This window comes from Myotis yumanensis, unplaced genomic scaffold (genome assembly GCF_028538775.1).
Source record: "Myotis yumanensis isolate MYYU_CA2020_CCGP unplaced genomic scaffold, mMyoYum1.0.hap1 SCAF_1, whole genome shotgun sequence".
Lineage (NCBI taxonomy): Eukaryota > Metazoa > Chordata > Mammalia > Chiroptera > Vespertilionidae > Myotis > Myotis yumanensis.
The window spans coordinates 62,381,571-62,496,067 of NW_027223752.1; the positions used below are offsets into that span (position 1 = coordinate 62,381,571).

At 42.3% G+C, this 114,497-nt stretch overlaps 1 protein-coding gene, 2 non-coding genes and 1 pseudogene across 6 annotated transcripts; 1 reads left to right on the forward strand and 3 right to left on the reverse strand.

Annotated features, from left to right (window-relative positions):
* The first annotated feature begins 3,797 nt into the window (after positions 1 to 3,797).
* Positions 3,798 to 6,137, forward strand: LOC139002897 (nuclear pore complex protein Nup54 pseudogene; annotated as a pseudogene).
* A 40,171-nt stretch (positions 6,138 to 46,308) lies between these two features.
* MAPK6 (mitogen-activated protein kinase 6) lies at positions 46,309 to 93,713 on the reverse strand. Of its 4 annotated transcripts, none has more exons than XM_070422731.1 (6): positions 93,613 to 93,713; positions 62,110 to 63,290; positions 61,680 to 61,824; positions 55,919 to 56,083; positions 50,157 to 50,358; positions 46,309 to 48,687 (listed from the first exon to the last, which is right to left on the reverse strand). In XM_070422731.1, the coding sequence occupies exons 2-6, from the start codon at positions 62,662 to 62,664 to the stop codon at positions 47,586 to 47,588; spliced, it is 2,169 nt and encodes a 722-aa protein (XP_070278832.1). In that variant the 5' UTR covers positions 62,665 to 63,290; positions 93,613 to 93,713; the 3' UTR covers positions 46,309 to 47,585. The 4 variants fall into 4 exon arrangements, with proteins under 4 accessions (XP_070278832.1, XP_070278813.1, XP_070278823.1 ...); XM_070422712.1 differs by lacking the exon at positions 93,613 to 93,713 and adding an exon at positions 84,771 to 84,912; XM_070422722.1 differs by lacking the exon at positions 93,613 to 93,713 and adding an exon at positions 84,113 to 84,210.
* Positions 93,714 to 110,189: 16,476 nt separating this feature from the next.
* On the reverse strand, positions 110,190 to 110,315 carry LOC139001477 (U6atac minor spliceosomal RNA). Its single transcript, XR_011470044.1, has one exon. It is a non-coding gene; the product is annotated as a U6atac minor spliceosomal RNA (small nuclear RNA).
* A 127-nt stretch (positions 110,316 to 110,442) lies between these two features.
* LOC139001470 (small nucleolar RNA SNORA11) lies at positions 110,443 to 110,571 on the reverse strand. Its single transcript, XR_011470037.1, has one exon. It is a non-coding gene; the product is annotated as a small nucleolar RNA SNORA11 (small nucleolar RNA).
* Between the last annotated feature and the right edge of the window lie 3,926 nt (positions 110,572 to 114,497).

Sequence of the window (114,497 nt, forward strand, 5' to 3'; positions counted from 1 at the left end):
TTTTAATTCAATAACATTGGACAAATTATTTCACCTCTTGTAATATGTTACCTCATCAGGGGGAAAACCTATTAATAATAGTATTTACAAATAAGGATGTGCTAAAGATTGAATTTTATAATACATATAATGTACACAGTCCAGAACCTGACACATAGCAAGTACTAAATAAATGTTACCTAAATTTATACCCATGTTTTATCACTAAAACATGCTGCTAATCAGCTTACCCCTAATCAGCTTTGGGCAAGTGACTTCACATCTCTGTATATCATGTTCCCCACCTGTAAAATGAGGCTCTACTCTTTCCCTGATTGCTTTGTAGAGCTTTGAGAATCACCGTACAATGTAAGGTATACCTCAGGTGACCACATATCCTACTTTTGCCCTGTCAGAATAATAAATTATAAGAAACCCCAAAATTTCCTTTCTCTGACCATCTTACAAAACTCATTATTTCTCCTTTTCTTGCAGTGACTGTATTTAATCTGGTGAGTTATTACATCCTCTCTGCTTATTACTTATTTTTGGAATTACAAAGACCTTTTTTAAAACTGCTCATTTCCCCAAAAATAAAAAGAGTAATTATAAAAATAAATCACATAAATCATATAAAAACCAAAAAAATATTAAGAATAATTTTAGGATGAGGTATATAACCAGTTCACCAGAGATTAAAAAGATTAAAAACAAACAGACAAGATCATTAGGGTTCATTTTTATCCAGCAGTCAGATAGGCAGGGAGTTGGGAGATGGGAATAGCTTTGGATTCTGAGGTGAGAAGGTTGGTCTAAAGTCAGCTGCTCTTATTTCACAAAGTTTCCTGGGCGGGGGCATCAGAGAAAATTGTTACTTGGCTTTGAAATGTCTGCCTAACAACAAATGACTTTTACAGGATGGGGAGACCACTTCTTGCTTTTATCTTCAAAATTTATTTTGGAATTAACTGTTACCCCAGTGAAAGAATGACTTGAGAGCTTCGATCGCTTATTTTGGAAGGGAAGTGGTATCATTCTTTATTCACCTTGACAACAAGCCACTTTGACATTTAGAAGTGCTCAGATTTTTAGTCCTAGCCAGTGTGGCTCAGTTGGTTGGAGCATCCGTCATCTTGTACACCAAGCATGTCAAACTCAAAGGCTAACACGGGTCAAATTAAATGAGGTATGTGGCCCGCAGGCTGGGAGTTTGAAATGCTTATTGTACACCGAAAGGTTGTGGGAGTTCGATTCCTGGACATGATGAGAGGCAACTGATCAATGTTTCTCTCTCTAAAAATAAATTTTAAAAACACACACACACATATCCTCAGGTGAGGATTTAAAATTTTTTAAATAAAAGTGCTCAGATTTTTGGAGGCAGGTCCAAGATGGCTAGCATATAAGGACACTAAACTCACTCCCTCCCACAAACACACTGTTATTCAATTTAGTAAAATAACCATGTTGCCCTAGCCATAGCAATCAGACAAAAAATAAAAGGTATCCAAGTTGGAAAGGACACTAAAGACAGCACCAAAAAACTATTAGAACTAATAAATGAATCCAGTGAAGTTTCAGGATATAAAATTAATATACAGAAATTCATTGTATTTTATTGTTTCTATGCACTAATAATGATCAAAAGGAGAAATTAAGAAATTAAGAAAATCCCATTTACAATTGCATCAAAAATAATAACCAAAGAGGTAAAAGACCTGTACTCTGAAAATTATTAAGACATTGAATAAAAATTGAAGAACATACAAATAAATGAAAAAATATATTGTGCTCATGGATTGGAAGAATATAATTAAAATGTCCATACTACCCAATGCATGCTACAGTTTCAGGGCAGTTCCTATCAAAACACCAATAGCATTCTTCTCAGAACCTGAATGATCCTAAAATTTATATGGAACCACAAAAGATTCCAAATAGACAAAGCAATCTTGATGAAGAACAACAAAATTGGTGGTATCATACTCCCTAATTTCAAACTATATACTACAAAGCTATAAAAATCAAAATAGTGCCCTAACCAGTTTGGCTCAGTAGATAGAGCGTCAGCCTGCGGACTCAAGGGTCCCAGTTCGATTCCGGTCAAGGGCATATACCTTGGTTGCGGGCACATCCCCAGTAGGGAGTGTGCAGGAGGCAGCTGATCAATGTTCCTCTCTCATCGATGTTTCTAACTCTATACCTTCCCCTTCCTCTCTGTAAAAAATCAATAAAATAAAATAAAGAAAAAGAAAAAGAAAAATAGTATGGTACTGGCACAACAACATACACATAGATCAATGGAATAGAATAGAGAGTCCAGAAATAAACTCTTGCTTATATGGCCAATTAAGCTATGACAAAGGAAGCGAGAATATATACAACTAGAGGCCCGGTGCACAAAATTTGTGCACTGGTGGGGGGTGTCCCTCAGCCCAGCCTGCACCCTCTCCAATCTGGGATCCCTCTCACAACCCAGGACTGCTGGCTCCCAACCGCTCACCTGCCTGCCTACCTATCTGATTGCCCCTAACCACTTCTGCCTGCCAGCCTGATCACCCCCTAACCACTCCCCTGCCAGCCTGATCGATGCCTGTTCTCCTGCCGGCCTGGTTGCCCCCAACTTCCCTCCCCTGCAGGCCTGGTTCCCCCCCCCCCGACAATGGTCCTCTCCTGCCAGCCCAGTTGCCCCCAACTTCCCTCCCCTGCAGTCCTGGTCCCCCACACGGCCCTCTCCTGCAGGCCTGGTTGCCCCCAACTGCCCTCCCCTGCCAGCCATCTTGTGGCCACATGGAGGTGGCCAACTTGTGTGTTGGAGTGATGGTCAATTTGCATACTGGTTGTGACTAATTAGCATATCCTGGCTAATTAGCATATCCCTCTCTTATTGTATAGGATGAGGTAAAGACAGTGCCTTTAATAACTAGTGTTAGGAAAATTGGACAGTTACGGGTAAAAGAATGAAACTGAACACTTATACCATACACAAAAATTAACTCAAGCCCTAGCCAGTTTGGCTCACTGAATAGAGAGTCATCTTGGGGACTGAAGGGTCCCAGGTTGGATTCCGGTCAAGGTCATGTACCTTGGTTGCAGGCACATCCCTAGTAGGGGGTGTGCAGGAGGCAGCTGATCGATGTTTCTCTCTCATCGATGTTTCTAACTCTCTATCCCTCTCCTTTCCTCTCTGTAAAAAATCAATAAATTATATTTTAAAAAATTAACTCAAAATGGATTGAAGACTCAAATGTAAGGCCTGAAATCATAAAACTTCTAAAAGAAAACAGGCAGTAAACTCTTTGACACAGCTCTTAGCAATATCTTTTTGCATATGTCTCCTTGGGGAAGGCAACAATAAAAGTAAACAAATGGGACTACATCAAACTAAAAAGCTTCAGCACAATGAAAGAAATCACCAAAATGAAAAGACAACATACTGAGTGGGAGAAGATATTTGCAAATGATATATCCAATAAAGGGTTAATACCCAAAATATATAAAGAACTCATACAACTCAACATCAAGGAAACAATCATTTAAAATTGGCAGAAGCAATGAATAAACACTTCTCTAAAGGCATAGAGATGCGGGAGTGCACCGAGTATGCGGGAGCAGCTTTTTGGTTCCTTGCTCCTCGACATGGCTTTCAACTTTGGGGCTCCCTCAGGCACCTCGGGCACTGCTGCAGCCACCACAGCTCCCATGGGTGGGTTTGGATGATTTCTGCGCATGGGCCACAAAGTTTCAATCGCACTGTACGTGCATGCCCGCATGTGGTATTTTGTGGAAGAGCCACACTCAAGGGGCCAGAGAGCCACATGTGGCTCGCAAGCCTCAGTTTGCCGACCACTGGGCTAGAGGTTTTAGTTTTCAAAAAAAAAAAATAAACGAATATTTGAAGCCAACAACAGCAATTGGTGGAATCATTGCATAAAGTTCTGGGAGGAAACCAGACCCTTACAGTAAATGTAGGGAGTATTAAACATTGCCAGATGATCAGACAGAAGTTGTCATTTATGGTATTGAGCATTCTCCAAATGGTACTTCAAGAAGAGTTCCACCCGGTGAGGTTGAGACGGCCCCCGGGAGGTTGAGACGGCTCCCGTGAGGCTGGGACGGCCCCTGTGAGGCTGCGACGACCCCGGTGAGGTTGAAACGGCCCCGGTGAGGCTGAAACGGCCCTGGTGAGGTTGGGACAGCCCCGGTGATGTTGGGACGGCCCCAGTGAGGTTGAAACGGCCCCGGTGAGGCTGAAACGGCCCCGGTGAGTTTGAGAAGGCCCTGGTGAGGTTTAAACGGCCCCGGCGAGGTTGAGAAGGCCCTGGTGAGGTTGAGACGGCCCCTGTGAGGCTGGGATGGCCCCTGTGAGGTTGAAATGGCCCCGGTGAGGTTGGGACGGCCCCGGTGAGGTTGAAACGGCCCCAGTGAGGTTGAGAAGGCCCCAGTGAGGTTGAAACGGCCCCGGTGAGGTTGAGAAGGCCCTGGTGAGGTTGAAACGGCCCCAGTGAGGTTGAAACGGCCCCGATGAGGCTGAGACGGCCCCGGTGAGGTTGAGACGGCCCCTTTGAGGCTGAAACGGCCCCTGTGAGGCTGGGACAGCCCCTATGAGGTTGAAACGGCCCCTTTGAGGTTGAAACGGCCCCGGTGAGATTGGGACGGCCCCGGTGAGGCTGAAACAGCCCTGGTGAGGTTGAGAAGGCCCTGGTGAGGTTGAAACGGCCCCGGTGAGGTTGAGAAGGCCCTGGTGAGGTTGAAACGGCCCCGGTGAGGTTGAAACGGCCCCAATGAGGCTGAGACGGCCCCGGTGAGGTTGAGACGGCCCCTTTGAGGCTGCGATGGCCCCTGTGAGGTTGAAACGGCCCCGGTGAGGTTGAAACGGCCCCTGTGAGGCTGAGACGGCCCCGGTGGGGTTGAAACGGCCCCGGTGAGGTTGAGAAGGCCCCAGTGAGGTTGAAACGGCCCCGGTGAGGTTGAAACGGCCCCGGTGAGGTTCAGACGGCCCGGTGAGGCTAAAACGGCCCCTGTGAGGTTGAGACGGCCCCTGTGAGGTTGAGACGGCCCCTGTGAGGCTGCGACGGCCCCTGGGAAGCCGAGAAAAATACCACATGATCTCACTCATTTATGGATAATAAAGACCAATATAAACTGATGAACAAAAATAGATACCGAGGCAGAGCAGCATTGAACAGACTGTCAAACTACAGTGGGAAGCCTGGGGAGGGTTGGGGTGGGGGTAAGAGATCAACCGAAGGACTTGTATGCATGCATATAAGAATAACCAATGGACACAAGACACTGGGGGGTAGGGGAGGCTGGGGGAATGTCAAGGGGCGGGGGGGAGGAGACATGTGTAATACTCTTTGTAATACTTTAAGAAATAAAACAAAATTTTTAAAAAAAAGAAGAGTTCCAGCTACAACACTATATGCCCATTTTGAACAAAGCGACATAAAAACACAGCTGCAGCAACTTGGTGTAACCCTCTCTCTGACTAGAACAGAACTTTCCCCTGCACAGTTCAAACAGCTTTTACAGAACCCCCCTGCTGGTGTTGATCCTATCATCTGGGAACAAGCCAAGGTGGATAACCCTGAATCTGAAAAGTTAATTCCTGTACCAATGGTGGGTTTCAAAGAACTTCTTTGAAGACTGAAGGTTCAAGATCAGATGACTAAGCAGCATCAGACCAGATTAGATATTATATTTGAAGATATTGGTGAATAACAGAAGAATCAAACTACAACTATGGCCAAAAAAGCACGATACAAGAGGAAACTCCTGGACCTTTCCCATAGGACCTTACAGGTCCTGATCAAACAGGAAACTCAGAGGAAGAGTGGGTACGCCATCCAAGCTGATGAAGAGTAGTTGCGAGTTCAGCTACATACAATTCAGTGTGAACTAAATGCACCTACTCAGTTTAAGGGCCGACTAACTGAACTGATGTCCCAAATCGGATGCAGAATCATTTTGGAGCAGTCAAATCTGAGGAAAGATATTACATAGATGCAGATCTGTTACGAGAAATCAAGCAGCATTTGAAACAAGAAGGCCTTAGCCACTTGATTAGCATCATAAAAGATGATCTAGAAGATATAAAGTTAGTAGAACATGGATTGAATGAAACCATCTGCATCAGAGGTGGTGTATTTAGTTGACAGATCACAAACTTGCGTTAAAGGTCGTGAACTATATCTTTTTGCTACATCAGGCCTTCCCTAAGGATGAAACTGACCACATGGAGGACAGTGAAAGAAAATCCTCTGCTGGCTTGGTTTTTGAGAAGGTTACTGACAAATTATTGTTCTTCAGATTTGAAATAAGTCACTTCACAGCTCTTCAAAGACAGCCTTTGGAAGATTTACTTAAAGCTGTTACTTTGAGAAGTACAGTACATAATTACCAAAAATGTACTATTGTACATTTTTACAACAGCATTTTTCTTTAAAATAATCAGTGTTTAATGATTGTTCTCCATTGAGCCAGTACTCTGCTTTCCATAGCAAGTAAATATGCAATATCTACTTTGCACATAAAATGTATGACTACTTGACTGTTGGAGATTTGTACTTCAGAATATAAATGTACATCAGTTTTTATATTTGTGAATTCATCTATGGGAGGAGTAAAGAAAATCCGAGAGTATTTAATGATTAATGTGATTTTCCTTTTATATTATTTTGCTTAATTGAAATTTACAGAACACCTATGCAATTAGGATATAACAAAATTACATTTTATCATTTTTGCAACTTTTTGTTTTTTTAAACACTTTTATTTCTAAAAAAGATGAAAACAAATTCTTGATTGTAAAAAAAAAAATAAAACATAGAGATGCTCAACAACGCTAATCATCAGAGAAATGCAAATCAAAACCACAATGAGATATCACCATACCTGTCAGAATGGCTAGTATCAAAAAGTCAACAAGTAAGTGGTGGCAAGGGTGTTGAGAAAAGGGATTGTATATTAGTGCAGCCTCTATGGAAAACAGTATGGAGTTTCCTCAAAAAATTAAAAATAGAACTGCCATATGACACAGCAATTCCACTTCAGGGTAGTTATTTGAAGAAATCCAAACACTAATATGAAAAGATCCATGCACCCCTGTGTTCATTGCAGCATTACTTATAATATTCAAGATATGAAAGCAACTTAGTTGTCCATCAGTAGATAAATAGATAAAGATGTGATTGGTTATACATATACAATAGAATATTACTCAGCAATAAAAAAGAATGAAATCTTGCCATTTGCAACAACGTGGATAGACCTACAGGATATTATGCTAAGTGAATAAGTCAGAGAAAGACAAATAACTTATGATGTCACTTATATGTGGAATCTAAAAAAAAAGACTCAGAAACAAAGAACAAATTGATGATTGTGGGGGTGGGAGGGCAGGGAGGATAAGCAGAAAAGGTGAAGAGGAATAAGAGGTACAAACTTCGTTATAAAATAATAAGCCATGGAGATGTAGTGAACACCACAGGAAATACAGTCAATAATATTTAATAACTTTGTATGGTGACAGATGGTAACTAGTTTAGTGTGGTGATCACATCATAAAGTATATAAATGTTGAATTACCATGTTGTGCACCTGAAATATTGTATGCCAGCCACATATTTTTTTTTACTAAAGTGCTCAGATTTTTTGTACTTTGAGAGGCAATCTACTTCATTTCAACATGTCTGAAAGTTACATTTTTCTTTAAGTCAAAAGCATAAACTTATTTTTCCTTTCGGGAAAATGTACAGAGAGAACTAACGGCGTTCACCCAGTCCCTGACCACTTCCCCAAGTCTTTTTGGCCTTTAATGCCCAAGTTCTCTGTACCTCAGTTTCCTCACGGGAGGTTGTGATGTTAACATGAGCGAATCAGAAAGTTACCAGCTGTTCTCAGAATTTCAAAATGGGAAGAAATTGGAATTTATTTTAAGACATTTGGGAAAGCAGTTGTTGACTGTTTCTACATTTGTGCTGCAACAAACGCAGCCAAACCCCCTCAGAAAAAGGTTCTTCTTCACTCAGATGACTGAGCAACACGGCCAGTAGCAGTTTTTTTAAAAACCCAACTGTCTTTTCTTAATGTATTTATTTATTTATTGGATAGTTCCATTAGAATTCTAAATATTGAGGGCAAAATGCTAAAAGGCATTGTTCTAATCAGGACAGTTGTAAAGCTACTTAGTTGAAATTCCAATTTCATGGTTCTGTCATCTGCATCTTTATTTGCACACTTTTCTGTATGAGAACCCCACTGGCAATGTTTGTGACAATTTGAGCATCAAATAAATCATGATATTAAAGGATAGAACCTGTTGAATAAAGTAAAAACAAAAACAAAAAACAAAAAACGACTTCATGCTGAACAACCAAGTGAAGAAGAAAAAGCCATTTCTCCAAGGAGACCTGGTGCCTTTGAGCAGCAGATGGTACTAACATGCTGAATTGCATTTTAAGTTTTTACATCTGTATTCATCAGACTTTAAAATTTATTTTGTTAGCAAGACTAGGCTTAATGGAATGAATGGAACAGCTTTTTGTCCTTTGGTGTTCTATCATTTTTATTACTTGAAATGTTGATAATAGGAAATCAACTATTTTCAAGGTTTTCAAAATATATTAGCATGTAATTTAATATGTATTTTGAAGCTTTCATTTAAAGCATAAATAGTGTTTTCTTCCTTCTCACACTCTATTGAAGACATTACAATTCAATAATCAACAGTAACATTAGAAAACTGAGCGGTGTCAGTGTGGAATTTCCAGATTTTTTAAAAAATATATTTGTATTGATTTCTTACAGAGAGGAAGAGAGAGGGATAAAGAGCCAGAAACATCGATGAGAGAGGAACATCAATCAACTGCCTCCTGCACACCCCCGCACTGGGGACGTGCCCGCAACCAAGGTACATGCCCCTGACCGCATTCGAACCTGGGACCCTTGAGTTCGCAGGCCGATGCTCTATCCACTGAGCCAAACCAGTCAGGGCATGGAATTTCCAGATTTAATGGCAATGGGAACAAACTGAAAGTAGGACCCAGCAGAGCTGAGGGAACTTCAGCCCACTTCAGGCAATAAAGAGACTCTTTAAAAAAAAAAAAGGAAGTAAAGCTTTTATCTTACAAAACTATGGCGTAATAACAAGATCAGAAGCAGTAAAGGCGCAAAGGAGAGAGCAGTCCCTGGAAACTGGCTGGGGATTAGAGTGAAGCACTGCTGGGGGCTGTTTATAAGCACTGGGGCCAGTTTCCCACCCCCAAATGCTTAACTCTCACTTGTTTCCCAGTGGAATGAGGCACAATGACAGCTTCCTGAAGAGAGAGTCTGGCAAGAGAGCCTCCCAGAGTGAGACCTGAAACCTCAGAAGCATCAGGGCTGGAGATCACGATACCATAGAAATGCCCATGCAGAGACAGGCTAGCCGAACCCCTCACCTCGGGGCTCTTCTGCATCCTGCTCCCTATACTCACCAAAGGTAGAGGTTCCTGGGCCCCCCACAAACATAAGGTCGAATTTCCTTAGTCCCAACAATTACCTCAGGTAGATTTTCCCTGAAACCACAATCATCTAAGACAGCCGTGGGCAAACTACGGCCCTCGGGCCGGATCTGGCCCACTTGAAATGAATAAAATTAAAAAAAAAAAAAAAAAAGACCGTACCCTTTTATGTAATGATGTTTACTTTGAATTTATATTAGTTCACACAAACACTCCATCCATGCTTTTGTTCCGGCCCTCCGGTCCAGTTTAAGAACCCATTGTGGCCCTCGAGTCAAAAAGTTTGCCCACCCCTGCTCTAAGAGTTTCCCAGGCCCCCAAAATCGTCTAACATAGAGTTTCCTGGGCCAACAATATCACTGAAGGTAGAATTTTCCAGCTCCCCACAATTGCCTAAAGTCAAGTTTCCTGACCTAAACAATCACCTAAAGCAGACTATCCTGTCCCACAAAATAAACTGAGGTAGAATATTCCGGCTTCCACAATCAACTAAGAGACTATTCTGACCCACACCATCACCTATAGTCAAGTTTCCTGAACCCTGATAATCACCTAAGGTAGAGTTTCCAGGACCCCCACAATCATGCAGTGGTTCTCAACCTTCCTAATGCTGCAACCCTTTAATACAGTTCCTCATGTTGTGGTGACCCCCAACCATAAAATTATTTTCGTTGCTACTTCATAACTGTAATGTAAATATCTGATATGCAGGATGTATTTTCAGGGGTCGCGACCCACAGGTTGAGAACCGCTGAATTAAGGTAAAGATAGCAGATGCCCACAAACACCAGAGACAGAGTTTCCTAATCCACTACAATCACCTAAGGTGGTTTCCTTCCACCGCCCCCCCTAACCTCCAATTAATCAAAAAGGAAGACTATCCTGGCCCACTATAATCACCTAGGTAGACTATCCTGGCCCCCACATTCACCTAAGATCAAGTTTGCCTGGCACACAATCACCTAAGGTGTTTCCTGGGCCCACGGTCACCTGAGGTTGAGGATCCTGGGCTACCTAAATAAACTATGGTTGAGTTTACTGTCCCTCCACAATCATCAAGCTAGGAATTCTGGACCCCCCGCCCCCATTATCACCTAAATTCGAGTTTCCAGGACCCCACAATCACCTGAATTCATGTTCCTAGGCTCCCATCATCACCTAAGGTTGAGTTTATTGGGCCCACAATCACCTGAGGTAGAGTTTGCTGGGCCTCCCTAAATCACCAGAGCTTCCCCAGCCCACAATTATCTAAAGTTGACTTTCCTTGGCCCCCACAATCACCTAAGGGCAAATACCCTGGCCCTCAGCAATCACGTAAGGTAGATGTTTCTGGCCCCTCATAATCACCTAAGGTAATCATTCCCAAGCCCCCAGATCAGCTAACGTGGACTTGTCTGGGCTCAAAATCACCTAACATAGACTTGCACAGGCCCACAATCATTTTAGGTAGACTTTCTTGGGCCCATAATCATCTAAGAGTTTCCTAAGACCCCAGTCACCAAGGGTCAAGTTTCCTGGGCCCCCAATCACCTAATGAAGAGTTTCCTGGGCCCAAAATCATCTATAGTAGTGCCTTCTGCCCCCACAATCAGCTATGATAGTTTCCTCAGTGCTCTCAATTACCTAAGGTATTATTTCTGGAGACTCCACATTCATCTATGGTCAAGTTTCCTGGGCCCACTAACACCTAAGGTCAAGTCTTCTGGGCCCAAAACCACCTGAAGTCAAGTGTTCTGAGCCCACAATAACCTTAGGTATTGTTTCCTGGGCCCCCACAGTCACCTAAGCTAAAGTCTCTGCCTCCCCTCTCCCCCAGACACATAAGGAAGACTTACCTAGCCCCCACATTCAGCTAAGCTCGAGTTTCCAGAGTCCCCATAATCACCCAAAGCCCAGCTTCTCGATCTCCACAGGTTGAGATTCCTGACCCACCTAACTAAGGAAAACAATCCTGACCTCCACATCACCTCAGGTCAGGATTCCCACCTACCCCCCATGATGTACTGTCAAGATTCATGTGTCTGCACAGTTCCCTGAGCTACAGTTTCCTGGGCCCCCGCAGGCACATGAGTAATAAATCCCTAAGCACCCCCCAATCGCCAAATTAGACTATCTTTGAACCCCACAATAACCCAAGATAGAATTCCTGGGCCCATAATCACCTAAAGTCAAGTTCCCTGGGTTCCCTTAATTACCTAATGTAGGGATTCCTGGACCCTCACATTCATCTAAGGTAGATTTTTCAGATCCCCTACAATCATCTATGGTAGGGTATTTTGGCCCCACAATCACCTAAGTCAAGTTTCCTGGACAACCAAAATTACTTAATGGTAGTTTCCTGGCTTCCCACAATTAGGTAAGAGAGAAATTCTTCACACCCCAAATCACCTAATAGTTCCCTGGGCTCCCACAGTCACATAATGTCAAGATTCATAAGACCCCAGTTACCTAAGATAGAGCTTCCTGTGCCCACAATCACCTTTGGTAGAATTACATACTCCTCCCCACCCCTCCTAATCACCTAAGGTAGACTTTCCCAGGTACACAATCACCTAAAGTGAAGTTTCCTGGGCACAAATCATCTAAGGTTGGGTTTCTGGGGTCACAATAACCTTAGATAGAGTGTCCTGGTGCTCCCCCTCCCAACACATACACTCTACAATCATCTAAGCTAGAGTCCCTCAAACCCAAACAAGCACACAAGGTAGACTTTCATGGGTCTCCAAATTAGCTAAGCTAGAGTTTCCTGGTCCCCAAACTCACATCAAGTTGATTCCTGAACCCATAATCACTTAAGTTGAGATTCATGGCCCTCACAGTCTCCTAAGGTTGAGTTCTGGGTCCCCAATCTCCTAAGGTAGAGTGTCTTGGACCCCAACAGTCACCTAAGGTGTAGTTTTCTGGGCCCACAATTATCTAAAACTAGAGTCCTGGTGCACAAAATTCGTGCACTGGGGGAGGAGGGTGTCCCTCAGCCCAGCCTGCACCCTCTCCAATCTGGGATCCCTCGGGGGATGTCGGACATCCCTCTCACAATCCAGGACTGCTGGCTCCCAAGCATTCACCTGCCTGCCTGCCTGATTGCCCCTAACCACTTCTGCCTGCCAGCTGATCACCCCCTAACCACTCCCCTGCCAGCCTGATCAATGCCTAACTGCCCCGCTGCTGGCCCAATCACCCCCAACTGCCCTCCCCTGTCAGCCCGGTCACCCCCAACTGCCCTCCCCTGCTGACCCAGTCGCCCCCAACTACCCTCCCCTGCCGGCCTGCTCGCCCCCAACTGCCCTCCCCTGCTGGCCTGGTCCCCCCCAAATGACCTCCCCTGCCAGCCTGGTTGCCCTTAACTGCCCTCCCCTGCTGACCTGGTCACCCCTAACTGCCCTCCCTGCTGATCATCTTGTGGTCACATGGAGGTGCAGCCTGTAAGTCATAAGCACGCCCTCAAGAGCGTGCCTACCCAAATAGGGATCGGAGTTTCTTGGGTCAGGGTTTTCTATCAACTGCGGTCACCCACATGGCCAATTCCTGTGAATTTCAAGTGATATTAGAAGAGGTAGGGCTGAGAACTGTAAACTGACTCATTTAACTCGCCCTGGTCCAGTCCCACTTCTGTGATGGGTCTGCATGTCAGCCTCCGCTTACATCTTCCACATCCCCTCCTTCTTCTGGAGGTGGGGCCAAACTCTTCATTAGTTTAGCTTACAAGCCAGTTTCCATCCTGTACTTCAGAGAGGGGCACCCCGTAACTGTTCCCTCCAAGAGTTGGGGCCCACTGAGGCCACTGTTCTTGACTTGGGCTGTAATCACAGTGACTTCGATTTCCTGATATGGCCCTGGATATCCTGGCTGGGTCTTGCCTCCAACTGTTTTCTGCATTCGATTTAAGAGGAATGTCAAATGGGGAGGTGTGTCTGCTGACCTTATGCTTATCCATAAAATGTCTGTAAACACAGGATGCAGACCTGATGAAGCATGAAGTCACCCTGCTGCGAGGCTAGGAGAGAGGCTGCCACCCAAGGAGAGGTGCGGACTTGTAAAGCCGTCACCAGCGTGCACTCAGCCTCTGCCAAAAACAATCGTTTTGAAGACTTGATTGTAAGTGTTTTTGTTTTTAAGGGTCACTGGCAAACTTGTACTCTGACCACCTGATAAAAAGGAAATCTCCCAGCATTTGGCTTTCAGGAGTAGTTAAACATGCAAAAAGAAAGGCCAAAGTAAGTAAATCTGCAATCTGCACCCTGCAACCCTTCTGCTGTGAGAGACCCTGGAGGCCACTGCTCTCCTGACCATAGGATCAGAGTGACACTGACCTTGACATCTCCATACGGTGTGGACGCCCTGGTCCAGTCCCACTTCTGTGATGGGTCTGCATGTCAGCCTCCGCTTACATCTTCCACATCCCCTCCTTCTTCTGGAGGTGGGGCCAAACTCTTCATTAGATTCTGTGCCACTGATTAAGTATCCTGTAAGCGGCATTTAAAGAAAACAGGGTAATTTGACTTTGGGTGGTGGGCACATGTTCCTATATAGAGATTTTGTAAATTAGTAATCCACACATGTAATCTATATGTTCATGTAGACTAATGTCACCCCAATAAAACTCTATATAATTAAGAAAAAGAAAATAGGGTAGCCTGGCTCAGTGGTTGAGCGTCAACCTATGAACCAGGAGGTCACAGTTCGATTCCCGGTCAGGGTACATGCCCAGGTTTTAGGCTAGATCCCCAGTCAGGGCCGTGCAGGAGGCAGCCGATCAATGATTCTCATCATTGATGTTTCTTTCTCTCGCTCTCTCTCTCTCTCTCTCTGAAATAAATTTTAAAACATATTTAAAGAAAATAGAGTACATTTTAAATTATGTTCTTCAGGTTACCATGAGTGTCATTCTCCATCTTGATACACATAACAATCACCTGAAGTACTTTTAGAAGTACTCTGAGGCTCTGGAGATTCGATCACATTGGTCCAAGTGGGACATGGCTTGAGCAGGTTCTAGAAGTTCCTCAGGTGATTCTAAGGTGCAACCAGAGATGTGCAGCCAGGGTGGGAACCATTGTATTCAATGAGTACCTGATAGGTAGCCTTTCAGGATAATCCAATTCCATTTGAGCTCAATCAAGTTAATTGACCTGGTCAAGATTTCAATTAAATCTTAAGATACCTAAAATCAGACGTCCACTTGAATTAGATAAATGTCAACTTTCTTTTTTTGAACTTCTACATAGTTGAAATTTATAGAGTCCAATAGTTTAATAAGATCTGGTGGGAAAAACAATAGTTTCTAGTCTCTTCCATTTCCCAATTCCAGAGACAACTTCTTTTAGCTCTTTTAACCAATTCTTTGGCTATTTGCCTCTATATCTTTAAGTAAAACGGTTGGATTACTATTTATTGATTTTCAGTTTGAGAAATTATCTATTGTCTTCGCATGGGACAAGTGAAGATTTCTTTCACACACACACACACACACACACACACACACACACGTCTCTTGCCACACTCAAATTTGTCCTCCTACCCCATCCAATATAGTTATATCATAATTCTGCTTAAACCAACAATAGTTTCTACATTACTAGGATTCTGGTTACCATCCAGAGCTTTGCCATGTAACAAACCATGATTACTTCTCCTTTCTTGAACTATGATTACTTCTCATTTGTTTCCTTGAATTAATAACTATCTTAATTGTTCACCTGATTAGTTTTTTATTAGTTTTCTATTTACTTTTCAGTAATCCATCCTTGAATTCTCTACCCATTGTTTAAATATCTCCTCAAGACCTTTATTCACATCTGGTATTTTATACATTTCCTCTTCCTGAAGAACTGTCTCCCAAAGTCCCTGACCTGCTCACACCTGGGCTTGTCCTCTGCACCTGGTACGCAGGTCGTCCTGCAATATCCCTGCGGTGTCATCCTTACGGGATTCCCTCACTTTTCTCCCCTATTGGGTCTCCTGTTCTTACATTCCTGTCTTCTTCTTTCCTGGTTTACTCCCTCATTTTGCTGAAATGAAAGAGCATATAAAACCCCACCACACACACAACTATTTTCTCTTGACAAGTGTGGAGAATTATAGTATTTGACAGTAAGGGGGTGGCACTTCTTAGAGCAGCAAGCCAGGGAAAAGACCTAAAAGGTCTGGTAGGAAAACACTGGGTTTATCCAAAATACAGGCAAATTCATTTGTGCTTTTTTTTTTTTTTTTTTTTGCCTGTTTTATATTTGGAACCAAAATAATAATTACTCTGTAATCTGTGCTCCCAAGGTAGGTCATCCTGGAATCGGTGTTTTAACAGGGAGCAAGAAAATAGCATAAAAAATAAAGCTCATTTCATCGAAGCTTTATAGAAACAAAAGGATTTCAGCATGATTGCAATCATGTTTTTCCATCACCCAAAAAATCAAGCAGCTAAAGCAAGAGTAAATTTGTTTTAAAAGAAATATATTAAGGATCAATTGCACATCCAGAAAAGGCCCAATTTGGCTATGGAATTGGTTTCCTGCTGGGAAGTCAGGCAAAGTCAGATTAAGGGAGGCCATCACCCCCACAGGTGGCCTGTACCCTTAAGGAACTGGAGTTTCCCCGCTGGAGACAGACCAGCTCTTCAGGGGGTGAAGGCCATTTCTCAGAAGTCAGTTTTCGGAAGAAAAAAGTTGGGTTGACTGTGGTTTGACAGCTCTGACCACAGTCTTTACTGCTGCTATTTATATCTTTAAAGCTGGTTTCCAGTAACTGTGAGCAGCCCTGAGGACTGGCAATTGTCCTAGGAGGCCTGAGACCCAGGGTCTGCCCCCCACGGAGATGGAAGGTGGGGGTGGACTGGGTCAAAGAGGGGGGCGAAAGAGAGCCAGTGGCATTGTAGTGAGGGAAGGAGAGGGTACCTGATGGGCTAAGAACAGCCGGTGACCTGATGCAGATTCAGCCACAGGGTGGGGCATGCCTGGCATCTACGCTGTCCTGAGGGAGGCATTCAGAGACAGCCCTGCTCGCCACCAGTGTCCCAACGTGACCTGCTCGTGGGCACTGAAAAGAAGAAAAGAAATTCTTACAAAAAGCAATTCTTGGTAATCCTGGCTCCTCTCTTCATGAAGTGTCAGTAAATGCAGCCTAGGCTCTTGCTTCAGGGTGCCCCCTTGAGGTGAGGTGTAGACATGACACCCTCTTTGCCTCTAGGCCAGTGGTTCTCAACCTTCCTAATGCCGAGACCCTTTAACACAGTTCCTCATGTTGTGGTGACCCCCAACCATAAAATTATTTTCGTTGCTACTTCATAACTGTAATTTTGTAAATATCTGATATGCAGGATGTATTTTCATTGTTACAAATGGAACATAATTAAAGCATAGTGATAAATCACAAAAACAATATGTAATTATATATGTGTTTTCCGATGGTCTTAGGCGACCCCTGTGAAAGGGTCGTTTGACCCCCAAAGGGGTCGTGACCCACAGGTTGAGAACCGCTGCTCTAGACTCACAGAATTGGCCTTCTGGGGACCCTTGCCTCCTCTCTGTTCCAAGAGGAGAAAAGAGAGCACAGAGGCATAGGTGACCCGTGATTGCAGTGCAGTTCCCTGTCTTACCTTCTTTTCAATAGAATTGATTTTCACTCTTTTTTTAAAAAATATATTTTATTGATTTTTTTTTTCAGAGAGGAAGGGAGAGAGATAGAGAGTTAGAAACATCGATGAGAGAGAAACACCGATCAGCTGCCTCTTGCACATCTCCCACTGGGGATGTGCCCGCAACCCAGGTACATGGATTCCTTGGCCAGAACCGAACCTGGGACCCTTCAGTCCGCAGGCCGACACTCTATCCACTGAGCCAAACCGGTTTTGGCTGATTTTCACTCTTATCCTTAGCTCTTTACCTGTTGAAGCTAGATTTTCAATTACTTATTCTTTTAACACTACATACAATTAGGTCCCTGCAATTCTTTACAACTTGGTCCTTTTTATACTTAAAGTTTTCAACCTGTCTTTTATTTATTTTTTTTTATTTTTTTTTTATTTTTATTTATTTTTTTATTTTTTTATTAAATTTTTATTGTTCAAATTACATTTGTTCCTCTTCCCCCCCCCCCCCCATAACTCCCCTCCTTCCAGTTCCCGCCCCACCCTCCGCCCTCACTCCCCACCCACTGTCCTCATCCATAGGTGCACGATTTTTGTCCAGTCTCTTCCCGAATCTCCCATTCCCCTTTCCCCCCCAAGAATAGTCAGTCCATTCCCTTTCTATGTCCCTGATTCATTATAATCACCAGTTCATTCTGTACATCAGATTATTTATTCACTTGATTCTTAGATTCACTTGTTGATAGATGCATGTTTGTTGTTCACAATTTGTATCTTTACCTTTTTCTTCTTCCTCTTCTTAAAGGATACCTTTCAGTACTTTGTATAATACTGGTTTAGTGGTGATGAACTCCTTTAGCTTTTCCTTGTCTGTGAAGCTCTTTATCTGACCTTCAATTCTGAATGATAGCTTTGCTGGATAAAGTAATCTTGGTTGTAGGTTCTTGGTATTCAGCACTTTGAATATTTCTTGCCATTCCCTTCTGGCCTGCAAAGTTTCTGTTGAGAAATCAGCTGACAGTCGTATGGGTATTCCCTTGTAGGTAATTGAGTCTCTTTCTCTTGCTGCTTTTAAGATTCTCTCTTTGTCTTTTGCTCTTGGCATTTTAATGATGATGTGTCTTGGTGTGGTCCTCTTTGGATTCCTTTTGTTTGGGGTTCTCTGCGCTTCTTGGACCTGTAAGTCCATTTCTTTCACCAGGTGGGGGAAGTTTTCTGCCATTATTTCTTGAAATAGGTTTTCAATATCTTGCTGTCTTTCATCTTCTGGCACCCCTATTATTCTGATGTTGGTACGCTTGAAACTGTCCCAGAGGCTCCTTACACTATCTTCACACTTTCGGATTCTTTTTACATTTTGCTTTTCCAGTTGGGTGTTTTTTGTCAAATCTTTGGTTTGATTCTTGTGCTCCTCTGGTCTGCTATTGGGTATAATATTCTTTATTTCAGTCCGTGTATGCTTACTTTCTAATTTCTTTATCGTAGCATCGAGGGTCTCATTAGTTTTCGTGAGGCTCTGCTCAAGTTTATAGCAAGCCCTCAAAATTGCGATTCTTAGCTCCATATCCTCCATTTCTGTCATGTTTTTTTGTCTCCGCATCTTTTATGCTTTCTTGGTGCACCCCCTTGTGGTCTTTGTGCGCAGTCTTGTTCTAGCCAAGCCTTAATTGTTGTAGTTAACACTAGAGGGATTTGACCACCAGGCTGACTGGCTGTTGGAATCAGCTGTGTGGAAAACTTCAGTCCTCTGGGGAGGCACTAGTCCAGCCTTTGCCTGAGGCGATCGGCAAATGGCTCTGCGCAGGGCCTGGGCGGGGCGGGCTCAACAGGACGGGCGGAGGGAGCAGCTATGGCTGCTCTCAGTCCGTCTCCAGGGGCTCTGCCTCTCTGTCCCCACAACCGCTGCAAACCTCGGAGGGACCGTAGCCAGACAGTCCCGCTTCTCCCGTTTGAGTCTGGGTCCCTAGAGACTCACCCAGATCTGTAGCCCAGAGTCTGAGACTCACTCCTGATTGAAAACGACAACCGCGCCCTCAGCCACCAGCCCGCTTTGCGCGCGCACCGCCGCACCACCGTACCTTTAAATTTACCACACTGCGCCTCCTCTAAGCCTCGTAATGCTGTTGTTTTTCCTTCTAGTTGAAGAGTCTCTCCTCAGCCAGCCTTCCTGTGGTTCTGGGTGATGTCCGTTCCGTCTTTTAGTTGTATTTTTGAAGTGGTTGTTCGAGGCAGCAAACTCTGGTGTTTACCTATGCTGCCATCTTGGTTTCTACTTCAACCTGTCTTTTAAAGTGTGTTGTAAATAATAGAAGCCTGTATAAATAATGTATAATGCTTCAAATCTATGGAGCCATTTTAACTTATAATAATGACTTTACAACTCCTACTGGAAGGAGTAGAAATCGGCACTCCTTATCTTCCTCCTTATCTTTCAAATATTTTTTAGCTACCCTCCATTTCCCAAAATTTTAGTGAGAGTCCAAGAAGGTGATTCGATTCAATGAATTTAACACATACTTTTGTGCATGTTCATGCTTAATGACTCTCCCCACTTTTTATTTTATTATTTTTAGGTTTTTATTATGGACGATTTCAAAAATACAAATTTAAAGGAGATGATGTAATGAATCCCCACACACTCAATACCCAGCTTAAACAATCTTGTTTCATACGTACCTCCCCACACCCCAACTCTTCTTATAAGCAAATCGCAGCCTCTCCATGACAGCTCCCAAGTTCTTTGGCATGAACATGTAGTCCGGCTAACTGGAGTGACAAGATGTTATAGTTCATCCTGTACCTTCGCTGTCCCCATGGAATCTGCCCTCTCTCTTCAATAAGAAATCATATTTAGAAACCACAGTCTGGGTTCTTGGGGCATTTTGTTGTTAATCCTCACTGGAGGATATTTTTTCCATTGATTTTTAGAGAGTGGAAGGGAGGGAGGGAGGAAGGGAGGGAAAGAATGAGAGAGAGAGGGAAGGGAGGAAGGAGAGAGAAAAAGAGAAACATCAAGGTGAAAAAGACATATGGATTGGTTGCCTCTTGCACATGTCCCAAGTAAGGCGGGGAAAGAACCTGCAACCCTGCAACCCAGGTATGTGCCCTTGACCAGGAATTGAACCCTTGACCCTTGGGTGCACAGGCCAACAATCTAACCACTGAGCAACATTGGCCAGGGCTTGTAGTTCCTTTGTCCTTAGGGATGTAAAATAAAATAACTCTGTTATAAAGTCACTAGCAAAAGTTCTTTATACATAGTTATATATAAAGCAAAGTTCATGTTGCTTTTAATTGTTTAGGGATTTATTTTTTAATTTGTTTTATAATTATACAAACATGTTCATGGTTCCAAAGCCAAATCTACAAAGTCTGTTCAGAAAATGTAGGTTCTCTCTCTGACCCTTTGAACCCATTCCCTCTTCTTCCCCATCCATTGATAATAATTTATTTTTATTCTATGGCTTCCCTTTCTATTGTGATTTTTTACTGTAGTTTTAGACCCCATCTGAGGAAAACAGTAGCATATTATATACTTCTCTACCTTGCTTATTTTTCAAATTCAATTTTTAATGTAAAAGCTTTAATGAGATATAATTCATAATTCCACCATTTAAAGTGACAACTCAATAATTTTTTAGTGTACTCAGGGTTGTGCAACCACAATTTGAGAACATTTTCAGTACTCCAAAAAAACTGGGTACCCATTAGCAGTAACTCCCTACTTTCCCAGCTCCTCAACCCTAGCCCTAGGCAACTGCTAATCTTCCTTCTCTCTCTATGGGAATGCCTACTGTGGAAAACTTATATAATAAAATACAATATGTGACCTTCTGTGCCTGGCCTCTTTCACGTAGCATAACGTTTTCAAGGTTTATCCATGTTGTAGCCGGTATCAGTACTTCATTCCTTCTTATTGCCGGATAAAATTCCATTGTATAGATATACCACATTTTACTTATCCACTTTACCTTGCCATTTTGTTATTACATTCAACAGTAGCACACTAGTGTAGATTTGCCATAGTTTATGCAACCAGTCCCTGGTTGATGGATATGTGGGTTATTTCCGTGTTAGGAGTGCAAGAAAAAGCCTTCTGCTGGAGTCTTCTGGGGGCAATTCGGAGCTGACTCATGCCTGGCTTGAGTGGGTTGGCCTCAGTAACTGCTAGGGTGCCTTCAAAGATCTCAGATCTAAAGAAAGTGACATCAGCCTTCTCTGGTTCTGGCGGCCACGATGGTGGCTGACTCCCCTCACTGCCAGCCCTGAATAGTATTTAGCCTTTGCTGGTTCTCATATATCTTAGTTTATTTCTACAAGTCAACAGGAGCAACACCCCTTCACCTCACAAGTAGACACTTGCTTTTACGGAAATATTCCAAGTCCTGTGAGACATCAGCGGCAATCGCCTTGCTTCCCTTTAGCAAAAGCCCCGACTTCAAGTGGGGGTGTCTCCCGGCACCTCACCCACTGAGCCAGAAAAGGCAAGCTCACTGTTGTCTAGCACTGATTACAGAGCAAAGCCCAGGCTGGGGTGGGACACTGGAGGCCCCGGGGAGCATTCCCAGGGAAGGAGAGGCGAGCGGCGACAACCTCACAAGGCCCTTCTCAACCTCATACATGTCCCTGTTCCAGCTGATGGAGTAGACGAAGTGGGGACCGAACCATAGCTCTGCGCCTGGTGCCCAGGCCCTGGGGCTGCCCCCTCAGCTGCCTGCAATGTCAGGGAAGAAATAAGCAGGTGGCATGGGCCAGGGGACACATGGGGGACACATGGCTCATCTCCATGTGGCCATTCTCACTGATGTCTGCCAGGTGAGAGTGCCCACGTTCTCTGGGGGTTTTTTCACGGAAAGTTGGCACTCTGGATTGCTATGTAAATTTTTCTGGTTTTCTGCCAAGTTTGGCAAACATGTTTGGGAGTTGTATTCAAATATCTCTGCAAAAAAACAGAGAAAATTCAGGGATCAGAGCCAGTGGAGGATTTGACTGGAGAAGTCCAGGAAGGTGTGTCCTGGCCCAGGGCCCCTCCTGCGGTCAGAGCCAGAGCCACGCGGGTGGCTTCGGAAGCCAGGTCCCCAGCGCCGTCTCCCACAGGTGACAGAATGGGGCCTGACATTATTTCACCTTCGCTTCCTCATCTTCAAAACGGAGAGGATAAGGTCACTGACCAGGCCGTGAGCTGTGATCTGCAAAGTACAGTGCAAGTGGGGAGTCATTAAGCCTGAACATGCACAAAAGTATGTGTTAAATTCACTGAATTGAATCACCTTCTTGGACTCTCACTAAAATTTTGGGAAATGGAGGGTAGCTAAAAAAATATTTGAAAGATAAGGAGGAAGTTGAAAATACAAATATTAAAAGTATTATAATGCCACACTAACCTAAACAGTATAGCACTAATGCTACAACAAACTGGTAAATCAATTGCTATCCCAAGAATAAATCTAAATATATTTACATACTTTATAAATGAGTATGCAATCAGAAATAAATCATGAAGGCATTAGTTATAAATAAGTATTATTGGAAATGATCATTTGGGAAGAAAATCAACCGAGATATCTGCCTGACATTATGTACCGAGATTATTTTAAGCACTAAATATAAAGATTGGGACCACAGCAAAAAAACCTCCGCTGTGTTTAGAACAATGTTCTAAGCATAAAAGCAGTGAAACACGGCAAAAAAAAAGGGCAAAATATGATTGACAAAGTAGCAAAGGGTAACACCTAAAGGTATACATATTAAATACAAAGAGCTCATATGGTTCAATCAGAAAAAAATCCCTGAAAATTGGGCAAATATATGAACTGACATATCACTGGGGAGGGGGGACAAATGGCCAATACCTGTGACAATTTTTATAACTTCTTTAAAAATCAGAGCGCCCTGGCCAGTTGGTTGGGGCTTTGACCCACACACCAAAAGGTGGTGGGTTCAATTGCTGGTCAGGACACATGCCCGACTGTGGATTAGATTCCCAGTCAGGGCCCATGCAGGAGGCAGCCTATTGATGTTTCTCTCTCTCTTCCTCTCTGTCTCTCTCCCCCTTCCTCTCTCTAAAAAAAGTATCAGAGACATGAAAATTAAAATAAAATATAATTTTTGGGCCTGGAAATTAACCAAGATCAAAAAGAGGATCTATTCAATGCCAGCAAAACTTGGATGAGACTGGGTGTCTATTATACAATTCAAGCACGTGGAAATCAACTTGGTATTGGCCATCAGGAAAACTTTAAATGTTGCTATCCTACAATCCAGAAATTAACCTTCTATGAATTTGCTCTAAGAAAATAATGAAAAATATGAACAGAGATTAAAGTACAAAGAGGTCTATCAAAGTATTATCATGATGGAAAATTATAATCAGCTGAAATAACATACAACAGAATGGTTCAATAAATCATGATATAAAATGGAATCCTATATAATAAAACGTTAATATGCAAATTGTCCCCTGGGGAGTTTGACCGACCGGGAGTTCAACCGCTCACTATGACATGCGCTGACCACCAGGGGTTGGCACGGAACGAAGGAAGGCCCAGGCCAGCAGCCGGGGGAAGGAAGGCCCCGATCGGCCCTGATCGCCAGCGAGGCCTAGGGACCCTACCTGCGCATGAATTTCGTGCACCGGGCCTCTAGTGTTATATACTTTTGTTTACTCTGTATGTTTACAAATTATTTTTAGTAATGAAAAATGGAAAATATATAACCTTAAGTCACCTTTCACAAAGATGTATGTAGCACCTACTGTGTGCTTGGTACTCCTCTAGGCATTTGGGACACAAACATCATTGAACAAAACTAACAAGATCCTACCTTCTTGGAGCTGACGTTGAGGGTGTGGGAGACACACAACAAATAAATATCTATATATATAAAGAGGTAATATGCTAATTGGTCCTAACAGTGTCACAGTCACGACCACTAAGGAGGAGGCTGCCTGTGCGTGTGCGGTGGGGCATTGCTCCCAGAGATGGGATGGAAGCAGGGAGGCAGCCCGAGGAGGCCCATGCCCGGGAGGGTGGGGGTGAGAGCCCGTAGCGCCCCCCTCACCAGTCCTTTGTCACTCACCGCTTGCACTCTGAGTGCCCAGCGGCCCACCTGCCAGGGGAAGGAACACAGTGCAGCAGGCAGGAGGCTTCCACGCTCTCCTCCGGCACCATGACAGGGTGGAGCTTCCGCATTGCTCAGGAGACAGAGCAGGAGCGGGGAGGCGCCCAGAGAAGGCAGGACCAGCCCAAGGCGACTCGAGGGACTGAGGGTAGGGCTTGAAGCGGCCAGAGAAGGCCAGAGGGGTCGGGGGGCTGGGCCAGGTGTGCTGGAGCTCTGTGTGGAGAGGTTCTGGTGTCAAGGCAGGGTGGCAGGCAGGTGGGCAGCCCGCACGATTTTGCGTGCTGGGCTCCTAGTAAGAAATAAGAAAACTGTACAATAGATTAAAGGTGACATGTTGAAGCAAACAACGTGAGAGCGGGATAGGGGAGCAGAAAGTGCTGAAAAGTGGGGTGAGGGCGGGCTGCAGGGCTGAACAGGGGCTCCAAGACTTGAAGGCCTGGGGCTTAGCCAGGCTGCTGTGAAGAGGGGGAGACATCTATTGCACAAGTATACCTATGACCTCACCTGTTACATTTGTATTTTAACTTCTCTATTACATAGGTAGCCTTATGTAGATTCTTTACATATCTCACATATTTCCATAGGAGACCAAAAATACACCAGAATAACAACAGTGACTGGCTACCTGTGGAAGGTGGGATTGTGGTGACTTTTTATCTTTTTTTATAGTTTGCTGTATTTGCTAAATTTTATAACATGAGTGGGCCCAGTTTTATATCAGGAGTAAAACAATATATGTTATTACATATTTTAAAAACCAGAGTTAATCTACCCTTTAACCCAGGGGTGGGCAAACTTTTTGACTCGAGGGCCACAATGGGTTCTTAAACTGGACTGGAGGGCCGGAACAAAAGCATGGATGGAGTGTTTGTGTGAACTAATATAAATTCAAAGTAAACATCATTACATAAAAGGGTACGGTCTTTTTTTTTTTTTTAGTTTTATTCATTTCAAATGGGCTGGATCCGGCCCGTGGGCCGTAGTTTGCCCACGGCTGCTTTAACCGCAGGAAGGGCTTTCCAAAAGGGACAAGAGGTTTAAAGGTGATGGTGTCCAACCTTTCTGAGGAGACGGCATTCTTCCACCAGGGGGCGCCTTGCCTTCAAGTAAGGAGCTGCCTGAGCCCTGCGTTTGGAAAGGGTTTAAGGCTGCATCTTGCATAATACCTCTCCCACGCCTAAGAACTAAACTGAGAGTGGCTCAAAAAAGGTTCTGGCACTCTAATGCTTGGTCAGTAATAATATAATCCATTTTCCCTGAAATCAATTAGCAAGTACAGTTTAGTAAGGCATTAGCTCAGAAAAAAAAAGAAAGAAAGAAAAGAAGAGAATGTTCCTTTCCCTTGGGGAGTTAACCCAACCAGAAAGGCCAAACTAACAGTTACCTTCCACAGTGTAAGTGTTTGCAGAGGAGGAGGAGACCTGGGTACGTGGGGGAGCGAGGGAGAAGGAAGAGATCCAGCAGAGAATAATCAATGCAGAAGCAAATATGAGTCAGCTGGATGTTATCAGATGCTTGAAAGATAGGTGCATAAATGGGGGAAAGGCCACGGGAGAGGGGAGAGCAGGGAAAGAGATGAGGCCAGGGTCCGGGAGACACAGATAGGGCTGTGAAAAGCCTCTGACCTGGACAGTGCTGGAGATTTTGCAACCTAATGACCCGAAAGGACTGGTTTACCAGGAATTACGCTCCTGGCCCTGGTCTCAGCAAACCCGACTTATCTGAAACCAAACAGCAAAGAGACGTCTGTGGCTCCCGGCGCTGACGCAGCCACTCTATCACCGCCAGCCAATTTGGATTGCAAGTGTTTACTCATCTGGTCAGAGGGAAGCTGGATGCACCCCAACTTCCATCACTAAGACTTGCTTCCCCGCATACTTGGGAACACAGTGGCCAGAGGACTGGGGAACGAAGGTGAACAAGACAGGCTTGCGGGGGGTCGAGTAGGGGGAGACCTTGCCTATTCCAACACACAATGTAATGGGAAGACAGAAGAGGATCACCTAACCCAGTGGTCAGCAAACTGCAGCTCGCGAGCCACATGCGGCTCTTTGGCCCCATGAGTGTGGCTCTTCCACAAAATACCACATGTGGGCGCGCACGTACAGTGCGATTGAAACTTCGTGGCCCATGCGCAGAAGTCGGTATTTTGTGGAAGAGCCACACTCAAGGGGCCAAAGAGCAGCAGTTTGCTGACCACTGACCTAACCCAACCTGGGGGTCAGGGACTGCTTCCTGGAGGAGATGGTACTTGAGCTGGTCAGGAAGGACATACAGGAGTTTGAGAGTCGGAAAGGGCTCCAGGCCAAGGGACAGCACAGGCTCAAGAGGCTGTGGCATCTGTCCGGGCGGGTAGCTCAGCACGGCTGGCGCCTGGGGTCCGCATGCGAAAGTGGTGAGAAGTGATGCTGGAGTGGAGACCACTTATCTGGAGGGCACTGGGAAGCCACGAGTCACCAGATCATTGACATGGAAGTTTGCTGCCGTCACAATGGCCTTTGTGTTGCCAAATCCATGGGTACTTTTCAATCTGCATCTTAGGTGAATTCTCTCAGTAGGACGTGTTACTGCTGCTGCCTCCGTCCTGGAGCATTCTCAGTCACCATGCACTCCCCCTGTCTGCCTCTGGTCACTCTTCCTCAGCGTCCACACTGGCTGCTCTTCCACTCTCTGGCCTTGGAGTGTTGGTGTTCCACAGGGCCCTGCGGTGGTCTCTCCGCACCATCCACACTTGCTCTCAACCTCCTCATTTATTCCCGTGGCTCTGCATGTCTATTATATCTAACAGCCTCAGGAGAGAGCGGGGTCCAGAAGCAAGTACGGGGTCCTATGTCCTGGGTGTCAATACTGAGTGAGCATGTTCATGCTGAATCATGAGCAATCGTGGGATGAGCCAGGGCAGGGAGGTCAGGGTGAGTGGTTTGGAGATAAGCAGAGGCATGTACTGGAGCAGGAAGAGAGGTGCTAATTACTGTAGTCAGTGTCCTGGATCTGAAAAAGAGCTGAGTCCAGGGCTCACTGTTCCCAAGTGTGGAGGGAGTGGTAGACACTCTGATTTGTGTTAAAGGACTGAGTCCAAGGCCTGAGAAGAATGAGAATGCAGGGAGGTGCAGGGAAGATGGGTAGGTCCAACTAGGCAAGCTAATTCCAAAGTCCAGGAAGTCGCTCAAGGCGGGACCCAAGCCACAAGAGCAAGGCCAGCAGCCTGGGGGCGGCCTCTGGGCTGGTGTGGCTCTCTGCTGCGTTTAGGCAGCAGACATATGAGGACATGCTCCCAGCCTGGGGGACAATGTTGTAGGCGCGTTGGTGGGTTCTGTGTGCTGTCCAGACCACACTGACACATCCGTGGTGAAGCAGGGAAGTCATGAGCCGTTCCTGGTCCCTTCTGTTTTCCAACCTCACATGCTAACAGGACAAATAATTTCTCAAGGCATCAACATTACAGCCACTGATCAAGCAAATTCTGTTTGTGTTTCATCAGGAGTAAGGTTTCGATCAAGAATCAAAATGGTCTTAAGAAGTGGCATTTACGCCCTAGTTGGTTTTGCTCAGTGGATAGAGCATCAGCCTGTAGGCTGAAGGGTCCTGGGTTCGATTCCAGTCAAGGGCACATGCCTGGGTTGCGGGCTCAATCCCCAGTAGGGGGCTTTGCAGGAGGCAGCTGGTCAATGATTCTCTCTCATCATTGATGTTTCTATCTCTCTCTTCTTCTTCCTTCCTCTCTGAAATCAATAAAAATACATATTTTTTAAAAAAAGAAGTGGCATTTACAATTAGTAGGAACAAGTAGATTATTTAGCAAATGGTGTTAGAACTTGCTATTTTTTTTTTTAAGTTATGGAGTCCTACCTTAATATCACACTCAAAAAATAAATCTGATAATTAGTAATTAATTAAAAACTTCTCACAAAGAAAAGCCTGGGCTCAGAGGACTTGATTGATTGATGAATGCTACCAAACATTCAAAAAAGAACTAATACTAATCCTTCACAAACTCTTCTAAAAAATAGAAGTGGAAGGAATACTTCTCCACTCATTCTATGATAATATAGCCCATAGAATGGGAGAAAATGTTTATAAATCACATATCTAATAAGAGATTTGTATCTAGAATATGTAAAGAACACTTCCAACTCAATAATAAAAAACCAACCCAACTTAAAAATGGACAAAGGATCTGGATGGACATGTCTCCCATGAAGACATACAAATAACCAATACACACCTGAACATATTTCAGCATCATCAGTCCTTAAGGAAATGGAAATCAAAGCCACAACAAGACACCACTTCACACTTACTAGGATGGCTACCATGAAACTAAAACAGGCACTAAAAAGTATTGGAAGGATGCAGATAAATTGGAAACCTCAAGTTTTGCTGGTGGTAACGTAAAATGGGGTAGCTACTGTGGAAAAGAAATTGGCATTTCTTCAAAAATTTAAACATAGAATTACCATGCCACCCTCCTAGGTATGCACCTGAAAGAACTAAAATCAGGCTTCCATACAAAAATTGTATGTTAATGTATACAGCAGCAGCATTGAGAACAGCCAAAAGTGAGACAAACCAAGTGTCTACCACGTGATGAATGGGTAACCAAATTGTGGTGTATATATAATGGAATATTAATCATTCAGCAAAAGAGAAATGAAGTGCTAACAGAGGCCACAACATGGATGAACCTTGAAAACATTACGCTAAGTGAAAAAAGTCATTCACAAAAGACCACATATGGCATGAATCCATTATATGGGATGTCCAGAATAGGCAAATCTAGAGAGACAGGAAGTCGATTAGTGGTTGCAGGGGAATGGAGAGGGGCTGAGGATCAAGAGTGACTGCTAATGAGGACAGGGTTTCTGTAGGAGATAAAAATGTTCTGAAATCAGAGTGCTGGTGACGGTTGCACAACCTTGTGAATATAGTAAAACGCACTTCAAAAGGGCAAATTGTACGGTATGTAAGTTATATTAAAATTAAGCTGCTAAACATATAAAGGTGAGGTGGATATAAATGTAAAGTAAACCTTATAAATGTAAAATAAACCTTAAAAATAAAAGAACATATAGAAATCTGGTGCAATAATTTTGGTGGGGGGGCAGGTCATTTTAAATATGATGCAAAACTCGCAATATATGAAGGACAATATAGACAGACTGAGTGCATTGAAATAATCTTCAGTGAGAAGACACTACAAAATTTAAATATATGTAAACATATGTTATATAATGGTGAAGGACTTTCACAACGTGTGTAACAAATATAGAGAAAGGTCTTTAAAATCGTTATGAGAGGAACCCCCCAATAGTGTGCAGTGCTGGCCAGGGTGCGGGGGGAGGGGCACCGATGTGGAGAAACAGTGAGTCACTGGGGCAGCCATTGGGAAGGCAGTGTGGTACCCAGGAGTGGCCTGCCCACGTTTCCATGGGCGTGGCACACTCCAGTCAGAGGCACCAGCTGAGACAACGGGGCTGCCACTCTGAGGCAGACGGGCTGGAAGGCAGCCCTGGAGGATCTATTGGCAGATTGGTGTCCCAGGATTTCTACATCTAGAATTGTATCCTCAGGATTGCTCCAAAGGCGCACCGAGCATGTTTGCTACTGCTGTGTTTGTAATGGTAAACAATTAATGTCCGTTCATAGGAAAGTGGTTATAAATGACGCGTCCTCTCCATCGGATGCTGTGCAGCCATTAAGAAGACAAGCATAGCTCAGATACTCCTGACATGGGAAGATGCCTGATATGTATTGCTAGAAAAGTAAGTTGCAGAAGAGTATGTATAATATGTTCTTAATTATAAAAATAATTGTATGCACAACAAACCCGTAAGGATTGGAATATTTAGAGGGGAGAGAGTAGAGAGAGAGGGAAAAGAAGGTATTATCTTATACACCTTTAAATTATTTTTATAATTTTTTAAATATGGAAAAATAAGCAATTAGCTTGGGAGAAAATAAAGAAGGAAGAGAGAGGGAAGTTACAATATACAAACAATGATTAACAGGAATTATACCTATGAGGTGGGGTTATGGAGAATTTTTTGCTTACCTGCATTTTCTAATTTTTCAACAATGAGTTTTTATTACTTGTTTTTTAAAAAGTGGTAAGAAATAACATCCTCATGCCTTTCTGCTCACCAAGTGGACAGATAAGGCCTGGTGATGTCGGTGCAAAGGGAGACAGATTCTAAACAATGAAGCCATTTAGAGAATAATGCTAAGAGGGAGTCAGCGATGAGAATGGAATCCTAAATCCCCTATGTAGTCATCCTGAGTCCTTGAGACATCAGGGCTTCACATTTTTAATGTATGTTTTGTGAAACATGGATTTGAACCTCTAAAGTTCTATTACACTAACTGATCATTAAGGACAACAGAACTCAATTGACATCTGTGAGTCCAGATGGCATATAAATTAACATCCTAATGTTAGAAGTCTTAGAACTCCTTTGTCTTTTCTCCTGCTGTGCACAAAGGTAGCTAAATCAATGAATTTTAAAGCGATATGCACAAGAAAGTGAATTCCAACAAACTGGCATTATTGAAAAACAATCATCTGATTACACCCTAAAGAGTACATGTGCATGCGTGTGCATGTAGATTATGTACAGATAAGTATAGATAACACAGGACCACTATGTAAGAACACACATGATTACCTGTCAGGTATGGTGGGGCTTTCTACAAGGGAGAGGGAGTAGAGACCTGGGAAGAACCAAGCAAAGAAAATAAAATGTGCTAAAAATGTGTGAAATCACATGTATACATTTGTGTTAAATCGAACAGGGATTCAACAAATATTTGAGGGTTCACCACCTGTAGGTCCTAGGTGTCGAGGTGCATCAGGGAACAAGCCTGACAGAGACCCCTACCCTCGTGGAGCCAACACGGCAGAAGATGATCAACCACAGACATAACATGTTGATAAGTCATAAATTACACAACTGTGGTGATGTATGAGGAAATCAGATAAACCTTTACCCTCACACCACAACCACCACACGCACAACACTGACACCAGGTGTGTGAGGTTTCCCCACACCAAGCAATCCTGCCACAGCAGCTGGGTGGGCCACAGTTTAACTCATTCTGACACTCTAGCGGGCGACAACAGCAGGCGAAGGGCTCAGTCCCACAGGACTGCCCCCACTTCGGATGCCTATTGCAAGTCGTAGGTCCCAGATGACCCACAACGTCTGTCCCACTTGGCTGTAAACCGGAAGTTCCCAACAAAAGAAAAGTAAGTAAATAAATCAGAGGTTCCCATGACCTCCTCCCCTTGGATTCAATCATTTGCTAGAAGAGCTCACAGAACTCAGCAAAACACTTATTTACATTTACCAGTTATTATATCATAAAGGATGTGATGGAGGAGACAGATGAACAGCTGGTGGAGAGGTATAGGAAACGAGGTCTGGGAGGGTCCCGAGCCCAGGAGCTTCTGTCCCGTGCAGTTGGGGTGCTCCACCCTCCTGGTACGTGGATGTGTTCCCACCTGGAAGCTCTCTGGGATTTCTGGAGGCTTCATCACATAGGTATGATCCATCACTAACTCCCTTCTCCCCTCTCTAGTGAATGAGGATGTGGCTGAAAACTCAAGCTTCTAATCGTGGCCAGACCCTCTTCCCTCCCACCCACCTCCCACTCCCCGCCCCAAGAGCCCCCTAAGAGTCACTTCCTTAGAACAAAAGACACTGCTGTCACCCAGGAAACTCCAAGGGATTTAGGAACTTGTGTCACAAAGTGGAGTCAAAGGCCAAACATTAGAAAAAAGATGATCCTAGTGCTCTTTTCACCTAGGAAATTACTAGGGTTTTAGGAATATGTTTCTATTATTTCACAATGAATAAACATAATTTTTAGACTTAATTATAAAGTGATAGGTGTGGCCCTGACTGGTTTGGCTCAGTGGATAGAGCGTTGGCCTGCGGACTGAAGGGTCCCAGGTTCGATTCCAGTCAAGGGCATGTACCTTGGTTGCAGGCACATCCCCAGTAGGGGGTGTGCAAGAGGCAGCTGATCGATGTTTCTCTCTCATCGATGTTCCTAACTGTATCCCTCTCCCTTCCTCTCTGTAAAAAATAAAAAAAAATGTATTTTAAAAAAATAAATAAAAATAAAGTGATAGGTGTGTAAAAAATTAAAACAACATACACGCATTTTAAAATTAACAACTGCTAAATCAGTGATTTAGAATTCAACACCGCCAACAAAAAAAGAAACATATTGAATGGTGTGACACTTAGCAGACCTATAGGTAAATTTTTATTAGACTTAAAAAAAAACACACACAATAAAAAAAACTGAAAAAGCACCTAAGAATTAGGTGGCCTGAATTCTAGTCCTGGTTCCATCACTGCCCAAACTTGAGCACGTTATTTAATTTCTCCATGTATCCTTAACAGGCAAGTGCAGACCTGACCTTTAGGGTTATTGTGAAACTCACATGAAGTATAAAAGTATGCTTGAAAAATCATCACACACTATGCAAAAGTCAAAAAATGTGATCAACAAAGCTACAGATTGATGAACCCAAGACACAAGCCAGTGGACTCAGTGCCTGGAGGACCTCAGTAGGTCCAGTTGGAGAAGCAGTGCCCTCAGAATGGTCCACAGGTGACCGACAATTAAGAGGAAATCGACAGCCTATCACCATGTGTTGCAGGTACATCTGGGGACAGTCAACTAAAAACAACTCCGCTACCTGCCTTCCCCTCTCCTTCAGCCCGGGTTCACTCCCAGCAGCAGTTTCCTCAGCCTAACCTGCCGCCGTGGCCGTAGTGAACTGGACCAGGGGTGGGCCAATATGATTTCTTCCCAGAGAAACTTTGAGTTGGGAGAGAAGTAGACAGGGATGGACAGCCAGACGCAAAAAAATTTTTATGTAGCTGGAAGTTACACTGAGGTTAGAGCAGTGAGCAGCCATCTTTGGGCCAGGGGACTCCACCTTGTGACACAAGTTCCTAAAGCCCTTGGAATTTCCTGGGTGACAGCAATGTTTTTTGTTCTAAAGAGGTGACTCTTGGGGGGCTCCTAGGGCGGGAAGTGGGGGGTTGGTGGGAGGGAAGAGGGTCTGGCCATGATTAGAAGCTTAAGCTTTTGGTGGAGGAAGAAGGAGGCAGAGGTGAGAAGCAGTCTAGCCCTCCTTGGGCTGCTGGTGCCCTCTGGCCTGGTTCTGATTCTTCCCAGGCCCAGTTCTTGGGCGCCATGAGTCACCTTTGAATCCTGATAAAATTCCCCTTTTGTCAAAGGCTAGTGAGATGGTGTCCATTGCCAAAGATCCTTAACTAAACATATAATCTAGGCCTGGCTCATTTGGCAGCACTATGATTAACAGGAATAGTAAAGAGGCAGTTAAAACACAAACCGCCTGGCACTGCCTTAACTGGGTCATGAACATATTGTGCAACCCTGACAGGTACAGTCATTCCAACAAAGAGGACAGAAAAACAACTGAGTCAGGAGCAATACAGTCATTAACCTTGACTGCACCCACATTTGAAAATGAAATTCGGGTTAATAAACCTAGCCGGACCAGACCACATTTTCTGGGAATTTCTAACTGCTCTTGGGGACTGCAGCTTAAGAGTTTCCTGGTTCTGGAGAGTCACACCTAAAATCCACAAAGTTTAGAGTCCTCCCCGCAAATGATAGAAAGTTGCAGAACCACAGATGATACGATAACAACCATAAAACTAATAAGCAAGCCTCAGCCGTATCAGCCCAGTCCCCCTGCTCCTGAGCCCCATCAATCCGGGCGCTTAGAAAACAGCACTCATCCCTACTTTCCTTCATTCATCCGGCAACTACTGCGTGGCCACTGTGCCAAGTGCTTGTTGGGGGCTGGAGACACAACAGCGAACAAAACGATGAAGTCCCTGCCTTTAAGGAGCTTGCGTTCTAAGTGGAGAGAGGTGATATAAAGCCTGCTGGCGTAGGTGCTGGAAAGAAAAGCTGAGCAGGGCAGGTGATCACAGTGATGGATGTGTTATCCTATATGCACTATTCGGGCACAGCCTCTGAGATAAGGTGACAATGAACAGGGACTTCTAAGAAGGGAGGTTGGCAGAGATGCCGCTCTCCGGGCCAAGAGCTTCCCAGGTAGAGGGAAGAGCTAGCCAACACCCGGTGGTGGGAGCCAGTGCGGCTGGAGCCGTGAGCTCGGGAGGGGGCGGTAGGGGTGCCTTGTGGGCTTCACATTTCCTCTTAGAAGGGGTCAATCGGGTTTTAACAAGAGGAGCTACGTGACATGGTTTAAAAGGATCACTCTGAAATGACTGTGAACTGGCACTCAAGGTAAATGAAGAGTGGGCATGGACCACCAAAACCCTAAATTTCTTTAAAGGTTCATGTTTTAGCTTTAAAAATCAATACACTTTGCATTTCTCTCTGTAATGGATCCAGTTGTTTTAATATTGAAATGTTAAATTATAAAATTTTTTAAAAAGATCACTCTGGCTGCGATATTGAAAATAAGCTGTAGAGGGGCCAGGGAAACCAGTGAGGAGGCCCTTGACCAAGTCCCGGCAGACACATGCTGGTGGATTAGGTCACGCAGCAGCGGCGGAGATGGCGAGACATGGCCCGGCTCGGACATTGCCGCAGGATTCCCGGGGGGATTGGGAAGGAGTAGAAGATGACCCCAGGCTTTGGCTTCCGAATGAAAGTGCTTGTTCAGCTACAGGTCTGTGAGGAAGACCAAAAACTGGAGCCAGGAGTTGGGCAGTGTTGATGAGCACAATGGCTAGAACTGAAGTGACGACACTTAGAGAATGTGGAATACTGACAGCAACATCGAGGTCAGAGCCTCGGTCCAATTTGCGGGGCAAGGACAATAATTCAAACAGGACAAGGGCAATAATAATTTATGAGATACCAGGCATTATGCTAAAAGCCTTTGTAGACTGCCTTTTAAAATACTTGCAACCCCCAAAATTGTCATTAGCCCTATTTTACAAATGAGAAAAATCAGGAGGCTGAATAACCTGTACAAGGCTGGGAAGCAGCAGAGCGCCGTTTTCAGTTTGGTTTGGATCTGACTCTGAAGCATGTGTGCTGAAGACTATGCAATGCTGCCAAGTTCAACGTCTCCGTTGGGGGATGAAGTCATCTCTGAGGTTCCAGTGTGGGAGTGGTGAGCACAGTTGGAAGCAAGGTCCAAGTGAACAGACAAATACGCATCCAAGCTTGCGGTTTCAGCTGGGCAGGGAGAAACAGGCTTGGACTAGAGTGTGAACCAGGAGCCAGGATCTGCCGCAGCACCGGGAGCGAGGCAAGGCACTGCAGCGGGGGCAGGGGTCATGGAAGGGAAGCTACATCTGTAACACTCCCACTACCACCAGGGCATTGAAGATACACATGCAAACCTTTGGAATCTGATTGCTAGACCTCTGCACTGGGACGGAGCCAGTGCCCCCGCACGGGGTGATCCAACACCCTCCTCTGTAAGGTACTTGCATACCAACCTTTGGAAGAACTCAAAGATTCTTCTCTTCACCTGGCTTGTTGAAGGAGACTGCCCCAGGCACTATGAGGAAAGAGCCCTGGTGAGCTCACACTGCCCTTTCAAAGGCAAACAATCCTGGGGTTCCAATACTTGTGTCTCTACCAGTCAAACACATAATTTCATTCTCAATATTTAATGGCACATTAAGCAGCCAGCCCAATGTAGCTTTTACACTGGTTAAGGCTAATCATGGTGACTAGCATAGTGGGTTAGAATTCAACATGGCACTGTCCTGTCCAGCTGGCCCCCTTAGTTAACAAGGAACTTACACCCACAGAGATGTGACACCCAGTGAGAGTGTATGTCAGTGAAACTGGATCCAGAACTCAGATCTCCCAATTCCCAGCCCGCCCTTTCCTTTTCTATCCAGATTTTAATGGTAGTACACCTAAAATGATAAGCAACCCTAGTATGAACAAGTATAGGGTAAAAGTACAATAGGCTAATACTAGACACATGATCAACCCTGTTAGGGTAGAGCCCCTATTGATTTAAAAATATTTTAAATATGTTTTTATTGATTTTAGAGAGTGAGGGAGAGGGATAAAGCAGTGGTTCCATATGTGGGACAAACACCCCACAGGGGAGGCAATTTGATTTTTAAGGGGGCAATTCGAGAATGAGTTAACAGTGAAATTTTTGCATTTCTATGGCTCTAGAAGCCTCCTATTCAGTATATAAATATGTATTTTGACATATTTATGCATTTCAGTTCTCTATTGTTTTGAATGTTATTTTTTCACATCACTTCATATTATTTTTAACAATTTCTTAGTGATTTCTTCCTCAGTACTTCAACTGTCCTTTCATTCTTTTATTTTTCTCTTTCATGGATGCCATGTTCTTTGGAAACTTGTTTAGACCAAGTTAATGGCCTTTTAGGCTTCCTCCACGTGAATTGGAGTTCACTTTTTGAATAAGAATTATATGTGGGGGGGGGGGGATCAGAATTTTAGAGATGCTTAGGGGGACATGGCCAAGAAAAGGTTGGGAACCACTGGGATAGATAGAAACCTCGATGAGAGAGATACATTGATCAGCTGCCTCTTGTACAGCCTCTCTGGGGATCACACCCGCACCTGGTGGGAATCAAACCAGTGACCTCTTGGTTCATGGGTTGATGCTCAACCACTGAGCAGCACTGGCTGAGCTATTTATTTTTAATTTAACAACAAATGGGAAATGAAGTCTTAGATAAGTGAGCAATTCAGTGATTCAAAGAGCATGAGGACCAGCCCACTAATTAAATACACTATATAATACACACCAAAGCAGCTGATAGAAAACAGTCCTTTTAAATAAAACAATAATCTTATAAGGAGAAAGACTATGCAGAACCTACATTATTTAACATAGAAGCAAAATTATTTTGAAAACACTTCAATTACTGATACTCTTTTACTCCTTATAAGTTACATAATTGGCTCAGCTTTATTTAAATCCCCTGTTCCCAAGCTTGACTGCAACAGGAAATAAAAAACAAGACTCATCATCATCGATATGGCTGCAAAAGACTCCCTGAGGTGTAGTTATGACTTAGTCAGTTGTTTGGAATTAGGAAGTCCAATTCCTACTGTAGTTAAAGTAAACGAAACACAGCAAGCTTGGTAGGATTAATTGAATGGAAAAGGCTTGGTTTCTTGTTTGGGAGGATGTGTCTGAATAGGAACTTTCATACTGCTGGCAGGAGTGTAAATCTGTACAATCACATTTGGGCAGCAAAGTGACATCTCATAAACTTGAAGATACACTTTCTCTATGACCCAACAATTCTACTTCTAGATACATACCCTAAAGACACTTGTCTTGTTCATAAGAATGCTCACTGCAAATGTGTTTGTTTGTAGGAGCAAAATTTTGAAAACAAATGTTATTTAAAAAGTGATTACATTGCAACACAGCAATTAACGGAATTAGAGCTACCTGTATCAACATAATTAAATTTCAGACATGTTGAGCAAAAAATGCAAATTGCAAAAAGATATGATAAATATGCCATGATTTTAAAACATAAAAATATTACATGTTTACAAAATCATGTAGTAAAGTATAAAACTATGCATGAGAATGATAAGCAAAACTAGGAAAAGTATGTGCCTCAGAGGAGAGAGGCAGGGTATGAGATGTAGGAGGTTTAAAGAGGGATCCCGTTGTATTCTGTGTTTACCAGATGCAAATCAAAATGAGATGAACTAACAAAGTGGTGTGTACACTTTTTAAAAAATGTATACACTTTTTCTATATGCCTGAAATCTCATTTAAAAAGAAAACACCCAAAAGGTGGAAGGGAACAATACAGGCTCCAAATTAGGCTAATGTCCAAGCTCCAGAAATAGCTTTTAAAATTATGATGCCAAACTATCAGTTCAGAGATGGGTCAAATCTATTGACCAGGACCATACCAAAAGTCTGAAAGCTGCAGAACAGGTGGACACTCCTCTAAGTCAGAATTAGTCATTTTAAAAGTAAATTATTGCTTGGGTGGTGTGGCTCAGTGGTTGAGTGTCAATCTACGAACCTGGGAGGTCACAGTTCGATTCCAGTCAGGGCATATGCTTGGGTTTTGGGCTTGATCCCCAGTAGGAGGCAGCCGATCAATGTTTCTCTCTCATCACTGATGTTTCTCTCTCTATCCCCCTCTCCCTTTCTCTCTGAAAAATCTATTTATCTATCTATCTATCTATCTATCTATCTATATATATATATATATTTAAAATAATAAATAAAAAGTAAATCATTTTTAGACATAAGCAAGATGGCAGAATAGGAAGCCCAACACCTCACTACCCCACAGAAATATCAACCTAAGAATATATAGTCCATAAAGCCTTTAGGAGAACTCCAGAAACCAGTTAGGAAGTCACAGTACCCCAGACAACCTCAAAGCCAAGTACATTGAAAAGGATAAGAAAAGCTGTTTCCGGCCCCGGTGAGGTAGGGACGACCCCGGTGAGGTTGAAACGGCCCCCGTGAGGTAGGGACGACCCCGGTGAGGTCGAAACGGCCCTGGTGTGGTAGGGACGACCCTGGTGAGGTTGAAACGGCCCCCGTGAGGTAAGGACGACCTTGGTCAGGTCGAAACGGCCCCGGTGTGGTAGGGACGACCCCGGTGAGGTTGAAACGGCCCCCGTGAGGTAGGGACGACCCCGGTCAGGTCGAAACGGCCCCGGTGTGGTAGGGACGACCCCGGTGAGGTTGAAACGGCCCCCGTGAGGTAGGGACGACCCTGGTCAGGTCGAAACGGCCCCGGTGTGGTAGGGACGACCCTGGTCAGGTCGAAACGGCCCCGGTGTGGTAGGGACGACCCTGGTCAGGTCGAAACGGCCCCGGTGTGGTAGGGACGACCCCGGTGAGGTTGAAACGGCCCCCGTGAGGTAGGGACGACCCTGGTCAGGTCGAAACAGCCCCGGTGTGGTAGGGACAACCCCGGTGAGGTTGAAACGGCCCCCGTGAGGTAGGGACGACCCCGGTGAGGTCGAAACGGCCCCGGTGTGGTAGGGACAACCCCGGTGAGGTTGAAACGGCCCCCGTGAGGTAGGGACGACCCCGGTGAGGTTGAAACGGCCCCCGTGAGGTAGGGATGACCCTGGTCAGGTCGAAACGGCCCCGGTGTGGTAGGGACGACCCCGGTGAGGTTGAAACGGCCCCCGTGTGGTAGGGACAACCCCGGTGAGGTTGAAACGGCCCCCGTGAGGTAGGGACGACCCTGGTGAGGTTGAAACGGCCCCCGTGAGGTAGGGATGACCCTGGTCAGGTCGAAACGGCCCCCGTGAGGTAGGGACGACCCCGGTGAGGTTGAAACGGCCCCCGTGAGGTAGGGATGACCCTGGTCAGGTCGAAACGGCCCCGGTGTGGTAGGGACGACCCCGGTGAGGTTGAAACGGCCCCCGTGAGGTAGGGACGCCCCCGGTGAGGTTGAAACGGCCCCCGTGAGGTAGGGACGCCCCCGGTGAGGTTGAAACGGCCCCCGTGAGGTAGGGACGACCCCAGTCAGGTCGAAACGGCCCCGGTGTGGTAGGGACAACCCCGGTCAGGTTGAAACAGCCCCGGTGTGGTAGGGACAACCCCGGTGAGGTTGAAACGGCCCCCGTGAGGTAGGGACGACCCCGGTGAGGTTGAAACGGCCCCTGTGAGGTAGGGACGACCCCGGTCAGGTCGAAACGGCCCCAGTGTGGTAGGGACAACCCCGGTCAGGTTGAAACGGCCCCGGTGTGGTAGGGACAACCCCGGTCAGGTTGAAACGGCCCCGGTGTGGTAGGGATGACCCCGGTGAGGTTGAAACGGCCCCCGTGAGGTAGGGACGACCCCGGTGAGGTTGAAACGGCCCCCGTGAGGTAGGGACGGCCCCGGTGAGGTTGAAACGGCCCTGGTGAGGCTCAGACGGCCCTGGTGAGGTTGAGACTACTCCAGTGAGGCTGGGACAAATAAAGGGGACCAGTATGGACTGATGAACAGGGGTAGATACAGAAGCAGAGCAACATTGAACAGAATGTTAAACTACAGTGGGAAGCCTGGGGAGGGTTGGGGGGGGGGGGGGATTAAGAGACCAACTGAAGGACTTATATGCATGCATATAAGATTAACCAATGGACACAAGACACGGGGCGGGGGGGGGCGGGGGGTAGGGGCCGGGGGAATGTCAAGGGGGGGAAAAAAGGAGACATATGTAATACTCTTTGTAATACTTTAAGAAATAAAAATTATTAAAAAAAAAAAAGAAAAAAAAAAAAAGAAAAGCTGTTTCATATCCACCATGTCAGCCCCTCCCCCGAGCCAGCATAACTCATGATTAGAAGGAAAAGCTTGCCTCACAGCTTCTTCCTCAGGAGGGAAAGAGAACAATCGTCAATGTGCCAGGCTGTGGGAGGGCTGCCCAAGAGACTGATTCCAGTATGACTTGACTCAAAGCACTAATTTGATGCCTGGGAGCCACTGAGAAAGTGAGCTCAGAGAGTTGTTGTAGTGCCAGAGAACCAGAGGTAATTCAGACAGACACCAGAAGGAACAAGAAACTACAACCTCCAGAAAAAAGAATATCAAATCTGTTGGGGGCAAGGGAGGAATTACACACAAATACAGAGATGATACATCCCCATTCAAGGTTTGAGATGTCCCAAGAATCTCTAGCACAGCGGTTCTCAACCTGTGGGTCGCGAACAATGAAAATACATCCTGCATATCAGATATTTACATTACGATTCATAACAGTAGCAAAATTACAGTTATGAAGTAGCAACGAAAATAATTCTATGGTTGGGGGTCACCACAACATGAGGAACTGTATTAAAGGGTCGCGGGATTAGGAAGGTTGAGAACCACTGCTCTAGCAGGATGATTGGTGAAGATCTTCCCCAGTACAAAGCCAGTCTGTAAAGATAGGCAAAGGTGGCTTTTTTTCCAATGCAAAAATCACAACAAAAAATAAGACATATGAAGAAACAGGGAAGCATGGCTCAATCAAAGAAACCAATCTCCAAAAGCTAGCCAAAAATAACTGGACATCTATTAATTATCTGACAAAGAATAAAATAACCATCTTAAAGAAGCTCAATGTGGTTCACCCTCGCTGGTGTGGTTCAGTGGTTAAAGTGTTGGCCCACACAATAAGGGTTTGGGGTTTGATTCCCAAGGGCACATAGCTGAGTTGCAGGTTCATCCCTGACCCCAGTTGGGGAGCATGCAGGAAGCAACCAATCAATGTGCCTCTCATACTGATGTTTCTCTCCCCCTGCTACCTACCCCTTCTACTCTCTAAAAAAATCAATGGAAAAAATATCCTTGAGTGAGGATTAACAACAACAAAAAGCAGCTCAATGTGCTACATGAGAACACAGAAGAACTACACAAAATCAGAAAAACGATGCATGAACAAAATAAGAATATGGAAAATATTTTAAAGAATCAAATGGAAATTCTGCAGCTGAAGAATACAAGAACTGAATTGAAAAATTCACTAGAGAGCATCAAAGTCAGACTTGATCAAGCAGAAGAATTAGTGAACTCTAAGATAGTTTATTTGAGCTGTCAAGTTGGAGTAAGAGGAACAAAAAGAAAAAAGAATGAAAAAAGTGTAGAAAACCTAAGGGACATAATGAGACACAATCAAGCAGACTAATCCATATTACTCAGTGAAATAAGCCAGTCTAAAAGGCTACATACTGTATGATTCCAACTCTATGTATGACATTCTGGAGAAGGCAAGGCTATGGAGACAGTAAAAACATTGGTGGTTTTCTGGGGGTGGGGGAAAAGAAGGATAAATTGGTAGAGCACAGAGGATTTTTAGGGCAGTGAAAATACTCTGTATGATACTTTAATGTTGGATGCATATACAACACCAAGAGTAAACTCTAATGTGAACTATAGACTTTAGGTGATAATGATGTGTCAATGTAGGTTCATCAGCTGCAACAAATGTACCACTCTGGTGGAGGATTTTGATAATGTGGGAGGCTATGCATGTTGGGGTAGTAGGTATATTGGAAATTTCTCTATCTTCTGCTCAATTTTGCTGTGAACCTAAAACTGCTCTAAAAAATAAAGATCTCAAATCAATAATCTAACTTTAGACCTCAAATAACTAAAAAAAAATGAGAACTAAATCCAAATGTATCAAAAGGAAGGAAATAATAAAAATTAGAGTAGAAATTAAATAGAGAATAGAAAAAAATCAATAAAATCAACAAATCCTTAGCTAGACAAAGAGAAAGGACTCAAATAATATAAATCAGAAATGAATGAGGAGACATTACAACTTACACAAAAATAAAAGGGGATCCTAAGAGACTATAATGAACAATCATGTGCCAACAAATTGGACTATAGAAAAAATGAATCAATTTCTAGAAACATGCAACCTATCACAAATGAATTGTAAGAGACCTATAACTAGTAAGGAGATTTAATCAATAATCAAAAACCTTCCAACAGAGAAAAGCCCAGGATCACATGGCTTCACTATAGATAGAAGTCAACCAAACATTTAAAGAATTAACACCAATCTTTCTCAAACTCTTCTAAAAAACTAAACAGTGGGGAATACTTCAAAACGCATTCTATCAGACCAGCATTATACTGATAACAAAATCAGACAAAGTTATTATAAGAAAACTATAAACCAATATACCTGATGAATATTAAATCCTCAAAAAACTAACAAACTGAATCCAACAACACATTAAAAGGATAATACATTACAAACAAATGTGATTCCTGGAATACAAGGATGGTTCAATATATAAAAATCAATGTAAGATACCACATTATCAAAAGGAAGGACAAAAACCAAGATTTTCTCAATACAGAAAAAGTATTTGACAAAATCCAGCACCTTTTTACAAAAAGAAAACTCAACAAACTAGAAACAGAAATTACTTCGACATCATAAAGACCATAAATGAAAATTCACATCTATCATATCTAATGGTGAAAAACGGAAAGCTTTCACTCTAAGAACTTGCCTGTTTAAGGTAACTTGAGTATATATTTAAATTGGACGGATGAAATTCAGGAGCTCAGAAACACACACAGCTGATCATTCTACAGCTAAAAGGTATTATGGCAGGCCGACCTACATCCTCACATGGTTCCTTAAGAAAGAGTACATGGCTGAAAGGCCAAGATCTGCTCACTGGTACTGCACAACCTTTAGTCCAGAACAGTGACTATGGAAAGATACATTTGAAAAGACCATGTACCCATATTGAGTTACCATGGCAGAACTTGCTTCAGCTACTCAATTTGATGAGTTAGTAAAAAACACTTGGTTTACCGAAACCGGTTTGGCTCAGTGGATAGAGCGTCGGCCTTCGGACCGAAAGGTCCCAGGTTCGATTCCGGTCAAGGGCACGTACCTGGGTTGCGGGCACATCCCAAGTAGGAGATGTGCAGGAGGCAGCTGATCGATGTTTCTCTCTCATCGATGTTTCTAACTCTCTATCTCTCTCCCTTCCTCTCTGTAAAAATTCAATAAAATATATTTAAAAAAACAAAAAAATCCACTTGGTTCAAGAACCAGCATATCAAAAGGAGGAAGCAGCAGCTACAAACTCAGCCAAGTCTAGCACTAGAAGCACCAAACCAAATCATCAGTGAATGAGGAAACCTCCTTATCCGTAACTTCTACACACACTCGTCCCATCATTGTGAATTCCTATGACCATGAACCATCTAAGACTTCTGGCTTCAAGCAACCTGGAGGGGCTGGTTGCCTCTGTGTGGAATGCATCATGGGATTCTCAGCCTCAGGATCTCCGTTATGTCTGGGTGTCTCTAATCTTCCTTTAGCCTCCATTCCCTATGATCTAGATCAGTTTACACATCTATATGCCTTACTGGGGATGATCACCCCAACAGTTTAGATCAGTGCCTCTTCCCAAAGTGCCCTGGTTGAAGGGGGTATAGCTAGGATTGATCTTCAGTGTGATGGCTGATACATTCACAGGTCTTGAGAAAAGTCTGTGATCCAAATCTTGACAAACTGAGAAACATTTCCAAATACTTTTCATGGGTCAACTCCCATCTAAACAGGCCAGTTATTTATCTTTTCCTGTAAGAAGACATCTCTCTACCTTCATTATTGCCTGAAATGTCTGTCGAGTCTCCTGAGCCAAATTTCAGTATCAAGGACAATCATTGGTGCCTTTGGAGGGAGCGGAAGCCAGCTAGTTTTTCTTGGGTCCTACCCTGTCCTGATTGAGCTTATATTATGAAAGCACCCCAGCTAAAGTCCTGTCCCCCAAGGACCATCTTTATTTCTTACACAAAGAAGACAAACTTTTAAGAGTGTGACATCAGCAAGATTAGTGGAGTAGGAGGTTCAGCATTTGTACCTCCAGAAAAACAATGATTAACAGCTACTTACTGATGAAAATAGCGCTGAGAGTGCTTTGGAGCACATGGGCTCAGCAGCCTCAACATGGAGCTGAATGAGGGAGCAAAAGCTACAGCAACCCACTGGCGCACAGAAATCAAAGATGGCCACATAGAAAAGCATAGGCAGCATTTTGCATGTCAGCCGACCCCCAGTCCTGCACAGCTTGCCACCATGAGGGAGCCGCTCAGCTGTGACCTCTCTGCAGGAAAAGGACAGCAGAAGACCCCAATCAGCCCTCTTGGCTGTCAGGGAAAAGCTTTTCCACTCAGGACCTTGTCTTTGCCTATGCTAATCTCGGCCAAGAGAGCTGCCCAGAATCCATGCCACTGAGCCCCCCCGAGGAGCCAATGCTGGGTCCCCAACCACAGCAGCCCTGGCCCAGCACATGAACACCCACACCCTCGAAGGTTAGATATGAGTAAAATGAACATTGATGGGGTACAAGCAAAGGTTTTAGTACTACTCAAAGGTGGTGCAGGCCAAAAGAACTCCCTACTGAACCCCCAGGATTAAAGAGCCCCAAACAAGTCTGATTTATTTATTCTGGCTTGGGAGACATTTTGGAAGCCAAGATTCAAAGATTATAATGAGAAATCTAACCTGAAATTGCTTTGAGCAATGGTTAGGGAGATCAATCAAAATGAGGGTTGACAAAAGGACCAGGGGTCCCTTGACTTGACCCCTCAGTGGAGACCCAAAGCCTTTGCACCAAAGTGGGTAAAATGGTCAGGAGGTAGTTTCTGGACTCCTTGACACGGGAGCCCCACAAACTGCAGCACCAAAATATATTGACAAAGCACAGGCGTGGGCTACAATTAGATTAAGAGAACATAAAGATTGCTTTCCCAATGAAAGGATTGATGGGATTATGAATGTTGGAATGTTTAAATAGGCTTATAGAAATAAATGTCTTCCTTACCTAAATGTTTTATGGAAATGGATAGTCTGTGTGGCTGGGGAACGCTTACTCTACCAAGTGTTGTAAAACCCAAACTGTCAATCAAGTCAGAATGAAGGCTAAAAAAAAAAACAAACAGTTCACAACATATGACAATTATATTCATTCAGATAATATTTGCATTTTTTAAAACTTGTGACTACAGATGAAATCAATAGGTCTTGGGCAGGAAGAAATCCAGACTGTAATAGAACTGGCTATGTGCAAAACAAACATGGAAGACATAGAAAAGTGAGATAAAAGGAAGATTGGATTTATATTTGGATAGGTAAAAGGATAAATTCTTGAGCAAATATGTATTGGAGGAAAAAACACATATAAAGGAGGTTCCTCTGGCTATGCAGCTCAAAGTTTCTATACACATCTTGAGTTTTGAAATATACAGTCATGCGACACATAACATTTCAATAACGACACATATAAGACAGTGGTATACTATACAGCCTAGATGTGTAGTAGGCTATACCTTCTAGGTTTGTGTAATGGAACTCTATGATGTTCGCACAACAAAATCATCTAAGGATGCATTTCTCAGAACATATTCCTATCGCTAAGCAGCACATGACTACAGAAAGCTTTAATTCCATTTAATTATGTGAAGGTAAGTCAAGAGATTTTGCATGGAGATAAAGAACCTTTTTCTTTTAAGCCTTTAGTCTAATATAGCTTAAACTATAGCCATAATTCAAAAATGCTGGAAAGTGGAACTAAATACAGATTCTGCTAGTAATTTTCATTCTAGCAGGTAATTTTAATTACCTAAAAAGTTATACAGGAGCCATATTTGCTGGCCATGTTTTATTTGTCATTTTTCTTCAAACAGGATAACCAAAAAAAGATACAGACAGTATTCAATTCAATAAAATAAAATGGATGAAACAAATTCTAAGAGACTGCAATGCCACATGCTACATTTAACCTAATTTTATTCATGCTTGCCTTAGGATGGGGAATAGATCATTCAGTAAAAACATACAGTAAAAACAAAATATGTCTTATCATGTACAACTTTTAAACTACAATTATGATGTACCTTAATTATTTCCATGCACACAAGTCTAACATTACATTTGTTTTTTAAAAATAAACACAATTAAGACTTCTAGGAGCATTTTATAATAAAGTAATTCCTAATTTTTCTTTGTAGATAGATCAAGCACCTCCAAAATACAAATTCCTATACACAGTGAGCACTTTACTTAAAATGAATACTTAAGTAAATTAAGTACAGGGACAGCCTTTAGGATAAGCTGACATTATATATTCAGCTAAGTAGGCAACAAACCATAGTGCCAAATGGAAAAAGTGTATTTGTAAATAAATTTCAAAAACTAAGTTAACTCTTTATAATTAAATACAGAAAATATACTGCTTTGCTAAAATAAATAAGATGTGATGATGTAATAACACTTCACTATAAAGAATGCATACCAGAACATTTATAAATGGTGAGTGAATCTTATTAAGAATAGTTTACTACAATAAACGCTGGCTAAATAGAAGTGCATATTGTGAAGCACTATGGGTGGTATATGTTTTGCCACATACTTTTGTTACCTTGAGGTAGATAACACATGTGTACCAAATTCGGCATTCATTTTCAGTTGCTGCTGGTATCATGTGTTTTAAGAAACATGTACAGTATGAAAAACTTGAAAATACTCATGAATGAAAAATGTTTTAGGAAAAAAATAGATATTTCCATGCAATTATATACAGTCTCACTGTGTAAATTTCAAGGCAAGATTTTTGTTTCCTGTAAAACAGATCATTGTTCTATGAGAGAATGTTTTTTACTTGTCTTAGTGCATTTCTTTTGTCTCCTCCTGCATTGCATTATTTTGCTCTATTCTTTATTTTTGTGTGCAAATGACATGCCAGTTAAAATGAAAACCATCTCACATGTAGGAAAAAAGTCTGGATTTTAAAAACCAAGAACTAATAAAATCCTTTCTAAATGAAACCATCTGATTCAAGTAAAAAAATGGACTTAAACACTAGTAATAAAAAAGACAAACACATTTCATGAAGAATACAAAGAGAAATGTCTGCTGAGTGTTTTAGTTCAGATGTTTCAGAATGCTGCTGTATGTTTTATGAGGAATCTGTGGGGAAGATTTCATAGCAGAAGGTGTTAATGTGGCCTGTATTGACTTAAGTGGTGACCCAACTGGACTGTGAAACTGTGGGATGCCTATGGATTCAAGCTGCTTGTTAAAGAGGAACTCACCACTGTTATTCAGAAATCCTTCCTCATTTCCTCTCTCCCCAAACTTCCCATCTTCTATAGGCTCAGTGTCTAGCATTTCAGTATCTTCTTTCCTACTAAAGAACTTGTCCAAGTAACTGGTATAAGTGTTTTCCTTCTCAATTTGTTCATCCTTCCTTACCTCACAACAAAACTGGTTTATGAGAAAACAGTCCTCTGCACCACCCACAAACTGGCTATCCCAAGAAGATTGGTACAAGGCTTCTAATTGAGCTAAATTTGCCATTCCCTTTTCCTGTTTTTCTCGGCTTACTGACTTTGATATCAAACTTTTCAATTCTAGTTGGGACACTGAGCTATTCAAGTCATTTAATTTATCAACAACATCAGTAGGCTCATGTTGTGAACTAAGTTGAATAGTTCCTGCAATAAAAGAATCAAAGTCAAATCCCTGGTTCTTTTCCCTTTCTTTTTCAGCCAGTTGCTGTGATGCTTCCTCTAGAGCTATCTGGGCTTTAACCAATCCATTCCTTTCACATTTTGACTTGCCTTTCTTATCAGATTTTTCTTTGCTTTGTTCTTTCCAATTGGAAAGATCTATAATAAGCTTGGGTTCATAGTAATGGTTAACTTCGCTCTCTCTCCAAACTAAGTTATCTAAATATGATGATGACCTCATTTTGTAGTTACAAGTATGGCTACACTCCAGATCACAATATTTGTTTTCATGATGATCTGGGTACTGCCAACAAGGCTCAGTGGAGTAATTAGTATCAAAAGCAGGATCCTCCAAATACTTTTCACGATCTCCATCCAAATATTTTCGAGGATCAACTTGTACTTCTTCTTCATCAGTGACATCAGACAGAGCTCTTGGGTCACGCTGAACTTCATCAATATCAAAGTTATTATGTATAGGCCAATCATGCTCTGAAAATTGACAATCATGGTATCTGAAAAAAATCAATACATTAGTGTTAGTCCAGGTGTCAAATTTCATTTGAAAATTCACTGAGTGCCCTTTACGTGAAAGCACTGTAATAGGCCTAGGAGAGGATAATAGAGTCTAAAGCTATAAGCCTTCCCTGCCCTACAGGAACTTATAATCTTAATAGACAGGTGAGATCTGTAAGCATAAAGAAAAATATGAAGCAATATTTGGTAATTACCAATGAAATATATAATAAAAAATTCTGGGACCTCCATTCTTAAATAAGACCAATTATAATTTCACACTTATTTCCTCTTTTCTCTATTTTTCATCCACCTTAAATACAACTTCAGGTGAACATCTGAGTGGGTGGCATGTCGATAGTTTAATTCCAGCACAGTTTTACAGAGACAAAACACTTTATGGCCACTAAATGCAGATCTCTAATCTCAATCAAGCCTCTTACAGATTTTCTCTCTACTGGTAATAGGCAGACTAGAAAGAGAGGGAGGCTTCCTGGACCTCATCACCAGTGAGTAGAAAAGAAACTCTCCATGTGTATGTGCTACTGAATGCAGTATCCTTGCAGTGTCCTCCACTGACACATCACAGCAAGGTGACCACACCATGACCAGGTAGAGGCAGGTGGAGACACACACACGAAAACAATTGGGGAGATGGGAAGGTGGGAACAGAAAAGAGGTTAGATGACTCAACTAAGTATGATAAAAAATGAAGAGATTGGAATACATCTGGGTATATTTGAAAAGAATGTGTATATATGTGGTAGAAATGTCCATGTGGAAGAAGAAAAAAAAAAAGACGTTGGTAGATGTGTGTAAACATATTCAGAAATACCTCCACATTTCAGGAGGAAAATATGCAATGAGTAAACAAACTAATTTCAACATTAACAACTTCTTTATTAATTGGCAATCATTTTTCTTTTAAATACAGAAATATATGAATTCTTGAAGTTTTTAAGATTGTCATTGGGGATTCCCAAATCTGACTAAATAACAAAATCACCTGAATATTGATTCATTATTATATGTTACCAACCCACTTTTAAGATAATTATATCCAACTTCTCTAGAATTTAGAAATCCTAAAAGGTGGCAGAGGGAAGAAATCCTTTAACTAAAATGTATAATAGTATACATTTTGATGTCTTATATGGTTCAGACTAGAAAAGTTCCTTATACTGAACTTACGTTAACCATTTCAAAATAAATTTTGTCATGAGAAAAAACATTTCAATATAAATATCATAATTTATATCCTATGACATAATGAATTATATGTAAAAATTTGAGATACTTATGGAGATATAGTATAAGGTTGATTCTTCTCATCTAACATCTTTTAAACCCAAAGAGACTTTTACTAAATTTTTAAGAACTCTACATTGTTATATAATTTAAAAATAAACTTCACTGTATGATTTACTAAAAATACAATAAATATTTTTCTAATTTAGGATCAATTTACCTTTCCCAGTTATAAATGTGACTATGAGTTTCATCCATAAGCAAAATATCATCAACTTCATCTTCAATATGGAAAGGATGACTGGAAATTGGCTCATCCATTGGAAAAGAATATATGCTCATGTAAGGATGGGAAAGTGCTTCTTCTGCCGTCAATCGATCCATGGGGCTAAATGTCAAAATTTGTTCCAGGAAATCCAGTGCTGCAAAAGAAAGAGTTAAAACTCCTTAACTAAACTGAAGGTCCATCAACTCATAAAGGAAATAAAAAAGGTCTATACAATTATAAGGTAAGTTAAAGTTTTGTCAGAGAAATAAAACTAGCCTATCTAATATATATATTAAAAAGAAAAGACATTTATTCAATAAACATAGCAAAAATTTGAAATGTACTCCAAATCTCACTTTATGGTAAATTATAAAAGAAAAGAAATATATTAATATGAACCATATGAAACTACCATTTTTGTCAGTCAAAAATGGTCAAATAACAGCAATTTCATGTGGCTCAACCTAATACATAGGTCCTAATCTCAGCTCTGCAACTCACTAACTTCACTGATTCACTAGGTTACTTAAATTTGCTGAACTTCAGTTTCTTCATGTATAAAATGGATAGACAGAGATATCTTATAAGGTATAAAAATTTAAAAACATAGTATCTAGTGCTTAATAAAGACTTTCTCCTTTCCTCCTTCATCTCACTGACTAGCTGTTATACTAATTTGTTGATCTCTGTTCACAACAATCTCATGCCAGCATATTACATAATGCACTTGATCATTTTAGGGCCCTGGTGGAACTACTGTACACCTAATTCTTCCTACTAACTCAGACTGTTAGATCTTCCTAAGCTCCTTACCCCGCCTGAACCACACTATCACCAGCCTAAAGATTGCTCTTACACCACCACACATTCCTATGTCTTATAACTTATATCAATCTTCAACTCTGAATCATTTCCACCATCTACTTTGCTTCCTAGCCATATAGTACTGATGAGAGCTAGATGGAAAATCACATATATATCTGGCTCACTACAAATTCATACTGCAGAATTTCAATTTAGCCTTTGCTATTGTGTTCAGCAATGTTCTACACTATCCCTTTATGCTCTCAATCTACCCTATCAGTCTCAACAGGTAAACCCACTTCACATTTATCTCAATTCCTGCTTCTTCACTATGGGCTGTCACACATCCTATTATCCTTACCTTCTGTCTCAAAGGAAAAGATAGCCCTTCTCTCTAAAATTAAGCTCATTCAACCCTCAGATAAGTCTAATAAAGACTAAAGAGAAGAAACCTAATAAGGCTCATACCCCTCAGTGACCCAGGGCTGAGATTCCTTCCTTTGTTCCCCCTCTCCTCTATTATATTACCCTAACCTAGGAGGTCATTTCACAATAAATCAAACTGTGCTTGGTTCTCCTGAACAAAAAAAAAGTCAGTCTTAATTACCCCTGGGCCCACATGTCTCAAGGCAAGAGAGACTGGAAAGCACAGAATCATGGGTGGTTGACGCAGCACAATCACCATTCTCAGAGAGAAGGAGGAGATATATTCAACTACACAAGAGGAATATATTGTAAAATCCCTAGCATTTGGGAACTATAGGCAGCAAATAAAAAGAGGAAGAAATAAGAAACTTGGGAGCCACGCTGAGCTCCAGAGTGTATGCATATACAGTATATGCATTCCCATCATTGTAGATAGTTCTATTGGACAGCGCTGCTCTAGAGGAAATGGGTCTAAGATATAGATCTATGTGGTAAACTACAGAGAAAGGGAGGATGAGAAGTAAGTATGATGGAGGAAAATGAAAAAGAAGGTATTCATCTAAAGACATTACCCAGAAAGGGACCTAGTAGTCTTAATGTGTTAATTCATATAGAGCATATCTATGAAGTAGATCTTTAGTTTTAAGAACTTTTAACACTCTGCAGTAGTGAGCACAGTTCTGCCCCTTGTGAATACCAAGGATATTTGTCCAATGATTAACTTAATGAATCCATTATCAAAGCCTCTCGTTCAACACATACTGAATAAATTCCAGCCATGAGCCAAATATTCAGGTTAGTTTGTAGCTGACTGAGACATGGTCCCACCTTAATGAGGGTAGCAAAAAGAAGATTCAAATTTAGCTAGATCACAATGCTTTAATAGCAATGTCCTATATTTCTAGCTTGTCTCTTTTGATAAGACAGAGCAATAGAGCCTAACCACTTGATCCCTAAGCAGTGTCTTTCAACTTGGCTGGCAGGGCCATACCTGTAGGTTTTAAAAACACTGATACCTGCCCTGGTCCCCACCCCACCTCTGGATTTTGACTTAATAGTCTGCATTTTTAAAACGTTCCCACAGAAACTCTGAGGCATAGTCAAGTGCTATGTGACTGCTATTCAGTTATGAACAGGATGTCGTGACAGGGCTATAAGATTAGGAGCACGAGAACCAGCAATGGAATCTGATTGTGAGGACAGCGAAGACTGGTTAGGAATGTAGAACTACTTAAAAGGAAGCCCACAAAACCTGTTGAAATTAAATACAGCAGCTTCCTTTTTATTTAGGCATTTACTATATGAGTTCCAAGCACATCTATCTGGGGGGAGGGAAGGAGACAATGTCAACATGATTTGCAATCTAGTGCCTAACTACCTCTCAAAACAGTTGCTACTTTAAAACACTGACACACACCCACTTGAACCACATACAATAATCAGAATTGGTAATATGAATAATGGGTGTATAATTCAGATGTTTAAGATGTTTAGGAGGTCACATGAAAGTGGAGGAGACCAAGATGGCGGCGTAGGTAAACACCGGAGACCGCTGCCGCAAACAACCATTTCAAAAATACAACTAAAAGACTGAACGGACATCACCCAGAACCACAGGAAGGCTGGCTGAAGAGAGACTCTACAACTAGAAGGAAAGAGAACAGCAAATAGAGGCTCAGAGGCGGCGCAGTGTGGAAAATACAAAGGTACCGAGGTGCGCGCGCAAAGCGGGCTGGTGGCTGAGGGCGCGGTTGTCGTTTTCTGTCGGGAGTGAGTCTCAGACTCTGGGCTCCAGATCCGGGCGAGTCTCTAGGGACCCAGACTCAAACGGGAGAAGCGGGATTATCCGGCATCAGTTGGAACCTGAGGGCAGCTTTCTCTCCGAAGTTTGCAGCGGCTGCCGGGGTTCTGAGAAGCAGAGCCTCTGGGAACGGGACTGAGCGTGGCCATAACTGCTCCCTCCGCCCACCCTGTTGATCCCGCCCCGCCCAAACCCTGCGCACAGCCATTTGCCGATCGCCTCAGGCAAAGGCTGGACTAGCGCCTCCCCAGAAGGCAGACGTTTTCCATACAGCTGATTCCTATAGCCAGTCGGCCTGGTGGTCAAACCCCTCTAGTGTTAACTACAACAATTAAGGCTTGGCTAGAACAAGACTGCGCACAGAGACCACAAGGGGGTGCACCAAGAAAGCATAAAAGATGCGGAGACAAAAAAACATGACAGAAATGGAGGATATGGAGCTAAGAATCGCAATTTTGAGGGCTTGCCATAAATTTGTGCAGAACCTCACGAAAACTAATGAGACCCTCGATGCTACGATAAAGAAATTAGAAAGTAAGCATACACGGACTGAAATAAAGAATATTATACCCAATAGCAGACCAGAGGAGCACAAGAATCAAACAAAAGATTCGACAAAAAACACCCAATTGGAAAAGCAAAATGAAAAAAGAATCCGAAAGTGTGAAGATAGTGTAAGGAGCCTCTGGGACAGCTTTAAGCGGTCTAATATCAGAATTATTGGAGTGCCAGAAGATGAGAGACAGCAAGATATTGAAAACCTATTTCAAGAAATAATGGCAGAAAACTTCCCCCATCTGGAGAAAGAAATGGACTTACAGGTCCAAGAAGCGCAGAGAACCCCAAACAAAAGGAATCCAAAGAGGACCACACCAAGACACATCATCATTAAAATGCCAAGAGCAAAAGACAAAGAGAAAATCTTAAAAGCAGCAAGAGAAAGAGGCTCAATTACCTACAAGGGAATACCCATACGACTGTCAGCTGATTTCTCAACAGAAACTTTGCAGGCCAGAAGGGAATGGCAAGAAATATTCAAAGTGCTGAATACCAAGAACCTACAACCAAGATTACTTTATCCAGCAAAGCTATCATTCAGAATTGAAGGTCAGATAAAGAGCTTCACAGATAAGGAAAAGCTAAAGGAGTTCATCACCGCCAAACCAGTATTATATGAAATGCTGAAAGGTATCCTTTAAGAAGAGGAAGAAGAAGAAAAAGGTAAAGATACAAATTATGAACAACAAACATGCATCTATCAACAAATGAATCTAAGAATCAAGTGAATAAATAACCTGATGTACAGAATGAACTGGTGATTATAATAGAATCAGGGACATAGAAAGGGAATAGACTGACTATTCTTGGGGGGAAAAGGGGTGTGGGAGATGCGGGAAGTGACTGGACAAAAATCATGCACCTATGGATGAACACAGTGGGTGGGGAGTGAGGGTGGAGGGTGGGGTGGGAGCTGGAAGGAGGGGAGTTATGGGGGGAAAAAAGAGGAACAAATGTAATAATCTGAACAATAAAGATTTAATTAAAAAAAAAAAAAAGATGTTTAGGAAACTACATATCTCTAACTTTGTGATTCATGACAGAACTATAATCCTGACACTGATGTCTCTTAATATAATTCTTAAAGATATAAAACACAATCAACTTTTAAAGAAGATATTTTTCATGTCTAATGCTCTTCCTAAAAAAAAAAAAAAAAGTTTTTATGATAGATTACTATACTAGTAAAAGTTAAAGCTTTTTGTATCTTATTTATATCAAATCTAAAGATAGTCAGTATTTTTAGATATGAAATTGATTTAGTGGTCACCAAAGTTTTGATTCTCCCCAAGTTCCTACTACTTTCAAGCTTGCACAAACTTTCACTTTAGCACTTAATACTAACACCAATCTGCAAACTTATGTAATGTGTTTGCTCAGCACGGTTTTGCTCATTCCTTCACTTCCTCCTTGTCCTGAAGCCTTTGCTTCTCCCCTCCCCGCCCACCCAACTAAATTCACTTTTTCATACCTAAATCATTCTTACTCATACTTATACTTATTTATATAACCCTCACAGGATTCCATTTCAGCTTAGTGAAAGCCAGTGATCCAATATGCTCACCTATGATAGAGGTATAAACTGGGAAAGTAAAAGGCATTAGAACCAGGAGAGAGGTATGAACTTTTTGAAATGTGGAAAATGATTCAAAGGAGCAAAGAAAACAGATCCCAGCCAAAACCGGTTTGGCTCAGTGGATAGAGCGTCGGCCTGCGGACTGAAAGGTCCCAGGTTCGATTCCGGTCAAGGGCATGTACCTGGGTTGTGGGCACATCCCCAGTGGGAGATGTGCAGGAGGCAGCTGGTCGATGTTTCTCTCTCATCGATGTTTCTAACTCTCTGTCCCTCTCCCTTCCTCTCTGTAAAAAATCAATAAAATATATTTAAAAAAAAAAAGAAAACAGATCCCAGCTTAAGTGCCAGGCCAAGAAAGAGAAAGTGAGAGTTTAAGTGTTAGGTATGCCTTAAATATCTAAAGACTATTTTTAAGAGAAAGTCATACATCTAAGGATAAAAAGCTAAAGCTTCCTACACAGATCCTGCTACTTACACACATACACACACACACACACACACACACACACACACACACACTTTGTGACGGTTATTCTTGAGTCACAATACCTTCTCGACTAATTCCTGGAAGCAGCTGAGTTAAAGGTTTGTGTGGCTCAGTCATGTCATTTCTAATGTAAACTGGAATTACGCTGAGAAGCTCCTGACGATCTTCCTCATGAACAACAGGAATAGATTCTAAAATCAGCTGCATCTGTTCAAGTTCATGTGCACCTGAATGAGATTAAAAAAAAAACACAACAAATATAATATAAACAAACACATTCCTCAATGTTTACATATTTGGTAATAAACATTCTAAAGCTCTAAGAAGTTAACTTAAATATTGTAATGACCATTGGGGAAGAAATGGTTTTAACTGAATCATTAATCAGCAGGTTTCATTGTTTTTTTAATATCATTAATCTTCTCAAAAAGCCTATCTATTTCAATTTCTAGTTATTAATATATTTAGTTTTAGCTCTTTATTTCCATAAGAAAGTCTGGCCTCATGTTAAGGTATCAAAGTAGTCGGGGGGAGGAGGGGAATCAATGAATTGGGATTCAAGAGACTTGGAATCTAGTCTTAGCTATACCACTACCTAATTGGTTATGTAACTTTGGGAATACTTAACATGGTGATGACTTGATTTCATCATCAATAAAATGGAAGGTTGAACTAGATTTGCAAAACAGAAAGTTTTATGATTATGTGTTAGGCTCAGTTAGCATTTCAGGACCACTATTAAATAAAAGAGGAGACTTTGGGCTAAATGAGTGACAAAAAAACAACAACAACAACAACAACAAAAAAACCCACAACCATTCATTTTGCTTTTCCACTAATTTCTAGAAATTCATTCAGCATTCAAATTTTTCCTGAGTGCCACTATAAGCAAGGCACTTTAGACTATAGCTGTGAAACAAATCAGACCAAGTCCCTACCTTCATGGAGTTTACAATCTAGTGGAGAAAAACAGATAATAAATGTAAACATTTATGTCAAATGATGACAAATGCTATGAAGAAAAATAGAGTATGCTAAGGGGGAACACAGGATTGTTGGGGGTATGGTTAATACATAGAAGATGATCAAGGAATACCTCACTGAGAAGTTTAAAGTTGAGGAAATTAGGGAACATACCATATATTCATATGGATAAAGGAAATTCCAGGAAGATGGGAAAAGGCCCAAAGGCCCTGAGGAGAGAGTAGGCCTGGCATGTCTAACAATTAGGCAAGTGTAGCTGAGGAAGAGTAGAGCAAAGAAACAGAGCCCAGCCTAAGATGAGAACACAAAGGGTCTGCTTTATCCTGAACTGGATGGAAAGCCATTAGTTTAAGCAGGGAAATGACATAATCTGACTTCTGTTTTCAGAGAACTACTATGGCTGCTATGTGGTAACTAGACTATAGATAGCAAATATTGAAGCAGGAAAGCTATGCAGAGGGTCCTGTATTAGACCAGGAAAGAAATATTAGCTGACTGAACTGGAGGGTGGGGGGTAGCAATACAGATAATAGCAAGCAGTTAGATTCTGGATATATTTTGAAGGAAAAGCCCACAGGATTTGTACTGACAAGGTGAAGGATGATGATTTTGGCCTAAACAACTAAAAAGTGGCTGCTTTACTATGAGGAAGACAGCAGAAAAAGAAAGTTTTGAGAAGCTATTAGAGATCCAACTGATACATTAAGTACCAAAAATAAGGCCAGGACACTTCTTATAGGTTAAAAATACATAGATTTCCAATGAATGCTTAGTCCCTGCCATTTTATTGCTCGGTTCATTTGAGATGCCTATACCTAATAAACACTTAGATCTCTCTTCATGCTGCTTTTATCGAACGGTTCACAAACCTACCAATAAAGCATTAGAAGGAAACTACAGGTGGATCTTTCAAATACTTTCACAAATAATTCCATTAAATGTTTCAAGTTTACATGAGTTGACAATAAAAGTTATCCTATTTAGAGGTGGTTTGTTTTTTTATCTAATTCTTTTTATTGCTATATGTAAACAATATCTGAATATACTACATGAACATTTAAAAGTACACTATCTTTGTTTAATCAGTACAGCAGTAAATTCTGACCCCATTTCATACAACTTGGAGCATTACCTAGATTTTAAATTAAACAAATTAAATTTTTGCTTTCTTGATACAATATTATTGTGATAACTTTAAAATATGTCCACAAATGCTCTGATAGTCTTCTCTTCAGAGGGTGATATCCAATTCACCTCCCCTTAAATGTTAGGTGTACTTAGTAACTTGCTTCTAACACATGAAATAAAGCTCAAGTGACAGTGTGTCACTTTTGGGTCTAAGTAACAAAAAGATATTTTGCATTCATGATTTTTGACAAAGGGGTCAGAGCAATTCAAAAGAGAAAGGATAATATTTCCCACAAATGGTGCCGGAATAACTAGATATCCAGGTTAAAAGAATGACAATGGACCCCTACTTCACACCATGCATAAAAATTAACTCACAATAGATCACGGACCTAAATTTACAGCTAAAACTATGAAACTCTTAGAAGTTAGACAATAGTTTCATAGATACGACACCAAAAGCAGAAGTGACAAAAGAAAAAAACAGATGAATTGGACTTAATCAGAATTAAAATCATCTGTGTTTCAAAACACACCATCAAGAAAATGATGCCTGGCCAGTGTGGTTCAGTGGTTGAGCACTAACCCATGAACCAGGTGGTCACGGTTCAATTTCCAGTCAGGGCATATGCCCAGGTAGCAGGCTCAATGCCCAGTAGGGAGCATGCAGGAGGCAGCCGATGGATGATTCTCTCTCATCATTGATGTTTCTATCTCTCTCTCCCTCTCCCTTCCTCTCTGAAATCAATAAAAGCATATTTTAAAAAAAGAAAATGAAGCGATAACCCACAGAATGGGAGAAAATACATGCAAATCATGTATCTAAATAAATGATCTGTATCCAGAGTATGTAAAGAACTCTTACACCTCAATTATAAAAAGACAACCCAATTAAAAAGTAGGCAATGGGTCTGGATAGCCTGGCCGGCGGGTCTCAGTGGTTGAGCATTGACCTATGAACCAGGGGTTCACGGTTCCATTTACGGACAGAGCACATGCCTGGGTTGCAGGCTCTATCCCCAGTGGGGGGCATGTAGGAGGCAGCCAATCAATGATTTTCTCATCATTGATATTTCTATCTCCCTCTCTTTCTGAAATCAATAAAAATATATTTTGCCCTGGCCGGTTTCGCTCAGTGGATAGAGTGTCAGCCTGCGGACTGAAAGGTCCCAGGTTCGATTCCGGTCAAGGCATGTACCTTGGTTGCGGGCACATCCCCAGTGGGGGGTGGGCAGGAGGCAGCTGATTGATGTTTCTCTCTCATCGATGTTTCTAACTCTCTATCCCTCTCCCTTCCTCTCTGTAAAAAATCAATAAACTATATTTAAAAAATATATATATATACATATATATATATTTTAAAAAGTAGGTAATGGATAGATATTTCTCCAAAGAAGATATGGCCAATAAACATATGCTCAAAATCATTAATCATTAGGGAAATACAAATCAAAATTACAATAAAATACTACTTCATATCACTATCTCACATCCGAAAGACAGACAATAGGACAGACCACACTTTAAATAAGTGTTGGTAATAATATGGAGAAATTGGAACTCATACACTGCTAACGAGAATGTAAATGGTACAACTGCTTTAGAAAACGGTGTGAAATTTCTTCAAAAATTTAAGAGTTCTCATGTAACAGTGCTAATGGTTACAGGGTATCTTTCAGGAGGGAAAAAAGTTCTAAATTAGATCCTGTGAATATACTTAAAAAAAATATTGAACTGTACATTTTAAGGGGGTGAACTATATGGTATGTGAACTTTCTTAAAAAAAGATACATTAACTTTCTTTGCGCTCTCTTTTGGACATTAGTTCTGGGGGAAGCCAGCTGCCATATTGTGAAGACACTCAAGCAAGCCCACAGTCAGAACTGAGTAAGGCCTCCTGCTTAAAGTCATGTGAGTAAGCAATCTAGAAGTGGAACCTCCTATCCCAGCGAGCCTTCAGATGACTGAAACCCCAACCAACATCTTGACTAAGCAAATCTGAGCTAGAACTAGCTAACGAAGCCACTAATTCCTGACTCATAAAAACTCTGAGATAATAATTATTTGTTGTTTAAGCCACTTAAGTTTTGAGGTAATTTGTCACAGAACAACAAATAATAAAATAATTATTTTATATATGCTGGAATATAACTTGCAATTACAGTATTGTTCCTCAGAAAAAATACAATCCACTTAACAATTTCATTTCCAGTAATCACTGGTATTTTCTCACAGTTTTCTACAATGAAATTTAATCACTATCACACATCGTGAAAGAAATTCCAGATAAATTTAGGGGGGGAAAATTCCAATAGATTAGTTAATGTAGGTAAGCTGAGTGCTATAAGTATCAGTATCAAAAAAATTTAAGGGCACTTATATACATCATCCTTTCAATAAAGCTTTCTTATGCACCCTAATCTTTCTTTTATTACTTTTGTAAGCAGACTCTGTTCCATTCTCTTCCTTCTGCTCTTAATACAAATTGGAATGGTGGGAGGCCCACTCTAACATTGGTTACAGAGGAAAAAAGGTAGTCAAAAGAGAGAAAAATACCCACGTCACCAACACATCCCTTCTCTAACAAAAAATCTTCAGTACTCTACTATTTCCTACTTTTTCAAACGGAAACTCCTCTGCCTACTTCCTAAGTGTTCTGGCCCCATCTTAACCAATCATAAATATGATACCTTGTTTTCATCAAACTTTTCTCACTGATTCATGTATAACAGGCTCATGCCCTTATTTATACAGATATCCATAAACAGATATCACTTTTTCTCTCTCTCTTTTCACCTTTCAAAATTCTTCACTATTCCTATATAGTGAAAAATCCTTTGACTCCTTTATGTCTTCTATTTCAGCCATTACTGATATAGCTTCTCTACATTTGTAGCTTTTAGAGTCTGTACTAAGTAATTTTATACCAACTCAAAACTTTGCTTTATGATAGTTGGTGTTTTTCATGGATTATTTGCCCCTTCCCATCTTGACTAAATTCTCTCTCACACACACTTTAGATTCCTTCATAGCACTAAATTCAGCAAAATATATCTGAGTTGGTTTGTTTGATTCTGAAAGACCACAGTAGGCAGGCAACAGGATATGGCACCTCAAACAACAGGGATGATTGGGCAGGGCAGGCAAAGAAAGAATTTCTAGATTTTCAGTAATAACTAAAAAATGTCACCAGGAAGTGACAAAAACTGACAGAACTAGGCAACTCAGATATCATTTGACACAGATTACCAACAAGCGTCATGGATCTAAGAAATACAAAATTATATTTAAGAAATACATACAAAAGAACACTAGAACTCTTTTTTAAAAATGTATTGATTTGAGAGAGAAAGAGAGAAACATTGACTTATTAGTCCACTTATTTATGCATTCTTTGGTTGCTTCTTGTATGTGCCCTGATTGGGGATTGAACCCACAACCTTAGCATAAAGTGATGATGCTCTAGCCAACTGTGCTAACCAGCCAGGGCAGAACACTATAATTTTCACTAAATTAACTGAGTAAACAATTCAGTGACTATGTGAATAAGTTTTCTCAACTTTTAAAATATTAAAAATACCATTTAATCTTTACATTTTACAATTTCAGACTATAATAAATTGTTTTAAGTCTTAGATAAGTATTTCTTCATAGTTACATACAAAATTATTTCTTTCTGAAATTTTACCCCATATATTTTAACTTTCTAACCTGCAAAGAGGGTTTTACCAGTCAGCATTTCAGCAAAGATGCAGCCTGCAGCCCACATGTCAATGGCTTTAGTATAATTATTAGGAGAAAGTAAAAGACGCGGAGATCTGTACCATTTAGTAACCAATCCTTCAGAAAGATGACCCTGAAAAAGAAATGAAAATATACTTTAATTTTTTACTTTAGCAGAATAGTAAAGAATCCTGGATCTACAAAACAAACAAAAAATAACCATAATTGTGAAATCCTAAAATATTATTGATTCTAAGCATGTCCTCAGGTGAGGATAAAAAGTAAAGAGGTACTGTATTATGTAAAATTTAATATAAATAACGAAAAATTCTGCCACAATACATAAAGGAAATACAAAAGTACGTATTCCTAATGATGTACACCAATCAAGGTCTGTCTGAGCTGGCTTTCCACGTACCTTATGGGAATAATGGGGATCCATGATCCGCGCAAGACCAAAGTCACCTATCTTCAGCACCAAGTCTTCAGTATTAATGAAAAGATTAGCTGGTTTGAGATCTCTGTGCAGTACGTTTGCAGAGTGGATATATTTGAGCCCACGTAGCAGCTGATACATGAAAAGCCGGGCATGCTCTTCCAGTAAAGGGCCCTGCTCCAGCACATTAGCCAAGTCTGTCTCCATGTACTCCTGAACAATGTAAACACTGTTCAGTTCGGTAAGAGAGCCCACATCATCTGTTAACTGGTTTCCACTAGGACCAAGAATTTCAAACACTTTCACAATGTTATCATGGTCAAGTCTTCTAATGATTTTGATTTCACGTAGAGCATGTTTAACACTCTGGGGATCAGTAAGGACAATTTTCTTGATGGCTACTCTTTTGTCACAGTCATTGTCTACAGCAGAAAAAACCAAACCATTGCCTCCACAGCCCAATGGTTTTAAGTCCATATACCTAGAGCCCAGATCAAAACCATGAATGTTCATGAGACTTTCAAATTTCTCTGCCATTTTGAAACCCTACTATTGCCTTTTCCTTTCGAATTGTTGAACTGTGTAAACAAGGAAGAAAACTGGCATCAAAAGGATCTTTCAAAAAGGGAGAAGAAAAACAATTTTGCTTCCACAGCAAGATGGTTTCTTGATGTTCATTGCATATGCCAACCAGGCCCGTTGAGTTCCCCTTGGATTTAAAGCTCAAAAAGCTCTCCTCATATTGAGAATTAAAAAGATTGGAGTACTCATAGTTCAAGAAAGGGGCAGCAACTCTGCAGACATTTAAAGAAAACACTCGAGAAACTCAAACGGAATGAAATGACATACTATGCACTCAGATTTACTGTGCTAAACGATTTAACATTTAACAAAAATGTGAATAAATATGCACACAACAGGCTTCTATGAACATTCTCCTCACAGTGCAGATACATTCAGTGTTGGACTGGTCCTGAGCAGCATCGTTCTAAGGTGCTGGTAAGCACTATTTCCGTTTTGCTTCTTGTCTTCCTTTGTTGCTGTATATTTCAACAGGAAGCCCTGGCAGCTGTTGGTTAACAGATGTCTTTTGTTAGTGATCAGGTGGCTCCAGCTCACCACAATCACAATCAAAGCTACCGTCCATCTTACTCTGATACAACCTAGGAGATGAGAAAAAAGAATAGTTACCACTGCAGAAAATGCTCTTTTCTTCAACTCTACAAAGTGACACGAATTGGACATTTAGCTATAAACTACTACTGATACATTAAACTTATTTTATAGTTACTAAATTTTAAGACTATGTGCAATCAAAAATAGCTATCTGTGTTGTAAGCAATTCACATGTGTTGGCTCAAGACTCCAGGTCCCACCACACTAGATTCTTTGTAATATTTAAGCTTATTAAGTTATATCATTTCTTAAATGCCAACAAGTAAAGGAAGGGAAGTTCAGAGTATTTTTACAGAATTCTTTAGAATTTTTTAGGGTTAAAACATTAGTAACACAAAAGGATAAATAAATAGCACATGTATTTATTTATTCTTGGCAATTTATCTTTAAAGAACACTTCCTACAGAAACATTATAAAATTAACATACAAAATACATTTTTGGGTAATGGCAAAATATTAAAAACAGCTCAACTTTCAACAATAGAATAAATGAATTATATTCATTTAGTGGGCTGCTATATAATAGTAAAAATCAATGGTTGAAATCACTAAATATACACAAAAACAAATTGCAGACAGAAATGTGCATGCTGAAACTAGTTATATCAGGTTCATAAACATGCAAAATAATGCTATTTTATGGGTACATACGCATATATCAAAACTATAAAAAAAATATATGTGACTGATAATAAATTCATAACTTCCCTTGAGGAATAAGGGAAGGGATTAGAACAGTGATGGCGTGTCAGAGGTGACACTCGAACTCATTTTTTTGGTTGATTTTTCTTTGTTAAATGGCTTTTAAATATATAAAATAAATATCAAAAATATAAGTCTTTGTTTTACTATGGTTGCAAATATCAAAAAATTTATATATGTGACACGGCACCAGAGTTAAGTTAGGGTTTTTCAAAATGCTGACACGCCGAGCTCAAAAGGTTCGCCATCACTGGATTAGAATCAGGGTGGGATTACACAGTATGCTTCAAATATATCTTTAATATGTTATTTCCTTTTGAAAAACTTAAGTATGAAAAATTGAATGTTATAGAGCTGAGTGGTCTGTATATGAAGAGCTCATATTATAGTGGGGAAAGACAGGCCATAAATAAACAAAACACACAGATGTCAGAAGGCAGTAAGTGTTGTGGAAAAAATAAAACAAAAGGGGGCAGGGAGGGTGGTCAGGGAATGCCTATCTGATAAGGTGGTACTGGAACAAAGCTCTAAAGGAAGTATGGGAGTGGGTGGGCCTTAGGGATGCTATGTGAGTGTTCCAGATTGAGGGGTTAGCACTGAAGGTGAGTGTGTGTCTCATGTCTAAGAAAGAACTAGAAGGCCAATGTAGTAGCCATTTAAATGTATATGCAAGTAATACAGCCTAATCCCTAAATGGAAAGGGTTACTATTGCTGACTTTTGATCTAAAAGGTGGCACCGGTGCAATATTCCTTTATTCAAAAGGTCAATCATTTATTTGTTTGTTTTGTTTTTGTTAATCCTTGCCTGGGTTATGTTTCCATTGATTTTTAGGGAGAGTAGAAGAGAGAGGGAAAGACAGAGAGAAACACCAATGTGAGAGAGACGCATCGATTGGTTGCATCCCGCATGCCCCACGACCAGAACCAGGAGCCTGAAACCAAGGTACATGCCCTTGACCAGAATCAAACCCAGGACCCTTCAGTCCACAGGCCGATGCTCTATCCAATGAGCCAAACCTGCTAGGAAAAGGGTCAATCATTTAAAGACAACAAGAAACTGTATCAAGTATGAAATAAAGCAACCCATTCTGAACATGATGTGACAACTTCCAATCACCTTCAGCCATGACTTAAGAGAACCACTAGGACTTTCAAACACATCAGCTGTTTCATAGTAGTAAAGCTTTTGTACAACAGATAATCTGGCTTAATTTCTCGCCTGCTTCATATTCCTACATACTTTACATGTGGAAATAAAAGAATATAAAAAATACTAGAGGCCCGGTGCACAAAAATTTGTGCACTCGGGGGGTCCCTCAGCCTGGCCTGTGCCCTCTCACAGTCTGGGACCCCTCCGGGGATGACCACCTGCTGGCTTAGGCCTGCTCCCCGGGGGATTGGGCCTAAGCTGGCAGTCAGACATCCCTCTGGCAGCCCGGGAGCCCTCAGGGGATGTCCACTTGGCAGCGGGGAGCAGGCCTAAGCTGCAGTCTGACATCCTTAGTACTGCTGAGGAGGCGGGAGAAACTCCCACCACCACTGCTGTACTGGCTTGTGGATGAGCAGAGCTCCCCCTGTGGGAGCGCACTGACCACCAGGGGGCAGCTCCTGCATTGAGCATCTGCCCCTGTGGTCAGTGTGTGTCATAGTGACCAGTCATTCCCATTCTGCTATTAGGGTCAATTTCCATATTACTCTTTTATTATATAGGAGTGCCTGGCCAGCCTGGGTGAGGGGCTGATGGCTGTTTGCAGACTGGCCACAGCCCCTTCAGGGTGGGGGTCCCCCTTGGGGTGCCTGGCCAGCCTGAGTGAGGGGCTGAGGGCCGTTTTCAGGCTGGCTAAGCCCCCCAGAGGGGACCCTCACCCCATGAGGGTGTGGCCAGCCTGGGTGAGGGGCTGATAGCTGTTTGGAGGCTGGCTGGAAGCAAGTATTTGGGATTTATTTGTCTTCTATAAAGGAAACTTTGTTGCCATGAGCGGAAGCCACAGCCGGCTCAGGGCTGGTGGGAAGCTTGGCTTCCTCCATCGCTGGGGCAACCAAGCCTCCCTCTTGCTCCAGCTCCATGGCTGCCGTCCACCATCTTGGTTGGGTTAATTTGCACATAGTTGCTCTGATTGGCTGGTGGGTGTGGCTTGGGGGCATAGCGGAGGTACGGTCAATTAGCATCTTTGTCTTTTATTAGTGTAGATTAGTGTAGATATAGCACTTGCCTCAAAGTGAGCAAATCTTCAATTCTGAGAAATCAACAAACATGAAAAATTATGTGAAAGAGAAATTGATAATAGTAAGAACTCAGGGACTATTTAACAAAAATTGATACTTACTATCCCTGAGCTCTTTTAATAAATGAGTACTTCTTGTATCTGCTTAATATTATGAAGGACAGCAACAGCATAATAACTTTCTTTGTTTTACTATAACAGAGATGCTTTCTTCAGTTTGCAAATTTTTGTCTGCTTCTCAGAAATCAGGAAAAAAAAAGAAAACAAGCAGACTCCTAAAAATTCTGTAGCTTGTCAGTCAATTTGTAGTAAAACATTTAAAAGTTAATGTTTGCAAATTAACTTTTGAATTAAAAAAATACTTCATATTTTAAAGAACTTTAATTAATGTGTCCCCTTGTTAATTTTTTCTAGTTGTATACTTGTTGATACTTCCTAGATACTACCAAATATCCTAGAAAAACAGTATTTTTCAAAGGTTCCAGTACTTCTGAAATTTTTTATTTCTAGTTTCCACATGAAGTAGAATGCTTGCCCCTACCTTTCTGCCCTAATATAGATAATTCCTTAAAGCTCAAGTTTTAAGTTTTTTATAAATGCACTTTAAGTCAGTTCTATAGACTTAACATAAGAACAGTAAAATCTTTAAGTACTCTCTTAAGCTTCTAGTTCACTAATAGAGCAATCACAGTCCAGCACAAATAGAGCTTTGTCAAAAACGACACCACTATTATCTGACAGAATAGCACTATAGTAGGAATTGCAGCCATGAAAGTGAGATCTCTCAAGAACCCCTTCCCATCCACATCTGCCCTCTTTAAATTTTAGTGAGACCAAGCATCTCAGATCAGAAACAAGGGTGAAAACACCTTCTCAGAAATCTCAGTGACTGATCTGCACAGGGGTAGAGGGTGGGTAAAAATTCATCTCAGGAAAAAAAAAATCATCTCAGGAAAGGTAGGAGTTTGTGCCTATGCTGAGAACTGCAGTCCTCACGGATTCAGATGATGATGATACTAGTACTGAAAGCCTTGAACAGACTTCATAAATATGAGACCATTCTAAAAAACAAGGTAATATTTATCAACAAAACTGCAATTCTACTAGAAAGTGAGGACTACACCAATAAAACTGGGGAGAGGGGAGAACCCATTATTTACAATGACAGTGTTTGCACAGTTATCTGCCTCACTGTTCTGTATTCTTCAAAGTTCTTCAACATCCTTAACACCAAAAGTTACTGGAGCATCTTTTCAACCAGGAGCTTGAAAAGTAAGCCCACCTTAATCAGTAAGTTGGAGGTAATATTATATCTCTGCATGATAAAGTGGATCCAGTAAATTAGCCACACTCATTCAGCAAGTATTTGCTAATTTATATATTATGTGCGTGTCAGTATACTAGGCACCAGGGATAAAATCTATCTCTCTATATATAAAAGCCTAAGCTACTGTTACAACCAAAGGACCAGAACAACCAGTCGACCAGTTGCTATGATGTGCACTGACCACCAAGGGGCAGATGCTCAACGCAGGAGCTGCCCCCTGGTGGTCAGTGCACTCCCATGGCTAGCCAACCTCCCCTAGTGCCTCCCCCACCCCTCCCCCAGTCCGACAGGCCCCGACAGGCCCCGTCCAGCAGCCAGCAGGCCCCGCCTGGCAAGGGGCAGGCTCCCAGCCCCCGGCTGGCATGCCCCAGCCAGCAGCAGGCCTGGCCCTGATCGGGACTGGGCAAGACAGCCCCGATAGGCCCTGATCACCAGCCAAGCCTAGGGACCCCACCCTTGCACGATTTTGTGCACTGGGCCTCTAGTCTATAATAATAAAAGGGTAATATGCTAATTAGACCAGACATCCTTCCTGACGTCATTCCAGACGTCCTTCCTGACAAAGTCGGGGCCAGAGGGAAGCTGGCCGGGGTCCCGGGTTCCTGTGGGCGGCCGGAGGAGGGAAGCCCGGGTCCTGGAGGGAAGCCGGTGCCGGCACCAGGGGTAAGGAAGGCCCACTCTTGCACAAATTTTCATGCATCAGGCCTCTAGTGGTAACTATAAACAGACTTGAGCCCTGCCCTCATGGAGACAATAAAGTAATACAGGAAGAAGGGGAATGCAAAGGGGACAAGTGCTACCAAGGAATGGCACAGGATGCTATGAGAGCCTACACTGGGAGATGTAACCTAATTAGAGAGATCAGGATGTATGTGTACTCTAGGAGCCATAAAAAGCCAGAAGCCTCCCATGCTCACTCGTAGTGACCATGAAAACAGCTTTCTCCTTACCACATTGACCCTCAGAACAGTTGCATTACAAATCCTGATCTCTCCAACCATCTCCATCTTTCACATCAATCATGCAGTTCCTTAGCATCACTCAACTATACCAGCAAACTACTGGTCAGAGTATCCTCCATCCACATCAACAACCTCTAGAAATGTCCCATTTATACCATTTTTTCTACCATCTTTCATGTTTAACTTCATAAAAGCAACATTCAAGGCTTACACTTAAGAAAGATCTGGGGTTCCACATCATTGTGTACTTTCCACACACTTCAAGAAAAGAAAAAGAAAACTAAGATGACATATTAACTTAAAATGACCCTTCCCAGCATCCTTCCCATTTCTTTACCTCCAAATGTTACCCATTCCTACCAACCTCAGTGCTGATACTGTGTTGCTTGGAGAGAGATCACTAAGTTTTAATTAGCTGGGTCAATGTTGTTTTGTTTTTAACAATTTGATGAATAAAATGAAGTACAGAGAATGATTTATAAGACTGAAGTTGGCTTTATGCTTTACCAGTGATTTTTTTTCAGCGATCCACCATAAGAAGGAAATAAAAACTCTCTATGTAGCCCAGGCTGGGTATCAGCTTCCTAAGCTTGCAAGACAGTTCCCTGGAACTACACTAGACACAACTGTCTCATCAAGCATTCCTTTCTTCCCTAAATTACCTCCTGCTTTCTTGTCATTTAGCCTAGCCCCCAGACCAAGAGAAATACAGGTACTCTGAGTCAAGCCAAAGTGTAAAAAGTAAAGTTATAAAATGCAAAAGAAATAACTTCACTCTGTCCCATCACCTCCATTCTATAGAAAATGGATAGTCTTTCCCTCTTATCCAGTTACAACTTGGCCTGGGTCAGTCAGTAAGGGAGCCTGGATGTGCAAAGCAAGTTTGAGATGAGGGCCTTATGCCTAACAGTTACTTTTCTGGTTCTCTCCTCCATCTTCCACCCTGCATCTTCTCAGGATAAATGCTTATATGGGTCACCTGGCCTGATCAAACTCATTGACAGCTCTCCCCCTCCTCCCTCTTCAACAGCTCTTGCCTATTTTGCTCTTCTCCAGGGTCAAGTGAGTAATTTGAGTGAAATGGAATCCAGCCAGCCTCACATCTTCTCAGCCAAAACCCCAGCTGCTATTGGGGAGAAGGGAAAGGTTGAGATCTACTTATATTCACCCAGGACTGACTCCTAACCCTGGCACAGAGAGGTGGTGTTGCAGCAGTCACCCTTCCCTAAATTCAAGTCTCAAGCTCTCATTAAAGCTACTAAGTTTCTAGGGCAGAGAAGCCCAAAGGCTGGCTTAACTGTTTGCTCATATGCATTCTTAACAAAGCCCTTGCTCCTAATGTAGAATAGTCCTAAGAGTTAACAGGAACCCCTCTCAGGATCTGGACCTAAAAGAGCCCCAGAGTGCAATCAGTGTCAGTGAATGATCTTAGAAACCTGGGACGGCAGGGAGAACTTTAAAATTAAAACACCAAAGACTAACAGGCTTTGCCTACTATCAGGAACTACTGCTAGCTACATAAACTTTCGAAGTCAAAGACAGATGATTACACAGCAGCAGCAAGCAAAGTATCCAATTTTTAAAAACTTCTCTTCCAGCCCTGGCCAGTGTGCCTGTTGGTTAAGCGTCCTCCCATGCAGCAAAAGATCACCAGTTCCATTCACAGTCAAGGTACGTGTCAAGATTGCCAGCTCAATCCCCAGTAGGGGGTTGTGAAGGAGGCAGCTAATGATGTTTCTCTCTCTCAATTCCTCTCTCTAAAATCAATAAAAATATATTTTAAAAAACCACTTCTCTTCCATTTCCAACTTCTTTCTTAAACTGCCTGAGTCTTTACCTAAATACATTTTAATTTGCCTCTGACCTTAAAAAGGTCATCCTATCCAATAAAGAGGTAATATACAAATTGACTATCACTCCAACACACAAGATGGCCGGCAGGGGAGGGCAGTTGTGGGCGATCAGGCCGGCAGGGGAGGACAGTTGGGAGGGACCAGGCCTGCAGGGGAGGGCAGTTGGGGGGGACCAGGCCAGTGGGGGAGGGCAGTTAGGCATCGATCAGGCCTGCAGGGGAGGGCAGTTGGAGGGAACCAGGCTGGAGGGGGAGGGCAGTTAGCCATCGATCAGGCTGGCAGGGGAGTGGTTAGGGGCAATCAGGCAGGTAGGCAGGTGAACTGATGGGAGCCAGCAGTCCCGGAGAGGGTGCAGGCTGGGCTGAGGGACAACCCCCCCTCCCCCGCACAAATTTCATGCACCAGGCCTCTAGTCCTATCTAATAAAGAGGGAATATGCAAATTGACTGTCATGCAGTAACAAGATGGCTGCGCCCACAACAGAGGCCGAGTTCCCATAACGAGCCTTAATGAGCAATCGGCAGGGACCTGAGGCTGCGTGGCGCTGGGCCAGGGGCCCTTAGGCCGCGCTCCTTGCCCCTGCGCCAGGCTGGGGACCTCAGGCCGCGCCCCCCGCCCCAGCGCCAGGCTGGGGGACCTCAGGCTGCATCCCCCACCCTGGCACCAAGCCAGGGGACCTCAGGCCACGCCCCACGCCCCAGCGCCGGGCCGGGGGACCTTAGGCCATGCCCCCTACCCGGCGGCGCTTGACGGGGACCTTAAGGTGCACCCCCCCAGCCTGGGCCGGCGGACCTCAGGCTGCGCCCCCCACCCTGGTGCTGGACCAGGCCACCTGAGGCTGCGCCCCCCATCCGGTGGAGCTTGATGGGGGTGGGGCCAGCTGGGTCTGGATTTCACCCAATAGGGGTGGGACCAGCAGGGTCTGGGTCTCGAGCAACTTCAAGGAGCACGTGGGTGGGCAGGGACTTGACTCTGGTTCCCGTGGCGCACCCCAGACTCTGACAGGAGGAAGATTTTCATATACATTTTACTAATTTTCTTTCATCTCTGACACTTCTATTATAGAGAAAGAGCAAATAGCAATATTAAAATATTTCCTCTAATTAATTCCCTTTTAATGTGCACAAATTTCATACACCGGGTCACTAGTTATAAAATAAATGCCACTATGCTTATTTTGATGCTCTTATCTAGTTGCTATTTACTCTAGGGTATCCATATTGGAATATCAGAACTTTTCCGACCAGATAAACAGAATAGTCAAATAATCTCTAAAGACCCTTCCAATTCTAAAAGTTGATGAAAGCACAGTACAAGTTTTTTATTTCACAGATTTGTTTCTTCACAAGCATGTATTATAGTGATGCACTCAAACAGGGGCAATGTTCAACCACTCTACACTAAACATTAAAAAAACAATCCCTTCTACAAAATTAAGGCTAGAAATTTAAAAATAATTATAATAACCTTTCATCCCCTCTCCTATCTTCTTCTTGCCCAACTGACTCATCTCCTAACTACTCATCTACTACTGACTCATCTCCTAACATTAAGGAAATATTGGAGCAAATATACAAGCAGGAGACATGCAGATAGCCTCCTTCTTCAAAGAGACATCTAAGAGTCCAACAAGATGAAAATATAAATTTCTGTAGCAGGATAGGTTAGTAACAAATAACTCCCCAAAATCTCAATGACTTGGCCCGGCTGGCATGGCTCAGTGGATGAGCACCAACCTATGAACCAGGAGGTCACGGGGCATATGCCCAGGTTGTGGGCTCGATCCTGAGCAGGGGATGTGCAGGAGGCAGCCGATCAATGATTCTCTCTCATCACTGATGTTTCTATCTCTCCCTCTCCCTTCCTCTCTGAAATCAATAAAAATATATATTTTTTAAATCTTAGTGACTTACTAAATCTTGCTCATGCAACAAGTCCCACAAACTGTAGAAGCAGTTACCATCTCTACCATTACCACTCAATGTGCCAAAAGCAAAGAGAACATGGAAATATCTCACTGGTACCTAAAGCTTATATCCAAAAATGATAGACTTCACTCTATTCAGATTTTATTCACCTTTGGTCACATGGTCACACCTACTTCAAGGGAGTGGGAAAATGCAATCCCAACATGGCCCCAGAAGCAGAAAAAGACAAGATGTTTGAACAACTTTGAGTAAAACAGCTTTAATTCTTCTATCCATCCATTATATTTTTATTCAAAAAAAATCTTATTAAGTGCTTACTATATGCCAGGCATTGTTTTAGGCATTAAGGTATAGCAGGGGCTAACCAAAAAACAAAACAAACAACAAAAAATTTAATCTCTAAGACTGCATAATCCTAGAGCACTGTACTAGATTCCTCCCTGTTCCACTAACATTTCTTTCTCCTCGCTTTTCTTTTCCTTTTTTTAAAAAAATATATTTTTATTGATTTCAGAGAGGAAAGGAGAGGGAGAGAGATACACAAACAACAATGATGAGAACCAATGATCAGCTTCCTCTTGCATGCCCCCAAGTGGGGATCAAGCCTGAAACCGGGTCATGTGCCCTGACCAGGAATGGGAACTGTGACGTTCTGGTTCATAGGTCAATGCTCAACCACTGAGCCACATTGGCTAGAGTCCTCTCTTTTCTAATAGCATTTTCCTTCCCTTGTCTTTTACCATCTTCCCCAATCTAATTTAATTTAATCCCTATTCTTCAGATCCTCTGATCCTCAATTTCCAGAGCACCATTCCCCTCCTCATTGTTTTAACTATTTTAAAATAAAAAGTTTGAGACTAAGTAGTTTTATTGACATTTTCTGAGCATAGTACCTAGCACTTAGTAGGCAACTTAAAAACTGCTATGGCCCTGGCTGTTTTGGCTCAGTAGGTAGAGCATCAACCTGCGGACTCAAAGGCCCCAGGTTCAATTCCAGTCAAGGGCACATGCCCAGGTTGCAGGCTCGTCCCCGATGGGGGCCATGCAGGAGGCAGTTGATCAATGATTCTCTCTTATCATTGATGTTTCTATCTCTTTTTCCCTCTCACTTCTCTCTGAAATCAATAAAAAATATATATTTTTTAAAAAACTGTACTATGCCTTGGCCAGTGTGGCTAAATGGTTAATGCGTTGGCCCATGGACCAAAGGGTTGAGGGTTCGATTCCCAATCAAGGGCACATACCTGGGTTGCAAGGTTGATCCCTGGCCCTTGTCAGGGCATGTGCAGGAGGCAACCAATCAATGTATTTCTCTTGCATCAATATTTTTCTCTGTCTTTCCCTCTCTCTTCCATTCTTTCTGAAAATCAGTGGGATATATCATCAGGTGAGGATTAAAAAAATAATAAATAAAAAGATAATAGGAGCACAAAGTGCTAGGAAGGGGTAAACTGAATCATGCAATCTTAAGGTTTATAGTATTGGTGAAGTAGCTTTATGATTTAAAATAGGCTATGGTAAGTAATGAAAGGCTAACAGGTTATCTTCAAATACCTTCTCCCTTTTTTGATCGTTATGTTTACTTAATCACATGTCCATCAATGGAGAGTAAAGGAAGGAAAAAAACTAAATAAATCACCAATTTTAAGTAACGATTTATTTTGCCAAGCAGTTTTGATGTACTTTTACATCAATCATACAAACTAATACATTGCTATTTAAAAACCATAGATTCACTGACAATTCCAAAGGAAATAGAAATTAACCAAGTAAATCAGGATACATATACATATTTTAATTGAAATAATTTCAAGGTGCTCTACTTTCTGCTTTAAAATATAGAGTTTTAAGATATTAAAAAATTGTTGTGGAACATGGCCCCAAATCTAATTTGAGGATATAAATAACATATTTGATACATAGTTATCCCATGTTATAAACTGTTATCAAAGCAATTAATTTTTTAACATATTTGTTTATATTATAAAGGAAGTCATTTTAAAAGACTAAGGGATAATAGTAAACTTCATTAAGAATTGAGGAGAAACCAAGATGGCGGCATAGGTAAACACCAGAGTTTGCTGCCTTGAACAACCACTTCAAAAATACAACTAAAAGACGGAACGGACATCACCCAGAACCACAGGAAGGCTGGCTGAGGAGAGACTCTTCAACTAGAAGGAAAAACAACAGCATTATGAGGTTCAGAGGAGGCGCAGTGTGGAAAATATAAAGGTACGGTGGTGCGGCGGTGCGCGAGCAAAGTGGGCTGGTGGCTGAGGGCGCGGTTGTCGTTTTCAATCAGGAGTGAGTCTCAGACTCTGGGCTACAGATCCGGGCGAGTCTCTAGGGACCCAGACTCAAACGGGAGAAGCGGGACTGTCTGGCTACGGTCCCTCCGAGGTTTGCAGCGGTTGCGGGGACAGAGAGGCAGAGCCCCTGGAGACGGACTGAGAGCAGCCATAGCTGCTCCCTCCCCCCGCCCTGTTGAGCCCGCCCGCCCAAGCCCTGCGCAGAGCCATTTGCCGATCGCCTCAGGCAAAGGCTGGACTAGCGCCTCCCCAGAGGACTGAAGTTTTCCACACAGCTGATTCCTACAGCCAGTCGGCCTGGTGGTCAAATCCCTCTAGTGTTAACTACAACAATTAAGGCTTGGCTAGAACAAGACTGCGCACAAAGACCACAAGGGGGTGCACCAAGAAAGCATAAAAGATGCGGAGACAAAAAAACATGACAGAAATGGAGGATATGGAGCTAAAAATCGCAATTTTGAGGGCTTGCTATAAACTTGAGCAGAGCCTCACGAAAACTAATGAGACCCTCGATGCTACGATAAAGAAATTAGAAAGTAAGCATACACAGACTGAAATAAAGAATAATATACCCAATAGCAGACCAGAGGAGCACAAGAATCAAACCAAAGATTTGACAAAAAACACCCAACTGGAAAAGCAAAATGAAAAAAGAATCCGAAAGTGTGAAGATAGTGTAAGGAGCCTCTGGGACAGTTTCAAGCGGACTAATATCAGAATATTTGGGGTGCCAGAAGATGAGAGACAGCAAGATATTGAAAACCTATTTCAAGAAATAATGGCAGAAAACTTCCCCCACCTGGTGAAAGAAATGGACTTACAGGTCCAAGAAGCGCAGAGAACCCCAAACAAAAGGAATCCAAAGAGGACCACACCAAGACACATCATCATTAAAATGCCAAGAGCAAAAGACAAAGAGAGAATCTTAAAAGCAGCAAGAGAAAGAGACTCAATTACCTACAAGGGAATACCCATACGACTGTCAGCTGATTTCTCAACAGAAACTTTGCAGGCCAGAAGGGAATGGCAAGAAATATTCAAAGTGCTGAATACCAAGAACCTACAACCAAGATTACTTTATCCAGCAAAGCTATCATTCAGAATTGAAGGTCAGATAAAGAGCTTCACAGACAAGGAAAAGCTAAAGGAGTTCATCAACACTAAACCACTATTACACGAAAGACTGAAAGGTATCCTTTAAGAAGAGGAAGAAGAAAAAGGTAAAGATACAAATTGTGAACAACAAACATGCATCTATCAACAAGTGAATCTAAGAATCAAGTGAATAAATAATCTGATGTACAGAATGAACTGGTGATTATAATGAATCAGGGACATAGAAAGGGAATGGACTGACTATTCTTGGGGGGGAAAGGGGAATGGGAGATTCGGGAAGAGACTGGACAAAAATCGTGCACCTATGGATGAGGACAGTGGGTGGGGAGTGAGGGCGGAGGGTGGGGCGGGAACTGGAAGGAGGGGAGTTATGGGGGGGGGGGGGGGGAGAGGAACAAATGTAATCTGAACAATAAAAATTTAATAAAAAAAAAAAAAAAAGAATTATTATGGCCCTAGCTGGATAGAGCGTCAGCCTGTGGACTGAAGGGTCCCAGGTTCGATTCCGGTCCAGGGCACATGCCCGGGGTTGCCAGCTCGATCCCCAGTATGGGGCGTGCAGAAGGCAGCTGATCAATGATTTTCTTTCATCATTGACATTTCTCTCTCTCTCTCCCCTCTCCCTTCCTCTCTGAAATCAATAAAAATATATTTTTAAAAAAGAATTATTATGTATATGTAAAGTTTTAGACAATTATATATATACATAATTGTCTAAATGTATGAAGCATTGTGCCAGGCATATACTCTTACACTAAATTCTCCTAACAACATTGCAAAATAGGTCTTAAGATCTTTATTTTAGAAACCTTAAATAATGCATTCAAGATCAGACATTAGTGAGAGAGGCAGGATTTGAATCTCAGATTTTTAAACCAAAGCCCATGATCTTTACTCATGTAATAATGTAATTTTCTAATTGACAAATACAGTACACACATATACACACACCCAACCCTTTGAGAGTAGAGTGTATTTCCTACAGGACATTCTTCTGCATAACCAAATATAATCATCAAAGTCAGGAAATTCACACTGGTATAATACTCAGATCCTATCTAATACTACAAGTGTCTGCCACTGTACCAATAATGTACTTGAAAGCTAAAAAAACAAAAGAAACCCAGTTCAGAATCATGTTACATTAACTACAATGCAATCTTTAGCAGATTTTTTTCCCTTTAGAAGTTTAAAGGAATCAAATTATTTTTTATAGTCCACAAAAATGTACTGAGCACTTGACATGTGCAAGGCACTGTCTGATGGCACATTGGAGAATAAGACAATTAAGGGTTCTCCTCGTTCCAAAGAGTTTATATTCTAAGGAAGACTTAACAAGTAAACTAATAACCTAATTTAGATTTAGCCAAGTGCTATGACTGGATGTCTGGGAAATGGCCTTCTAAGGAGCTGAAACCCAAATAAGAAGGTACCAACATTGCTAAGAGATGGGAGAAGACAGAACTTGGTATTTTGAAGGAAAAGAAAAGATGCCAGTGTAGCCATAGCACCTTGAGGAAAGGGTGTGGGAACTAATCTATATATATAAAAAGCTAAGCGACCATCCGTCCATCCAACTGGCCAGTAGGTACAACACGCACTGACCACCAGGGGGCAGACGCTCAATGCAGGAGCTGCTGAGCTGCGGTGACTTGGCAGCGGCAGTTCTCAGGTGACCCACCCCGGAACCAGAGAGGAGGGAGCCCGATTCTGGGGTGCACCACCTGAAAACTGCCCTCTCGCAATCTGGGACCCCCTCAGGGGATGTCAGAGAGCCAGTTTCGGCACAATCACTGCAGGCCAGGCCGAAAGACCCCACCTGCTGGAAGGACCCCACTCACTCCGCAGACGCCCTTCAAGCCGCGGTGCCACCCCAGAAGCGGCCAGCCGGGGAAGGGTCCATTAGAGGTTGGCTCCAGGGCGTGTTTGGCCCATCTTGCCCAGCCCCACCCCGCCGGCCACCTTTTAATTAATTTCCTTTCAATGTGCACAAATCCGTGCACCGGGGCACTAGTATAGAGATAAGATTGGATAAGTTGAAAAGAACACATGAGGCAGGATCCTATATTTTATATCTAAGAGATAAGGGAAACTATTAAAGGCTTTAAGCAATTGGTATGGTTTAATTTATAATTTTAAAATTCTGGTGACTGGGAAGAGAATGAACTAAAGATAGTTTAGTCAAAGTAGAGACCAGTTAAAAGCTACTTCAGTAGGCCCATGAGATGATGGCTGAGACTAGGCTGGTAGAAATGAAGATGTCAAACAGGAGATAAATTCAAATGATATTTTGGAAACCAAGAAAACTTGATGATCGAGTACATATGAGGGAAAAAGAACCCAGAGGATTCAGGGATAACTCCTAAGTTCCAATAACTGAGATGGAGAAGACTGGGACAAGAATATGGGAGAAAGGGTTCTAGTTTGTAAATGTTAAGTCTATTTAGATAATGTCTATTTAGATAACTGAGTGGTAATATCAAGCAGGCAACTAAATAACATGTCTGGAGTTCAAACAAGAAGTTTAAACCAGAAACATAAATTTAAGAATTATCCACATGTACCGTATATGTAAAACAGTAAGTTGAAGGAGACCACATAGGGAAGGAATTTAGAAAGAGAAGGAAAAAAAAAAAACAACCCAAGACTAAACTCTAAGATATGCCTATACTTAGAGGCAGGAAGAGGAAAGAAGCCTCTAAAAAAGTATGACAAGAGCCCTAGGCGGTGTGGTCCTATGGTTACAGCTTCTGTCCTCACATCAGGGTCGAGGGTTTGATGCATGGCCCTGGTGAGGGCGAGTGCTGAAAGCAACCAATCAATGTGTCTCTCTTACATTGATGTTTCTTTCTCTCTCCGGCCTCCCTTCTACTCTCTCTAAAAATCAATGGAGCCCTAGCTGGTTTGGATCAGTAGATAGAGCATCCATCAGCTTGCAGACCAAAGGGTCCCAGGTTCGATTCTGGTCAAGGGCACCCACCTTGGTTGCAAGCTCCTCCCCGGCCCATGCAGGAGGCAACCTATTGATATTATTCTCTCACATCGATGTTTCTCTCTGTCTTTCCCTCTCTTTTCCTCTCCCTAAAAATCAATGGAAACAAATATCCTCGGGTGAGGATTAGCACACACACACACAAAAAAGTATGACAAGGTATGAGGCAGGAGAAAAACAAGATGACCATGTGTCTCATAAGCTAATAGAAGCAAGTGAATGGGCAGAAAACAGTTGTCAACTATACTGAAGGCTAGTACAAGATCCTATAATGTGGATTTGGCAAATGTAACTCACTGGTAACCTTAACTAGAACAATTTCAGTGGTGAGATGGTACTAGAAACCAGTCTGGAGTAGGTTGAAGAGCAATGGAAACTGGAAAGAGCATACAAGACAACTCTTGAAAATTTGCTACAAGAAGATAAGCAAAATTAAGCAACAGCTAGGGGAGAAGAATGTGAAATCATGAGAGGATTTATTAGCGATTTCTACATCTGCACTAACCAGTATGGTAGCCAACAGCCATAGCCACATATGGCTATTGAACAACTGAAATGTGGCTACCATATTGGACAGTATAGCTATAGAGCACATTTGTATACTAATAACAATGACCCAATAGAAAGGAGAAAATTCATGATGAAGACAAGAGATGGGTCCTTGAGAAGTCAAGAAAAGGAATCCAAAGCACAAGTGGAGGAATCTACAAGCAATAAACACAAATGAAGCAAGACACAAAATTCTAGTAAGCAATGGGAACCAACATGACCTAAAACCAGAATATGTCTTAAACTTGGCTGGAATCTTAAGCATAAGACTAAATTACAGAAGGCTATAAAAGCTATGCAGTAGGGGAAGAGAAGGTAATTCATACTTATTGAGTACCTATTAAGTGCCAGGTATTTTCTATGTAACAAATTATTTGTTATGCAGAACCACTACCATGTAAGTCTCATTTTACAAACAAGAGCACAGATGACCTGGGGGGGGGGGGGGGGGGGGGTCAAGCAGCTTCACTGAAATCATACATATAGTAAATGTCAAAAGTTGGACACAGGCCAGTCTGACATACTCTAGGGTTAGAATCTTCCCACTGCATAAGGTGGGAGGTTAAGAACCACTCAATGTTTCTGTACCTGGAATAAATAACAAATGACATATCAATCTGGCAGCTATCAAGTGCCAACAAGCCTGGAGGTACTAGGCCAAGAGAATAACTGTCCCCTCAAAACTCTCAAGATAATGAAGAAACACTTATTTAACGGCTATTTTTAATTTTTTAATACAAGTGAAAATAACTTTATTGAGACAAAAGGAAAAATATACATTCTTGTAACTGAGATTATCTACTTTATTGAACACAGGAGTATCAATCAGAAAACTGGTACTGCTTTAATAACTACTAAAATAATATTTGAGCATACTAGAAAAATAGGTAGTTAGAAACCTCCCATCTCTCCAATTTATAAATGAAGAGGGAAATTATTAAATTGAGCCTAATCAGTTATTAAATTATAGCTTAGATTATTTTAAATTTAATGTGGGTAAAGATCACCCAGATCTGTGCTGTCCAATATGGTAGCCACTAGCTATCTGCAGCTATTTAAATATAAATTAATTACAATGAAATAAAATTAAAAATTCAGTCCCTAAGGTGCACCACCTGCAAGTACTCAATAGTTATATGCGGCTACCTCATTGGACAGCACAGAACAGAATATTTTAATCATCACAAAAAGTTCTATTGGACAGTAATTATATCCTCAATTTCCCTCTTGACTTTTTTCAGGAGGGCCCATTAAAAGGGCAACTCAAGACCTGAATTTTCCAGATCAGTTACTAATTAGCTGAGCAACTATGTATACATCACTTAGCAGTGCTTCCAGAAATGCACATTGGAATCACCTGCAAATCTTGTTAAAATGCAGATTCTAATTCAGTAGGTCATAAAACGGGGTCAAGATTCTGCACTTCTAACAAACTCCCACCATGCTTAGATCTCTCTGCACCTTTGTTTCTTTAGCTGTCAAATGATGTGCCAGGGGCAAGATAATGTCCATGACCCTTCTGTAAACACTAACGTTTTATAGTTTTAGGGCTGTACAGAATTAAATGCACAGAGACTTCATACTCTCTGCAGAGATAGGCTCTTTCCTAAAGTGAATGCTAGAGTTCTAACAATTTTTGTGATACCATTGTTTTTTCATAAAAAGACATAAATTTAAATGGAAAATGTTGTTTGCTATATAAACATTTGATCTCTGTACAACTTTTCAGAAATGGATTTAAAAGGCTGGCACATAGGAAAGACAAACTTTTTAAAACTATTAGAGGGGCACATTCTATTTTCTAACGATGCAGTTCATTGAGGGGGAAAAAACAATGCTGGATGCAGTCTACACTGTTACCTTAAAAGCATCAGCTCCACATGAAAAACAACTCCCTGGAAAAAACCATTAACTACAATAACATTATTGTTGTTTTTGTAAAGTCTCAGTCATGGCTCTGGAGCAATAAAACTGACCTAAATCCCCTTACCACTAGCAGGCTAGAGTAATGTAACAGCTCACAAAACAAGCTGAAGGAGATGACAAGAGGCAGCCAACAATGCCACAAAGAATTTACTTTTGAGGCATCTTCTTTCTATTTTAACAGGGGTTCATGGTTCATGTGGGACTAGGAACAAGGAACCACATAGCAGTGGTAAGGCTAACCATTTCATAAGGCAATATACCTCACTAAAAAGAGGCTAAGATATTCAGTTTGTTTATAAATTCTTAATAATGCACAACAGCTAATTACCTATGATCCTAAAAACACACACAAAGGAAGTACTTGTTCAACCTCTAAGTGATAGAATGCTTTGAAAATCTGTAATACTTTTATACTTCTATTTTTGTATTTCTTTTAGTAGGAAATATATTTTAAGGTTTGAATTAAACCTTTTTAAGTTCCTCTATATAAATTATGCAATGCTCTTCCAAAATCTCTCCAAATATTTAATTCACATTAACAATACACTTTATTGCTCACAAAATTCTTCAAATACGTCATTTTGAGAAAATAGTATACAAAAAGAAGTGAGGGAATGGGGAGTTTTTTCTTTTCATCTTTAAAACAAGCTGCCAGTCGAAATTTTTTTTTCTTCTCAATCTTATTTTAAGGCAACCTGCTAAACAGTTGCTTTTTAGAATCAGTCAAAATATCTTAATTACCAAATTTCAGTGTATGTCCTAAATTTGGAACTGTACATTCGGCTTATCTTTTAAAAAAACTGATGAAAAACAGTGCCACCCTGGCCAGTGTAGCTGTTGGATGTTGTCCCATGCACCGAAAGGTTGCCCGGTTTGATTTGGGATCAGGGCACATGCCTGGTTGCTGGCTTGATCCCCTGGGGTAGGAGGTGTGCAGGAGGCAGCTGATGACCATGGATGTTTTGCTCTCACATCAATGTTTCTCTCTCCCTCTCCCTTCCTCCCTTTCTAAAAAATAATCTATATATATATATATATTTAAAACAGTGCCTGTAACAATACCTATCTATTTCAAGTTATCTTTGTTAAGCTGAAAACTCATTTAGATCTGGAGAAAGCACTATGTATAATTCCATCAGAGTGGAATGCTCATGTTCAGATGCAATATTTCTGTACCTTTTCCACTTAAACTAATTTGTAGATGTTATAAAGATAACTTTTACATTACCAATGAAAACATAAGGTTAATTTCTACCATAAAACTACTATCTGTCCTTTGTAAATAATCTGTAACAAATCTCTCTCAATAAGAACCAAAGACCAGTTAGGACCAAACATTTAATTTCAGCAACTGACCAGCAATTTTATCTTTCAACACATGTTCCAACACCTGTAGGATACATGATAATCTTTTGAAATGCAATTTAAGAAGCCATCACTTTTTTAGAGAAACTGTGGTTCCTCCTGAGAAAGAGAGAATTATAATGTGGACAGAAACATGTTAGCCTATCATTTAAAAAACTACAGAGTATAAAAAAAAAAAAAAAAAGGCCACGTAGCAGCCCGTGGGCAGGATGAGTCATCACCCAACTCAAAACTTGCAGCACTTCAAGCTTCCTCCTACCCGACCCCATCCCCTTCAGCAATGTGCCCTGAGTCAGCAAACCTTTCCATTTTGTCAGTTATGAATTCCCACGAAGCTTAAATGAACTTATGCAAAACACGGCAACACATTTGGGACTAAGACTTGTCACTGCAACATGTGCTTTTTCTACTGCAAAATTAACTGATCTTCAAATCAATCTTCTCTAGATTCTTAATTTACAGAAAGTAATCAAACACTAATCCTCTTTTGTAAATAAGTGACCTAAAAATATGGTGATATGTAAAGGTTTTTATAAACAATTCTCCATTTCCCGGAAGGTTTTTTTCCCTTTTAATCTGAATAGTAATATCTAGATGATAAAAACATGTCCTGCTCAAATCTGGCATTTCCTGGATGACAGCAATTACTGAATTTAGAACACCAGTAAGCAATTTTACAAGTTTCACAGGCAATACTCTTAAGTGATGTAACATACATGCGTGTGAAAGGACTTTACACACCTTGGCACATAGCAAGCCCTCCATAAACATGCTTGAACAACTACCCGCTAAACACATGCAAAGTTTCTTCCACCCAATAAAACATTATTTTTCAAACGTTAAAAAAATCTGACGTTTCTAAGAGAAACTCTAGAGGCAATTCCCTCTTTGGACTCTACATTCATCTAGTGACTAGGATTCCTAGTCAGATTACTCTTTCCAGCTCAGTTTCCCAACGTGGAAACGAGAGGCTATGTCTAATAAGAACTTTAAAATATAACAAGGCAGGAAGAATCGAGCAATCAGAAAATTACTCTGAAGCTGTTTGCACTCCATTTTGTCCCGTTAATTTTTTTCTCAGCACATCATCTTGTATGCGTAAATAAAAAAAAAAAGTTAATACTGAGACTGACTGTTAAGGGCATTTGTAGCACTGAAGGAAAAAAAACAACACACGACTTTTGCTGCAAACCCAGTAGGCTTCCAATTCCACATCACCAGTCCCCTTCACTGGACTTTTCCCAATGAGCAAGCAAGAGAAAAAGCAGGAAAGGAATAAAAAAAGATCCTGCTTCCCGGAGCTCCCACCTACCACCTGACCCAGTTGAGTCTTCCTACAAAACTAGGAACAAAGGAGACCAAAACACCTTTCCTTTTCCGCGCACCTCACCGAGTCAGGTGGCAACGCGCGGCGAAGGCCCCCGGGAGTGCACTGACAAAACGCGTTTCCATGGGGGTCCTTTCCCGGCCCCCCGCTCCCCGTCCCGTCCCGGGCGCGACGAAGGGCAGGCTGCAGGAGCGGAGGCAGGAAAAGGGGGATTCCGACTCACGAGTTTGCTGCGTCTCCTGTACGGCCAGACTCAAAACTTAGGCAGAGGTCTCACGGCTCTGCGGCGAGCCGGGGAGGTGTGCGCCCGGCGAGGGTGCGCGCTGCGCCTTAGCCGAGGCCGCCGGAGACTTTGCCCGGCGGAGTCAGCTGAGGCCGAGTCACTGGCCTGGGAAGGGGGAGGAGACGCGGGAGCCTTCCGACCGGCAGCGCGCCAGGCGGGCGAGACTCCGCGCCACCTCCGGCTCCGGGCCGCCCCTCCCAGCCCGCCGGGCCGGGCTTCGAACCCGCGGACTTGGCGAGGGCGGAGGGGCCGCGGCGGCACGCCGGGCTCGGGGCCGGCGGGCGGGCGGGCGCGGCCGGGACCCGCTGCCGGCGAGGGGCGTGCCGCACGGGTGGGAGGGGCGCGCCGGCCGCACCGCCGGCCCCACGCGGGGACCCCGGCCCGCCGGCCCGCGCGGGGACCCGCCGGCCAAGCCCGAGCGGGCGGGCCGGCCGGCGAGCGGGCGGGCGGGAGGTAGAACAAAAGCGCCTTTGTTGAACGGCGGCCGCCGGAGGGTCACACACAATGGAGGAGGGAGCCGGCTCCGCCGCCGGGCCCGCCGAGGCGCCCTCCCGAGCCGCCCGCGGCGCGCCCCGCACACGTACACACACACACTCACGGGACTCCTCCGACTCATCGAGGGCGTGCGGGGCCCGCGGACAGCCCCCAGGGTCGGCTCCGGTCTCCGGCTATGCGGGCGGCAGCGGCGTCTCGGAGGCTCCCGCTTTGCCGCAGTCGCCGCCATGTAACCCCGACCCGAGAGAGAGGGAGAGGGAGAGGAGAGGGGCGGGGCCTCCCGCCGCCACGCCCCCCACGTCACAGGCTCACTCCACGGGTTCCCCCGCCCCCGCCGCCCCGCGCGTCCGCACGCGCCGGAATTTCCAACGCCCGTGACTGGGCGCGGCGGGGGCGGCCGGAGTCACGCGGGCTCGTCCGCCGCCTCGGTGGGCGGGCCGGGCCGGGGGCTGGCGGGGAGGCGGGCGGACGAGCCTCCTGCGCCGCTCTTGCCCCAGCACAAAAGCACGAAGTGCCAAACTCCTGAGGCCCGTTTACTGCGCAGCTACTTACTGCATGCAGGGCCCTGGGCAACCGGCAGGAACAGGCCTTGGTCCCTGTCCCCAGGACGGGCCGGGAGCAGGGCTGGACACGAAGATGGTGCACTAGAAGGCGAGAGCCCACTTACAGGGCTAGCCTGTTAGAGGGCCACGTGCTCGGAAGGCCATTAATTCTGCCCGAGGGATGGAGGAAGACTTCTGAGTGAGGTCCCCAGGGTGACCTTCAGCTCTATCAGAAGGCACTGGTTTAACTTGAGGAGGTGAGGGGGAGGGCGCTCCCGCAATGGACCAGTGTGAGCAAATGCTGGGAGCAGGAGAGCCCTGGGGGTGGGGGTGGGGGTGGGGGTGGGTTGTTGCAGCAACTGGGTCTAAGCCAGTGGTTCTCAACCTTCCTAATGCCGCGACCCTTTAATACAGTTCCTCATGTTGTGGCGACCTCCAACCATAAAATTATTTTCGTTGCTACTTCATAACTGTAATTTTGCTACTGTTATGAATCGTAATGTAAATATCTGATATGCAGGATGTATTTTCATTGTTACAAATTGAACATAATTAAAGCATAGTGATTAATCACAAAAACAATATGTAAGTATATATGTGTTTTCCGATGGTCTTAGGCGACCCCTGTGAAAGGGTCCTTCGAACCCCCAAAGGGGTCGCGACCCACAGGTTGAGAACCGCTGGTCTAGGCCAGTATGACAGAAGAGCTGAAGTGGAGAGGAGTACTGGGAGATTATGGGAAATACGGACTGGTGCCTAATGGGCCCGCTTGGCTGAAATGCAAACGTGTATTATCATGGCTTATTGAGTCCAAGGAACCTTGCCAGGGTTTATGTGAAATTTATGTAGGGACACAGGTCAACATATTTTTTCAGTGACTTAATCACCATTCCTGAATGAGAACCAAAAGTTTGGCAGCGCGTGTCCATTATTATGACCATCTTCAAGCTTCAAGGGTGAGGCAAAGACCACTTCAAAGATTCCATAGTGTCTTGAAGTTAAGTGGTTGGGATGGGGTTTAAATGTTTTGTATTTTTTATACTTCAAACACTACCATCTGAGTACCAGGTGTGAAGAGGAGTTAGTGAGTAAAACCGGGAGGCAGGGGAGGCTTGTTCCAACCGCAGGATTTTGTATTTGTAGATGCAGCCTCTCTCTCTGCCACAAGAGCTCCCCACCTGCATCCCTTACTACCCCTGCTCCCCACAGATTCCTAAAACACCTTTCCTCCCTCACTCAATCAGCGTTGGATTACCAGGAGGTGGGGGGGTGGGGGGGGGGGCGGAGAGTAAGTAACAAGCACTGTGCCTTTCCTCAGGGAGCTTAAGATGCAGGGTCAGCTCCTGACTTCCAATAGAGACCCCCAAAATAACCTGTGGATGAAGCAAAGCCAAGTTTATTGCTTACAGCAGTAAGAGAGACCACTACGTTGACAGTCTTAGTAGTGTCTCAAAGAGGAAGGTCAAGAGTAGGGAAGTTTGAAGATTTGGTGGACCTGGTTTAAGATAGGTCGTTCCGTGAAAGAGCACGGCTAAATTTGTTCAGGATGACTGTACACAGGGAGGGGAGAGTCTTGAAGCAAGCCTAGAAGAGTAAACAGTTGTCTGATAAACCCAATAGCGTCATCTTGAGGAGGGGACTATTTACCCTGATGTAGGCGAGATCTGTCAGTAGCCTGTTGCTCAGAAAAATGGACTTTGAGGAAGTTCCTGAAACTGCAATTAAGTTATTTGCAACTCCTTCTTGAGCAAGACTTTCTTGAAATTAAAGTCATGTTTATGCAGATGGTTGCGTTGTAAAGTATTAGTTTTTAATCCTATTGTGTGGCTGTAGATAGTTTCAGTTCTTGGTAATTTCCCACAACTTCATTGGTGAATAATGAATTCATTTTGGTGGATTATAACCTGCCTTTTCTTCTTAGTGAGATAGAGCAAAAAACTAGAGCACATCGCATCACCCATAACAAAGGGTATATACTGTTTTGCAGAACTTTTGTTTCAATCATGTACCATATTTGTTAAATATCAATGTCATTAATTGTGATATGCCATTATTTTATGTACTATTCAGAAAGCGAAAATTCTACCAAAATATGATAGCCTATTGCTACATTCTAATTTCAGATTTATTAAAATTGAGAAAGTATTTCTTAAAATTAATGAAGTATAAGGGATATATAAGTGTGCCAATTGGATCACAACATAAAATGTATTTCTTTTTATTGCTGATTATTGCTGTGAACTATGCTATTGTTCAAAGTGTTTGAAAGCCCTGTTTTAGTGGAAGAATGCAGGAGAGAAACAGGTAAGTACACCATAAGGCAGCTTGAGACGAGTGCTTCCTGAGCAGAGATGCAAATTACTTGTCTTGTTGGAAGGAACAATTGATGACAATGGGAGACTTCAGGAAAGGTTAGTTTGGAAGAGAGAATATTTGAGCTGGGCTTGAGTCCATCAGGAAAAAGACATTGCTGAATGAGAGGGCAGAATGTACAAAAACATGAATGTACAGGGCACACTATGGAAAATGGGACAAGTCTGACAGGCCTGGGAAAATGAAGACAAGTTAGCATCATATTGAGAAGGCCTTGATTGGATGCCAGAACTTTGGATTTATGCTATAGGTAGTAGGAGAGGAATTTAGATGATGCACTAGTTTTTTAGAACAATAATAATTCTAGCATGAATGGGAAGGATAGACTAGTTGAGCAAGAGATTGGGGACAGGGAGAGAGTAAGAATTCATTATTTTTTCTACCCTGCATCCAGTCTCCTTTACTCTGGTAACAATACTTTGATGTCCTCTAAGGAACCACCCTTTCCTGTTTACAGTAGTCCCTCCTTATCCACGGTTTCACTTTCCATGGTTTCAGTTACCTGTGGTCAATCACGGTCCGAAAATATTAAATGGAAAATTCCAGAAATAAGCATTCATAAGTTTTAAACTGTGCATTGTTCTGAGTAGCATAGTGAAATCTCTAGCCGTCCGGCTCCATCCTGCCTGTGATGTGAATCATCACTTTGTCCAGCATATCAGTGCTGTATATGCTACCAGCTACCCACGCTTTAGTCTCTTAGTAACCATCTAGGTTATGAAATGGACTATTTAGGTATCACAGTGTTTATTTTATTTTACTTTTTAAAATATATTTTTGTTGATTTCAGAGAGGTAGGGAGTGGGGAAAAGAGAGAAAAACATCAATGATAAGAGGTAATTATTGATCAGCTGCCTCCTGCATACCCGCTACTGGGGATTGAGCCCAAAAACCAGGCATGTGCCCTTGACTGGAATCGAACCTGGGACCCTTCAGTATACAGGCCAAAGTTTTATCCACTGAGCCAAACTAGCTAGGGCTCACAGTGCTTATTTTACATAAAAGTGGCCCAAAAGCCATTTACATAACTTTTATTGCAGTGTATTAGGATTGTTCTATTTTTTATTACTATTAATCTCTTACTGTACCTGATTTATAAATTAAACTATCATAGTATGTATGTATCAGAAAAACAGTATATATATGGTTTGGGGGGGGGGGGGGGCGGGTCTTGGACCGTATCCCCTGTGGGTAAGAGGGGACTACTTTATGAGCTACAAAATTGGAATTGGTCTTTTGGGTGATTTCACATGGGAGTTAAATGCTATTATATTTGTATTTCACGCAGGTATTGTACAATATAAAATGTAATTCAAAAATTCATGCTAATTTAAATATTTAATTTTTCCTTACTTAGAATATTTAATAGTTGTAATAGTTAACTATCCATCTAAATGTATAATACCATGACACATCAAGAGAGAGAAACCAGAAGAAGGGGGGGGAAAGTTTATATTTTAATTATTTAGCTGCATCATTTCCTACTTTTTGAACAAGGGGCCCCAGAAGTAATTTAGCTGGCTCTGAAATACCACCCCCCCCCCCCCCCGCCCCCACACACACACATACACACACTTCCGCCTCCAAAAGAGTCCCAACAGCCCTACTCTGAAGAAGGTGGAGTCAGGGAAGACTTCCCACCTACCTTCAGTCGCCCTCACTGACAGGGTTAGGGTAGGAGAAGTTAGAGAATGAATATATCTCTGCCCTGTGAATAAGGCATCCAAGGCCACAGCTCCCAGCTACCCACACTCAGGAGCTGCATTTCCTATAGTAAATACACAGGAGGTAGGAAGTGGGGGAGGAAGGAAGACCTTGTTCTGCACATTTTCCCATAGAAACAATGTTGTGGGTCACAGCTCTAATCCTCTCGGGTCAATCTGCATGTGGGCTAAATGGGCTTCTCACAGTTGGCCTGAAACCTAACTAGCATTTGTCACATTATTTCTCTGGGGAAAATGTATTTTCAGTTTCAGACAACCAAGCTAAAAATCAACTTTTGAGAACATAACTTAGTCATACAGGGACTCTATACCTTCGTAGCTCAAATTGCTGAGACCATAGAGAAGAATGGTATCTGTAAGACCCAGGTAAACAACTGAATGTAATTGAGGAGTTATTAAAAGTTATAACTTGCCCAGCCGCTGTGGCTCAGTGGTTGAGCATCGACCTATGAACCAGGAAGTCACAGTTCTATTTCCAGTCAGGGCACCTGCCGGAGTTGCAGCTCGATTCCCAGTAGAGGGCAGATTCGGGAGGCAGCCGATCAATGATTCTCTCAGCATTGATGTTTCTATCTCTATCCCTCTCCCTTCCTCTCAGAAATCAATAAAAATATATTTTTAAAAATACTGGGTCATTAATTTTTTTTAAAGTTATAACTTCACTTTATCCTTTGAGTGGTAGGACGAGTCCAGTCCTTCAGATTTACAGTTTGAAGAACTTGATTGCAGGTTCACCAGGGTTGATTGGTCTCTGGCAGCCAACACCCACCAACCAAACCCCAGAAACTGCACTGTAAGCCAGATGCTAAGCCATTAAGAACACAAGAAAAGCTGTGCTGAATTGGGCTAAAGATTTATCCAGTCTGGTATTCTCTGACAATGATTGTGAACATAATGTTTTACTCATTGTAAGCTCTAGTGTTGAGCACAGTGCCTGAATATAATGTTCATTCAATAAATGTTTGTTGAAAATGAAGTGTTTTTCTCTGAGGGAACAATAATAAAGTTTACATTGATTTTTAAAAAAATGAAGTGTTTTGCAATTGCAATTGCCCTCTATGACATAAACTTCAGAAAGGTAAGGATTTTCTCCAAATGTTTACCTTTCTGAAATGTATAATATATTTTTAAAGCAACGTTCTCCTGAGGTTATTGTCGTTGCCCTTTTCTATGACCTAGAGTATCTACTAGATTTTTTTTAGGGGGTTGCTGCATAATTATATGAATGACTAGAGGCCCAGTGCACGAAATTCTTGCACTGTGGGGGGAGTCTCTCAGCCCGGCCTGCGCCCTCTCGCAGTTCAGGAGCCTGCGGGGGATGTCCAACTGCCGCAGAGTGCTGTGCTTGACAGCAGTGAGCCTGGCTCAGGGCTTCTGGCTGAGTGGCACTCCCCCTGTGGGAGCACACTGACCACCAGAGGGCAGCTACTACATTGAGTGTCTGCCCCCTCGTGGTCAGTGCGCATCATAGTGACTGGTCTTTCCGCCATTCAGTCAATTTGCATATTAGCCTTTTATTATATGGATTCCAGGTACAACTTCATTACTGGTTTGTTGAATATAGGACAAAATAATTTTGTCAAAAGCATTCAGTTTTTTTTTGTTTTTTGTGGTTTTTTTTTTAAATATATTTTTATTGAATTGAGAGAGGAAGGGAGAGGGAGAGAGAGACAGGAACATCGATGGTGAGAAAGAATCATTGTTTGGCTGCCTCCTGCATGCTCTACACTGGGGGTCAAGCCTGCAACTGGGGCATGTGCCCTTGACTGCAACCGAACCTGGGACCCTTCAGTCCACAGGCTGATGCTCTATCCACTGGGCCAAACCCGGTAGGGCAAAAAGCTTTCAGTTTTGTTTTCCATTTTCTTGGCAATGAGGCCTAGCATTTTATTGTTATATTAGAGTCCCGGTGCACGAAATTCGTGCAGTGGGGTGGGGTGTCCCTCAGCCCAGCCTGCATCTTCTCCAATCTGGGAGCCCTTGGGGGATGTCCGACTGCCAGTTTAGGCCCGATCCCACAGGGGTCAGGCATCCCTCTCACAATCCGGGACTGCTGGCTCCCAACCACTCGCCTGCCTGCCTGCCTGATTGCCCCTAACCGCTTCTGCCTGCCTGCCTGATCATCCCCTACCCACTCCCCTGCCAGCCCAATCGATGCCTAACTGCTCCCCTGCCAGACCGGTCCCCCCCAACTGCCCTCCCCTGCCAGCCTGGTCCCCACCAACTGCCCTCCCCTGCCAGCCCAGCCACCCCCAACTGCCCTCCCCTGTTGGCCATCTTGTGGTGGCCATCTTGTGACCACATGAGGGCAGCCATCTTGTGCGAGGGTGTGACAGTCAATTTGCATATTACCGCTTTATTATATAGGACTAGAGGCCCGGTGCATGAAATTTGTGCACTCCAGTGGGTCCCTCAGCCCAGCCTGTGCCCTCTCGCAGTTCAGTAGCCCTTGAGGGATGTCCGCCTGCTGGCTTAGAATTGGGCCTAAGCTGGCAGTCAGACATCCCTCTTGCAGTCCAGGGCTCTCGCAATCCGGGACCTCTAGCTCCTTACCACCTGCCTGCAGTGGAGGCGGGAGAGGCTCTTGCCACCGCCGCTGTGCTCACCAGCCGTGTGACAGGCTTCTGGCTGAGCAGCGCTCCCCCATGGGAGCACACTGACCATCAGGGGGCAACTTCTGCATTGAGCATCTGCCCCCTGGTGGTCAGTGTGTGTCATAGCGACCAGTCGTTCTGCCATTCAGTCAATTTGCATATTACCCTTTTATTATATAGGATGCCTTTAGGAAACAAAAATAATTCCTAGTTCTCTTTCTTGGAATAAAACATAGCTCCAAGCTCATCTTCCTTTAAGTGTACTTCAGACTAACACTCCTAAATGCATTATCCAAAATCAGTGCAGAATGAAACTCATTTGCCACACTTTGTCCATAACTTTGTGCAATTCTCTTTTCTTCAATTTAGATCCATCTGCTTTGTGTTTACTACTCTGGAGAGCTTAAGGACATCTCAGCCCAGTGACTTTTCTTCTATGAGCCCACTTTCAGACAGTCCATGGAAGTTTTAAATGAGACAAGTCCCCCAGCAGTAACCCTTGAGGGCTCCACTCTGAAATGGAAAGAATCCATGTGGTATTCTGGCACCAACAGTAGTCAGCTGATTTGGGGACTGCCCCAATTCTGCCACTTAGTTGTTAGACTCTAGGCAAGTCATTTAATCTTATCTTTAAATGGTATAAATAACACCTGCCTCACCTCCCTTGAAGGATTATTCCAAGGATTACATGAGATAATGTGTGTGAAAGCACTCTGAAAATGCTAACACCGCACTGTATAAATAAGGGGTGTTATTAATATCTGCATACAGAAGCTTGCCTGTTTAAACCATGGTTTCCTGAAGTTAAGCCAGCTCTCTCTTCTTTCATTCAATTCATCCAGAATTTTCTCTCTACTTTTAAAAATATATACATATATATTTTTAATTGATTTCAGAGAGGAAGGAAGAGGGAGAGAGATAAACACATCAATGATGAGAATCATTGATCCTCTGCCTCCTGCATGCCCCCTGCTGGGGATCAAGCCTGCAACCCAGCCATGTGTCCTGATGGAATCTCAACCTCCTGGTTCACAGGTCGAGACTCAACCACTGAGTCACGCCAGCTGGGCTCGTCCCACTTTCTTGGTAACTTAGTTGGGTAGAGCTTTTTTTTCAATGTTTAAGGATATAAATTGGTAGAAACGTTAAAAAGTGTAGTATTCCCTGATTCCATGCTTATTTATCAAAGACATGTGGTCAAATACTGAAGCAGCAGACATGTTCAAACATGTTACTGCAAAGGTAGAAGGCCTGCATCTCCCCCAGAAAGCAGGAGTGACACCCTGGCCGGGGGCTCAGTGGTTACAGTGTCGGCCACACGTGAAGGGTGAAGGGTTGGATTCCCAGTCAGGAGCATGTACCTGGGGTTCGGATTCATTCCCCACCCCTAGTCTGAGTGTGTGCCTGCAGGAGGCAACCAGTTGATGTCTCTCACATTGATGCTTCTCTCTCTCTTTCCCTCCCTCCCTCCCTCTCTTTCTCTATCCCTTCCACTCTCTGAAAAACAATGGGAAAAAATGTCCTCTGGTGAGGATTAGCAACAACACAAAAGGAAGAAAACAGGAGTCGCTTCTACTCTCAGACAAGGAGAGACAAAAGGGGGAGGCCAGAGGCAGGCACAGCTGAGGAGACAGCGAGAAGGGGATGAGGAGTAACGGGATATAACCTCTCAGATCCTAGCAATCAGGATTACAATAAATAGATTTACTTACATAACAGCAGCTTAAGGCATTCTCCTTTCATTTAGCCTGTGGTCCATTCATCAAAGGAAAACTGCTTCCATTTATACAAGCCTCTGATGAAGGTTTATAGATACTGTTCCAAAAGAAAAATAAGAGGCAAACGATTCTTGGGAAAGAAGTAGAAAGATATTTTAAAAAACTGATTCAGCTGTACAGCAGGTTATGAAGGAGGGAAAAGAGATTAAAATGGTTCTTTCCCTCCTCCTTCTATGACTCAGAGATTAAACCTAAAAATAATCTTCATCCCAGTACGGGGAAGCTGAACAAAGACATCTCCACATTGCAACTTCCATGATGGCCTTGGAAAGGAAGGGAACAAAAGGCAGGAGGAGGTAGGAAATAGCTATTAAAGATAATCTGGGCCCAGCTGGTGTGGCTCAGGGGTTGAGCACTGACCTATGAACCAGGAGGTCACTGTTCAATCCCCAGGCAGGCACATGCCTGGGTTGCGGGCTCCATCCCCAGTAGGGGTGTGCAAGAGGCAGCCAATCAATTATTCTCATCACTGATGTTTGTATTCCTCTCTTCCTCTCTCTGAAATCAATAAAAATATATTTTTAAAAAATATTCTTAAAAATAAATAAAAACATTTAAACAAAAAAATTTTAAGATAATCTGGAAGACTTTACCTACTCAGAGGTGGTGAGGTGAACTTGAATGGCAGTCTAGCTGTGATGAAATAGGCGTTTTCTTTTCTTGTCCTGTTCTGAGGCATGTTGCACCAGCAAGGATGAAGCCTCAACTTGCCTTTCCAGTCTTATCTCCTATTAACTCTCCTGGTGATCCATATTTTACTCATTCAAATGAATTTTTGTCTTTCGACATCATATCCCTTTCTTCATAGCAGCAACAGAAGACTCTTTTGGGTGTTTCCTTAGTCACAATTTAAGTATGTTCATTTAAAACAACAGTTACTTATTTTGAAAGTATTTCAAACTTACAGAAAAATTGCACACATAGCATAGTGAACTTTTTTTTTTTTTACCTGAAAAATTTTAGAATACACGTTGATAACATGATACCTATGGTGGACATTGAGATGCATTGACCAGCTGCCCTTTAAAGAAGGACTTATTGTCCTGCTATGGGGATTGCGGTCAGCACACAGCTGTCAGCTGTCATTTCCCTCATGGTTTCCCTCTTTGCCTCATCTGCAGAGAGCCACCTTGCCCAAGGAGATGCCCCTTTTCCAAAACCAATGACTGATCAAGGCAAGGTTAGAAAGGCCTGGCTATTTCAGCCCTGTGCAGGACAACTTCCCTGAGTCATTCTCGCGCAAGAGCTCTCATTGTGGTTAGCCGAGGCCATCAGCTTGTCTCTCAGGTCAACGTCTTCTGCCCAATCCTCTTTCTTTCCCCACCCATCCACCTATATTGATCCCAAAAGCTCTACCAAATAATTTTCCTGAACACAAAATCTATCTTAGGAGTCTGCTTCTTGGGAAACCCAAACTGCCTGCATTGGAACCAGGAGAGGTCCGAGGGAGCAGTCAATAAGATGGGGTTTTTGAGCTGGATCGCTTACCGGTGATAGATGGAGCACAGGTAGCCCCTTTCACAAGGTGGCAGTCAGTTATGAAAACTTTCACCAGTGGTGAATTGAGATAGTTCACTAATAAAAGAATGTATTAACGGGAACAACATATGAGAGAAATAGTAACTATAGCAACCATGGGATTGGATGATTATTGCTTAGCTCTCTTGAAATTCTAGGAAAAGAAAACAAAAAGCTGAGAGAATAACTAGCAGCATCTGAAAACCAAGTGTGAAAACTAGAGGGTCTCTGGTAGCATGTAAAGGGCTTTCATAACCTGCAGTGGGAGGGCAGAGAAAACGGAACTAAATACTTAATGTGTAAACTGTTGAAAAAGTTCAACATAAAGTTACTTTTGACCAGCAATTTCACTCCTAAGTTATTTACCCAAGAGAAATAAAAACATGTCCACACAAAAATTTGTACACAAATATTTATAGCAGCAGTATTCATAATAGCCAAAAAGTGGAAAAACCCAAATGTCCATCAGCTGATAATTGGTAAATGAAATATACTAAATCCATACAATGAAATACTATTCAGGTATAAAAAAAGAATGAGATTGACACATGCTACAACATAGATGAACCTTGAAAATATGATGCTAATTGAAAGAATCTATATATATATAAAAGGCTAATATGCTAAGTGTCCAACCATCTGACCAATTGCTATGATGTGCACTGACCACCAGGGAGCAGACACTCAACTCAGGAGCTGCCATGATGCACACTGGCCATTTACAGAGAAATGGCATCACACCGCGGACCTGGCGCCCACAAAGCAACACTCAGCTTCCCCCAAGTGGGACACAGGCCCCGCCACCACCCTGGAGTGACACCCCACCAAATCGCAGCTGATGCTGCCAAGACCCCATAGTGCAAAATGCCATCCACAGCCCATCCCAGCCTGGAAACAGTGGCTGTGGGCGCAGCATAATGACGTCACGTAACAACGCCCGACTTCCTCTCCCTAGTGATTAGCCTTCTTGCAGTTTCTTCAGCCCAGGAACATGACTTGCTTTATAGCCAGGTGGAAACATTTTACACTTTAACCAAATGTCTGTGAAGCATTTTTCCGTGCCTCATCTCATTTGATCCTCACAGAAGTCCTAGAGTAGGTAGTTGGAGACTCAATGGAATCCTATTTTCTCTTCTTTAGCCAGAAAACAGAGATTTAGAAAGCTTAGAAATTTGACCCAACTGAAAAAAAGTAAGAAATGGTGGACCTTGAAAATGACTTCAGGTTTTCTCACTGCACAGAATATAGTCAAACACTGCTGCAGTTAAATATTTTACCCTTTGTTCTCCCTGTGTGATCTACAATAATAATCTGTTTTGTGTTGATATTTACTGCTGTGTTGCTGACAATTACCTGAAAGAGAAGTTGGGGTGCTTCACTGGGCTGGAAAAAGTTTAGCTAAATTAGAAAGCAGGCCTAATTAAGTTTATTCTATATATATAAAACTATCGCTGGCACCAATTGCACACATGTGTTTTGATCTGTCATTGTTGATTGTGAATTTGGATGACACTTCTATTATAGAGAAAAGGCGAATAGCGATATTAAAATATTTCTTCTAATTAATTTCCTTTCAATGTGCATGAATTCATGCACTGGGCCACTAGTGAAGTCATAAAAGACCACATAATGTATGATTCCATTTATATGATATGTCCAGCATAGGCAAATCTATGGAGACATACAGTAAATCAGTCGTTTCCAGGGCTGTTGGTAGGGGAGTATGAGGAGTGACTGCTAAATGGCACAGGGTTACATTTTGGGTTGATGACAATATTCTGAAATAGACTCTGAGGATGGTTGCAGAACAATGTGAACATACTAAAAACCACAGGGTTTTACATTTCAAAGTGGTGAATTTTATGTATGTGTACTCTATCTCAATTTTTATAAAAGGACTCAGAGCAGTGGGCATGCTAGTGTGTATTATGTAAAGCCAGAAAAACCATCAGATGACTATTCCACAGGAAGACTTGAAGGTCATACCATCCACCAGAGCAATAAAGAATGTGTTGGTGAAAGGGCACCTGTATCGCTATGAAGCTCAGTGGTGGCTCTCTTGCAGGCTGGACTTGTGGTAGAAAATGCTGCTATAAAACTAAGCTCCTATTATCAATGGAAATGATACAACTCAAAAATAATTGAGTCACATAGCATCACACACCTGTAAGAAACCATGTGGACATAATTATGATAATGAGCGGCAAGACCAAAGTGACAACCAGAGGCACCTGGCCTGCAGAGAGTTATGGAGATGGTTAATAAAACATGGTGTCATGATGAAAAATAGATGGACAGCCAATAAAGGTACTGCTCAGTGTGTACAAGAAAAAGAAAACAAGTAGGTGAAGAGAATGGAACTATTTGGGAGCAAAGTTTTTGTGTATCTTTAAAATAAGTTGGTGTTAATCTGAACTAGATTGTTATGAATTAAGATTTAATTCATATATATCTAAAAGCCTAATATGCTGAGTGCCCAACTGAGCTGTGGACCGACCAGTCTCTATGATACGCACTGACCACGAGGGGGCAGATGCTCCAACCAGTAGGTTAGCTTGCTGCTGGGGTCCGGCCGATCGGGACTGGATGAGAGGGGGCTGGACACATCCTGGAGCCCTCCTGTGTTCCCTCCCTTGGTCTCTCCCCAGCCACTGGCCCTGATCGTCTCCAATCAGGACTGGGCTAGATGGCCCTGATCAGCCCTGATCTCCAGCCAGGTGGAAGGACCCCACCCATGCACGAATTTCATGCACCAGGTCTCTAGTATCTTTATATATATAAAGCCCTAATATGCAAATAGACTGAACAGTGGAACAACCAAACAACCAGTTGCTATGACATGCACTGACCACCAGGGGGCGCGCACAGAACATGGCGGGCGTTGGCAGCAGGCAGCAGAGCGCGGAACATGGCGGGCATCAGTCGCGATGGGATGGTGGAGCAGGTGAGCGGGGCACCAGACCAAGGCGGGGTGCCGTTCGCTGTCATCGAGACAAGCCTCTGGTGGTTACTGAAAATTCTTTGCTCCCGCATGCCGCAGTCCCACCGGGCGCTCACACCTGCTGCCGGCGCTGGCCCCACTTGCACCTGCTGCCAGTGCTGGAGCCGCTGCTTGCACCCTCTGACAGCGCCCAGCGCCAGCCCCAATCACTCGGTGCCATCAGTGGGTGCGAGTGGCGGCTGCCAGCCCTGATCACCCCCCAGGGCTTCTCTACCTCCCCCTGCTCCTGAGGAGCGATTGGGGCCAACAGCCACCTCTTGCACCCACTGCCGGCACTGACCCCGCTCACACCCACTGCTGGCGCTGGCCCCAATCACTCCGTGCCATCAGCGAGTGAGAGCAGGGCCCAGCACCATCAGCATGTGGAAGCAGCAGCAGTGGGAGCGGGGCTGCCAGCAGACAGGAGACCAGGGCCAAGGTGGGAGGGGCCAGGCAGGGGCTCGGAGGATGGGCCGAGACCCACCCCTATGCCCACCGCAGCCTCATAGCCCACAGTTCCTTTCAAGGTGCACAAATTCGTGCACGGGGCCCCTAGTATATATGTATATATAAATTACAAGGAAATTAAAATGGTACTTTGGAAAATATCTTTTTTTAATATGTTTTTTTAAATTGATTTCAGAGAGGAAGGGAAAGGGAGAGAGAAATAGAAATATCAATGATGAGAGAAAATCATCCATTGGCTGCCTCCTGCACACCCTGCCCTGGGGATTGAGACTGCAACCCTGGCATGTGCCCTGACAGGTAATCGAACCATGACCTTCTGGTTCATGGGTTGGTGCTCAACCATTTAGCCATACCAGCTGGGTGGAAATTATCTTTTTAACACAAAAGAAGGCAATAATATAGGAATACTAGGAACAAAAAAGTGTGGCATATAGAAAAGAAAGCAAAATGGCAGAGGTAAATCCCTCATACATAAATTGACTCAGCCAGTTGACTTGCCTCTGTCATTGATCACACCATTGCTGGCACAATTGATAAGTGAATGAGTGACCATAGTAGAAACGATTGAGGCTTTCTGGGCCCAGCAACATGTGTTCCCACTGATCAGGGCTGATTTAGTTTTTGCCACTGGCTAATGTCCACCTTGACAGCAGAAGAGACCAATGCTGAGCTCCTGATGTGACACCATTCCTCAAGAAAATCAACCAACCATTTGGTGACAAGTTGACTACTTTGGGACCCTTCTACCCTGAAAGAGCCTGTGATTCTTCTGACAAGAATGGAGACATATTCGGGATATGGGTATTACCTTCAGGCCTCTCCCTAGGCTTATACAATGTTTGATCCACCAGCAAGGGACTTCATATAACAATGCATCAGACTAGGGGACCCAGTTTACAGCAAAGACGGTGTGAAAGTGGACCCATGACCGTGGTGTCTACTGGGAGTATCATCTACTGCAACCCTGGCATGTGCCCTGATCCAACAGAGCATTGGAACGTCTTGCTGAAGGCGCAGCTGCAATGTAGCTCAGATGCAGTGCTCTGTGAACACCATCTTCCAGGTTACATTAAACACGTCGAATCACAGATCTTTATGTGGTTCAGTGTCCCCAACAGGAAGAATGCAGGGGTGGGCAAAAGTAGGTATACAATTATTTGTATGGGAAATAATACAATAATTAATAAATAATAAAACAAGAATAAACTCTGTTTCGCATACTCACAACTGAGTAAGCCTACTTTTGCCCATCCCTGTACATAGGTCTGAGAAGCAAAATATGGAAGTAGGAGTGGTCCTGCTTATCATCACTCCCAATGACCCCTTAGGGAATGTGTGCTTCCTGTTCCTGCTATTCAGGACTCTGCAGGGTTAGAGGACCTGGTTTCTAAAAAGGGAATATTTCCACCAGAGGATACAGCAAAAGTCCCTTTGAGTTACTAGTTAAAACTACTGCCTGGGTATTTTAAACTCCTAATATCCAGGGATAAGTGGGCCAAAAGTAGAGGAACAGACTTGGTGGGAGATTAAGCCTAATCGCAGGGAGTTAGGTCTGCTGTTATACACTAAGAATGTTTTAGCACCCAATCTACTTGGATACTTCTTATTATTCCCTTGCCCTGTTGCAATGGTAAATGAGTAATGGAGCAAGGACATGGCAACTAGGAACGCACACCTCTTTGGGATGGGAATCTACATTATGCACCCAGGTAAGTCACCAAGAGAAGTGTGGCTGAGAAGGAGAGAAATTTAGAAAGGATGGTTGAGGAGGGAGGCTGTAAGTTTTAACTGCAGCTCTAAGACCAGCTGCAGCAATGAAGGCTTCTCTTCTATTTTTTTAAATATCTTAATTAAATTCAAAGAGGAAAGGAGAGGGGGAGAAAGAGATAGGAACATCAAAGATGAGAGAGAATCATCTATTGGCTGCATCCTGCATGCTTCCCACAACCCAGGCATGTGCCCCGACCGAGGTATTGATCCATGACCTCCTGGTTCATAGGTCTACGCCCAACCACTGAGCAACACTGGCCAGGCAGGTCTTCTAAGTTTCCCCAGAAGAGTCTCATCGGAAACATGGAGAAGCTATTCCTCAACGTATATGAAGAAGTGGATCTGAGAGCAGCACAGGACATGAACATGGAGATGAGTCACTGAAATCTCCCTTTGCAAAAGGACTTCTTGTCCCAGCTACTTGAAATAATGTCTGGCAGACAGCCTTCAGTTATCAGCTCCTACAGCTGCAGAGAGCTGCCTCCTCAAAGCTCACACCTTTTAGGGCACAGCCCTCATCCAGTGACTAATCAAGGCCTGGTTTTAAAGCCCAGACATTTCAACCTGGTTTGGGACAGTGCTGAAGGGCCATTTCAGCTCCAGAGCTCCCCTTGGGGTCCGTTGAGGTTGCTGGGCCTTCCTCACAGCTTGCTTTTCTGTCTGTTTAAGCCTGCTTCCTTCTCTTCCCTACCGCAGGTGTTGATCTCAAAGGCACTCCCTAATAAACATCCCGGACACCAAATTCTGACTCAGAGGCTTCTTCCTGCAGAGCCTAAACTGTGAACATGCCCCGTCATCCCAAATACTTGTAGTGTGTGTTTCTTACTCATGAGAGCATTCATCTACATAACCCCGGGACAACTATCAAAATCAGGAATTTAACATTGATATGTTAATGTCTAATCCTCAGATCCCATTCAAATTTTGCCTATTATATTCTTCTTATAGTAAAAGGATCCTGACCAGAAATTATGCATTGCTTTTGGTTGTATCTTCTTCAGTCTTGAACAGTTCCCTAATCTTTACTTTTATGATCTGGACACTCTTTCAGATGACAGGCCACTTATTTTTGTAGAATGTCCCTCAATTTGGGTTTGTCTAAGGCTTTTTCATGATCAGGTTCAGGTTATGCATCTTTGGCAGAACTATCAGAGGAGTGACGCAGTGTGCTCATTGCATCCCATCAGGTGGCAAATGACTGGTGCTGTTAACTTGATTAAGGTGGTGTCTGCCAGGCTTTGCCACTCTAAAGTTCCTCTTTTTCCCCATTGTAATTATTTTTGTTGAGGAAATACTTGGAGGCTATCAATTCTTCACCAAACTTCCTATTTCATTTATTTATATCCATATTGGGTAAGGAATTCTAATTTTATTCAATCCATTACTGTGATTATTTTGACAGTCTAACTGTTCCATGTTTGATCAGTGGAAGCCCCTTTAAATTGGCTTATTTTATAAAAAATATATTTTTATTTATTTCAGAGAGGAAGGGAGAGGGAGAGAGAGATAGAAACATCAATGATGACAGAGAATCATTGATAGGCTGCCTTCTGCACATCCCTCACTGGGGATCAAGCCTGAAATCCGGGCATGTGCCCTGACCAGGAATCGAACCATGACCTCCTGGTTCATAGGTTGATGCTCAATAACCGAGCCAGGCCAACCAGGCCAAATTGGCTTCTTTATCCTCTTGCCATGTCTCCATCATTCTTTTTGTATTTTCTGGCTTGTTCCAAGGTAGTCCAAGGTTATTTTGTACTTTCCCTGCCCCACCCCTGGAATCAGCCATTTCTCCAAGGAGCTCTTGTTCCTTTTGGTGGAGAATGGCATTTAGAAACTAAGATCTCGGTCTTAGGTGTTCTCATTGCTACTGAGGTGTCACTGTTCTCAGGCTTTCACAGTGAACAGAGCTAGGGATGATCCTATATAATAAAAGCCTAATATGCTAAGTGTCCGGTCATCCATTTGGCCATTCAACCAATCAAAGTGTAATATGCTAATGATATGCTAAGGCTGCTCAACTGCTCACTATGACGTGCACTGACCACCAGGGTGTAGACACTCTGACCTGTAGGTTAGCTTGCTGCTGGGGTCCGGATGATCAGGACTGAGCGAGACGAGCCAGACACACCCTGGAGCCCTCATGTGGTCCCTCCCTGGCTGGCCAACCTTCCGCATCCCTCTCCGGCCCTGATCGTGCAGCAGTGGGCTCCCTCGACCTGGCCTGTGCCCTCTCACAATCCGGACCGAGGGACACCCCCCCCCCCCCCAAGTGCATGAATTTCATGCACTGGGCCTCTAGTATGAAATATATGTACTAGTATGTAACAAATATACACATATGTGTATTTATATGTTTACACAAACACACATTTACTTCTATATCTAAATATTTTCAAACTCATGAGCTTACTCCAATTCTAATCCAACACCAACTAGTTCATTCTTGTTTTTTCACTTTTCATATATATAACTGCTATTTCTACCAGTGAGAAACCTGATTCCCATCATATACTTACTCATGATCAATCCTTCTGTACATAAACAATCTTCTGTACATAAACTAATATTGGGTAAGGAATTCTAATTTTATTCAATCCATCACTGTAATTATTTTGACAGTCTAACTGTTCCATGTTTGATCAGTGGAAGCCCCTTTGATTGCTCCTGCCCCTCAGTGTGAACATCCTCCTCACCCTGCATTGAGCTGCCTCTCTGCCCAGATAGCTTCTGCATCTTGTTTGGGATTCAGTGCCTTGAGGTGGACCAGCCCCTGCATAGTCTTGCCCTGGTCTGACACCCTGTGACAGATGGCCTTCCTTCATGGATGCCCTTGTTACCCATTTTGATCTCGGCATCCATGCTAGCCCTCCTCTCTTCTTCTCCCCTTCCCCTGCCCCAGGTGGATAGCTATCTGACCCCAACAATAGCTATCTGCTGGGCCTCAACACCTAGCACAGCCTGCCCCTCTGTAGAGATACCATTCTCACTCTGCTCAGGATACCATGTTGGTATCCCCTCCCCGTAGAGACACTCTCTTCATCCCAGTCAGGCCTCATGCTATACAGATGCCCTTCTCGGGCTCTGACACCTGCACCAGGCTAATCTCTTACTCAGATGCCCTCCTTACACCTCTCGACCATCATGGCTTCACATCCCTCCCATAGACACCCACCTTGCATGGCCCCATGTAATGGCTTTTGGATTGATTTTTGCAGGAAGGGGAGGGCAGAGAGTGGGAAGGTGGAGGAAGAAGTGGCAGACCATTAATTCATTTTTTAGTTCGTTTTAAATAGAACCATTTTTCTGAGATTCACTTCCATTTTTATTGTTGGCTAGATCTATTTCTGTCATCATGTCTGTTAAATTCATATTTGTTGGGAGAGCCAAAGCTGCCTGCTTAGCCCATTTTTTATCTATGATGGTGACCATCTCATTTACCAGAACCATATGGCTCACACAGGTCAGTACATAACGGGCTGCTCAACTGAAAATTCCCTTCTCTCACCATTTCTTAAAAAGCTTTACTTACTGACTTGAGAGAGCGATTTGTTGTTTCACATATCTATGCATTCAATGGTTACTTCTTGTATGTGCCCTGACTGGGGATGGACCCTGCAACCTTGGCATATTGGGACGATGCTCTAACCAACTGAACTACTTGGCTAGGGCTCTCACCATTCTTTTCAGTTGGGTTTTCAGGATAATATATACTAGTAGATATGAACATGCATATTTAGGAAAGGGGTATCTTGCTTTAGTACTTTCCACTTCTTTTCCATTTCCTCTATTCCTTTTTCTATCAGAACTCTGTTAATATTGCTAGGTTAGTTTAAATGGAATCTCAGTTGACTAATTTTGTTAGATTTTTTTTCCCATAGGGAGATATTTCATATGTCCTAAAGCTGTATCAACAACCCCAGATCCCACTAAGAATGAACTATTCACTTCTCTTAAAATGTGTCCAAGCTGTTCTACCTGTGTGCCTTTATTCATCCTGGTGTTCTGCCAGATCTATCCTCTCATCGCTTCTCTAAGGTCAAAGCCCTGCATGATGCAAGGTATACTTCACTTCCCACCAAAGCCTTTGCCAGTATTCCCATCCCTGGACCCCCATAGACTTTTGTGTGCATCTATAACATACAGCCATTCCTGACATTCTCATTAACATTTCTAGGAAATGGATACTAGTTCCTTGGGTATTGGCAGCATTTCTTTTTCATTTGTTTACTCCCTGGAAGCCTTGCACATGGTGGAGGCTCTACACATATTTGTTGAATTGAAACATAATAAAGGTTTATATATTTTATATTACTTTTTCCTTACATAGTACACTCTTCAAAACCCAATTTCCTAGTAGTCCTTTCTGGCCTGAGACCTACATTTTCTACCTCATAGGAGAGAAAGATGTTTACTTTTATCATCTAAAGGGCAAGGAAATGAAGGTGTTTATCTTTTTCCAACATGATGCAATAGGTTGTGTTAGTATGCCAAGAGAAAAAAAATCTATTCCCAAAGCAAATTCATATTTGCCTATGGAAATTTATATTTTTATCCTGCCCAAATGGTGTACCATTTGAAAGTTATTAAATATTGACATTGCCTCTAGAACATATGCATTACTTTACGCAGTGAATAAAATCATATTTTCACCTGCAGAGAGATGGCCCCAATTCCTCACTCCCCGTAGGAATTATGTAACTGCAGCAGGAGACCAATCTGCTTCTTTTGTGTTGGTCTTAGCCTGGATTCTCATAATCTGTTCCAAAGTAGGGCATTGTACAAAAATCTAGGCTGTTTTGTCATATTTTTTCTCTATTTTAACTATTTGTTGCAAGGGCGATCATTAGATTGCAAATTCTTTGACTCAGAGAGGTGTCTTCTAACTCTTTTGTAGCCTTCTTTTAAAAAAAAAAATCCTCACCCAATCAGCTGCCTCTTGCAGACCTCCTACTGGGGCGAGCCCACAACCCTGGGCATGTGTCCCAACCTGGAATGGAACCAACCACCTTTCAATGCAGGGAACCACGCCCAAACAACTGAGCCATACTGGCCAGGGCTTAACCTTCTCTTTCTGAATCATGCCTTGAAATTGGAAGGAGTGGAGAAAGAAGGATTGGGGACAATGGAGAGCTTTTCCTGTATACTATTAAAACTCTTTCTGACAGGTATCTGGGGTAGGCTGAATCAATGAACATTTTGCCCATGTATATTTGCATATCTGTCAAATTATTTTCTCAGGATAAATTTCTAGACATGGAAATGTTGAATCAAAGAGTATACCCATTTACAATTTAGATAAATAATACCAAATTGCCCTTTCAAAAGGTTGTCTCATTTTTATACTCCCTCACCAGTATATGACAATGCCTTGAAAAACATAATTTAAATGATTACATAGTATTTCAGTTTATGGATGTTTATTTGCTCAATTCCCTATTATGGTGTTGCCAATATTTTTCATTTCCAGAAGTAATGCTATAATAAACACCTGTGTACATCTTCATGTGAATCTCTTATTTTCCTAAGATAAATTCCTGGATGTTGAATTAACAGTCAAAGATAAGAATGTTTTGATGACCTATTGATACATATTATCAGCTTCAGGTCAATATTAGAACTTAATGTTGTTTTAAGAATTTACTTGATGCTGAATAGAAAAATATTTCTAATTGTTTATATTGTTTTTGGAAATAAAGTCTTAATGACTTTCAAATAAACTTCAGGCTGTTTTCCCTTTAGTTACTTTTTTGGCATTTTAAGCTGAGGATTCTAGCCTATTCCTCCATCCAAATTTTGTTTCTGTGTTAAGTAGCAGATAAAAAAAAGTATATGCATGTGTGTTTGCACGTTGGAAAGTTAAATGTATCCATATGACAATATGAACCATTATTAACCTAAAATGTCACACCAATTTAAGGTAAGGGATTAGCCCTTAATAAATAAGGAAATAAATTGCAGTCAAGGAAATAAAATCTTCACTGGACTCTTTAGGGAAAGTTCATTTTATGAAGCTGAAGAAAAAAATTTAACATTTCCCCAAAAGGTAACAGTTACTTTAAGTGTGTTGCTTTATCGGTAGATACATAAAAATCAAAGTGTCTGGCTCTAACTGGTTTGGCTCAGTGGATAGAGCATCGGCCTTCGGACTGAAAGGTCCCAGGTTCGATTCGGGCACATCCCCAGTAGGGGGTGTGCAGGAGGCAGCTGATCGATGTCTCTCTCATCTGTTTCTAACTTTCTATCCCTCTCCCTTCCTCTCTGTAAAAAATCAATAAAAAATATATTTTAAAAAAATCAGAGTGCCTACAGCTGAAAAATGTTTCCTTAGTGTTTTTTTTTTTTAATTGGGAAAAAAAGAGAAACCAAAAAAATACTTCTAAAAAAATATTTTTAAAAAAGAAAAATACTTCTAAATTTTGTTGTGTTTTGATTATTGTCTAAAGTTAGATTTTCAAATCTCTTCTCTCATTCACACCACTGCCACAAACACTCCCCTGAGGCAATTTTTGTGTTAAGGAAAATTGGTAAGCGTGAGAGAGAGAGAGAGAGAGAGAGAGGGGAAGGAGAGAATTTGGGGTATGCTATCACCATCTTGTGGTCTTTTGCCATATTACCATTAATGGTTTTAATACCATAATGCCTTTTGGCAATTGCAAGCATGAAGTATGGTGTATCTCCTTTTAGAAATCCCTCTATGGATTAGATGAAATATGGTGAGGGTCAGATACAGCCTACATGCCAGCGGTTCCCCCTTACAATGAGATGATATTTCTGCTGTATTCTCACAGATTCTAAAATAACCCATTGAATGAGTGTCAGATGGGAATCAGATTTATTGGGGTGATCACTTAGTAAGTTATATAATGTCTTATTACTATGTTATACACCTGAAACTAATATAATATTGTATATTAACTGTCATTGGAAAATAAAACATTTGAAAAAATGAAATACTGAAAATTTTCATCAAAAATAAAATAACCAGTTGAATAAAGGTATCTAGTGAAGAGATTTAGAGGGTTTTGTTGTAGTGAAACTTTCAGGGCTTTTTCTTTTAAATTGAATTTATTGGGGTGACAGGTTACAGGTGAACAATTCTGTAATAAATCTTCTGTATATTGTGTGCTCACCACCCCCTCTGTACCCTCTTCTACCTCCCCCATCCCTCTTTCCCTCTGGTAATCACCATACGGTTGTCTGTGTCTATGAGTTTTGTTTTGTTTGCTTAATCCCTTCACCTTTTTCACCCAGACCCACAATCCCCTCCCTTCTGACAGCTTGAAATTTTCGATTTTGTCTTTTCTGTTTGAGCCGAATCTGTTTTAGTGGTTCCTTTTGATTTGTTAGGATATTGGCTGGCAGGAGAGTCTATAACATTTAATTTTTTTTCTGTCTCTTTGGTTATCCTGTTAAGAGTGTGGTTTTTTCCCCCCATTTTTTATTTCAATAGTCTTTGTACGAATTTATTATGTTCTTTAAAAAAGTTTTTGCCATCCTCTTTTCTCGTGGATGGTTCCTCCTTTCCCTTTGTCTTTTTCGTCGATTTTCCCTTCTTTTTTCTCCTTCCTCATACTTCTCATTTTCAATTTCTTTGGTCTCCTGGCTGCATATCACTTTACTTCTTCGGCTTGCTCTACTCACACCCATACCCACAGCAGCCAGCCCTCCCCTTCTGTGTCCTCCTTTCTTTGTTCCTTCCAACGCCTTCCACCAGAAGCTGAAGTTCCGGCTCTGTAATGTGGAGTGCACTGACCTCATCCGGCCTGCTGCGTGGGTCTTTTAAGGACATAGCTCCCTGGTAACCCTTAAGCATCTGGGAGAGACTAAATCCTACCTACTCAGGGAAGCCAGTCCCTAAATCTAACTCTAGATTCAAGAGCAAAGGGACCATCTTTGCTTCAGTCCTAAGAAATCATTTCTGACTCATTAACTTCTCTTCTTTTTTTCTTAACATAAATGCAAATTTTCATAGGAAGTGTACTGGGACTTTTCCAAACTCACATTTGCACAGAGAGCAATTATATACCAGCGCTTTGGAGTTGACAGCTGAATCTTATAAAAGTGAGTCAGATTAATGATGATGACAGGAAAGAGATTTGGGGAAAAGACTTGCTATCATTTTGGAAAACAGTTTAAATTTTATTATGTGATGTTTGTCTTTTTTTTTTTTTTTTTGATTGCCTGAAAACTCTTCCATGAGGAAACCAGCTTTACATTTACATAGTTTTTATAACTCCAACTGAATAAACTGAGGTCCTACATAAAAATAATAATTATTAGAGTCCACCATGGACTATGACCAAACAACAACTTTCATTTATTAGCTCAAGAACCCCAGACTTACTCATTCTTCAGATCTGAACACTTCTAGTCATAGAATCCTAGATGCCAAGTTAGGAAGAAAAATATAGTTGAATGAAGGATATACATATTCCCTAAACGAGAATTTTTCCCCTCCTATTCTAAAACTAATCCATGTTTGTTGTAGAAAATTTAGAAAACAGAGAAAAGAACAAAATTTTAAAAAATCTCAGCATCCAGAGTTAACTAAGCAGTAATGACATTTTGGTATCTATCTTTTTACTTCTTTTAAATTTAATTTTGGCCCAGCTGGCGTGGCTCAGTGGTTAAGCATCAACCGATGAACCAGGAGGTCACGGTTCGATTCCCGGTCAGGGCACATGCCTGGGTTGCGGGCTCCATCCCCAGTGGGGAACGTGCAGGAGGCAGCCAATCAATGATTCTCTCTCATCATTGATGTTTCTATCTCTGTCTCTCTCTACCTTCCTTTCTGAAATCAATAAAAAATATATTAAATATATATTAAAAATTAATTTTGCAATCCAGTTACTTGGGACAAAATTAAAATAATACAAAAAGGTACACAATACAAAGTGATGTTTTTTTCCTACTATTCTCAAATCCCCTGGCTCCTCTCCTCTGGGGAAGCCACTGTTTCCAGCTTCTGTTGCAGTCTCCCAGAGATAGTCTATCCATTTACATGTTATTTACACACACACACACACACACACACACACTTAAATTTTAATGGCAGCTTTATTCAGGTACTGAAATTATAAGTGTGTGTGTGTGCGTGTGTGTGACGTTATAAAAGTCAAGTAGTACTACTATACTTAAAATATTCAGTGTTTACAATATTATGACTAAGCAAGTCTTACTAGCTAAGTGGCCTACGGCAAAGCCACTTAGCTTCTATGTGCTTCCTTCAGGTTCTTTAAATATAAAACAGCAATATAGCCCAGCTGGCGTGGCCCAGTGGTTGAGTGTCGACCTATGAACCTAAGGTTACTGTTTGATTCCCGGTCAGAGCACATGCCCAGGTTGTGGGTCAATCTCCAGTGTGGGGGGCTGCAGGAGGCAGCTGATCAATGATTCTCTCTCATCATTGATGTTTCTTTCTTCTTCTTCTTTTTTTAATCTTTAAATTCTTTATTAGTTAAGGTATTACAAATGTGTCCTCATCCCCCCATTAACCTCCATCCTCTGCCCCCCCCCCCCCCCCCCGCACCCCGCCACTCATGTTCTCATCCCCCTGTTGTCCATGTCCATGGGTTTGGCTTATATGCATGCATACAAGTCCTTTGGTTGATCTCTTCCCCTTACTCCCACCCTCCCCTACTTTTCCCTCTGGGGATTAATAGTCTGATCGCTGTTTCTCTGTCTTTGGATCTGTCCCTGTTCATCAGTCTATGTTGTTCTCTATATTCCACAAAGGAGTGAGATCATGTGGTATTTATCTTTCTCTGACTGGAAAAAACAGTGGTTAGATGCCACGAAGTAGGTGGCAATGCCTTAACCGTATGCGTGTTGTTAGGCCCGAGAGCCTCTTCCATCCTTGTCAAGGGGAGTGCTAACCTTCTCTCCTTTCATACAACACTCATCATTGATGTTTCTATCTCTCTCTCCCTCTCCCTTCCTCTCTGAAATAAATAAATATTTAAAAAAAGTTCTCAAGGTTCATCCATGTTGTATATAGCATCTATGAGGACTTTTTTTTTTTTTTTATGTATAGGGCGTAATGTCACAGGAAGGCCATAGTATTCTGCCACCCGTGAGGAGTAAGCCCAAGTTGCTGTTGGATGTGTTGTACACAGAGAAGCCATTCTTCAGGCACTCTGCTCTCTCCACACCCAATATGAGGACTTTATTAAAAAACAAAACAAAACAGTAGCCGGCAAAAGTATTAATTTGTTATTATCAGCTTAGCCACATAGTATGCTGTATGCGCATTCATTTTGTTTTTCTTGGCGTTAATAATTGCCTTGATTTTCTGTTTGCTTGGTTTTAATGTGTCAGTTACACATTTTTAATATACTGATTACAAAAAAAAATACTCATTCAAAATATTCAAACATATCAGATATCAATATATAAACTTAAAACGTATATGTATATAAAATATATTTATTATTACAGTATATGCCATTATTGTGTCTCATCTTCCACCAAAATGCAAGTTTCTGAGAACAGACATTTGGTCTATTTTATTTTTTGTTGTATTTCCAGTGCCTACATTTGTTTCTGACACAGAGAAAGCACTAAAATCCTTATTGGATGAGAAAATGTAGCGGGTATTCCATTAGTTCATTTCCTTCTTAGCCTGCTTTCTCTTGGACCTTCTGTCCTCTTGCTCCAGTTTAGAACAGCAGCCCTTTAGGCCTACAGGCCCACCTATCATCCTGCTCATTTCTTTTACCTCTTTCCAAGTGGGTTTCCTGCCTCTAAAGCTTTTTTTTTCCCCTTGGTTTAGTCTCTCATTTTGGTGGACTACAATTCACAGATTGTAAAATTTCTGAGTAACTCTTACAATTGGCATTGATGTGTAACAAACCTACTCAAAACATAGAGGCATTATACCACAGCACCCACTTATTGTCTCCTGGTTTCTGTGAGACAGGAATGGAGGAAAGCTCAGCTGGGCATTTGTGGCCTGGGGTCTCTCACTGAGGTTGCCTTCAGGCTAGAGCTGGAAAGGCAAGAGGTCCACAGCAGCTGGGGGCTGTCAGGATCTCTCTTTATGTAGTTTCAGGGTCTCTCCATTTGGTCTCTCAGCCAGATCTATTCGGGCTTCTTCAAAGAATCACAGCCTCAGGGCAGTTAGACTGCTGAGGTAGAGGCAGGCTTCTGCCCAATATCATTCTTCCCCTGTACTTCATGATAATTTGATGGATATAGAATTCTAGAGCGGATCATTTGCCTTGAGGATTTTGTTTTCTAACAATTCTTCATTGTTTTCTAACTTTCAAAAATTGTCATTGAGAAGTCCAATGTCACTTTAATGCCACAGCTGATTTTCCTATACATCAATTTTTAAATGTTCTCTTTATCCCCAGTGTTCTGAAATTTCATGTGAATTAGAGAATAGATTTGATAAACTAGCTGAAGTCTTGCTTGGTTGGATTTTAGGTTATGCTCAATTTTATGTCCTGAAAACTGGGTTCGCTCACATTACTTCATTAATCTAGCTTGAATTATCCTATCAGTCTTAGTCTGTTTGGGCTGCTACAACAAAATACCACTGACTGGGTAGCTAATAAGTAATAGAAATTTATTCCTCACAGTTCTGGAGGCCAGGAGGTCCAACATCAAGGGGCCAGTATGATTGCATTTAAGTGACAGCTGGTTCAAAGCCAGCCCTTTCTAACTGTCTCCTCACAGCTAGAAGTGCTATAGAGTTCTCTGATAAGAGTACTAAACCTATCCATTATGGCTTCCCCGCAATGACCTAATCACCTCCCAAAGGCTCACTTCCTAATACATCACTTTGATATTAGGATTTCAAGATGAATTTTGAAGGGGACACAAGCATTCACACTATAGCACTGTCTAAGCCAGTGATGGCGAACCTATGACATGCGTGTCAGAGGTGACACGCAAACTCATTTTTTTGGTTGATTTTTCTTTGTTAAATGGCATTTAAATATATAAAATAAATATCAAAATATAAGTCTTTGTTTTACTATGGCTGCAAATATCAAAAAATTTCTATATGTGACACGGCGCCAGAGTTAAGTTAGGGTTTTTCAAAATGCTGACACGCCAAGCTCAAAAGGTTCACCATCACTGGTCTAAGCAATGTTTTCTGACTAACCCCCATTTCATAATGATCATTTTCTGGCTTTCCATTCTTCAGCACCTGTACATAGTTCATAATTTACTTCTGAAACTAAAATCCTTTAGATATTTTAGATTATGTTTCATCTATTATTTTTTAAAATATGTGTTTTTAAATTGATTTCACAGAGTGGAAAGGAGAGGAAGAGAGAGACAGAAACATCAATGAGAGAGAAACATCGATTGGCTGCCTCCTGAACGCCCTCTATTGGGGATCGAGCCTGAAACCCAGGCATGTGCCCCAACCCAGAATTGACTGGCAACCTCTTGGTGCTTGGGATGACAATCAATCAAGTAAGCCACACTGGCTAGGCTGCTATTATTTTTATATTCCTATTTTTTATAGCACCCATTGCAGGAACCCAATTCAGTAAAGAATCTAATAAAAGCATACTATAAGTGAATAAATGTTTGGTGTCTTCTAATAAGTGAGTTTCCCCACTGCTTGCTTCTCTCTTCCTTCCTTTAATTCAGACCAATATGCCCCTTCTGAAAACTAGCTCCCTCTACAGTACCCAGAAATAAGTCACATGGTCTCCTGTGGACTGGCAGTTTACCATATATGGAGTGAATTTTCAGTTAATGTATTGTTTAATTACACCATTGTTTTTCCCCTAAGTATTTAAGATATACAAATTTAAAAACACATATTCCTTTTTTGCAACTTGATATGTGCGTATAATTTATGAGTTTTCAAGATTATTTTTTTATCTTGTAAAAATGTAAGGATACATTGTTTTGCAATGTAATCATTCACCCTAGTTGAATCTCTGTTCTTTGAGTAGGGGTATTACGGTGTTTCAAAGGTCACTATCCTCAGGATCTCTTCTTACGTTATGAAGGCAGAACATGAAGAAAAGAGACAATCTCTCAAAAACTAGGAAACAAGGTAAAGTTACTCTTGGAGTTGTTTTATTCAATCTTACACACCTAATTCATCTGTGGGAGTAAATCAAGAAATTATCTTGCCCAGCTGCTATAGCTCAGTGGTTGAGTGTGGATCTATGAACCAGGAGGTCAGAATTCAATTCTAGTCAGGGTAGGGGGCATGCAGGTGGCAGCCGATCAATGATTCTCTTATCATTGATGTTTCTATCTCTCCTCCCTCCCTCTCTGAAATCAATAAAAATATATTTTTAAAAAAGAGAGAGGCCCAAAATTAAGAAAAGAAAAAAGAAATTATCTTAATTATGCCAGAGGGCGGTCCATCCTTGTTGCTTGACACAGTCGCTGCAGGGAAGAAACATCTGCACAGCATATGTTTCAAGGTACCTTGGCGTATATGGCATACTGTTCTTAATGTTTGCTCCCCCTTTTTTAGCGCTATGTGTTATAACCAGAACCACCTCCCTGAGAAAGGTTGTTTCCCCAGGTGGGGATTTTCCCCTGGAGTTAGGGATTAACAGGACTAAGGAAGGGAATAAATCAGTAAAACCCCTTAACTAAGTGCCCGGCGGGTAGTTAATCACCTTAACTACGAACAATCACGCTTAAACTACATAATCTTTACTTAGGATAATCTCCTTCAGTTACTTCCTTGTAGTTTAACAGAACAGTAGAGTAGTGACCTTGGAATGGAGATAACACCTTTGGAATAGGATGGACAGGATTAAAATCAACAGAACTAGATGGAGAGGGGATTTTTTGGCAGAGGTCAGATAAACTATGGACATGAAACAAGGAACTGTAGAAGGTTAAGGAAGGACCCAAAACATACCATGATGTAACTACAGAGGCATGCTTATAGGATCAAATGGTATAAATACAGATGTAACAGGAGAATAAAGAGGGAACCTGGCTATGCTGATCATCTGAACGCTGCTGCCTCCGTGTCATTCCTTCTTCGCTGACTCTGTCCATACCTTTGGGAACCCCTGGACCTGCTGGGGCTGGACCCCAACATAATTAGTTAAACACAAACCCAATGGGATGAACTTTCCCATCT

What these genes read in the sequence shown, in the direction of transcription:
- MAPK6 (XM_070422731.1), bottom strand. Translation starts at nt 62,664, where the DNA reads ATGGCAGAGAAATTTGAAAGTCTCATGAACATTCATGGTTTTGATCTG. An exon ending in ATCCCCATTATTCCCATAAG is followed by an intron (nt 61,825 to 62,109) that starts GTACGTGGAAAG and finishes TTTCTTTTTCAG; the next exon opens with GGTCATCTTTCTGAAGGATT. An exon ending in CACATTTATAACTGGGAAAG is followed by an intron (nt 48,688 to 50,156) that starts GTAAATTGATCC and finishes GATTTTTTTCAG; the next exon opens with ATACCATGATTGTCAATTTT.